Below are 144,179 nucleotides of genomic sequence, written 5' to 3'. Positions count from 1 at the left end.
AAGGCTATTTAACAAGAAAAAGGTAGTCAAGACATAAAAGTCTGAAAAATTGCTAATGTGCATAATCTGTTTCTTTCTTCATAAGGAGTTTCAGTGTGCATGTTAACTGAGCATGCAGGATTATGCACTATACTGGATTATTCTTCAGACCTTCATCAACAGAGTAAACCACAATATCTAATAGGAAAACATTCATAGTATATACAGTCTGTCATGTCAATGATCCATTTATTCAGGAATTATAAAACAACACTGATTTATAATTGTTCTGAAAGGGCTGTTATAGTCTATTGTGCAATAATCCTTGAAATGAAAACTCAAACTATTATACAGCAATAGGACAGGGTAGCATCACTTTTATAGAGATTACTGGAACACATAAGAGGGATGCACTGTACTGCTCTTTCTCTCTTGGCCTCCTCTACCTGGAAGCAAAGAGAACCATTACTAATACAGGTTTCAGAGTGGTAGCCGTGTTAGTCTGTATCAGCAAAAACAACGACAAGTCCTTGTGGCACCTTAGAGACAAACAAATTTATTTGGGCATAAGCTTTTGTGGGCTAAAACCAACTTCATCAGATGCATGGAGTGAAAAATACAGTAAGAAGAATATATATTCTAGCACATGAAAAAATGGGAGTTGCCTTACCAACGGGGGGGGGGGGTCAGTGCTAACGAGCCAATTCAATTAAGGTGGAAGTGGCCTATTCTCAACAGTTGATAAGAAGGGGTGAATACCAAGGGAGGGAAAATTACTTTTGTAGTGCTAACGAGGCCAAAGTAATCAAGGTGCCCCATTTCCAACAGTTGACAAGAAGGTGTGAGTATCAGCGGAGGGAAAATTACTTTTTGTAGTGACCCATCCACTCCCAGTCTTTATTCAGGCCTAATTTGATGGTGTCCAGTTTGCAAATTAATTCAAGTTCTGCAGTTTCTTGTTAAAGTCTATTTTTGAAGTTTTTTTGTTGAAGAATTGGATGAGTGGAACTGTTGAAAATAGACCACCTTGATTGCATTGGCCTCGTTAGCACTACAAACGTGAGGAAAAAATGCCAGATTATTGAAAAAATAGAAAGCATACTACTGAAAAAGAGTCTCCAATGTGAGAAATGTAGACATGGTATTCTCTGGTAGAAAGCAAATATTTGCCTTGAGTCCCAAATCCACTCAAATTTAGACCCTGTGTAGACTAGGAAAATAGGCCCTGTTCATAAGTGTGTTAGCTAACATATTTATATACATTAATGCACACAGGGCTGAATACTTTTTAAAATGTGTTAGCTGGACATGGTTGACCCTAGGCACCCCAAACTAATACAGATATAGCCTTAGACCTTGGCTTGAAGTTTGATACATTCATTAAACCCTAGCCTATGCTTGAAAAAGTTTAGTGACCATAGGTTGAGTTTGTTTTTGTGCTGAGAAACTGGTGACCACACCCCCTCCAAAATGGCCCCCCTCAGCTCTCCAACAAACTACAAGACGCTTCTGAAAACACCTACGGAAGATCATGTGGCTAGTTAGGATGTTCCCACTATGCAGATGTGGGAGAAAAGAAGGAGGGGGAGGTCAAGGGCAAACTGCAACATTCAGTTCCATAAACCAAACCCTGCAAGATTCACACAGACACACCAGAAAGACTCTGGCAGAGTTACAATGTGCAAGTCGTAGCTGGAGTTCTGAAAGATGACAAACTTTAGCTACTTTCTGTTCCTCAGAAACAACCAAGGAAGATAGAGACCACATGCTTTACCTAAGGTCTTGCCTACACTGGAATTTTGTTCACACTTGATGTGAAACCAGAGTAAGCTGCACTGGTGCACAATAACAGAAGGGGTTTGCTTTAGTGCAGCTACATTGATACTAGTTGTGTAGACAAAGTCTAAGTGCAGTAAGAGAATGTGGGTTAGGATTTCACAATAGTGAAGCGAGAAGAATTTAAATTAACTGTAAACTAGACTTAGGCTCACCTAAGCTTATTCAGAGAATCATAGAAATGTAGGGCTGGAAGAGACCTCGAGAGGTCATGTAGTCCAGCCCCCTGTGCTGAGCTAGGACCAAGTATATCTAGGTCCTAGACAGGTGTTTGTCTAACCTGTTTTTAAAAACGTCCAATAACAAGGGATTTCACAACCTCCCTTGGAAGCCTGTTCTAGAGCTTAACTAGCTCTACTGTTAGAAAGTTTTTCCTAAATATCTAATCTAACTCTCCCTTTCTGCAGATTAAACCAATTACTTCTTGTCCGACCTTCAGTGAACATGGAGAACAATTGATCACTGTCTCCTTTCTAACAGCCTTTAACATATTTGAAGACCATCATCAGGTTCCCCCTCAGTCTTCTTTTCTCAAATCTGAACATGTCCTGTTTTTTTTAATCTTTCCTCATAGGTCAGGTTTTCTAAACCTTTTATAATTTTTGTTGCTCTCCTCTGGACTTTCTCCAATTTGTCCACATCTTTCCTAAAGTGTAACACCCAGAACGGGACACAGTACTCCAAATGAAGCCTCACTAGTGCCGAGTAGAGTGGGACAATTGCCACCTATGTCTGACATATGATACTCCTCTTAATACACCCCAGAATATTAGCCTTTTTCACTCCTTCATCACATTGTTGACTCATATTCAATTTGTGATCCACTGTAATCCTCAGAACCTTTTCAGCAATACTACTGCCTAGCCAGTTATTCCCGCTTTTGTAGCAGTGCATTTGATATTTCCTTCCTACATGAATGTCCTCAGGCTTTGCCTATCAGTAGTGATAAATCCAGCCTTTACTGTAATCGCAGATTTTGAGAAACCACATAGAGACAGAACAGATCTAGTAGGGTACTGACCTCCTCACATAGCTTCTTTTCCTACAGTAAATGTAGATGTGAGCAAACACCTAAACAAATGCGCACAAAGGATCACATGAATAAAACATTGTCTTATTTTTTGTCAGTGCTTTAATCCCTCTTGTTCACAAATATTGTGCTTAGACTGTAAACTCTTTGGGGGCAGGACAGTCTTTTTGTTCCCTGTTTGTAGGGGACCTAGCACAGTGGGGTCCTAGTTCATGACTGAGGTTCCTAGATGCTACGATAATACAAATAAGTAAATAAATAAATAAATAATATTGTAGCAAATGAATTTGCAGAAAAAATGTTCACAGAAACACTCATTTTTAATGATATAATAAAGATATTCATGGAAAATAAATTTTGAATTTGACATCACAAGTATTAATACCAGAAACCTGAATCTCAGAGTTACTCTCATCCACCAAGGGAATATGTCACTTATGTACAATTAAAACTTACCAACCCAGCTCAAATTTTGGATTTTGAATTACTCACAGTTAACTGCTTACAAAGAATCTACCAGTCAAAAATCATTTGTACAAATTATTCGGTGACAAATTTTGAATAATGAATAGGTTTTCTTCTACCTTCATCTGAAGCCAGGAGGGAAGGAAGTGTCTGGTTCCATTGGAAACAAGTAGTGGGCTGGATAGGACAATAGTCTAATCCAATATGGAAATTCCTAGGTCCCTAACTTAATCATGGACCATTCATAAACATAATAGGAGCTATAGTCATTGAATAATCTATTTGTTACAATTTATTCAATCATCTCTAAGTGCATCCCTGAGAGCTTTGTCCATCCAATTTTAAATTGGCACAAGTGATAAAAGTGTCTCACAATCTTTAATGAATTTATCCTCACAACTAAAACTTAAAACTAAAACAATTTTTCTAAAGACATTTTTGTTCAAAAAATGTCTGCTTCTTGAACACCTCTAGTGACTTGAATGGAGTGGCAGAGAAACAGACGACTTTAGCAGTGGTAATTTGAAAAGATTGAAAGGAGGAGGGTTAAGAAGCAACAAACTTTTGGACCTCCTTAAATAATCCCTTTCACTTTTTAGAGTTTATACTCTTCAATCACTTGTAGATGGTTATTACACATCCCTTAGACATCATCTGACTAAGTTACAGATAGAGTTTGTGCTTTCATTCTTACCTCATAACTCACTCCCCTTTGCCCCTTACTCACTTTTGTTGCTCTCCTCTGAGTATGTAACCCCAAATCACACTTTTTATTTGGTCAACGTATCACATAATAAGCACATATCTAACTTGCTATTCACTACTACCTCCCCATTTCTTTCAGTTTTACTACTTTCTAGATATTTATTTCACAGTAAATACTTCTGTCTGAGATTATTATTCCCCAGTTGTATTATTTTGCATTTTTCCAGGCTGAATCACATTTTGTATTTCCAACTCATATTCCTTACCTCTTGAGGTCTCTTTTATTATTTCTCGGTCCCTATTTGTGTTTGCTAGCCCTCCCAGTTTTGTATCATCTGCAAATTTAATTACTCTGTTGTTAACATCCACTTCCATTGAACCAATAATGATATTAAATAAGACTGGTCTTAACACTAATCCCTGTGGCACCCTATGAATAACTACCCACCAGCTTGATCCATTGACATTTACCAGTACTCTTTATGATCCTTCAGGTAGTGTTCTAATATGACTCTTCATATCCAAGTAAGATTCTCCATGAAGCAGTGTAACAAATTCTTTACTGATGTCTGGATAAACTATATATATACTGCATATACAGAATCATAGAAGTCAGATATGGTGAAGACTTAGATACTACAGTAATTAGCACTCTATACATAGACAGAGAAAGGTCTTCCAGTCAATTTTCTCCTAAATTGTCCTCATACAATTATGTTGAAGCTTGATTTTTAAGTGATCAGTTGTGTGTAGTACAATTTCCTTTTTATAATGCCATGATGTTTATTGCTCATGGTTCCATTATGCTTAATGTTCAGAATAATGAACTATGGGCATCTGGAGAGAAGTAGGCAAATGTATCCTATTCCACTAAGAACAAGTACTGCCACTGACAACTTCCATGCAAAGATTCTATGGCAATGAGCTCTACTGAAATGTGTATATATAAGTAAAATACCACCCAGGGTTGTGATTGCATCAGCAAATCAGGGTTGGACCTTATTGATATTTGGATAGGAACCTTTCCAGGAAAACACAGTTATATTTCAGGAAGAGGTCTTGGACATTCAGTAAGTAGCATTTTCCCCTCTGAGTCAGTTCTAAACCAATCCCCAGCATGATGGCAAAAGTTTTTATGCTGCTTAAAGTGCCATATTTTGCTTCAAAGACATTTGAAGTCCTGACAGCTTGTGGCAAAGAATACACCTATACTTGTGTGTGGTTATAAGAAATAAGAAGTTAAATGTTCTGATCAAATGCAAACATTGGTAATTAGAATCTGCCTCCCAAAATATTCCCTATATAGTTTCAAATAGAGAAATTATTCTTCACTTCCCCTCTTCAAAGGTGTTGTTGCTGACACAGACTGGCTGCCATATTTTCCCCAATGGTGACTGCAGTTCAGTGGTGGGCGAGGAGTGATTCTTTTATGTACAGTCTGTAAAATGCTTTGGGATTCTTCATGATGAAAGGTGCTTTATGTATAAAGCTATTATTAACTGTATTGTATTTCATCAGTTTATTCCATTTCACAATGTCACTCTACAGAAGACAACTTGTCAAAAATAAAAGCAATGCAATATGATCAATTCAGAAAACAGACTTTTGAGACGCCATGTAGTATTAGCATGCAGATATTTTGACACTAACTATGGTTACAAGTTGGTATTTTCATATAATGTAGGCATATCTATCATCTCAATATACCACATGTAAAACAATATATTTATTAATGTGCATTGCAATGACAGGTAAGAACAGTGACTAGGTTATGACACAGGTCAACTTTTGACCTGATAGAGGTCTTCAAAACTACTGCAAATGAACATTTATGGTTTATTAGCTTATGCAGATGGATGTTATTTGGCAAATTATTTAACAGTTATTAAGCTTTTTAGCAGCCTTGATAGAAAACATCGGACTCTTTTTAAATGGAAAGTTTCTACTCTTAGATAGTCATTATTTTAAGAGATGAATTATAACCATTTGTTATTTCCATTTATTTTACTGGAGAGTCTCCCTTATTAGCTTTAATAACCACATTCTTCTAGTTTCTCAGTTCTTTGTGGCATTGTATATTTTAGCAAGGCAGACTTTATGCAATTTAAGGAAGAATGTTTCGGTTAAAGAATAAACCTGGCGAAGACTGAAGCTGGGATTTTGGCTGCCTCTTGATATGTCTTAGATTTTTAATCAATTACCATGCTGTCTTTATATCCTTATTCTAGAAAAGCTGGTTAGAAAAGAATGAAACTAGATCCAGCACAATACCTATTGGATTCCCAAATGGTTAATTTTTGGCATCTGTATTGCTGGTTCTGGAAATCTTCATACAAACAAAAGAGCATAACTGCAATGAATTTATTGTATTCCAGAGACCTCTGTAATTCTGCAGTCACTCTGTGAAAAAAATTATAAACAATTTTGGTTTCGAAGGTTGTACTTAATATTCCAGCTAACAAGCTTTTCCTTCCTAGGGGCTGAATCATGGATTTGTCCCAAGCCCCAGGCAAGGACCAGTGTGTTGTTGTACGGCAGTCCAGGAAGGAGGCTGTGACTTAGAGCGCCAGGTTTATGCCTTTCGCCATATACATTCACCAGCACACTGACCAGAGTCGCTTTGTGCCTCCTGCACTGGCATGCTATCTGGACCACAATACCGGTCTAAATTACTATTCTCATTTTAAGTGACAGGAAAAGGGATGCTCTAAATTACACCAGATTGAAATAACCCTCTATTGGCAATTACACTAAGTACAGAATAGCTGGATAGCACTGCACTCTGGCCACACCCCTCTGTGCCCCCTAACTCCCTGCCCCCAGTCTATTCCCTACACTGAGGTCAGAGAAGGGTCTGGCATAGTTAAAGTGGCTGTATGCCAGGTGAAGAATGCATCTGCAACAGGGGTATTGTGTGGGGGCAGTCTACACTCCCTTTACAGCCCCTTTTAAAAGTGTAAATTAAATGTTAAAGTATAAATCAAATCCTATGCTAAAATAATACGAAGAGTCTGATTTAAAGCCAAATTGAAAGCTACAGCTTCCCATTTCAACCTAAACTCAGGCAGTCATGCCAAAATATTGTTACAGTACAGATTTGTAAGATCACACATTATATTATTCTCAGACCCCTGCAGTTGTAAGTACAATAGGTGGAATGAGAGTCAACTCTGTATATGCCTCTTGGGGGTTTTAGTCAGACTCAAATATATTTCTGTGTTTTTTTTCCCTAGGCTAATTTCCTTAGTTTTGTTTTTGTTTTTTTTAAGAAAAAAATATAAAACAATCTCTCACTGAAGAACTGCATGGGAAATTGTCACTGAATTGTGACATATCCTTCATCTCCTTGGAAATGCCTCCAGCCCTCTGGGTTGCAGAACTGGGCGAAGATACATCTTCTCATAAAGGAATGAAGTTTGACATCTGACAGGGCAAAATGGTTGCCCAAAGTGATGAAGCAGATGAAAACCCCACTGATTTACACCATTAACTTCTATTGACTGGGTGAAAGAGAGGGAGCAGATTTCTTTCTTATGGGTCAGTGAAGGAATGGCCTGTGTTTATGGAGTCATTGGATGTGAAGACACTAGGAGAAGAGAGAAAGGTAAACTGGATGGGGAAGCTGAGAAAGATCCTGACCTAGGCCAGAATTAGGGAGGCATAAAAGTGGCTTAAAGCCATCTATGCCCCCATACTGTCCATTCATGCCCAGCACAGGAAAAAGAGTACTGGAGAACCTGTCCCACAGATTCATCTATGACTCATTTTATTTTCCTATCAGTTCACTAACTAGTCATCAGGTTCTGAGATGGAGTCTGGCTGGGTTTATTTGGTGGGATTTTGGGTTTGCAGCCCTGCCAGTGAGAAAAAAGAACTCTTTACTTGTAAGCTGAGCAAATTTGACACGGAAGCCACTGAGATACCATACATTAAATTTATTAGTAAAAATAATAAATAATAGCAACAATGTAAATAATAAAAACAGGGAACACCATTAAGCCATTTCCCCAAATCTCCCTTTCAGACTTAGAACCATGCTCTTGGGTTGGGGTTTGATAATATGATGCTACTCTTTGCTAAGTTTCAGTCGGTTGTGTGGTGGGGCAGCTACCTCACACAGGGAGAAGAAGGGGTTAAAAGAGCACCAGGGAGGCTGCGTAGAACCTACGAATGAGGAAAGGGCTTATTGAGCCCACCAATAGGGGGAAGGTTTTCTGGAGCAGCCAGTCAGAGCCAGCGAGGGCATATATAAAGGGCTGCTCAGCAGAGCAGAAGGGAGTCTCTCACTGGAAGGCAAGGGAAGAAGGCTGGCTGTTGGAAGAAGTGCTATAGATAGAGCTGTGCTGGGCAGGGGCAGCAGAGTGTGAGGGTGAGCTGTTGGCTGACCACTGCCAAGCTGGGGCCTTGCTACAAGGGCTGAGTGGGTGCTAGGGCTATGGGGGAAGTGGTCCAGGGAAAATAGGCAGCAGGTTGGAAGAGGGCAGTCGGTGGCTGCCAGCTGTAGGGTCCCTGGGTTGGGATCCAGAGTAGTGGGCGAGCCTGGGTCCCCTGCCTTTTGCACCTCACTTGCCAATGAGGAGAGTGGCTGCTATCCAGGCTGCAGTTTGCCCCTGAGGTGAGGGGCTGGACCTTGGACTGCAGTTGGCTGCTGAGGCAAGTGGCAGGACTAAGGATGGCTGGTCCCCTGGAAGGGGGAAGATACCAGAGTGGGGGCATAGCCAGAGGACCATGCCCAGAAGAGGATGCTATGGTCTGGGGAGTGATGTGGGTCCAAAGAGTGGAGACAGCAGTGACGGCAGGCATGACACCACTAGCTGAAGGTGGACTGGAAGGGCTGAGAGATAATTCCCAAGGTGGCCAGCAGGAGGTGCTGCAGTAATGAGTCTTGCTTTGTCACAGTTGTTAACAGTCAGAAGTTTATTTTTTTGTTTATGACAATTACATATTTTTATGTCAAATAGGAGGCCTTATAAAAAATGATAGGATGCCTGGGAAGTCCTTTGAATTCTAATGAAGAATTAATTCAGACGTCAGTTCTTCCAGGCTTTTAATTATGTTTTCTTCTTGGAAAGACATTAGTTATTTAATTCATGTGACCTCCACGGTGTTAAGGACAGTTCTCTGATTTTGCTTATATTCCTTAGCATGCTTGTTTTTTGTTTTGTTTTTTATGTCTGTATTATATGACAGCTGTGATATTTAATCTTTGCTGGAGTTACTAGTTTTATTCTTCTTTGCTTTTGGCTTATTAATGTTGGTACTTATGTGATATTCTCCAAATGTTTTGAGAACTCTGCAGGAGGTGGAAGAGGCCAATTATTATCAACTGTTCAAATTCTTTCTGCTTTTCTTTTTTCTACTAGATTTTATTAATAACATTGATTTGAAAGAGATTCAAGCCTCATAATTTGCATCCAGATCCAGAATTTGTACATCTCCAAATTCAGGGATGCTTTCATCTGGTGTCTTTGTTCAGTCTCTTGTAAAGATAGAGTCCATTTGATAAAATCAGATCTGGATCCTGTTTTGGTTTTCACAATAATAATACTATATATGCAAAAATATACAAACTCTCACATGTACACAGGTTGGAGAAATTCTGGTCTCTGCAGTTGTCTGGGCCCATCCCTAGTTTATGATATTAAATGCATAACTATAAAATTAAGAAAGTATCAAAAACAGGTTTTACAGCTATTAGTAGAATAGTTGTAGGTAAATATAGAGTGTCAGGGAATAGTTTAGAAAAGCTTTCAGATACGAACTTAAATACTGTCACTTGATGGCTGTGCCCTCCTCCACTCCCCAGTATGTGTACAGTAGAGTGAAGTCACAGAATATTAGTGGCAAAGCACCTTCAGGAGACACCACCACTTAAAATCATAAAAAGAAGCCCCCTCTGACCTCACTAAAATATCAGATGGCCCCCAAATGTGTCTACAATACTACTCATATTATAATTGCCCCAAGCATACAGTTTGGAAAAGGTCGAAATATCTTCAAAGCAGACATGTGGGCAGAGGCTGATAAAGCTGGCAGGAACTGTGTGAGCTCTTTTCTTCTTAGACAATGGAAATGCTGCTGAGATGTAAGTGTTACAGACTGAGATGTATTACTCACTGTTCAATAATGACAGAATGACAGCGGACTACATGATCTTGAAATACGTGTCTGACTGTGAGAAAGCGAACTCCCCCTGTGTCAGCATAATCTAGATGAGTACACAAGTGCCAGTAAGATACTGTATTTACCCTCTTCTTTTACCTAACTTTATAGTTCTAGTCTTTTTTTTTTTTTTCCTTTTTAGGCTATGTCTACACTCTGAGCTAGGGGTGTGAGTCCCCTGTTCATGTACACGTATTTGTGCTGGTTCCCATCAAGCCAGCACTAGTATAAATAGCAGTATAGCCATTGCGAGGGTGGGGGGTGAGGGTTATGTACTCCGCATGTGTGTTGTGCCTCTGCCACAAACTGTCCTATCCTTGCTACGCTGGTAGGAGAGCTAGCGTGAGTACGTGTACACGAGCAGAGGAATCGCACCCCTCGCTCAGAGGGTAGATGTAGGCTTAGTTTCTTGTTCCTAATTTACCGCTCCTGTGATCTGTATCAGACTGGCAACAGAGCAGACGCCAAACACAACAACAAATTCAAGAAACAAAATCCAGAATGTGGCTATCCACAAGCCTTTGGGATTTCCAAAAACCAAATCAGGATCAGAATCTCACAAACAGCCTTTCTCTCTATTAATATTACTCTTTGTTGCACAGCACCCAAGAGCACACTAGCTGATTTATAGAGTAAGTAAAAGACACAGCTCTTGCCCCTGAAAGCTTACAAACTAAGCATAGCTGAATGAAGGGAGGAGAGGTGAGAGATCAGGGAATGGAAGGACAAGACAGCCTGGTTACACTGTCTTAGTACATAAGTTTCATGTTAATTTATTTTTGAATAAAATTAAAACATAGTATCAGACAACTAGCCCTAGAGAGCATAAACCTAAATAGCCAATGCAGGTGGTAGAGAAGAGAGAACCACAGGAGTGAGGTGACTTGCCCAGGATCACACAGCAAGTGAAAGGCAAAGCCAGGACTAGCACCAAGGTTTCCTAATTCCTACTAGACCACACAAGAATATGCTCAGCACTGTTGCAGACCTATAAATAATGACAGTCATCTGCCCCCCCAAGACCTTACAATCTAAAGTAATCAGCTGAACAAACCCCTTGATTGGAATAGCTCAGAATTTTGAGATCTGAAATCAGTTCCAGGTATGGATCTGCATTTGGTGCCATCCCTAGAACAAAGACAAAAAATCCAGGCCATTCCTCATTGGAAAGAAAACATGAAGTTGATTTTTTTCTCTCTCTCTCAAGACTGCATGTAAATATTTCATAGAATTACCCACAGTGAAAACTTACTGTACGAGCAAACATCAGGCGTTGTGAATGTTAGTGCTTCCAGACTGCTCAGGAACTAAGGCCAGATTGTGATCTCAAGGAAACATAAATCAGGATTGACTCCACTTGGGACAATGAAATTATAAAACCAACCTAAGTGAAATCAAATTCAGCCTCCCTTATTGACTGAGATTATTCACATTGATATTGGTTTCTGGACAGAGTCCTGTTTTATAGGCACCCATGTACCTAGGCAAAATCCCCATGTCTCCCAATTTTCTCCTTCATGCCCATGTTTTGGGCTACTGCTTAGATGCAGCAATAAGGGCTCAATCCTGCACCATCAATTTTACTGAATTTGGAAATTCAAGTTTATAAGGGCATTCATCTCCTCTCCTGAGGTCTTCTGTGTTTTAAAGGACTGGCACCTATGTAATATCAAGGATCCTTTTCTAGAAGAGCAGAAAGGAACATAATATGAGACTTTCTTTGTAAACTTTAAAAATGTTAGAGATTCCCTCCCTCAACTCCTACAAGGAAAATACTCTTTTCAGAAGTCCAGTCTCTTCAGAAATTTGCAGAGATAGAAGCAGCTCCAGAATTTCTATCTGGGAAGAAGAAAAATCTGAAGGGAGGGTGACTGAGCTCTCAAGATTATTTAAACCCATTTGTTTTTGTTATAGAGAAACCTGCAGTTGTTTTCACCTAGTTCTTAGCATTGGAGATAGGACAACAAACATTAAAAGAGACGTCATTGCCCTGTTTGGTGTGTTGAAATTCTTGGAACTTTTATTCACAACAGGTACAATTCTCATAATTCACTCTGCTGCAAGGTTAAAAATATTTCACTTTCTCAACAACAAACAAAGAAAAAAGACTATTCTGGCTGCGGACATTTGTAATGAGACAACTTCATTGTCAACGTCAGTTTGAATTGATCCTGCCATTGATTCCTGTTTTCCTAGACTCTGCATCCAGTTCTTACGCTGTGGCTAACAGTCAATATTACAATAGTAGCTGATTCTGTTTGCATGCTAATGGCTAATTTTAAGAGGCAAATTATACAGTGCACATTGAGCTAAAAGTTTCACAAATCAAGTATGTTTGTATTGAACTTTCAATACATGCAAAATATGTTGCATTAAATCATCAATAACTAGTTCCGTTTTTCATATTGGGCAGATTTCTTCTTTTGATCTGGGGTTGCAGCAGTATAATTGAGAGGGGAAGTTTGTCCATCATCTCCAGTTATGGGGAGGGCTCATAGATTTCTGACACATTTCTGACCATTTTCTATAGGAAACTTTCTCTGCTGGGAGAAAGTCAGAGAATTATGCAGCAGATGTAAGTAAATTCAGTAGTACTCCCCTACTAGTGACAGAACTGTGCTGTTTGTCTTCCTATAGAAATGGCCACAATTATTTGATGGCATTGCTTCACAAATGATGCTGATATCAAATACAAACTAAATATGCACTGAAAAGGAACTCTTGTTTCGTGTGGAACTGGCAAGTTTGGGGTTGTTTTTTTTTTTTGCTTCTTAAAAAGGATTTCAATCTTAACTCTCTCCAAACTGTCAATTTTCTGGTAACATGATGAGCAGAACTCTGTGCAATATTCCAGCTGTGACTGCTCAACAGCTGTTCAGAGGACTGCTCCTTTCATGTATGCAGCCTAAAATGGGTTTGGCCTTTTTTGCAGCTGTGTAGCATTGCAAAGTCCAGTCTGATTTTCTATCTACTATTGCCTTGTGGATCTCTTTCAGCATTACAGCTTCCCAGCTTTTGTCCTTTGTTGCATATGTGTGAGATAAATTATTTTCCCTTTGATAACTAGCCGGCATTGTTCCATGTTGAACTGAATTTTGTTGTTGTTTGGCTGTGTTTCTAATCTCTCCAAGACCTTTGCTTTAATTTATTTTTTCTTACTGGTGTTTATAACTTGGATTGCCAATGCTCCAGGATTGTCCTGGAGTCTCCAAGAATTAAAGATTAATCTTTAATTAAAGATTGTGTCATGTGGTTAACCCTCCAAGAATAGGTCTGACCAAAATTGGTGACCCTACTAACCCTCCTAGAACTCCTCTCAATTTAGTATCCTTTGTGAATGTTAACAAGCTGTTTACACTCTGAACCTTGGATTGCCACACCTCCTCCATCTTGATATGTTGCTGTGTTTCAGTATCCTTTGGTGTGGTCTTTTAGTCTGTTTTCAGTCAATATGACAGTGTTCTTATACATGCCAGTTTTAAAATGGATGTTTATCACACCACTTATTTGCCTTTACTATGATTATTTTGGTATTCTCTACACTCAGCAGGGGAAGTACTGCAAAAATTGTCACACACTTCACTGCAGAAAGGAAATATCCAGTTTCTAACTGGTGGTTACTGTGTTTGGAATACTGAAATACCATGAATACTCATGGCATAGAGTGGAAAACTGATCTTGATAACAGACAATCCCATACTTAATATCTTTGTACTCTAAATTGTGGTATCTTTTCTAGTATTTGAAAAATTGCAGCAATGGCGGCATAATCTTGGCACATCAGTATGATACTCATCGTAAAACCTCTTTGGACATAGGAATGAAGACTTTTTTCCAGTGGTTTTTAAAATCAATGTGGGTACCTGAGTATACTCAGATACAGGGAGTGTCTTGCCTTTCCAAACAAGCCTTGCTCCTTAAAGAGAAAGGGAAGAAAGAGTTGGAGGAACTTGCTTGCAAGGGACAGGAAAGACCACCCTTTGTCAACTAAATGTACTTAGTCAAAGTAAATAGGAAGTAAATAAAAACTCACAGATCAGCTATAGATATATGCACAATGTAAGTGTGAAATACCTTGTTCATGGAGCCTATAAATTTTCTCCACCTGCAACAAGGGGTGAAGAAGGGATTCTCTCTTGTAAGAATCTAGGCCTGCGTATCCAGGAAGCATAAATGGTACTGACAAAAAGAAAACGAGTACTTGTGGCACCTTAGAGACTAACCAATTTATTTGAGCATAAGCTTTTGTGAGCTACAGCTCACTTCATCAGATCCATTCAGTGGAAAATCCACTGAATGTACCTGATGAATCCACTGAATGGATCTGATGAAGTGAGCTGTAGCTCACGAAAGCTTATGCTCAAATAAATTTGTTAGTCTCTAAGGTGCCACAAGTACTCCTTTCTTTTTGCGAATACAGACTAACACAGCTGCTATTCTGAAATGGTACTGAGTATGTTCCCTCAATTACTGCTTAACATTAGTATTGGGCCTGTCATTAAGGACAAACAGCTTCATGTGCCCAAAGTTTGCAAAGGATTGCCACATTTTGACTAAGATAAAACTGACAACTAGGCAACACATCTTTTCTTAAATCACATCTCTTTCCAAAAATTGGTTGGCAGCCAACATTTATTTTGTTGCTGGGTGGGTGATTGGATTAAGCATCTCCTACTCTCCTCCACGTAGTCGTTGGGAGAGAGGGCATGACTATGTTGAGCAACAACTTTCTGCACGAACTGAGAGTGCTCCTTTGGCTTGGTCCAGCCACTGGGGAATGAGTGCAAGATCAAATCGGTGCTCTCGGGTTTAGTGTAGATTTGTGGTGTAGGAACTGCTGCCTGCCAGCCACATACCATGTTTTTACATATATATGGAACCCAGCCTTAGAAACAGAGAGGCCAAGAATGGGGTTAACCAGTTTTCAGCTGGACTGGTGCCAGTCCTACATAAAACTGGAGCTCAGGAGGATGGGTCTGAAGAGGAGGTTTGGAGCCAGTGCTGCCTGAGAAGCTCTGCCAGGAGGTTGTTGTCAAGGGAATGGCAGCTAGAGGAGCCTTGGAGGAAGGAGGGTTTGGAGAGTGTCATTTGTGTTTGTTATATTTTACTAGTCTCTGGGTGGATCACATTCATTTCCCAGAATGAGAGCACTGTAGGATTTGAGACCTGAATCCAAAGAAAAAGAATTCCACACAGCTTTCCAGTTCTGAGAGTTTAATCTTTACAATGAATTATGGCTTCTTCTAGATTAGTTGAATAATCCATCCCTTGTACTTGACACTGGGAGATTATTTCAAGTTATTGGGATTTCAGCTCAGTTTTAAGTGTCATTATATAGGACATTTCTTTAGCCCCCATCTAATCATCTTTGAGTTGTTAATGCTGTAAACTGAACTTAGAGTTTAGATTTTATTTAAATGGAAGCCTGAGGGCTGCACAGAATCATGGCATGTATTTGAATGCACAGTTATCCTAACTGCATGTGCAAGTCAGGTGACTGTGTGTATTAACCGTAATTGTGTACTAACGACAAGTTTTGTATCTATCTAGGCATCTGCATCACAGTTTCCACAATTTGCCTCCTTGGTTTGTGGCAAATACAAGTGCATTTTTGAGCCCTGACCTAGAAACTTTTTCTTTTTTAATTTGGTATTAAAAGTGCAATTCCATTTCTGATACTGCATAAAGCATGTAAAATTGATATGGAATTTGAGTTCATCTATATAATCTAAAGATTGATCAGTTCTACCAGAATGTATGTGTCATTTTACAGGAAACTCCTAGACACCTGGGTTTTTAGGTAACAAGTGCACTTATCCTTCTAACACATGATCCAGTAAACATGACTGTTAGTGTGGTGAATTGTATACATGATTCTTGTGCATCTTTACTAAGTGATTTTCACTGGCTAGTTATCTGGAAGACTGTGAAGGATCTGCCTGCAAATCTGAAGTGACAAGATTTGGTTGGTCATTATTCATGTTAAACTGTCATTGCTGAAAAGATCTGAAGTGTTGTAATTGAATAAAACCCATGAGATAGGCTCAGAACGTGCAGATAAAATAGCTGATGTGTTAACAAGGCCACAATGTGCCACAAATCCTCCAACTAGCTTTACTCTTCACTGCATTGTTTTTTATCTACTGAAACTTAAAAATCTACAATATTGGGAAAGACTATGGTGTACATGACTCCTAATAAAGGGTAAATTTGTAAAAATAAAAAAAAGTCCCCAGCAGTTATTACAGTAACATCCTGCCCTCATGACCACAAATTAGTCAATCAAAATTTGTTCTGATGTCATGAATTTTTGAGTAGGCAGGGAGGCTTGGAGAGATTATTTCCTTGTTTGGGAAATTTATGGAGACAGACATATTTTATTATCCTAGTCAGCGTTTACTATCCTTGTATGTTAATCCTGCAGAATAAGAGATATCAGATGGAAAAAGGGGAGCACAGTTTACAATTTCTGGGGCTACACAAAGTCTTTGTGTATCAGTATCCAGCCACACTGTACATCTCTGTAGCTACTTACTGGCACAGTGTTTACCACACACTCCAATCATTCTGTAGTGTAATCTCCTCCCTCTCTCAAATATCATTTATACTAATAAATCTGCATTTCACTGGGAAGATCCTCCGCTGGCGTACATTGCTCTAGCTCCACTGAAATTAATTGATCGGCCCCACTTTCACCACAGTATCTTCACTGAAGAATTGTTGGTATGGAGGCCTGTGAAAAGTAGGCTGAACTAATCTGCTTAGAGAACATTCTAGTTCTGCTTATGCAGATCAGTTAATCTCTCTGTATAAACAGTCAGGGTGATTAACAATTGGAACAAACTACCATGGGACGTGGTGGAGTCTCTGTCTCCTGATGCCCTTTGAATGACTGAATATCATTCCTCCAATACAGCATTTGAGAAGTGCGTGTGTGTGTGTTGGGGAACTGTACTTGTGGTAGGGACAGAACATATTACATTAAAATATATTTTATATGAAGACAATCTGAGTCAGTCTGTGAAACTGTATATTTTTACTGATGGCCTTTTTTGGGGGATCGGGGAAGGAGCTGAGGAGGAAGAATGCTACAGGGATTTTTTTCCCTTCCACAAAAGGGCCTTATTGGTTCAAAAGCACTGGGAGAAAGACCAAAGGTGTACTTACTTACATGGTATATGCTTGACACAAACAAGAATTCAAATCTGCAGCCATAAAAATGGAATCCGATCATTATTAACACTTGTCTGCAAAAGAGTTTTTCTGGATACGTGGGGAAAATTATCTCATGTTCTTCCCTTCCACCAACAAGTTCTCTGAGGGCAACTGAAATATGGAACCTAGATTCCATCTGTCAAATTGTGTGGGACTTGATCTCTTCCAAATCAAATCAGTTTTTCTCAGGGATGACTCTATTAAACTAACCATTTGCCATCAGCTTTGACAATGTCCAGTAGAGTCAAGTCTTCTGGAACATTTCACAGATCTGGTCCATTGCTTGGATTTGTGCTAATGCAAAGGAACATGTTTGTTTCTGTTTATCTGCCTTGCAGTACAAACCTTATATTTTCCCCAGCTTAAGAACCATTTGGCTATTTGCTACCTCATCAGTATTTCCTCCAACTCTCTGACTTCATGTTGTAGATGGGGATAAAGGAAGTCTCCACAATTCCCCCCCAACACACAAAATGGCCTCTCACAGTTCCTTGTTCCTACATGGCTGGGAAATCTAAGGAAGGGTTTTTGGAGGCTCTCAAGCTTTTTAGTATCCAATAGTACAATCCAGTTAATGATATTTTTAGAGAAGAAAAACACCCTCTTTATTACATCATGCTGCACAATAGCCCTCACTGATGGCTAACCACATGATCTAATCGATGTTACCTCCATTGTTAACTCCAATGTCTTGTTACATCCTCCTTAAATCATGTCTAATTTGTGAGCTCTTTGCAGCAAGGACAATGTCCCTTTTCTTTTCTGTTTTGAAGGAGTCTACTCTTTTGGGTGCTGACAGAAATGTGTGTGCATATATACATTAACTTTTCTAAGTCTATTGACTTCAGTGGAGTTGCTCCTCATGTAGAGTGGTGAAAACAGGAGGCTAATCAGACCCAATGTATCCCGCCCAATTAAAAATGTAGCTATAACAGTGATTTGGTTTGTACAACATTATGCCCAATCTAAAAATGAAGTGGGTGTTGCCACATACTTCTATGGATTTAATAAGTGAGGGAAAAACTTGGAATTTTTGTTTCTTTCAAAGCTAAAAAATGATCAATTTTAATTAAACTATTATCATGCAGATGGATTATAGTATTTTTTAAAAAAATAAAAATGATTAATTTTGTGTGCTTTAAATATTATCAATTTTTAAAGCTTCCTGTGGATTTTACAGTTGCATATGCATGCAAAGTGTATTATTGCTCTCTGGGGATCAATAAAAATAGTGACCCTTTTGATATGCAACATTTTGTGAGTTGAATCTTTGGTCTGGCTACATAAAAATAAAATTGGAGTAATTGTTTGATACATTTACATCAGAAACCGATTGTACATTAGACCTGAGAATAAGATGTCAATTAGTGCCCTCCTGTGGATATGATTGCTGTTACGTGTTGGAGAGGAAAATCTTTTAATCAGAGCTGAAATCTATGAACTTAAGGTGTTTAATATGACCCACAGAATTGTGATGCTTCATTTAATACACCTTCTTTTATTATTTATTTGTGTCTAGGCAATATCATGTCACTGAGTTTTAAGTGGAATTTCCTAATGAGTTCCACATAACAACTGATGACACGGTACAGCATAGCTCCAAATTTAAAACTTAAGTGCAAAACTCACTCACACTTAACTGCAGAGCCACAACTAGAGTTTCCATAATAAAAACTCTTAATTTGTAGGAGGATAGTAAGATCAGTGGCTCTCAGCCTTGCAGTTGCAACTCCAAAGTCATTCACAAGGCTTGTTAGTGATTTACGCTCTGTAGAAAATTTGGCAATCTTTCCTTAAAGAAATAGTCTATTGCCCTTTAATGTTTCAAAGATAGAGTTCCAGTGTAGAAATAAAGCCTACTGAATATAGACTGTGGACCAGATCCTTAGCTGGTGTAAACTGTTAGCTCTATTGACTTCAGTAACTGCTAAACAAGGACAAACGTATGCAGTGCTTGTAAAAACCCACTTTGGTTATATGTAGTACAATAAATTTTAAGGAACCATTAAATTAAATATTACAGCATTTTAGGTTCTCACTTTTCTTTGCTGAAATAGCACAAAGGATTCTGGGAGATGTCCAGCAAAGGGTTTTGGGAGATGGGAGTCATTGGAAAAAAACATGGATGGCTTGGTGACTGCAAGTGGGGCAAAAAGCTACAAAGCACTGGTATTATATTGTTGTTTGTACATCTGCCCCACCAGATTTAAAATATAAATGTCCCTCTCCTCAGACATTCTGAGTGTCCTAATGGCTTCATTAGGAGTTGTAGATGTCCAATCCCCCTTACCATCCAGCCTTCGGATACTTATAAAATACTTATTTTGAATTCATTCAAAAGTTTACATACTTTCAATCTTGCTACTTCAAAAGGCTAAGCTTTAAGTGTTGTACCAATGAATATGTTTCAATCTAAACCAAACACTTTACAGTATCAGCTAAATAGTCCTACAACTAAAACGTAACACAATATTTTCCACTTTGTTGTTGTTCTAATTGAAATGCAAAAAATTAATAATTTGGCACAATAAGAACATTAAATAATTAAACCAGATCACCATCTGTTTTGGGCAGGTAAAAAGAGAAGATCATGTGTCGTGCTTGCATGGGCTTCTAGAAGAAGTAAAAGTAGAGAAGTGCTGATGCGAAATACCATGAGAACCTGGGGAAAATTGCTATTCCTGAACTGTGCAAAGCAGCTACAGTTGGTGCAGAGAGCAGGAATAGACCAAATAGGTTCAGGAAGGCCAATCCTGCAATCAGAAATGACAGGTCAGACCTCAAAACGCAAATTTTGAAAAGCTGGACAAGGAATCTGAATAAGTTCTTATTTTTATGAGCCACCTATAGATCGGTTTAGCCCCAAATGTAATTCCACTGGCTTCAGCAAGTGAATACAGCCGAATGTCTTAGCGCTGTCTTCTTTTTTATGACTTAAACTGTCCAGAGCCTCTGGAATTTTTTTGTTCTGTAGGGAGTTCTATGCGCTTATGTGTCTTTAAAATTAGAAATGAAGAACGCTGGGTCTTATCCTTAAAGTGCAGTCCCTATCCGAGACATCATGCTTTACAAAGCAGAATTAGGCATTTCATTAATCTAATGGGTTGTGTGTAGACCAAATTGCTTTAAAGTTATAGTGAAATCATTCAGGACAGTACTTGGCAATATTAAGTATTTCTTGTTCATTTTATTAGAATTACGATAAATGAATTTAGTCCTCCTGAAAGATGCATCTTGAAAAATGGCATCTATTGAAACTGAAGCCCTGCATTGGTCTATAGGATAGGTACAATACTAGTAGCATAAGCTTCCCTGTTTGCACTCCTGATCTGGACGCCTCTTTCTCCACATCTTTTTAATCTTTGGTGGTCTCAGCAGAAAGACCAACAAGCATACCAGTTCTGAGGCAGAGATTTGTAATGTAGACACCTGACAACTAGAAACGGCTGATATAGAACATGTCTCCTACAAACCACTGAATAGTTATCAGCTAGTTAGAAACTTCTTTTGATCATCATTGACCTGGGCTGGATTCACTGATTTAGAGGTGAAAAGCTCTGCATTTCATTACAAGTGTACAGAATTATCCAGTTCTTCAAAATTACATAACTGAAAAAACCCTCCTATAATTTATTCAAAGTTGCACAGAATCTTATCTGGTCTACCACGCTGCGTAAAATCCTGGCTGTACTGAAAAGTTTTGTACTCAATGAGAGTTTTGACATTGTCTTCAGTAGGACCACCCTATATCTTTTTTAAAAATATATAAATATATAGAAAATCTTTTTGTGAATTCAGTTTACTCCCCTTCTCATTATGGCTTCACTGTAGAGTTTTCTCCCAGGTGACTTTTGTAAAATGAAAAGCTACGGAAGAGTCATTGCCTTCAGCGGGGTTTTTCACTGATGAGGTTGGTCACATGTCAAAAGGAATAGGGGACATCCTGCAATGGAGCCAGTACAAACACTAGTCAGCTGAACAGGTTCAGGGAAGGAGTCTGCAAACATGGACTCAGTCTATTAAGATGAACATGCAGTGTAGAAAAACTGATTTCTTCCCTTTTTTTTTTTTTTTTTTTTTCCCCTTTTGGTATTGAAAATGTAACCTAAGAAAGTACTCCAAAGAGCTATTGACCTGACAGATGGAAATACCGGGGTGAAATCCAGGCCGCATTGAATTATTATTTGTATTACTGTAGCCTATGAGCCCTACTCAGGGACCAGGACCCGTTTGTGTCAGGTGCTGTACAAACAGAACACAAAGATGTTCCCTGCCCCCAAAGAGCTAACTATGTAAGTATACGACAAGAGGCAAAGAAGTTTTACTAGTTCAAACATGAGACACAAGACCTGAATTATAAAGATGGTATTCAACATTCATTGTCCTTATATAACTGCTATGTTATAGCATTTTTGGACATTAATGTAATATTTGTTTCCTAATGGAAGGATAAGAAATTTGAGTTAAGATTAAGCAGCTTGTTTAAAATACTTAGACTTCCTGAAGTACAGGTTCAAATCCCAGTCAGGTAGACACAATCCATTTTTTCTTCCAACTGTAGATAAATTGAGTACTATGCGCTTTGAAATACGAGGATCTTTGGGATCAAATGTTTGCACTGCATAGACACTGACCATCATAAGACTAGGGGCTTGCCCCACCACCTTCAGACAAGTTTTTTTCTATTTCTCACAATGCTATACAAGCATGGGTTATACTGGTTACTTGCACCCCCAAACCTCAGGAGTAGCACTGCTTGAATGGTGTTGTGTGTACATTATAGTTTATGAAATATTTGGGTATCCTTTGGGATGCTGGGCACTATAAAAATGTAAAATATTTCTCTTGGGGGGGAACTACACCAGAACCGTGAATAGAAAAGAGAACACTTTACACAAGCGCGTGACGATATGTGCCCAGACAGCATGTCCATTGTGATTCCACCTACTTAGTTTAGTGTTACTGTTGACTGCAAGCAAAATATAATTGCATGTAAGCCAGCACTGCCTATAAATGAGGCAGTTGCACAGAAAAAAAGTGTGGGCATATGAAGTACAGTTCAAGATTGTTCTGCTTTCCTTCAAATGGGTCTATCTGTATGTACGTGTACCAGGCATTTTAGATTGAAAGGCCCCTCTTAAAGCAGGGTGATCTTTGGTCCAGGGAGCAAAAGATTAGTTCCAGATGTGGTCATGCTCTTCTAGTCCTTCAAAAGTAACTACTGCACCATCTGTTTTGTAATGGACAATTTCAAAGAGTGTCAAGGGGATGTTAAAGACATTGGTCAAATGACCAGAGACACCTCTCTCTCACACACACTGTCGAGGTCATAGTGCCTCCGACAAATTCATATTTTCACTTTTCAATCACTCTGCCACCATGGGAACTCAGGTTTAAGAGTAGCAGCCATGTTAGTCTGTATTCCCAAAAAGAAAAGGAGTACTTGTGGCACCTTAGAGACTAACAAATTTATTTGAGCATAAGCTTTCGTGAGCTACAGGGAACAATTCTCTGTCCTTCCAGAATAAGGCTCTGAAAATGTGTCCCAGAATGTGACTATTGTTAATATATTGCGCTGAATTCAGTGGAGTGATTAGAAATCAATGGAAACAGACCCTCTTACATCTGGTATGAATGTTTCATGGTATGTATTGAAAACCATTTTGTTTCCTTTTTAGTGGAATCTCTGAAGGAGGTTAAAGCTAAACTTGCTTAAACTGGCTGGTTGACCATAACAAATGAAGGAGCTGACACATAAACTGAGCTTTTTTTCAACGTTCAATATGGGCTTGTTGCAGATCATCAAAATGGGAGTTTGATCTCAGTATGCATGAAATAAGAGGAGTGAGTCAGTCTTTACAGTCTTTCTACGTATATCAATATCCAGGTTCAGTATGGTCTGTGCTTGTATATCTAAGATACTAACCGGGGTGAATCAGAATCTTGATAACTGCTAAACTTTATTGCATGTTGCTTATTTCAGACACAATAAAAGAGGTTATAGATAAGTTTGTGTCTACTTACTGCCAATGTATGTGCCCCTAAATAAGGTTTCCAGTACACTATGATCAATTGTTAGTTTTATTATGTTTTGATTTAACTGGTCTTCTCAGGCCAGGGACCATGTCTTTTAATTTACCTGTAAAATGCTATACAAAGTGATGGCAAAAATAAAAACAATGGTTTTGAAATGAGTATTAGATATTTAGTGATCTCCCAATGCTAATGCAAAGTCAAACTTTTGGCTCTATTATGAGTTTTGGCCAAAGCCAGGAATTTTCATGGGCACCCAGCCAAGAACAGAGCACGATATCCCCTTTGCAGGTTAAAGCAAACTTGCTAAAGCACAGTTGCAGAATCAGCCATCAACATAACAAAATTGAAGATGACTGTGAAGCAGGAAGGGGTCAAGTTCTGTGGTCAGTTTTATGAATGTAAATGTCGATTTCAGTGCAGTAGCTCAAGATTTACACCAATAGTTGAGAGAATAATTTTGTCCAAAATGAACTGAAAAACATGGGAAAGCTACTCGATGCTTTGTGTCAGAAATATCAATTCCAGGGGAATAATTGTCAGTGTGGCCTTAAGGATTCACTTTTTCTGCACTGTCCACAGCAAGTGAGTCAGCAAAAATAAATTAAGAGAAATAATAAAATCACTCCAGTTCATTCTTCTGCTACTCTGCCCAATGCATCCTGTCTTCTCCTCTCTCTCTCTCAGGCCTCAATCCTGCAATGAGCTCTGTGCAAGCGGATTGCTTCACTTGAATAGTCCCCATTTACTTTAATGTGGATCCTCTCCCTCTAGAGCTCATTGCAAGATAAGGGCCTTAGATTGTCCCCTATTTAGGAGACGGTTTATCTTCATTCTGTATCTTCACAGTTCCAAGTGCATCACTGGCACTTTAAGAAATAATATAAAAATGATAATAGCACAACTCCTTGCCACTTCCTCTCCTTGGTATTACTATAACTTAATTTGTCATTGTTTGTGTCATTTTGGGAGGGGATCCATTCTGGGTTATTTTGCATCCATTGCATTTTAAAATTTAAAACAAACAGAATAGAATATTTCCACTCTAGAGAGCTTCAGTTAACTCTTAAAGTTCCCAAGAAATATTATTGAAAGGGATAAAAGTAAGTGTGTATGTGGGAGTATGTGTACAAACCTTTTTGTTAAAAGAGCAGTTTTCTGTCTGAAGGCCATGGTGTGTTAATAGATAACGTGAGTAAATAATCCCATGTTTCCTTGTTTCATATTTTATGGGCCAAATTCTGACTTCAACCAGAGTCACACAACATAAGACAGCTGCCCACCTCTGTCAGCAATAATGGCTGAAGATAGCAACTGTCAAGGGCTGGGTCAGTCAAGTGAAGGGCTGGATGAGCTCTTAGTGGAGGTTCAAATAAAGAATATCCAAAGAGTTGCTGCCTGCAGCTAATTTCCCCTCACCCCAGGGTGAATTTGATTCCCAGCTCAACCCAAAATCCAGACGCAAACCCTTCAGAGTTCACTGCTTTTGTGGTTCTCCTGAATGATTAATTTTCTCCAGATGAACCCAACCACCCACATTTCCCTCATGGCTCAGTTCCCCAAATGGCAATCTTTACTTGCAGGGCATGCACCTGTGGGACCTATGTTATCACTCTCAGGGAGTGTGTGCTAACCCCCTTGCCAGCTACTGGCTGGGTTATATAGACCCTGTCAAAGTGACATATTTCATTTAAGATGCACCATTCCAAGAATACACAATCCAGAAAAAAGAAAAGAAAATGATCAGGTTATTCACAGTTACAGCTGGCCATGCTATTCGTCTGGCACATGATGTCTTGAGCAGAGTTCAATTTGTAACAGTAGTTAATCATTCACTTCATTCACAAACGGAAGATAGCATTTATTTCTTTGAAAAATTTAACTTATTTGTTTCCTGGCAGCAGTGGATTGAGACACAAAGGGGCACATTCTAATCTCAGTTACAGCAATGTAAATCCAGCGTCACCTCCAGGTAGTTGAGGTTTACACCAGTTGAAATGGGTAGAATTAGTTTCAGAGCGTGAGCAGTTTCCAGAAAACAATACAGAAAATAAAAAATCTATCTGCTTAATGTTAACATCACTTTGCCAAAAACTTTTTCTGATTAATAGAATTTTCCAATAAGCTACCCGACCCTCCTCAAGATGAGAAGGAAATCATGACGAGCAGAAGGATTTGTTTTTCAATTCTCGAATGCTAAAAATATAAAGCCAATATTCCAGATTACCAATGTCAATATTTTATACAAAACTCTTCAACTCCATTGCAAACACCTGTCTTTACTCAGCCCTGCCTCCCATTTCATATTTGGCATTCAGAGCTATTTAGTGCAGGAAATCATTGATTTTTCAATTGACAGTAAACATAGATTCATAGTTTCATAGCGTTTAAGGTCAGAAGGAATCATTAGATCATCTAGTCTGACCTCCTGCATATCACGGGCCATTAAATTCCACTCAAATATGCCTATGTTGAGTCCAACGACTGCAGTTCAACCAAAGCATTTTAGCTCTCAGGAGACTAAATTGTTCTGTGCCACAGGCAGAGAACAGAAGAGACCACGGCTCCACCCAGGCCCCAGTGATGGCAAGGAATTGATTAGGTGAGAGACCCAGATAATCGTAGAAGAAATCCATGCCTATGCTGCAGAGGAAGGCCAAATAAATAAATAAACCTAACCAACAAACAAAACCCAACCAAGGTCTGAACTGGGAGAAAATTCCTTACTGACACCTCAAAACTAGCAATCAGATCCCGAGCACGTAAACAAGACACATCAGCCTGGTATCTAAGACAGTAGATTTTCTCTACCACCTCACCTAGAGCACCAGTCCATTCCAACTGGTATCCTGTCTCTAGCTGTGGCTGATCCCTGATTCTTCAGAGGAAGGTGAAAATAACCACTAGATTACATTTGTGCTTCAGGGGGAAAAGAATTCCTTCCTGACCTCTTGCAAGTGACCAACTGAAGCCGTGAAGCATGAGATTAGATTATAATCATTATCATAATACAGAGCCACACGTGTTATGAACATGTTGGGTAATGACATTCTTCCCAAGGCCCTTAAAGGAAGGGGATGAATGGGGGGATTCACAGACTTCAAGGCTGGATGGGATCACCACAACTATCCAGCCTGACCCTCCCATACACAGGCTGCAGAAATTCTCCAAGAAGCTGGATTAAAGGACATCTTTCAGAAAAATATCTAATCTTATTTTAGAAACGCCAAGTGACAGTGAGTCTCCTCCCTGGTAAGCTGTCCAAGTGTTTAATCACCTTCACTACTAGAAATCTGCATCTTATTTTAAGGTTGAATTTATCCAACTTCAACTTCCAGCCTTTTAATTTTGTTGTGCCTTTATCAGACAGGTTGAAATGCCCCTCACTATCAAATCTCTTTTCCATGTGTATGTATCTAGGCACAGTGATCAAGGCTCCTTCGCTTCAATAAAATGAATAAATTGATCTCATTTAGCATCACCACATTAAAACTTGTTTTCTGGCAACTGGATCATTTTCGTGATCCTCCTTTGAACTCTCTCAAGTATGTCCACAGCCTTCTCGAAGTGCAGACACTAGAAGGGGACACAGTATTCTAGCAGCGGTCTTACCAATGCTGTGTACAGAGGCAAGATCACTTTACTACTTCTACACAATATTCCCCTTTTTATACATCCAAGGATTTCATTAGCCCCTTTGCCACACCATTGCACAGAGCTCACATTGAAGATATGATCTACAATGACCTTTAAGTCTTTTTCTGAGTCACTGCTTTCAAGACAGAGTCTCAAATCCTGTAGGTATAACCTGTGTTTTTTGTTCCCAAATGTATTACCTTGCATTTGGTTGTATGAAAATGCATTTTGTTTGACTGTCACTATTTACGCAGCTAATTCAGATCATACTGTAACAATAACCTGCCTTCCTCATTCTTTACTATCCCACCAGTCTTTGTGTCATTTGCAAACTTTACCAGCAAAGATTTTATATCATTGTCTAGATTGCTGATAAATATATTAAACAGTAAGACCAAGAACCAATTCCTGGAGCCCCTGTTGGAACAAGCCCCACACATTGATCTCTCCCTATTAACAGCTACATTATGAGATCTATTTGTAAACCAGTTTTTAATCCATCTGACATGTGCTCCATTAATTTCACATCATGCAAGTTTTTAAATCAAAATACCATATCGTTTTAACTCAAATGTTTTACAGGAATACAAGTATACCATATCAAAATAGTTACCTTTATCAAGCAGTCTTGTAATCCTGTTTTAAAAATAAAAAAGGCAACAGGTTTGTCAGAAAACCTAAGTTCCATGAAACCACATTGACTGGCTTTTCTTATATTTTGAGCTTCTAACTCCTTGTTGATAGTCCTGAATTAACCATTCCATTATTTTTACCTAGAACTGACATCAAGCTAACAGGTCTGTAATTCCCTAGGTCATCTCTTTTACTCTTTTTAAATATTGGAGCTATGTTGGCAGTCCTTCAATCCTTTGAAATTTCACCATTTTTCCAAGATTTGTTAAAAATTAACATTTATGGTTCAGCAAAGTCTTAAAGAAACTAGCTGTAGAGTTATGTGTATAAGTTATCCAGGCCTGTGGATTTGAAAATATTTAATTTTACCAGATGTTGCCTCAGTCCTCCTTTATTACAGATAGTATATCTTGTGCTCTATCCACAACAGCTGGGATGCACAGATACCTCTGTTTCATCCCAAATACAGAACAGATATAGCTATTGAACATTTCTGCTTTTTGAACACAGCTATTTATAATTTTAGCATTTTCATCTAGCAATGAACCTAGGGTGGTTGTTTTTTTATTCCCAATATGTATAAAAATTGCCTTCTTATTGTCTTTTGACTTATTGTCTATTGCTAGTTCATTGATTTCTTTGGCTTCTCTTTTCAGTTGCCTACCTTTTTCACTTGTTACTTATATTCAATGCCATTTACTTCCCCATTTTTCCAGTCTTTATAGGTTGATTTTTTTTTATGCTTTATCGTTGCTTCCACACCTCTTTTTAACCAGAATGTCTTTTTGCCCAGCAAAAGTGAGGGTGGGGAGGGGGTTTGTGTGTGTCTGTGGAAGTGTGGCTTTTTGTAAGAGATCCTCGAACACTTTCCACTTTAAATTATGTTTCCACTCAATTATGACGACAATTGCTTTCAGCTTTGGAAAATTGTCCTTTTTTGAAGTTTCAAATATATACAATACATTGTGACACACTGTAACCCAAGGTAGCACCCTGTAACTCCCATATTCATCATTCATATATGGTTGTGAAACTTCATACAAAACTTGCCATGTAAGATATCATATGAAAGGTCATGATCTGCTGAAACTCATTGATTCACCACCACACAATGGGATTACCCAACCCTGGGACTCAGCAAAGCCCACCAGGACATGTCTGGGCTAGTATTTTCCATTTTCCAGGCACATGGACTGAGGGTATAAAATAAGGGACAGTGGCATCATGCAATTAGCTTTCCTTCCCCCACCTATGCTGAAGGCAACAAGAACACTGGGAAGACAGACTTGACCTGAGGAGACTGGTCCCAGGCTGGAAAGAAAAGCCTGTGTATTAAGGACTGTAACTTACCTGCAACATTCAGTGGGGTGAGAAAAACTGTTTGATCCAAATATTGCTAGCCTAAAAAGGTTTAGGATTTAGACTGTATGTTTGCCTTTTATTTCCGTTAGTAACTATCTCTGACTTTTATGCCTACCACTTATAATCACTTAAAATCTATCTTTCTGTAGTTATCTTAATCAGTAAGTTTGTCTGAAGTGCTTGGGGAATCTGCCAGGTTACAAAGGCTGGTGCACGTCCACTTTCCTTTGATGAAGTGGTGAAATAGTTAATAAGCTTGCACTGGTCAAGAGAAGGGCTTGAGCTGTGCAACACAGTATATTCCTGGGGTGCAAGGCTGAGGTCCTGGGGGGTTTGCTGGTGTTTCCCTGTGTATAGTTCATGAGAGTATTCATGCAATTTAACTGGGTGTGCCTCTGCATGCTGGTAGCTGAGTGATAACAGCTGCTAGGAGGGTTAGATGCTTGTCACTGGCAAAGCGTTGTAAGAGACAGCCCAGGCTGGAGAGAAAAGGGACACAGTGGTCTCAGAATTCCAGGTTGTACCCCGGGGGTCCTGTCACATACATGTTGGTGAAATCATTAATCATGAAATAAGTTAATGTCAAGTGATATCAAATGGGCATACTTGAACTAAATAGATGCAAAATATCTTAATGCATGAGAAAAAACAGGTCCATTAAGCAAAGTCTCCAATTAAGCAAATTCCTTTAACAATGTATAGTAGAAAGATTTCAGTAAATTGTCTGAAGTTATAGCACAGAACTTTTGAATGCCCAGGCAAGATAGTGACTACAAGGTGAATTTTCAGAGTGTTGAATGGAAGGGTTAAGTGGTGTAATGTCCATTAACTTTCACTTATTGGGTCTTCAGAAATTTCTAAACCGTTTGGGGTAAGTGTTTAATGCAGTGGACAAGGATTTATCAATACATCCCCTAACATAGTGAAAATGGTCCTGTTGTGTGCAACAGCAACTTTCACGGGTGTTTCTTAGAAAATGTGTTTATGACTTTGATATTCATTCCTCACTGGCAGACAATTTAATCTTTTCCCTTTGTAGTTCATAGCATTTGTACTAAGTACAAAGATATACTTCTTTCTCATTCATGGAGTGCTTTGGGATCCTTGGATGGAAGCTGCTACTATAAGTGTATAGTACAGGGGTTCTCAAACTGGGAGTCATGAGGTTATTATTACATGGGGAGAGGTGGGGTTGTGAGCTGTCAGCCTCCACCCCAAACCCTGCTTTTCCTACAACATTTATAATGGTGATAAATATATAAAAATGTGTTTTTAATTTATAAAGGGGCGGGGGGGCGGGGGAAGGTCGCACACAGAGGCTTGCTATGGGAAAGAGGTCACCAGTACAAAAGTTTGAGAACCACTGGCATAGTATTTGGTGTTATATTATGTTGTAACAATCTGCCTAGGGTGGATGTGTACTACTGTGTTACCTAGATGAAATCAGAAATGGTCAAATGTGCATCATAAACCCATATCACTATCAGGTATCAGAAATTCTCCTCTTGCTCAAGTGATAGGGCCTTTGCCTTTGGAGGAAGATTTGAAAACTATTCTGCTGCTGTGAAGATGCAGGTGAGCTGCACAGCGACAACTCTGTTGCCCTACCTGGCCAGAGGTTTATTACATCAAAGTTTCTCAAGTTGTGGTATATGGAACATTTGTTATTGGTCTTTGAAGCATTTACTTGTCATATAATGTGGGATGCTGCTCATTTCCAGCTGTTAATTGTACTGAGTCAGCTAACACTCCATTAAATATTGTCCCACTGTTCCATGTAACCAATTGCTGTAGTTATCAGAGAGGATGCGACCTGATTATAAATAGGAAGACTGGTGACCCACAAGACAATCTCTGTATTAAAATATGAGGCACGATGGATATTTTGAGACCATCTCGTGTTTAATTGCATTGCATGTTTATAACCTGAAACTGAGTGTCTGGATCCCTTGTTTGCAAATTGGTTATTGATACACTGTCCAAAAGACAGTGCTGGACGTCACAGAGCACATTCAAAGCCAGGGTCGCTGCCCTGAGGAGCTTTCAGCCTCATTAACTTGTAACGAATGTCCAGGAGAGCTTGTCTGTTACTGGGGAGAACGGTACCTGCGGGCTCATTTCATGCTCGGGCTCGATCCCAGGACCCTCCCGCAGCGGCCTGCGCTAGCTCCCCCGCCGCGCTCAGTTCCAGCAGCTGAGCAGCCCCATCGCCAGAGACCCCGGAGCAGGAACTGCCCCGGAAGCCGAGCTGCGACGGAGCCAGGGGCCTTGGGGATCCACGTCCACCCTCTCCCCGGGGTCACCAGAGCTCTAGCCCTGTTATTACCGAGGCGGGGCTGAGCCGCCCAGTGCGCCCCCCGGTTTGGGGCGGGCTCGGCGCTGGGACTCCAGCTCCGTCCCCTCTTTGGGGCTGGCTGGAGCCGCATTTGTCTGCCCGGGCTGGTCCCTCCTCGCCCGGCAGCAGGGCGAGGGCCTCAGGCTGGGCGCAGGGCCCCGGCCAGCCTGCGGAGCCCAGCCCAGTGGGCGGGCCGGGAGCGGGAGGCAGGGCCAGCGGCAGCTGCTCGGGCCGGGCGCAGGCGCTGCGGCCTGTTCCCCTTCGGGAAGCGGGCTCCGACCCGCGGCGCTCCGTCCATGAGCTGCGAGGTGCGTAGCCTGCAGCCGGGCCGGCCGGCCGGCGGGTGTTTACACGGCACCGCCATGGGAACGGGGCAGGGACAGCGGCCTGCGGGCGGAGCGGCCCCGCTCCGGGGCAAGGCAGTCGGCCGGAAACGAGCCGCGGCGGGGCTCGCTCCCCGCCCCCTCGGGAGAGCCGCTCTGCCGTGCCCGCTCCGTGCCCCGGGGCAGCCCCTTGGCTCAGGGCGTGCTGGTGTTCGCCGGGCTCGGCGGCCGGGTGGCGGCAGGGGGATCGGGTGACCACGGGACACTTGGTAACCTGGACACCCCCCCCTCCCCCCTTACGCGCACCGTTCAGTCTGTTGCTGGAGTCACAAGAACACGGGCCAGCTCCTTAAGGGCCCCCCAGTTCAGTAACCGGTTGCAGCCGGGCCTAATTAATCATGGAAGGGCTCGGGGAGCCTGGGCTGCAGTCACTGTAATGAGCTCTCCCGGTTATCGTGCCTGAAACGAGATCCCCGGCCTTGCATGTGATTAAAAATAATAATAATAATAATAATAAAATCGTAACGCTTAATCTGCAGTATTCTTCCTTGGATGACGTTGATGCGTTTGGGGGCCCATTTCCTGCGCTAGAAATACCCACTGAGGAGACAGGAGCTGAAGGGTGTGTAATCGGAATGGTGATTTGTGTTTTAACAGGTTGTTGCGCTGTACTTTGCCAGGAGCGCTGAATTGGCAGGTGTTCGCTCTGAGATTATTTCTGTACCGCAACAATTAACCTCTCTACAGCTGTGGGAAGAAATTGTTAAAAGGCATCCAAGGTAGTTTTAGAGCATGCTTCTGGTGCTCCTCAGGTCTGGGGGGTTTTAAACTGTTAACAGAGTTACAAATGTAATATAGTGGAATTACATGTGTGTGTCAGTTTTTCAGTATAATAAAAATAGTGAAATCTGTTCTACATTTTGCTACTTGTGATCTTATTTGTTCTACAAATATGTTCAAAAGAGTATTTCACTGATTTTTGCATGAAACTGGCTGGCATAAGTAGCATCCCCTAAGCTTGCAACTGAAAGGCTATAATTAAATATTAGAGAGGGTCTTGCCTAAAATGAAACAAAATTGGGTTTTGCGGTAGCAGTAGCAAGTAATCAAACTGGAATGTATTTTACCATATAACCTATTACTGGATTGGTTACTAAAACCTACGGACTTAGGCCACAAAATGATCAGTAGTTTGCAAGTTTTATTCTCTTTATGAAAAGCAAATCAAATTATGTTTTACAGTCGCAAATTGTGCAAAGCTCTTGAAGATGTTACATAACCTACCCTGACTTGGGTGGAAAATGAAATTGTGTTTTGCCTTTCTGTCAGCAGTCACCACTGGCTTCTAACCAGGTCACTAACACCTTGATAGTCTTACTTGCCCCGTTGGTACAACTACTTGTTTCTGGGCAATAGTATTTTCCCCCCATCTGTGCTATACGCTTATGCAATGTATAATTCCTTTCTTATGATTGTTTTTACCTTTTTTAAACAAAGCTTCACCACTCTTTTCTACTGCATGCATGTTATCTTCCCTGTCCACTGTATATAATCTATTTTTTATTTTGCTTGAAATAACCAGCTCAATTCCTATCTTTAGAAATTGTATTGGTTTGGTTCACCACTGGCCCTTGCCCATGAAAAGATAATCACCAAGTCCAAGGGTATACAGTTGTTTGTTGTGATTTTTTTTTTTAAAGAAAACAGTACAAATGCAGATGCATAAATTGTAATCTTACTGACTTCAGCTTCCCTGTGCTATGCACCAGTCAGTTGTTCACATTTAACTGAGAATTCATGCAAACACTTTACTTAAATGTATTTATGCTACTGCTAATCCTCCTCAGACTTGCTGCCATTCGGGATCAAGTGGTCTTTGCTGTTCGCCAGGAATACGTGCTTCTTGGTGATCAGCTTCTGGTCCTGCAGTCAGGTGACGAGGTTGCTATTATCCCACCTATCAGCGGGGGCTAACTCCAGGCAAAGACGCTTGGGTATGTATAGCTTCTTCTTATAAATGGTCTCTGGGGGTTGATCATGCATTGAAACATTGCTGGAATTGTCTTTTTAGTTTTCCTCTCTGTTTAGGGTCTAGTGATTTGTGGATGACTTTCCCCTTCTGCTGGAACTCTGTGAGCGGGTGTAACGTGCATCCCCTGCAGTAGACAGCTGTGATGCTGACACTAAGATGTAAGTTGGTGCAGGAACAAATGATTAATGTATTTGCAATGGATTGGAAAAAGCTTTCAAAATACTTTGGGCTAGATTCACACAGGGAGTTGGTTGCCTAGACAAATCACTGGGATTTGCAAAACCTGAGTTTGGCATTCAGGCTTCCTGGACAATGAGTGACAGGAAATAGGCACCTAAGAGTGGGATTCACAAAAGCCAGCGCACTAGGCAGGGAGTGGCATGAACTAGCCAATAGGAGATGCCAAGGAAAAGAATGTGTCCTAAGCCCGACCCCTCTCAAGGAGTTGGGTGCCTCCTTCTGCTTGGGATTCTCAGCTGTGAACCCTCTCTGAGTTAGGCACCAAAGGTGGTGGTGAAGGACCATCTCCCCCATAATTTTTGGCCCAGCAGTGAGGGTACATCCCTGGGATGTGGAAGACCCCCGGTTCAAGTTGCCCCTCTGCCTGAGAGGGGAGAAAGGCTTTGAACAGGGATCTGCCACCTCTCAGGTGAAGGCCCTAACCATTGAACTATGGGATGTTTTTGATATAGGTCTCCCTCAGTCTTTTGTGTTAGTATGGAGCAGGAGGACTGGATCCTGTGTCCCCTACATCATGGATGAGTGCTCTAACCAGCAGGCTATAGAGTCATTCACATGTTCTTGCACTCTCTCTCTCTGGCCCACTGACTAACTCATTATTTATCCACAATGGAACAGCTTTAATGGGAGAGACTAAGGGAGGCCCGTATCAGACTATCCCATAGCCTAGTAGCTACAGCACTCACTGTAGAGGTGACAGATTCCTCTTCAAATCCCTTCTTCCCTCAGATAGACGGTGGGACTCCTACATTCCAGGTGAGTACCCTAATCACTGGCCACAAGTTAGGAGGGAGGTCCACCACACCACCCCCTGCTTTGTGTGGTGTTAGCCATGGTCAGAGCATACCTACGGGATTATCCCCACAAATGAGTTAGGAGGAGGAATTCCTATCTTCCATTGCTTTGTGCATCACACTGGGGCTTTAGGTGTCCAGCTACCTAGAGTGAGGCAATAGTGTACATGCTCAGAAGCCAAAAAATAGGCTCCCTGGAAACTAAATGCAAACACTTAGGTGCTAAGGAAGGTTGGGTACCTATGGGGTTTGGCAGCAGCTAAGCAGGAGTTTTGTGAAGACTAGTGGTGCCTAAGTCCCTTTGATAATGGCCCTTTAATTGTTTTTTTTAAGATCTTTTCATGCTTTTATAGTTGTTGGCTTTCAGTAGAGGTGCCAATCCTCCTGGTTGGCTAATATCACAATGAAAAGAAACCTTTTTTACTTTGACTTTTTAAAATTAAGATGCTAGAGAGATGATTTAAAGCAATTTTGAAATATAAAATTATCATTTTCCTCTTTTTCTGCTAAAAGAATCTCTCTCCTTTCAGACTAACAAATGTATTTGGGCATAAGCTTTTGTGGGCTACAACCTACTTCATCAGATGCATGGAGTGGAAAATACAGGAGCAGGTATAAAATACATGAAAAATATGAGTTGCCTTGCCAAGTGTGAGGTCAGTCTAATGAGACAATTCAATTGACAGCAGGATGCCAAGGGAGGAAAAATAACTTTTGAAGTGGAAATGCGTGTTCCATTTCAGACAGTTGACAAGAAGGTGTGAGTAACAGTAGGGAGAAATTAGTATTGGGGAAATTAGGTTTAGGTTTTGTAATGACCCAACCACTCCCAGTCTTTATTCAGGCCTAATCTGATGGTGCTCCCCTGGAGCAAATCAATCATTTGGATGAGTGCTCTAGTTTTTATTGTAATAAGATTCCTTGCCTTCTTCTAACTCCAGACAGTTTATAATTTGACATTCTTACTGTAGCCAGTCATACAATAGGATATGCTAGCACAAGGGTCTCTGCTAGCTGATCCCACTGCAGACTGGGCTCTAGAATTGGTATATTAAAACAAGGAGAGCCCCTGTACCTCTAGAAATTGCCAACAAGAAGTGCAATTAGTGTTCTCCCAGCAAAGGGGCTAAGAACTGATTCGGCATGGAGACTGACCTACTTTTTCATCTCTACTGGTGAGCCCTACAGCTGAAGCACGTTAGTGGGTGCCATACAATTGCTGGATAAATTCTGGCCCCACAGCTGTTTAAAAAGCAGCTTCCAAATGGCCAATGTAACTAGAAAAGTAACTTATTAAATCTTTGACTTTTGTAGCTTTCTGTTTCCTTCCAGTGAAGCCATGAATGAAAGTGAAGATGAGCCCAAAGATTTCATCAAACTGAACTGTGAAAAACTCTCTGCAGATGAAGTGTCAGAGCTGGTGATTTCTCCATGCTGCGGGGCTGTCTCTCTGTTCATAGGTGAGTTTAAGGCTCCTAAAATAAATCCCTGGATGTGTATACCCATCAGTAAGTAGAGCACAGGTCACCTCATAAGTTCAACCTCATGCTTCTGAGTCTACTTAAAAAAATAAGTCTCTGGGACAAACCAATAATGTTTAGCAAATTATGTATTAATCATTTCGAGCAAGATCATGGCCAGTCCTCGTGCAATAAGGAATGAGGTCCTAAGGAGCCTCCTTACTGGTGTGGTCAGCCTAGAATTGTAGCCCCTATATTTGGGGGAGCACAGGGACTGCTAGTTGCTCCCCTGGAGCAACTTATGCAAAAGGAGGTGGGGAATAGATAGAACTATGGTTCTGTAAACTCCATGTGCTGATCACCAGGGCTGTCCCTTCACCACGCTCCAGTGTAGGGCTGGGGTTAAATGCCACAGTGTAGCCCATATGCAACTTACCTCTTCATAAAATAGTATCTGAAGAGATGAGACTTAATTCTAGCCTTGTGGTTAATATATCAGGACCTACATTTTCAGAACCCTTTGTGCTCAGAAGTGAGTACCATTGTGTGCCTAAATTCCATACAGTTATTTGTGTTGTATGAGCAATTGCAGTGAGAACAGGCACAACTTTCTAAACATATAGGGCCAGATCTGTGCTAGTGAAGATGTTGCCATCTTGGTAACTCCAGCATGTAAAATCTGTGGGTTAAATTCTGTCCTTTTATACATGAAGAATTGCTAACGTACTAACAAAACGGTCACTTCCAGCTCATTGCAGTGAGCTGGTTAAACCTTTTCTAGAATAAGAAATATGTAATTTGGACATTCTTAGATCATATGCTCTTTGGGACAGGGAGTATATTTTTGTTCTAGCACAATAAGGTCCTGACCCAGGACTGGAGCTCCTAGGTACTCTTGCAATAGAAATAAATAACATTTGTTTTTTAGTAATTCATTTATTTTTAGGTACTACAAGGAATAACTTTGAAGGGAAAAAAGTGATTCACTTAGAATATGAAGCATACTCATCAATGGCAGAAGCTGAAATAAAGAAAATCTGTAGAGATGTTAGACAGAAATGGGCTTCCATCAAACATATAGCAGTGCACCATAGACTTGGGTATGTATGGCCAAGATGTGTCTAACTAAAGGTCAGTATGTTTGTACTTGCATATGGTGTGGGCAGGAACCTGCATATTCTCTGCTGCGAAACCTGCCACTGAATCCACCCCTTACTGAAAAATCGTGTTGCAGTGCCTGGTCACTTTAAAAAATCCGCTTCCAGAGAAACTTTCAAAACATGAACCAAGTACAAACCAGTGTGGTGATGGCTGCCTGAGTCTGCACGTAACCTGAAACACACTGAAAATAAAACTAAGATTTATCTGAAGCTGCCATAGTGTTTCCAGTCTCTTGCCCTGGGGTACCACAGAATCCAAGCCCTTCACTACAGAACTTAAGTCAAGTTTACCAGAGTATACAAGGTCTAGAATACCTGGAATATCTTTGAAATAGGAGTTGCCAGGCATGCTCGCTGGGAGATCAAGGGCCTTTCTCAAGACTTGCAGATTACCCTTTTGTTGAGTTTAAAATGCAGATCCATTGGAAAGTAATGGCATATGAATCTTACCAGGTCAGTCCTGTACTGGGATCTCCTGAAATCAGTGGGTAGATGCAAATTTTGGTGCTAGTGGAGTCTGATTCAGGATCAGGGTCTAATTTTGAGCATATCACAAATGGATGCCTCCCCACCTCTCAGCAAAGATTACCACTGTTCAGTAGTGCTAGGTTATGTCAAACTTCACTTATTTTTACAAAGTATTACACTAGATGAAAAATATCCTCATAATTTGAAACAATCTTTACAAATTCAGTTTGGATGCAGAACTGTGCTAGCAGCGGGCCAAACTTTCTGCCAGGTTCATGAGGAAATACGTTTGTAAAAAGCGTAGGATTTAAACATCTGTTGCTGATTCAAGTTGAGTGGGTTTTGTTTGTTCAGAGTATAAGCTGTTTGAGACAAGGATGCTCATTTACTCTATGTTGTGTACAGTGTCTTGGTAGAATGGGGCCCAGCCATTGTTGAGGACTTTGGACTTAACATTTACATTGCCTTACCATCGAATGTCCTATTTGTCTTTTCCTAGTTTAGTTCCAGTAACAGAAGCAAGTGTGATTGTAGCAGTCTCCTCTCCACACCGAGTCGCATCTCTTGAGGCTGTGCAATACTGCATCAATACTTTGAAAGCAACTGTTCCAATTTGGAAAAAGGTGAATTTAAGTATTCTGGCTTACAAAAAGTGCCACCTCTCTGGAGTCTGATAGTTGTATAAGCACTTAAAATAGTCAGCTATCCACTTCTGTGATTTGTATTGCAGAGGGATGTAAGGGACTGGGGTTATGGTCTGAGAAAGGATGATCAGTGCTTTGAGACAGGACAGGTTCTGGGTTCCAAATGTTCAGTTCTGAGGACTTGGCCCTTGAGTATCAGCTTCCAGTATTTTGGACGTTATGAACAATTGAAATATCCTCCTTTCTAAAATGAAGGTTCAATATGGAATAATGTAGAAGGCAAATGCATTAAAACTTGATCATCACGAGCAGTATGTTTGCTGCAGCTTACACTTTCATTCATGAGCTCTGTGCAGGTGGATGCTGCACAGAGCCCTACTAATCTGAGCAGGGAATCTGCATAGGCGTAGGTGTTTACCTTCATGGAACTCATTGCAGAATCAGGGCCTGACACTGTGTGCATCTCAAGACAGTGTCCTTTTTTTCTGTGTCTCTACCAAACACTATGGAAACTGTACTGCAGATTAGCTGACTTTGTGTACTGGTTATATTTCTATGTAGCAGACTCCTGAAGCACTTCCTTTTTTTTTTTTTTTTTTTGTTTGCAGGAGATTTATGAGCAGGAATATTCTTGGAAAGAAAACAAGGAATGCTTTTGGGCAGATGTGGAAAAATAACTCCATCTCCAAAGTCACTATTAAAACTAACCCCTTCACTCTACAGTGGGCAACCTGCAGCCCATCAGGGTAATCAGCTGGCGTGCTGTGAGACAGTGTTTACATTGACTTTCCACAGGCATGGCTGCCCTCATCTCCCAGTGGCCGCGGTTTGCTCTTTCTAGCCCCTGGGAGCTGTGGCCAGCATGTCCCTGGGGCCCGCGCCGCTTCCCGCAGCTCCCATTGGCCGGGAACGGCAAACTACGGACATTAGAAGCCGTGGGCAGCTGTGCCTGCGGACAGTCAATGTAAACACTGTCTCAGCCCGCCAGTTATATGCATTATAACAAACACTTCCTTCTAATTAAGACAGAAGGTAATAGATTAAGTTCCCAAATAACTTTCATTTTTTGTAAAATCACCCAGCTGTGTTTAACTAGCTAGACTGTTTTTTAAAACCATTTCCCCAAGAATTCTTAATTGAAAGGAGTCTAGTTTTATATACTATATGCTGCTTTAATACCTTTATTCTCACCTTGTGGGTTCACTGTCAGCACTGGAGATCACAACGTGACAATCAGCTTTGGGGTTTTTTAATCTTAAAAATATCCTTTAGTTGGTTTTATGACTGCAAAGTCAACATACTGGCTTTGATATTTGACACTTAAGTTGATTAAACATTTTTGGTACAAGCAGAGAAAAAAATATAAATTATACCCAGAGTTACTAATGTGACTTGCCAGTAGCTTTGTTTCATAGAAATATTTTTACTGTGTAGCTGATACTACAGGTTCATCACATTAAGGAAATTTAAAGCTCTTTATTCGATGTGAGATCATACACAACTAATTTGCATTAGCAATAAAACAAACTTAACTGAACCTTAATAGATGTATCGAGATGACTAGTTTTGAAGCAGCTTTTGCAGCTGTCTTATTCTATGGGTTAAAAAAACCCAATAGTTGTTACAAATTAAAACAGTGTTAAGTCTCTGACTTGAACTTACAAATGCAAGAATATTTATTAGTTAGGAATAAAACTTCTCAACTAGTTGTTAAAAGGGCATTGTCATCTTGAAACAGTCATTTTTAAGAAAATAGTTCAGTAGATTTAACAGGAGGAATTAATTAGTTAATGGGGCTACTCACATAAGTAAGGTTACTCACACGTACAACTTGATATTTGTGTATGTATTGTAGTATTGTACTGTAGAGGTCTCAACTGAGATCAGAGCCCCAGTGTGCTCAGCCCTTACAAACCTAGTGAGTGATAGCTTCTGCCCCAGAGAATTTATAATCTTAAATAGAGCAGAGAAGGGGTGGAAAGGAAAAGAAGCACAGGGGTGGAGTGACTTGCCCAAGATTATACAAAAGGCCATTACATAACACTTAGGCCCTACTTGTTTCACTGTTTCCTCAGTAGCCCTGGCAACTGCACAAAGCAAAAACAAAGACAATTTTCTCTCTGATCTTTCACTCACAGTAATCTTTGGTGTTAATTTCAACTAGAGTAAGTTTTAAAACAAAATCAAAACCCAAAACTTAAAACAGTGTGATTAAACCGGGTCCTTGTACTGCTTTTTGGTGTACTTCCTACTGATGGCAGTGGGACATCCCTGGGAAGAAGAGAAGCCACTCTTTGCATGTATGCATCTATTATGGGTGTCTAATGTGTCTATCACTTTGGTCCTTCTATTTAGGTAAGGCAGAGTAAGTTATGGACTGAATTTTCCTTGTTTGGCATGTGCGAGTGAAGAACTATGCTTTGCTGTATGGATTGTTCAGTGCTATCAGATCCATGAATAAAGATCACTTCTACAGAGATCAGTATTTGTTGGGGGTTTAAGTGCAATTATTATACCCAGTGTTTCAAATTCTTGGCAGTAGTGGCTCCACCTGAATCTGTTTCCAGGGAGAGGCCCCGATTCTGGGATCAAGCAAAAAATGGGTATTACTTACAAAGAGGTTTTGGACTAACGTGCCATCTCATTGGTAGTCTGTGAACCAGGCAGAACCAGTGTAGTGCTTATATGCTAGCATTAAAACAGAAAATGACATTGCAAAGTTATACCTTCTCTGGGCCAGAGGCAACTTATGGAATCTATGGATTTCACTGGTGCTTCTTACCTGATCTGATGGAAGGAGAACAGAGTTATCACTCACATATCCCCATCATATAAGCAGCTGGAGAGAAGATTGCAGATCAAGGGGAATACTGCCTTCCCCCCCAGTAACCAGGCATAAGAAAGGGGAGGCATGTTGTGTTAAACTGCTAAGATCACACCATCTTTTTGTGTCTGTCCTTCACGGCACAAGCATCACTTAATCTAAGCACTGTTTTAGAGACGTCTTAATTTGGAAATGTGTAATTTGGATTTCTTCAGCTGGACTAGAAAATAGAAATGAAAAAGTTCCAAGAAAGCTTACACACATGTATTTAAAAGGTTATGGGAGTTACTGGAAGTTATAGTAGATATAGGATGTTAAGATACTTGACCCATTCAAACAACATCTGAAGACCATTGAGAACTGCTCGATCCTTCCTTCACCTCTATCCTATAATATAGGAAAGGTACACCCAGCTAAACCAGCACAACTAGCATTAAATAGCGGAAATACTGTTTTATGCAGCAAATCAACAGCTTTGGACATTAGGGTGATGTGCTTTAAAGATGTGCTAGAAACCAGAGCAATTCACTGCTGCAGGAGATCAGCAAGACAAATACTGGGCCTGAACAATGTAAGTAGCTGCAACTGTTAGGGCTCATTAAGATAATCAGATCTCCTGTTGCAATATGTAACAACCCCTAGCAGTCATCAAGAAAAATCTTTAACCCGGGCATTGTACCTAACATACTTTTTTTGTTTGCCTGTGATAGTATGCTGGTGAGATGGCTTTTCTACAGGAAAGTGCAAGGGCAGAGAGAACAACTTGTAGAACGTAGGAAACTATCACAGCATGGAAGTAAAGAATGGATTTGATGGCAGAACCCCTCAGAGAAAATTCTCACTTGCAATATTTGAGAGTAACCTGTGCTGTGACTGGATGATCACTTGTAGCTTAATATTTGAGCAACTTTTTAGTGTTGCTCTGGCCCTCATAGTATTTCATTATGTTTTCGAAAGTGGTTTAGGTTGATTTTTAACCATCAATTGCATGCTGGGAGATTGTTACAAAGTAATGGATGGTGCAGGAATGTGGATCAAGATCTATCCAGTAGATGTCAGTAGAGAGACAGCTGCAGGTGGTAGTGTTATAAGGGATCAAAATGATCTTTTTAGAAGGAATTTTTAAAAGTCACAGTTCTACATTCACCTTCCCTGCAGTCAATGTGTGTTGTGAAATAGAATACAAATGTTCAGTTCTAGTTGGCTAAAGGGACACGGCCAACTTTAAATTATTTTGGAGAGTTTAAAAGTACTACCTCTTTCCGGTAGCTATCGTACCAGTTTTTGTGGTGTTACATACACATTTACCTACCTTTTGAATCTGCCCCCAATTTCTCTTGTTGTGTGAAAGAACACACAAATAATTATCAAATGCATATATTAAAAAAATCTGAAAATTGAGGCTTTATTCTAAACCCTTTTAGTAATAGTAATCTTAGGGAGTTGCTTATCTCAATGGTAGGTTTAAAAAATTACATAAATGATTTTTAAATGTACTGATGTCCCTTTAAATATTTTGAACCCAGTTTTATAAAGATCGTCAGCCTGATATTAGCAGGGGTATATTTAAGAGTTTGCATCACAATGTGCAATTTTTAACAGAAGTTTTGATTTGAATGTACACAAACAGTGCTGCCTTTATTTTTGGTATTAAACTCACCCCAGTACATTAGGTGCTATGGCATTCTGTACCAAAGTGCAAAATATACAGACAGCAGAGGGCAGAAATGTCACCAGAGAAGATTTTAAATCTTAACTGCATTTCTCAGTGAGCACATCATTTTACAGTTCATTATGTTTAAAAGGTAATGAAATGGGGAAATTGTTAGCCTGATAAAAAGTAACCAACATATGTAGTATTTGGTGATGTTTGATCTTATTTACCTTTATTTTCATATGTTGCTCTTTCAAAGTGCAAAAGTGGGCTGTAATACGAAGTAGGTGAGTGGAGGGTCTGAGGATCACTCAAAAGTCACTGTCAACTTGGAGGGGGAAGACTACAAACTGCTCCAAGATGGGAGGGCAAACCTGTTGTAATTTTAGAAGGGAGAGAACATGTGGGAACTAGCAACATTGATATAGCTGCAGTGGTGCAACCCCCTAGTGTAGATGTGCTGCATCAGCGTGAACTGTGACTTACACCAGCACAACTGACCTTAGCAGTGTTGCTGCGCCAGTGGCTAAAACTTGTAAGGCCCGAGGCACAGCCTTTTAGTATCCTCAACTCCTGGTTGTCAGCACCTTGCAATATCATAACCCTAGGATTCTGCTACTGTAGCAAAGAAAAATTTTGCTGCTTTTTGTATAGTGGCATTTAGTAGAGCTTTTCACTCTTCAAGGCCCTGCTTTTATTACTTATTCTGTGTTCAGATTTGTAACATCAAAGCATTAGTATTTATCATTTGTACTACAGTAGTGCCTGGGGCTCTGGGGCCTCATTATGCCCATCACTGCACAAGCACATAACAGAAGGTCTCTGCCCCGAAGAGTTTACAATCTCATTCTGAGTCCTCAATCTGATCATTTGTATTAAATCTCTATCTCACATTCCCCACTGGCAATGTCCAGTCTCCTAGGGTCTAATTTTTGAGATTTACAAAGGACTTTACTCATATAGTCTAAACCTCAGCCACTCTAATGCAGATCTTGCACCAGTTTCACACTGTGTAACTCTTTTGATTTCACTGGAGTTACTCCTGACTTCTGCTGTTGCAAGCAAGATTAGAATCAAAGCCCAGCACCACAAAACACATTAGAGATAAAACTTATCTTTATCAGGTTTTAAAAACTTAACCCCAAACTGTTATACACAGTACAAAATATACATCACATTTCCAGCATTATTTCTGAGGCTATGCCCACCCGAAAGTGCAATAAAATGACTCTTTACAAAATGGAACTAACTATTTATGTAATAAAAAATACACATAACAAAAACAACCAAACACAAACAAACCAACCCACCAAACTAGTAACATTAAATGGCTAAGTGACAGATGCAAAACCCTACTTATGCTCTGCTTTCCTTGTAGTTTGAGAAGAGTACTACTTCTAGACTAGGTGAAAAATCCTAACGCCTGGGACAATGAAAAACCCAGTCAAGGCAAGTGAATGTAAATCACTCTCTGCCTACTCAATGAGTTAACTCACCTAAAACCCTGGACACACTCCTCTGCACATTCAGCTTGTGACTGACAATGAAAACTGGCGGCCTGCCTGGGTTCCATTACATGCACCACCAGAAGGCACAAGAAATGAAAGATTTTACCATCCACTGTATTGTTAAATTCCTCCTCTGGCTTTGAATGCGCATGATTAATTATGTATGAGGTTTTTGCAAGTACAGTATGGATGCAATTCTTTTTTTCAAGTTGTTAAAAAAAGAATTGAGGCAGGAGACCAATTTTTATCTTCAGCCTATGCTAGTCGATGCACCCAGGGTTTATAACTGCAAGTCAGAAGTTTGTTCTTTAAGGAATTGTTTAGAACACTACTTAATTTTTAAAAACTCAATTTGGCCACAAACACAACTGGTAGCAACTGTCTTTATCTGTCAGACAATTGAGTTTGGGGATCCAGATTGTCTTAACATGTCACCAGAAAAAATATGAAAATATAAAAATCTTGTAGAAAACACACACACACCTGATAGCTGAATTGTTTTCAGTCTGTTATTCCAAATGGCACCTCTGACAGCCAGGGAAGTTGGTGGCTTGGCTGGCTACTGTTTACTGACTAAGACGACTTTGGGTAAAAACTTTCAAAAATGTAAGTGATTTAGGAGCCTAAGTCCAATTTTTGAAAGTGACTTGGGCCCTTAGGAGGCTACGGGTAAAAATTTCTAAAGGCTCTAAGTGATGTAGGGGCCTTAGTCACATTGATTTTCACATTCATAGAAGAGAGTGGTACTTCTAAAAATCTTTGCCTAAAGGCTAACTGAATATCAACAGGACTTAGACTCCTAAGTCTTTTGAAAATGGGATTAGGTCCCTTTGAAAATTTTACACCCTTCAGATAATTGTCTATCAGACACCACCTTATTTCTCATCCAAAATATGTAAAGAAAAGCCTATCACAACAGGTGATGTGCTTGTTGTGAGGTTAACTGCCTGTCATGAGAGTGAGGCAACCAAAAGTTCAATTATCTCAGCCCACAAGCCTGGTGTGGGCTCTTTCTTTAACATGGAGATTCTTAGCTTTTCAAACCTAAAATTCAAAGATTTTGTTTTAAAGCAAAGGGTATATCACATAAGGTCACTTAAATAGAAAAATGTTATGTAAATTAAAAAGCATAACATAAGGCCACCTGAATAAGAGTTCCTGTTTAACTCTTAAAATTTTTCTTTCGAAAGTCTACAGTATTTTAAATTGTACAAAACATAAGTTACTTATAAAAGTTCTTTAGCTATATAAGAACAAACAGCATGTGACAGTCACGCTGCTTAATGCACCACTGAAAGGCACTCAGATACTATGACGACGAGAGTGGTACAAGCACCAATATAGAACAGATTTTCCACTGTTCTTTGTCACACTAGCTGCACATTACTTAGCTTTTCCTGTGCCCCTATAATACACCAGACACTTTCTTTCACTCCTGCCTTATTGCCAGCTAGTGAACTAAGGCAAAATCTTGCATCTTCTTACTCATGCCCATAATCTGTGGGATTACTGCCATGAGTAGGGATTATGAATCCAAATAAAAGTTTTCAGTTCAGTTTTGCTCTTTGGGCTACAGAAAAATGGCACGTAAATTTAAAGGTATTTTTAATAATAATAAATATAGGCCTGTTTTCTCCCTTGTTAGATAGTGAACACCACAAGACAAGCATGCAGAGAAGTAAAATTTAAATCCATCGGAGTATTGCTGAGAATTTGAAAACTGTCAGAGTAGCACCTAGTAATGACAGCAAGTCACAATGAGTTTTCAAATTCAGATCTTCTGCCTTTAAAAAAAGAGACAAAACATTCAACGCAGCACTAAGGCAGGAACACGTCTCATTCAGAAGTACTTTCCAAATGCCATACACCGTAAAAATTTAATTTTTGTCACCTTAGTGAAAGGAATATGGTGGTGTACTTCGGTATGGTATACCCATCCAGACATCCTATATTAGGGCATAGTCTGGAATCTTCATTCCCAAATCAGGATGCATTGCCCATTTTATAATATATACAACCTGTAATGTTATGGATTAGTTAAGACTCAGATTTGATGGGAAATGTGAGTCAGTTCTCCAAGGCAATCAAATTAAGCTAATAAGCAGCAAACTGAGCTTTTCTCTTCCATGTCCTGTATCAATATTCATCCTGCAATGATTTCATCTAGATCACTTAGTAGAAAAAGTCATTTTTACCAGGAGCCTATTAACTTGGATTGATATTGTTCCAAAACAATCTGAAAAAAGTTACTCTTATTTTGCTCTTTGTGGAACAGGAGCGGGATTTCTGCCAAAAGGTGTTACTGTATACGCCAGACCTTCCCGATCCAAGGGCTAATTTGCTTGCAAGGAAAAAAATATACAAGAAAATATACTATAAATCATTTGTGGAAAAAAAAAAAAACTGACCTGCAGTTACTCTTGCAATACAGAAGAATCTGTAAAATATTTTCATCCATAAAAAAGCATTTTCATTCATTAAAAAACAAGTTTAAGAGTTACTGAACTTTAAGGCACTCCAGCTGAAGATCTGATTGGACCACAGCCATTGTTTGTGGCTCAGAGGGTTAGTTCTGTATTCCTATCACTGTTGTCTTCAATCTTTGTCCTTTGTGAGTTCTGTAATTTCATCAATATCTTCTACATCCTTTGTCATTTTTTCATATTTTCTCTTGAAGAAGCCAAGCTGCAAGAAGTTTGGAAAATAGTTTGTCAGCTATGCATATTGTCTATTTTGTACTGCCCGGTAATGAAAGGTACTAGGATTAGAAGATTGCCACATTGCCATTTAAAAGTACCTTTCTCAGCTGATAAATTTTTCTGTCAGAACTTTTTTGATGAAAACTTCTGTTTTTTCTCAAAAATTAGTTTATCTAGAATTTTCAGGTTGTAAACTGGGTTTTTTTGGCAACCTTCCTCCTCAAAAAAAAAAATGTTTTTATGAAAGCATTTTTTTTCCCACTTTCATCAATACTTTTTGGTGGTAGAAAACTCTCATTTCCCTACCAGCTCTCATTAGCAAGCTGTTAATTTAAACCTGATTCTTGACTCACACAGTAGCTTCTTCAAAAAAAAAAAAAAAAAAAAAAAAAAAAAACCACACAATGGAAGAAAATTCTCTAAGGCAGGCGACATGTCTCCACTCACCTCACCCCAACCTTCAGGTTCAAGTTGCGATGCTGTGTAGCGCCAAACACAAATCATATTTAAAAAAAGAGCTGCTGCTTGGTGCGATCAAGTGCCAAAGCAGCAGAGCTGTGCAGCCAAGTGTCTTTATGCCGAAGCATAGGATCTAGAAGAGCTCCCCAGGGAGCCCTTTAAACACCAATGCTTTGGTGCAGAGACAATCTGTTGCCTTTCCCAAAACCAGACACCCTGCTTCTCCTTAGTCCCTCCACTCCCTACCCCCACAAGCCTCTTCCTTTGTCCATCTTCCACTCACCCTGCCTGCCTCTTGCATATCCTTGTTCATTTTCCCATCTTTCCCCAAAGTCCACCCCCATCCCTCCTGCTGCCCAGCCTGCCCCCTTGGAACATTGGAGGTATGTGCAGAGCACAGCTTGAGAGTCATGGAGGCAGGCTGACAGCATATCAGAAACCGAGGTGCCATGGTTATATAGGAAGTCAATGCTTAACCGTTCCCTGCACCAGTTTCCTTGTCTATTAAATGTATTATAATTTTCCATAATTCCCAGGGCTGCTGTAAGGATCCCTTGTTACGTACTTTGAGATCCTCACATGGAAGGTACAATACTAATAAAAATATTTTTCTCCCCAGGTTGCAGATAAATGATTGTTCGACATGATTACACAGTAATTCCTAAGTTTATAGCCTTGGTTTATAGCCTTGTATTCAGGCAGGAACTTCCGTTGGTTACTTTTACAGATATAAATATCTACTCACCTTCCATAAAACAGCAACCAATGCTAACAGCAATAGGAGTCCTGCCAGTATACTTCCTATCACAACTCCGACTGGTACCTCCGCTTTCTCCTCAGGCTTCATTATTGTCACTGGGATCTGAAAGCAGACAGTTTTATTTGTTGTGTATCAACATTAACAATATTAAAGAAGTTTTTCTAATCCCCATCTTTTATTTCGCTGGAACAGCTGTAGAGATTCCCTGGCAAAAGGCTGGAGGGCTGCACCAGAATTATTGTCTGATTTGCTGGTGTTAATAGCGATTTCCGATTGTTATAAATAGATATTTGCATTGTGGTACATAGACACCTCAGCTACAGATGATGGCACCATTGTTCTAGGTGCCATACGAACACATAAGATGGTGGTCTATGCAGAGCCCACAGACCAAAGACGAAGAGTAATCTCGTCTTCATCACCTCCTTCTCCTTCCTTTAACGAGAATCCTTCTGCAGTGAATCTACGCACTGCAGACAGAGACCACTGCTAGATAAATCACATATACCCACAAAGACTTGGGGCTGGGACTAGGACTGGGATGGTGCTGGTCCTCCATCTTCACAAAACAAAAGCCTCTGCTACTTCAGCTAAAAGAGAACTAGTCCAAACTGAGAGTAGTAGCCAGTAGTACACAAGGCGGCAACATTATTTGCTCAGTGTGCCGTTGTTGCCAAGAAGGTCAATGGCATTTTGTGATGTATAAATAGGGGCACTGCCAGCAGATCGAGGGACGTGATCGTTCCCCCCTATTCGACATTGGTGAGGCTACATCTGGAGTACTGTGTCCAGTTTTGGGCCCCACACTACAAGAAGGATGTGTTAAAAATGGAAAACATCCAGCAGAGGGCAACAAAAATGATTAGGGGACTGGAACACATGACTTATGAGGAGAGGCTGAGGGAACTGGGATTATTTAGTCTGCAGAAGAGAAGAATGAGGGGGGATTTGATAGCTGCTTTCAACTACCTGAACGGAGGTTCCAAAGAGGATGGATTTAGACTGTTCTCAGCGGTAGCAGATGACAGAACGAGGAGTAATGGTCTCAAGTTGCAGTGTGGGAGGTTTAGGTTGGATATTAGGAAAAAAATTTTCACTAGGAGGGTGGTGAAACACTGGAATGTGTTACCTAGGGAGGCGGTGGAATCTCCTTCCTTAGAAGTTTTTAAGGTCAGGCTTGACAAAGCCCTGGCTAGGACGATTTAGTTGGGGATTGGTCCTGCTTTGAGCAGGGGGTTGGACTAGATGACCTCCTGAGATCCCTTCCAACCCTGATATTCTATGATTCATACACATGAAAGTCCACACATTATCCTCCCATCCCAGCAGGCAGATGGCTTCCTGGTCTTTGCCTTCAGGTCTTAACAGCTACTTGGAACTACTCTAAGATCTGTACTAGTTCTTCCCTGCCCTTAATGTTAGCCAGGTTTCCACTACCAGTTCTTAGCCTGAGGAAGCAGCAGCAAGAGGAGATGGGTCAAGTTGGAAGGACAGAAAAGGTGGAATTGTGCTAGGATCTGTTCTTCCCTTGAGTTCCCAGACACTGCCATGTTTCTCACTGGTCAGACGATCTCCTACTATCTGAATACCAGAGCCCCCAAAATAGCTGGAAATTAACTCGTTTCCAGGTTACAGCTACCAAGGAACTAGTTAGTTGTGCATGGGTTAAGTCTGATTATAAATTTGGATGGATATTTACAATTGCTGTTATAGACCTATTAGTCTAAGGTTTATAAACTTCACATTTGGTTAATACTACTTGCAAGTGTCAGGAACTTTAAACTTTTTGGAGGCACATTTTAATTTTCATGTGCGAGTAGTTAATGTTTATAAAGAGTTATAATGGGAACAGGTTTTGCTTGCTGTGAAACCTGATAAACTACAGCATTGCATTTTTTCAGGGTTGCTTGCTCTCAGCTTTGCCTGGTAGAATTTAGTCTCAAGCTTTCTGGGAAAGCCACGCGGACACGTCAATGATTTAAGACGTTACCACTGGAACCCTGTTATTGTGTTAGGTGTGGCTACGTGTATCCATTTCACTGCAACAATCTTCATGCATTTTATAACTGAACAGCCACAATAATGATTTTAGCACGTAAACTTTCTGTACTTTGTTCTCAACTGGCAGTGCTTTCTAACTGGAAAAAATCTGAAGATTTTTCATACAAGTACATCTGAAAAGCTTCTCCACCCAATTATTCAGGGACAACGTTCAATTCATTTATGCTGAAAACAAGCTTCTCTAATTTGCAATGGGGAAAAGCTGCTTGTATGTGATGGCTGGCTGGTACGATTACGGATATTAAAATAACGCTGAAGCTGCCTCCTTTGAAAAAGCAGATCTACACTTTGAAAAGTCACTACATGCAAATGGCATTCTCTAAGGGACAAACTGTGGCCCAGCTTGCAGTGTGGCACAAGGGAGTAAGGGGCCATAAGATACCTTAAATATCTCAACAAAATATCTCATCAAAAAAATCCAAAGATTTTTAAATTATTTGGTAAGGGATTCGCAGCCAGGCATGCTACCATCTGATGTGGAAAGGGGAAAATTTGAGAAGTGAGGGAAAGAGATGGAGAAAACCTGAATTTACATACAAACCTCTGGTGGCAGGGAGACTTGAGGGTCCAGTTTATTTGGAGGAAATGTTCTTTGAAATAAAAATACTGCAAACTAATATCTCCCCCCACCAACCACTACAATATGGCCCAAATCACACCTGCAATATGAACCATTCAAATCAGTGTCAAAACTTCCACTGAAAATCAGTGTGACCAGGATTTCACCCTAAAAGAACTAGAAATGGGTTGTTGTTTTTTTTTTTCCAGGTGATGTGGAATCACTAAAAAGTGGAGTATACACATACACTCTTCCAAATATTCATTCTGCACACCATATATATTTTTCTAATTCTCTATTGAACACATGCTGCTGTAACTGAACCTCTCATAACTCAATTGTGGATCAAAGTTTTATAGTACAGGATATATAAAAGATTACTGTAGATTAGGGCTGTGAAGCAATTAAAGAAATTAATCGTGATTAATCGCGTGATTAAAACAATTAATTGCACTGTTAAACAATAATAGAATACCATTTATTTAAATATTTTTGGATGTTTTCTACATTTTAAAATATATTAATTTCAATTACAAACACAGAATACAACGTGTATAGTACTCACTTTATATTTATTACAAGTACTTGCACTGTAAAAAACAAAATAGTATTTTTCAATTCACCTAATACGAGTACTGTAGTGCAATCTCTTTATCATGAAAGTTGAACTTTCAAATGTAGAATTATGTACAAAAAATAACTGCATTCAAAAATAAAACAATGTAAAGCTTTAGAGTCTGCAAGTCCACTCAGTCCTACTTCTTGTTCAGCCAATCAAGTTTGTTTACATTTTTGCAGGAGATAATGCTGCCCACTTCCTGTTTACAATGTCACCTGAAAATGAGAACAGGCATTCTCATGGCACTGTTCTAGCTGGCATCGCAAGATATTTACGTGCCAGATGTGCTAAAGATTCATATGTCCCTTCATGCTTTAACCACCATTCCAGGGGAGATGCATCCATGCTGGTAACAGGTTCTGCTCGATAACAATCCAAAGCAGCACAGACCAATGCATGTTCATTTTCATCATCTGCGTCAGATGCCACCAGCAGAAGGTTGATTTTCTTTTTTGGTGCTTCGGGTTCTGTAGTTTCCTCATCGCAGTGTTGCTCTTAAGATTTTTAAAAGCATGCTCCATACCTCATCCCTCTCGGATTTTGGACGGCACTTTAGATTCTTAAATCTTGGGTCGAGTGCTGTAGCTATCTTTCAAAATCTCACATTGATACCTTCTTTGCTTTTTGTCAAATCTGCAGTGAAAGTGTTCTTAAAATGAACAACATGCTGAGTCATCATCCGAGACTGCTATACCATGAAATATATGGCAGAATGTGGTTAAAACAGCAGGGGACATACAATTCTCCCCGAAGGAGTTCAGTCACAAATTTAATTAATGCATTTTTTTTAAATGAGCGTCATCAGCATGGAAGCATGTCCTCTGGAATGGTGGCTGAAGCATAAAGGGGCATACAAATGTTTAGCATATCTGGCTTGTAAATACCTTGCAATGCTGGCTACAAAATGCCATGCAAATGCCTGTTCTATGCCTGTTCTCACTTTCTGGTGACACTGTAAATAAGAAGGAGGGCAGCATTATCCCCTGTAAATGTAAACAAATTTACAGAGATTGGCTGAAGAAGTAGGACTGAGTGGACTTGTAGGCTCTGAAGTTTTACATTGTTTTGGTTTTGAAGGCATATGTAACCAAAAAAAAAAAAATAATAAATAAATAAAAAAATCTACATTTGTAAGTTGCATTTTCGCCACACAGAGATTGCACTACAGTACTTGTATGAGGTTAATTGAAAAATACTATTTCTTTTATCTTTTACAGTGCAAATGTTTGTAATCAAGAATATATACTATGATTTCAATTACAACACAGAATACAATACATATGAAAATGTAGAAAAACATCCAAAATATTTCAATTGGTATTCTATTGTTTAACAGTATGATTAAAATTGCGATTAATCACGATTATTTTTAATTGTGATTAATTTTTTTGAGTTAATCACGTGAGTTAACTGTGATTAATTGACAGCCCTACTGTAGATACACAAGAAACTTACATTCATGTAGGATTAATTTCTTAAATCACAAACAACATTTTCTACAATCAGTTTCATGACCTTGTTTTGCTGGTGTAATTAATGTATAAGAATTAAATTAGGGTATCAACAAAAGAGAAAGACATTTTATATAAATAGTATTTATATATATATAAAAAAATCTAGGACACTCCAGGTATCATGCTAGTCCAGGGGTGGCCAACCTGAGCCTGAGAAGGAGCCAGAATTTACTGATGTACATTGCCAAAGAGCCACAGTAATACATCAGCAGCCCCCACATCAGCTCCCACCCTCCAGCCCCCAGTGCCTCCTGCCTGGTCGCAGCCCTGACAGTCAGCACCTCCTGCCTGCTGCAATCAGCTGTTTTGCATGGGCAGAAGGGTCTGTGGGGGAGGGGGAGGTGCAAGGGCATGGCAGGCTCAGGGGAAGGGGTGGAGTGGGGGCAGGGCCTCAGGCAGAGCAGGGGGTTGAGCAGTGAGCAGCCCCCGGCACACTGGAAGTTAACATCTGTAGCTCCAGCCCTGGAGTCAGCGCTGATGGAAGGAGCCACATATTAACCTCTGAAGAGCCGCATGCGGATCTGGAGCCACAGGTTGTCCACCCCTGAGCTAGTCCAAACACTGGCATCTACTGTTTTGGGGATATTGTGAAATTCTTCAAACCTACAAATATACTTTCTCTCCTTTTCAGCAGCTCGCCCTGAACTGAACATATGCTGAGTACAAATGGACCCATTTAGAATCTCTTTACAAAGTGCAATGTTTCATGGGAACATTGATGACAAAAGTAGTACTGTGCTTTGGCCTTATTTCCACTTGGAGATAGGTCAGTCAATAACTGCCCTAGTACACATTTAATTGGATTTTCCATTAGCTGAAACTGGGTGCTGATGCACATCATCATCACCAAGTTGACTCCCTTATTAGCTTGTTTCTTGAGTTGCATTTCAATCCCCAAAGGCCTTGAAATAGATCTACTTTTTGGATCAGATGGGCTAGGAAGTTCTCTAAAAGAAATACAAAACCAGTATTGCAGGTGAAGTAATGTCAACCCATACCCAGACCAAGGGAAGGAGATGTTATTGTTTCTACTGCAAGGGTATTGTAACAAAGCATTTTCCCCCAACACTATTTAAATTTACATTTTAGTGAATGAAATCCTTGGGAGGAAACATTCTAAACCATTGCAGTGTGTACAACAGAGAGTATTTAAGATAAAAGTCACTAGAACATCAAGATTATTAAATATGTCCATATTACATCCATTCTAAATTGGAGTATACTGTGCAACATGTTACAATGTAGACGTGATTTTGGTCATCATCAGAACTGTGCAAATATTCACAATTATACCAAAATGCACCTTTGCAAATAGAACTTAAAACTCATCTGAGTTTTGATGAAAGATTTCCTAAAGTTCATGAATCCAGGTTACTTTATTGTTTTATGGTAAAATCTATGCAAAATTTGACATTTTTTACATGAAATGAGTTGAAACTCAGAGGTTTCTACCAAGTTTTGCTGGTAGTTTCGGAGTTCATTCACAACAAAACTCAGGTGTGCAAGCTCACATAAATTAAACAAACAGCGTTTGTAGAAACACCAGCCAGCTGAAATGGACACATTTTCAACAACTCTAAAACCAGACAAGTGAATAAAACCAACTTAACATATTCAAGCAAATGAGCAGATTTTCTGTGGCCTGTCACACACCTCTCAGGGACATTAAAAATCAAATATTAGCCTTTAGACATAGTAAAATATAAAGAAAGGAAACACTTCCATTGAACAACACTCACAGTTAGGGTATTCTCTCCAATTACAAATAATTCTGGGTTATGTGTATCAAGTTCTGCATCTGCTGTCAGCTGTAACATCTGGAAAGTTGACTGCAATAGAAAAATAAACTTGTAAACGTCTAATCAAGCATTCCTATAATGAAGATGTTTTAAAATAATTCTCCTTAAGTGAATGATACTCTACAGCTGAAGAATATTAGTATTACGAAAACTGGAAAATAATGCATAAATATGCCAGTAATGCAGACTTCAACCTTGCTATGCTTACTGTTAATAATTAAGACTTTATCTAAAAAAACCCTATTTTCATCATACAGTTCAAAGAAAAGATGATACTGAAATATCTGTCATTGTTTGAAAACTTTTGCTGCTGTTTAGCTATGAAGGTGGCCAGAGAATCAGAGGGAATGGGAGAAATGGAAAGGCAATATAGCACAGGACAGGGACATAGCTCTGGCCTTTAAAAGAAGTATAAAATGAGAGTGTGCTTTTCCCTTTCTTTTCCTCTGTCTCTCTATCCAACTTTTCTCTGCTTTTCTTCCCTTTACTTTTTTCTAGCACTATCTATTCTTCCCCACCCCTCAGCATCTGATCCTCCTCACTCTTTCGGGATTGAAAAAGGTAAAAATGGAATACTTTTAAAAAGTATTCTTGTGCCTGACCTAGAGATTCCATCTCCTTCCATTACTATTTCTAATCTCAGCAGAGCCTGCGCAGGAGTTCAAACATTACCAGTTCAGTATGATTGTGTTCCATGTGACATTTTCCACATGCGACCAACAGTACAGGGATATCAGTCTAAAAAAAGAGTGCTGTAGGAATGGGTGTTATTAGAGGAATGTGGTCAGAACTCCAACCACTGCATGCAGAACTGGAGAAGCTATCCCAGATGGGATAAATATTTGGTCCTTTTATCTCCTGAATCATCGTTTTCTAGTCGATTGTCGACTCCTCAGCACACACTCTTTTCTCTTCCCTGCTTTACAGATGCATGCATACCCTTCATCCTTTTCGCACCAAATGCCTGTCATTCTAAATGACAAGGATTATGGGGGTGCATTGCCATCTATAAAAGGCTGTTCACGCTGGAGTACTGACAATCAAATGGAGGATACGTGGCCAGGAGAGGATAGGGAAAATTGTAACAGATTTTTTTCTGCTAGAGAGAAGCCAGCATTACCTGCTACCTCTCCTGCTCTATCAAGGCACAGCCATTTACCCGCTTTTATTCTGACCTTTCGTATATCTAAAACAACATCCAAGTATTCTTGGTTCAGCTCATCAAAAAAATAAATATAGTCGTAAAAAGGACACTATCAAGGCAGGCAGATTCTTGATTCACACACTCTCATAAGCCTATTACACTATCAGTCTGACCTGAGGGCTTTTTTTTTAAATGGTTTAAGTATTGACGTTTACAAGAATCCTGCTTGTAAATTTCAATACCCGGTCACAAGACTTGGCAGACAGAACACAGACAGTACGTCATGTGCCTGACACTGCAAACAAACCCAGAGTGTTAGAAGCGTTTTGGTTGGTTGCCTAGCTGAGAAGCAGACATTGTTTCATTTCAGAGGGCTAATCATTTCTTCACGATTAGTGTTATGTCTTGGAGGACATGTGGGAGTTTAAGATGTGATAGTCAGGGTTAGTATTTAAACGATATTTTAAGCATACTGTAAAATTCAATCTGGGATCTGTTTTTCTTTGACAAGTGACCCTTATAAAAACCTTTTGTTTGTTTTTTTTAATCTTTGTACTGAACGTACACACCTTTTCTGAAGAAAAAAATTGGCAACACTAACAATAGCATTAAGTTCTGGGCTTTTGGTACTTTGAAATGATTAGAATGAATGCAATATAGACAAGTGTGGCAGGATTTGATTAAAATCCATAGATATCTGTAAATGTTGATGTCAGCTGATGCACTGAAATCGATGAATAAAATATCCATCGGTAATGGATGGATGCAGCCTTCCCCCTGCACTTTGCACCTTCAGGGAATGGGTGTCACAGGCCATGCACCAGCTCAGGGAGCCGTCTGCTGCCCTGCTGACATAGGAATTAGTGAGAGGGGCCATGACAGCAAGGTTGCAGAGGGCTCCTTGCACTGCTGCAGGTCCAGTGACACCCAGTCCCCGTAGGCACAAGGTGTGGGGAAGGCTGCGGTGCTGGTGAGGCAGATAAGAGACCCCCCTGGCCAGGGCTGCGAGGAGGACGACAAGCCCCTGGCCATAGGGAAGGCCACCCCACTGCTGAATAGGTTAAAATAATGTAATAAAAATCTTAAAAATAAAAATAGATACAAATTGGAAAAAAAAATGTAAAATAAATATTAATCCTCAAAATTGCAAAAAATAATAAAAAAAATCCTGACAAGCCTGAATAAAGGTTTGCTGCAGTTCTAAAGTGAAGATCTTTTTTTTTTTTTTTCAGAATATAATATGACTGCACAATAATTTATTGCATTGCTGTTGCCATGTTGGCCCAGACTTGAAGAAGAGCTCTGTATAAGCTTCTTTTTTTTTTTTTTTTTTTCTGATGTGTTGTCTTTTTCAGCTCTACAGAAACTCTAGTTTCTGGTTACTTGAGCTTATAGGACAGTCTGCAAAAGCAAACACCATGTGCCAGCATCGAGGAAGATTTGTGTCACCATTGTAGCTGCAATGCCTCAGTGGGGGTCTCTCTATTTAATATTTTAAATGGTTTGTTACACAGACTTAGTGTCTGTTTCAGCTTCAGTTGCAAATTTTTGATTTAGGATAATAGACAAAACAATGTCAACAGGAAGAGGAAGGGATTGCTATGGAAGGGGCGCTTTCAGTGTTAAGTTTCAAAAATATCAGCGAACATGATGTACATGGGTATAACATCTCCCATCAAAAGGTACCCGATACTTACAGCTGCAAAGGTCCCATTCCAGATTCTGGTAGACACGTTGACAAAATACTCTCCTTTCAGTGTGAGGTCTTTCAGCATGCATGTAACTGTATTACAGTGCGTGTTCTTACAATTCTTTCAGAGAAGGGGGGGTGGGGGGGAAAAGAGGTATTAGCGTGATTTTAAAAAGCATAATTCACTTTAACAAATACCACAGTTTTAATTCTAAACTTCTTGGTCCTTGCTGAACAAGTTTCTTAACTTAGGTATTCTGTATGTATTAATTAAATGCTTGTTACTCATGCTAAAGTCCCCTCCTTATCTATAGGGCAGATACAGTATGAACAGTGTAAGTGAAAGCTTACTCATACTTCACCACCAACATACCTCAGCCCTATCCCAGAGGGATCTCCTCCAGCAAGAAGTCTCATTTCACATAGAATTTCTTAATGTTATAAGCATATTTTAATAGTTATTTATGAGGAGGTTTAGATTAATTTAGTCAGCATTAATGATCTCAATTGTCCAAACAGTGCAGCAATATTAATAGACAGATGGTCGCTGTAGGAAAACCTAAAATAAACTGAACTAGACAGACACGAGCAGCAGAAAGACCAGAATTTGAGTGAGCTGCAAGGAGTAATATTAGGGACTGTTCTGTGAAAAAGAGAACCATTTGCACACACACAATACATGCATGGACACAGGGTAATATGTAGTGGAAAATGGGCTGTGGTTATTGTGCAGAAATTTTAGCTGTAGAAAGAAAAAAATACATACAGAAGAGGAGGAAACAGCAACACAATACAATGATAGGCCCCTATGCTGCATTGTGATGGTGGACTGCTGAGCCAGTGTGGAGCACCACTGATGCCAACAGGGCCTGCATGGCACAGAGAGGTCTGCCTAAGTGGATTACAGTGCAGGATTGGGACCACAGATATTATAGTCACAGCTTTTCCTTACTAGTTCTTTTGCAGCCTTGAAGTTTTCTTCCTTGAAAGATGCAGAATAAGATGTTTTTCCTATTTGCAAAGGATTAATCTTTGCATCACAACTGACACCTTGAGCCTAAAAAGAAAATGCAGAATTATGCTTGGTGGAAGCATAATGGTGATTTTGTGTGTGTGTAAAATACTGAATGCTTTTTGGAAAATACTGATAATGTATTAATTTCCTTTACAATTCAGAATTAAATTGATTTAAAATGTTTTGGTAATTCTAAAAAAATAGCTTATGTTTACCAAATTTTACGAACTGAGAAGTACATGACCTTTGACTTATGTGTAAGGTGTGAAATACTTTGAAAACATTGTCTGCACTAATATTGGACCCTGGTTTTTCTTAACATACATAAAGGAAGTGCAGTCAGATAAGGTGAGTTTCCCTGAAGGCAATATTCTGAGTAAGTTCTGAATGGAGAATAATGAAGGAGCCTGTTCCATTCCTGGCAATCTTAACAACTCCACATGCTTAAAACTAGTCCCAGACATGGGGCTAACTGTTGGTTAAACATTTAAGTTGAGATCCTGGTCCCATTAAAATCAGTGGAATAACTCCCATTTGGAAATCACTTAATTCATTATGTTACAGACTTTAATTATGTGATCACATGTCGTTTTTTCCACCAGTCCTTGACAGGTACACTAGGCAATACTATTATCCCCATTTTTACAGATAGGAAATTGATCAACAAAGTGACTTGCCCAAGGCCATGTTGGAAGCCTGTGGCAGAGCAGGGACATGAATTCAGGCTCCTATATCCTAGGTTAGTGCCCCAACCATTGAAGCATCCTACCTCTTCCTCCTATCAACTAGGACTGAAAAGAAAGAAAGGGCGGAGATTCCCTATTGTCAGGATGTGGGAGCCACTTTACCAGTGAATGGAGACAACATCAATACAAACATTAAAATGCAGTCTCAGGTCATCACACCATGACTGCTTGTTGACAGTCTGTTCCTAGGTCTCAGCTCTTATACCATTATTCTAATGAGTCTACATCACATTTATTACACAAGTTACAGTTTGTAATTGATGTAGTTTAGTTCTTCACCTGATCTGTATCCAGTGCAGTTAGATACATCAGAGGATTGTTTCCTTTAGTCAACTGTGGAAAATGGATTTTTACAGAAGCCACCTTTACTGGAATGCTTCCCGTTGTAATCTAAATAGAAAATAGCTAGTTATTAATTTATTTAGCTATAACTGGATACAAACAAATTATTGAGCTATACCAAGAACATCAGAATGCTCTAAGACTGATTAAAACTCTGAACTGGTTTCACTTCAATATTTTTTCCTATACCTATACTTATCTCTAACTGGGCAGTAATTGCATTATACTAGCATTCATGTAAAATAATTTATACCATATAATTTTGAATACCTGGCTGCTTTCAAAACAAAAAACTCATTAGTTGCATAAAACACTTCTGGAAAAGCAAATATTTTGTTGCAGCCAATAACCTACAAGATAGGTTACATTTACATTCCCACAGTTGTTACCATTAAATTTAGGTTTCTGCCATGTTGCATATTTGCAGCTAAACTTTTTCCAGAGTTACATAACCAATACAGTTATCAATAATCAGACTTGGTCATGTACCTCCTTGAACATTACTCTGAATACTTAGCCCTTAGCCAAACTAAAGAAATCATTGTGTCTTCTTTCAATGGCCCAAATCCTGCAAAGACTTATGAATGTGCTTAACTTTATGTGCTGTGAGTAGTCCCATTGATTTCTGTCTGCAGAGGAACTGATAGACTGACTTCACTGTTAACACATACGTAAGTCTTTGCAAGATCTGGGCTAATGTGAGCAACTGGAGAACCAAACGTACATAAGACTGCCCATCACTAAATGGGAATCTTACCTTTAAGCAAGTGAAGGTTGTGCATTATGGTGGTGAAGCATTCATCCTTCAGCTATTTAGAATCATTTTCCTCATTGACCAAATTCATACAGCAGCAAAGTGAAACATACCAAGGACCATCTTTTTGTCTGCTCTTTGGGTACAGACTATAGATGGAAAGGCAAGATCTTGTCTCATCCCCAGAAATGTTTACTAACCTTCACTGAAAAATTGAATGCAGGACCAATCTCTTCAAAATTATTCACAGTGGAAGGAATATTACGATCAGAATATACTTCATAGAAATTTATGCTGGTAAGCCTGGTAATCAACCATAAAACAGATTTTTATTTGGCAGCTCTGTAATTGGATGCTTTTTGGTTCATTATAAATCAGTGAATCAGAGTACAGAAGTGTAATAAGAAGAGATTCAAATTATTTGTACCCTTGTTTTTAGTTTAATGTTAAAAAGTTGTTTAAGAAACAGGAAACTTCTTATTGGAGCCCAAATCTCGAAGAGGATTTGAAATGTAGTGCAGCACAGCAATACCATGAAGTGGTAAAAATTTGTTAAAATATACACATTAAACAAGGAGTATATTATTGCTGCTGTAAACAAAAAATAAATGTTTTTATTCAGAGATTTTTGGAAATTATGATTATTGAAAAGATAACAGATGAAGAGTTGCATACATTTTAACACTAATTTCTCTACAGAATAGAGGTGTTTTAGAAGAAAATATCTGTCATGGAATGGTACAAAGAAAGACAGCTGGTCAGCATTTTGGGAAAAAACTCATGTATTCATCTTGCTGTTGGGACGTAGGAATTGGCACACTTGGTGAGGTGTCACATCTGGGTCTTTCAAGATATTGTAATAGTTTTTGCAAAATTGGGGCTGTTAAACACTGTATTTATGGGACAAATTATTCTAAAATTAATATCTCAGACCTTGTCTAAACTGGCCTATACTTGCAATAGTGTGTAAGGTACATGTGGTTACACGCTGTAGTGAAAGGCAGGCTGCGTCCACACTCCCTGCAGCATGTAGCTACACGCACCAGTGAAAGGCTCTGGCATCTTCCCATTGCTGGAGTCTTTCACTGTGGCGGGAGAAGGCTCTGGCAAGGGAGACCTCTGAAGTCTTTTCCAACTGCAGTAGAAGACTGGAGACTTTTCCTGCTGCCTCCCCTCTGCCTGTCGTTCCCTGCTGTCAGATTCTCTTACTGAGGCAGGGAAACGCTCCAACTGTGGAACAAATCAGCGTAGACATGGGAGGCACGGCTAGGGTGCATAGAGAGCTGTGTAAAGTATTACGTGAGGGTTCAGGTGCGTCGGGCACTCTACTCACTTAAACAGTGCCTCAGCGTTTACACTGCTACTTATATCTGTGCTAGCTGGGAATGCAGTATCTGTATTCTACATGCCACCATACATGTAGAACTACCCTCAAATTCACTGTTGCTGTGCACTTTTAAGCAGATGCCACCTTTCACCTCAAAAGTTGAGTTTGGAGTGATTGCTGTTTTTTTCTATCAGTTTAAGTTTATACATTTCATTGGGATCGTTTGGCACGAAAAAAGCACTACAGAAAGTAAGATATTATATTTATTCCTTCACCTGCAGTTCGCTGCATGAGCGCATCATATATCACCATAAATAGTTTATCCTAGATAATGAGGCTTTTCCTTGATCCCAGGCAAACTACCCATTTTGAAAAGGGCTTTCAATACATTTGAGCCAGCAATCCCATTACCGTATATACTGTACATTAATTAGATCATTAAAAACACAGCACTTTTGTTGGTGGTTTTTGTGCTGACCTAGCTAAAATACAGATGTTACAGCCAGCACTACCTATCTAGGTAATTATATGGTTGCCACCACTGCAGTATCTGAGCACTTATAATATCTGTACCTGGCTAAGTATGTATTTAGGGTCATATATGGTCTTTTTATTATTTTTCTTTTTAAAAGCCATGCGATATTATACAAAGAGAATAAGATTACATTTCCTGTACTTGATAAAGCAGGAATTTCTAACAGCAGCCAAATAAAGAGTGAATCTAAGGTCTCTCAGAGGCACCTCTATGTTCTAATACCTTTGACAAAAATGACAGATTCTTTTCTTTATTCAACGTACCTTGTTAAGTGAATTTCTGCATCATACCGCAGAGGAACTGACAGGTAGACCTGGTTGTCTGCTTCTTGCTCTTCATTACTTTCACTATTTATCAAAAACAGTTTGTTCACTCATGTATTATAACTCACAATTACATTTAAAACAAATTACACTGGCAAGGATAGTTAAAATATAATTTAACTGTGCAGCACTGGCAGGGGATGCTTTTTAAATGAAATTATTATATAAGAATGTACTTTACCTCAAAGCATGAAAACTTATATTTGCCATATCCTGAAGATTTTTGAGATTGAAGTCAAAATTAATATCGAAATATACCTACACAAAAGATAAACAAACAGATTATACAATAAGCAAATTTAAATTGCTTACAAGCAAATATAATTAATTATAATAATTATTTATCTGCACATAAACATCGAGTGTGATGGACACACCAATGCCTGGGTGGTGTCTGCCTATGGGGGAGTAGGACAGAGGCAGAGCACTGCATGAGGCAGTGGCAGGAGCCTGGGGCACTGTCTGAGGCAGCAGCTCTGGTAGAAGCTCTGCACTTCTCAGTGACCTGCCTTTGAGCTTTAATTTTTTTCTTCCCAGGACTGCGACTCCCTGAAATTTAAGCACAGCTCTCAGCCTTCACTTTTATAGACAAAACAAACCATCCTCTTGAAACTTAGGGATCTCTATTCCCCTGATCTTCTTAATAGCTCTTCTCTGCACCTGTTCCAATTTAAATTAATCTTTCTTGATCATGGGTGACCAGAACTGTATACAGTAATCAAGATGAGGTCTCACCAGTGCCCTGTACAATGGCATTAATTCTTCCCCATCTCTACTGGAAGTACCTTACTTGAGATGTCTTAAAATCATATTTGCCTTTTTCATGACTGCATCACGCTAGTGTCTCGTAGTCATCTTATGATCAACTAAGATACCCAGGTCTTTCTCTGCTGTTTCCAACTGATGAGCCCCCCCATGTACTACAGAATTTCTGATTAGTCCCTGGCACTTCATACTATGAAATGTTAACCCACTTCTATTACTCCAGTCCTCAGGATCCTCCAATTCTTCCTGTATAATATTCACTCCTCTGTATTGATGGTGCCTCCCAACTTTGTGTCATTAGCACACTCCCACTTGGTGCCAAGGTCATTAATGAAATATGAAGTTATTTGGATTATATACATCCCTAAGCATTAACACAGGTGAATGAAAAGTCACACAACTCCCTGTATTCATTCTGCTGTCTATAATCCATAACAGGTCCAATTTGACCAAAGCTGTTAAAATGACATCACATTCAATCCAGTGAATTTTTTTGTGCACAGGGAACATGTTTCTGTTCTATCTGGCAAGCTTCTCATTGTTCCAAATTACCCTGTCATGGAATGGGAGGACTGTTTCCCTCCTGCCCCAGAGGAACAGAGAAGAGGATGGGCTTCCTAAAACCTTGGTATCCTGAGATTTACACACCACCTTTTAGGTGCTGGGCTACCCGCTCCTTCCATGGCAGCACAGCTCCCACAAATTGGTTATGTTTGCAGCCCTGGAGAGGGAGTTACTGTTGATGGAACCAAGCAGGAATTCCCAGCTCAACAAACTGCTCTGGACAAAGTCTCTGGTGTCTTCTTCCTAGCCAAATCTCAGAACCGTTACTCTATCTTCATCATCCTTGACCGGTCAGCTGCCTTCAACCCAGTTGACCGTGCTCCTGCTCTTGAATTCTTGACATTCCTTGGCTTCCATGACTTTGTCCTCTCCTGGTTCTCCTCCAACTCCTCCTCTCTAACTGGATCCTCCTCATCCATCATCCAACTTTCTGTGGGGATTCCACAGACTCTGCCTTCTCTCCCCCATTTTACATTTTATCTCTGGGTAATCTCATTCACAAACACAACTTCAACTACTATCTCTGTGCTGATGACTCTCAGATCTTTCTCTGTACTCCAGTCCTGTCTTGTTCTGTCCAAACTAACATCTCAGTCTGTCTTTCTGAAATCTCCTGGTGGGTGTCTAGCTGTCAGCTCAAGTAAACATGGCTAAAACAGAGCTCTTAATCCTTCCCCCACTCCCGTCTTTCCCAATCATTATGAATATCACCATCATCTTGCCTGGAAATCTCTTCAGTGCCCAGGGAAGAATATCAGAGAATGGTTACCTCCCACCTTCTGTCCCCAGCCGCCCCACCCTCGCAGAGATAAAGCATTACAGTAGCATGGTAGGGAGATGCATGCTGCAGAGCCATTTCTTTCCCGAGCCCTGTGGGTTTGGGGGATCTTTGGTCCATTGTTTATCATCATCAGAACAGGCAACATGTAACCCAAAGTGAGGTTTGAATCTAACCAAATCATTAAGAAGAAAACAGTGCTTGTTCTTTGTGAAGGGGCATCCTTTTATAAGCATTGTGGTAGAAATAACAAACTTACTTAAATACAAAATCTGAGCAGTACCTGTTGTCCCACTTTAAAAACAGGATAGCTGACTTGGCAAATGACTGATTTATGGCCAGTGCCCATCTGACATGAGACTTCAGTCCCATCAGCCTGGAGGAAAAAAAAACAAACAACCCAGATATTAGCTTCTGCTACAAAACCAGAGAATACCCTACACTACATTTTTCAATGTGACATCTACCATGTAGGGCCAAATCCACCCCTGAATTCAGCTGCAGTTCCACTATGGGCAAGCTGTTGAGAGGCTGTGCAAGGGAGGTTTGGACTGGGTCATGTGAGGAGTGGAAAGATGACAGTGGGTCTGTGACTACATAGATCCACTGGCAAATTGCTTCTGTGCAACTGCTTATTGTCCAATACCCCCACAAGAGGGTTGTACTTAGAAGCAAGGAATACAGATTGGAGGCCACAGCAGTACGTGCTTTATATTAGTAACAGCACCAAAGTGACAGAGGAGTCACCTGTTCTTCTGGTCGTAGTGACACCTACAGCATCAACTCTTATTGTGCTTTCAAGCACAGAGTGGAGATTCCATCCCCAAGCCCTCACACAAAGCCAGTGTAAATGGGTTTTGTGCACGGGACCAGATTTGGCCGTTCCAGAAAATTAATCGAAATACGAAGTTAAACAGAGAATCCTCCTTGAATGATGGAGTTCACTTCGCTCACATTCCATTGTCTAGTTCCACATAGTTCTGGTTCTAGGCTCCTTTCTGCTCTGAAGCAGAAGCCCTTTTGGGGGAAAATGGGTGCCCTTGAAGACTGAACTTTCTCTACGCCAATGGATTTTAAAAAAAATCTGATTTTTGTTGTTGTTCTTTATGCAATGGAATTGTTGTGGTTGTGCTGTGCCATGGGGACTGGATGTAAGGTGCATACCACGTGAGTGACATGAAGCCCGTCTATTTGCATGCAGGAGAGCATGGGTCTTGGTTGGGCCTAAGCATTTGCTTCTTCATGAATGCTCCCATTCCTTCCCTTCCCACAACAGGCAGCCATGGAAGCATCCTGCATAAGATATTTCAACCACTGGATTCTAACCCTCACCATGCACCTTTCCAGGAGCAGCCTTGTAACCTGGGCCAGGCACTGGGGTCTGGATTTTATCCTGTATTAACTGGCTGGGAGCAAGAGTTCAGATAAATGATTTATTCCAGTCCCCAAAATATGTAACATTCCTTTCTTCTTTGCAAGGAAAAAAATCCATTAGGTTTCTGGTAGAGTGATCATCTTGATCTGACTAACTGTCTCGTTGAAATACATGACCTTGGCAGTAATGCTATTTCTAGCTCCAAAAATCTGTGTTTTAAAATGCTATCCATGTTGCATACTTGATTTGTCAAGTATAAACTCTATGTGGCACAGCAACAGTATTCAGACGTGTTGCTGGGGGGAGGGGAGGGGTCAAGCAATAGCTACGGGATGCCAAGTCCCAGGGCAAGGAAAAAATGACGGTAATAGTGAGGCAGCATGAAACTAGATAGATTGCCAGCTTTTTTGTTGAGCTGGCTGTCGCTATCCTTGATCTAGATAAAGTGATACGCTACATTTAGTTCTGACTGATGGTAAGACAAAGCTGGAAGATGATTTTGGTATCCTAGGGAATAAGCTGGGTCGGAGGGGTAGTTTGCACATCAGCCTTTGCTGGGAAAATGATACTAGAAAGAAAAACATTTCTCTGGGAAACCAGAAAAACAGCAGTAATAATAGGAAAAGTTGAGAAGAGATGAATATTTTACATACTGGTAAAGAAGATGAAGCAAAAAACAAGTTTTCTGAAAATGTAGCCTGGATTCTGGCGTTGTAGGCATTTTCCTTTTTGTTTCTCAGCTTCACACTGAATGTTAGCCTTCTTTTCTTGCTGCTGACAATAAAGGGCCGTTTGCTGTTGAAGAAATTGTTTGGTATTATAAACTAGTGCAACTGCAGATCACTAAAAGGCATTAGATTTCCATTAAGCAGCAGCAGCAGCAACTCACATGCATAGCACCATCAATTTCAAAGTTCTACATACTTACAGCTGTAGCTTTACAATAACTTTTTACAATGGTTATAAATGATGTGAATTCATCTCTTAAAACTGACCTGAGTGAACACTTTCTGTAAAGCTGCATAATCTTGACTATGACGTTATTGACATTATATATGTCAATATGACATTAAGTTTTAACAGTAGAAATGCTGTAATTCTCTTTAAAGGCAAAGTAACTGTAAGAATTCAACTGCCTTCCAGCATAGTCATACATCTGTGTACAACAGATGGTTTCTCATCCTCTTTTAGTAGTAGAAACTGAAAGACTCTTTGTATATTTTTCTACAAATATTTGCTGCATTGCAAAGAAACTGTTAAGTTTTTATTCAGAATGCAGTTGGCAAAAATGTCCCTTACGAAAAACTCACTTTAACACTTACCCATCATCTGTTTTCTGTTGAACCTCAAGAACAAGATCAGAAATGCAGAGTTCGTCCTCACCACAGTCTTTAATAAAAGGGATCTACAGGAAAGGGAACAAATATTTTCCTGTATTTCTTTAGTTTCAAATTACAATTTGAGGACCAGACCGACTATATCTAATTTAACTTCAACATCTAAGAAATAGCTTAGTTTTATTATCCCCATTTTATAGATGCCTCAGCGAGACCTATAGACACTAAGCAGCTTTTGTAAAGTCATACAACATAAAACTGGGAAACGAACCCATGCCTTCTGTTGTCAGTACAATGCCTTAACCATAAGACTATCTTTCATCTCTACATACTCTGTTGGTGACAACAGGAGCAGTGTTGGGGGAGCACTGTGTGCTTTCATACAGTAACGTTCTATACTTACGCTGTAGGCCACAGTGGCAGGTGAATATATATCGAGGACAGGACTGGAGCCAGGATTCTTGAGGCTAATATCAATGCGCAGACTAAGGGAGTTTACAGCATCAGAAGGCTCCTATAATACACATATATATTCACTGGCAATTGGCTGTACAGCAGATCATTTAAAACAGTATAAATATTATTAATGGAAAATATGTTAACATGCTGTAAACAGAGACTAACAAAGTGTTTCTTCTCATCTTCTAATATTGCAGCATTGCCTCTTTTTAACCTTTTGTTTCTTTTTGTGCTTGTCTGCTAAGCAGTATTGCAGCAGAACCTACCAGTGTCAGCATTTCCATTATAATACCCAAGGATTCATAGAGGCTGTAATTGTTTCTGTGACTTTGGTATCTGGAAAGTCCCTGCTGCTGCAGAGGCTGCTTGCTATTCAGAGGACGAAGTTACTCCTTAGAAGCAGCCACATGAAACCGGTTTTATTCTTTCCTGGCTGTGTAAGTCTCGCCCTTTCCTAAGCATGGATTCACTGACTCTACCCCACTTTGCCCGACTACCATATATGGCAAATGGGCCTTTACGAATGACATCAGGAGAAGCGCTAAATGCGTGGAGTATGTCTCCTCATCATCACTCCCTTCTGATTTCCTAGTAGTGAATGGATTCTTCCCAGATCAGTGACAAACTGATTAAGGGCGTGGGGCATGCCCCGGCCCGGGTACTCTAACTAAATGACAGCTAACTAACTAACTACAGGTACTAGCACTGAACGAACGAAAAGTTCTGGGGACGAGCTACAGCAAAGCTAGAGCAGCACAGTTCCAATGCACCTTCACTGGTGGCAAGAAGGAACTGAGGGTGGGGAGCACGCAGCTCCCCTTATACCGCGCCATGGAGGCGCCACTCCAGGGGTTGCTGGGGTGCTCCCCCTATGGGTACTGCCAGGGGAAAAACTTCTGGCACCGGTGCACGTGGCAAGTACACACACCTACTGTGGAATAGACATGAGCAATCACTCGAAGAAGAATTGTCTCTTTCTGCCTTAATATCTATGAACGTGAGTTTTGCCATTGATTTGAATAGGGCCTATATTTTTAAGATGTCTGAGGAGTGAAACAGATTTAGTTAGATATTTAGTAAGTTATTGACCATATCAAATAAAATTCTGATCTTTGGATGGATCATTTCTCTCTTAGATGACTTAAGACATGAGGGTGTTTGAGACGGTTTACCTGTACATTAAAGATGTGCTCAACACAGGTCTCTGCAGAATTTACAACAATATTTTTCTGCATACATCTCTCATTGTTTTCTTTGAATAATCCTCTAGAAGTCACTCTAGATGACTGGAGATCAGCATCCAGTGTTGCATTGTACCTGATATCTACAAAAGAAATGGAACAAATTTTTGTGGAGTCCAAATTTCAGTGCAACTCCCATCAGAATTAGGCTTCAATATTATAGAATGACTGGTTTTGCCATGAAACCCAGTAATATTTTATGGCTTCTGTAGCTTGCTAAACGTGAAACCTCAAAAATGGTAAACAATCCAATATTTACTGAGGATGTGAGAGTCTAACCTGGGCAAAAGGTCATTCTGCAAAGCCAGGAATATGCCAAATACAGATACCTTGCAATCATATCACAGAATTCTATAACAGTCTATAAAGCACTCTGCATCTAGTCATCCATCAAGCTGCATTTTCAGCTTTAATTTTTTTTTCCAAATTTTACGAGTGCTTACTATGGAAATTCATCATTATTTTGTTGCTCACAAATTGTAAGCACTGAAAAGATACCATATTCAGTAGAGAAGTGGTCAAACTTATTTTGCCAATTATTTGGTGTAAAGATAATTGAGCAGGTGAAGTCTGACAATATTGTACCATAAGTCCTTAAAGGACACTTGTAATATTTTTCTATTTCCCTGACTTCCTACAAACGGTGATGGACAAGTGAAGACAATGGTGAAAGATCCAAGATTGGGCTTTAATTTTTTTTTTTCAAAAAAATCATATAGTTTGGGCTAATTCTCTTCTATTACCCCAAAAGAACTCCTGTCTGCTCACATCAGAGGTAGCAGCATGTTCAGCATGAGTGATTTAGCAAAGGGAGACATTTATTTTTTTTTGTTGGAGAGAGAAGATGTGGTCACTGCTGCAGCTTCAAACAGCAGCCTGGAAACAAGCTCTGTACCCCTGCCATCTTCTTAAGTTACTCCTTTACTCCTCCAAAGTGATCAAAGCTGATGACAGGATTGGAGTGCAGCTGAAGGACAACTAGAGACCTCAATGCACTAAAACTAGCCTCTGAACTCCCCTGCCTTTACTCCTCTCTCCCTGATGACACTTCATAGTGCTAACAGGATAGGTGAGACGTCTGCACTCTTTTCGATATAACTTGTCTCTCACTTTCCAAAGACAGTAGGTCAGTGATGACAGCAGTGCTTTAAAATAAAACAAAGCAGCAATTCTTCAGCCACTATTAAAATTTATAGTGATTTCTTTTTACAGGATTGTAATCCAATATTTGTTTTTAATTTTCCCCAGTATATTAGAATTGCAACACTTTCAACATAATTCACATAAGCAATACATTAGGTATTCTTACCCACTTGGTTATTTCTATTAGCAGGTCTAAACTTGGCACTGAAACATATTTTGACGGCTATCTCAGTGTTCTTATTCAGCAGACTGATTTTCTCAGGTACAAATGAGGCTCTTATGGACATATTTGCAATGCTTTGTGACCTGAAAAAAAAAAAAAAGAGATGGCTACATGTGATTTCAAGGACCCTCAGTAAATCGGAAACTTAGTTCTGGAATAGGCCTATCTGTGACTATAAATGTTTTTTTATAATGGTCCCCATTGTAAGATTTCATATCATGCCAGCCTGGTACGGTTATCTTTCTTTGATGAAATGGTTCTTTTCAATAGCTAATATTCTTTTTCAAATCTCTCTTATGTTGTCACATTAACTGATACAGTACAATGGGACATTTATGATAAGTCAATATTAATACTCTTAATATTTTAAATAATTTTTCATAAGACAGAATCAAGTCCTTGTATTTTTCCTTCAGGAAAACTGCTAGTGTTCTTTTAGGAAAGTCACTGACCTTAATGGTGGAGCAGAGCAGTTACATTTCTTCTTAATTAGCTTTTGTGAAAAAAAATGTAATTGTCATTAGGTGGTCAAGATTCCAAAGAATTGTTTTAAAGTACTAAAAAAATATCGCCAAGCAAATCCAAGATGATGTTTTGTTAACAACTGATTTTCCTGTTTGCATTTTACAATTTACAAAAAACTTTAATGAGCTTCACTTTTTGTCAAGTTAGATCAAATTCTAGAGTAAAGCAGAGATATGAATACCTTTTATTGATCAAACTAAAACAAATGTAAGTGTCAAATAGCTTTCTAATGTACATATGGAATGTCTGCTGACATCAACCCAAGTTCCACTGTGGATAAAAGGTACTAGATGGCCATTACTTTTTAATCTGAGTTTTATGATGCAAGAAGTGGCAATTTATTTATATTTTTAATTCTGTTACCAGTGCAAACTCATACTTCATAAAGTATCTCTATAATAACCTTGGAGAGGCCTGGTGAGGACATAGGAAACCGAGGAGTGAAGCTATTTATCAAGCTGTGTTTTCAACTTAGCACCATGCAATGTGCTGCACACAATGGGTATGTCTACACAGCAAAGAAAACCCCAGAGCCAACTGAGGCTCACAGGACTTGGGCTGTGGGGCTGTTTCGTTGCTGTGTAGACTTCCGGACGTGGGCTGGAGCATGGACTTTTAGGACACCACATGGTGGGAAGGTCCCAGAGCTTGGGGTCCAGCCTGAGCCCAGAAATGTACACAGCAATGAAACAGCCCCGCAGCCCAAATCCAAGTTGGCTGACACTTGCTGCGTAGACATACCCAGTATCGCTTTGGGAAGCGCTTGTGAAACTGTTCTTGTTTTTATGTGATGAAACTTGTAAGCTGTCTTGGCAGGACAGAAAAGATAAATTTTGTCAGAAGTAGGTGCCACTTTTATTTCACTGCTCTATTTGCTTACTTTATAGAACAGCTCTTCCAAACAGGTCAGTCCATTATTTGTTACTGGCAATTGAAAGTAGTGTAGTCCGACACTATTTTTCAACTAGATACTCTGTTAGCATAATCATGAGAAAACAACTGTGTTCGTGCCATACACATGCCATGAGTGGAGGTGGGTTGGAGGTTGGGGTATTTTTTGCCATTTCATTAAACAAATGCACTACTTATATCCAAAATATTAAAACACTGTCTGGCCAAAATAAATTGACTAACCAGAGCTGAACCACATTTCCATCGGCACCAACAGATACATCAGTAATGTCATCACCATTTAAGTCTCTATGGCCATCTACTGATCTTCCAAAGTACTGGAGTTGCTGTCCGAAAGCAGAATTTGATCCTAAAATTTTCTAGAAAAAGAGAGCTTGATTACTGACAAACAGCAGCATAAGCATTTGATTTTCACAGTTATTCTATTAGGATGCAACATATTTGTTTAGACAAAAAACTCTTTTGTGGATGGTCTCTCTATTATTTGTAAGGGTTCCTTTTTCTGAGACAGCAAATATTTAAAAAAAAAAATTCTTGGAAGTAAATTGACCAAGCAGACAGATTGCTGCATGCCAACTAGTCATTATTGAAAAGCTTTATTTCCATCTCACATGAAGCAATTCTCAAGGACTGGGAAATTTAACAAATCTTCTAACAAACCCTTTTTGCATCAGGAGAATTCTCATGAGAGAAACATGTTACAATATTATTATTTCAATCTATGGGATTTGGGTATCTAATTCCCCTTTGAATGTCTCCTCCTTAAATACTATACTTTTAAAGCCTGTACATTTGGAATTAACCCAGTATTTTCTGGTGTGCACCAAGCCGGTAAGGCTAAAATAATGGGCTGCCTAAAACCTTTTCTGGAAATGAGTCAACTTGGTGTACAGGAGTAAAAATGTAAATATAGATACAGCGGGCTAGGCTTCCTCCCAACAAATGTTCATGTCACCTATCTCAGTACCCCTAGCTATCAGCTGCACAAGTGTTATCCTGGGAGTGTTTAGGGTTGGCATATGATGAAGGAAAAGGAAGTGATGCTGAAAACAGCCAATAAAAGCCTACAGAATATGACACAGTATTTAAAGAGGACAGAACAACAGCTAACAAAAAACCCTCATTATATCAAATCCTTCATTTTGAACCTAACTGAATTTTTGTATCTCATCACAAGCCTTTGAATGCAGTATTATGTAACAAAGTTATTTACCTGTGAATATTTGGTACGTATAGTCCTTAGATTGCCATTGTAAATGTAAACTGCTCCAGAGTTCTGATTTTCTAAGGGTGCTCCTATTATCACATCATTAAAACCATCCAAATCAATATCTGAAAGGGTCGCCATAGCAGATCCAAACCGAGCATTTTCTAACCCTTGTGGACCTTCTAAGAGTTCTTGTTGATCCAAAATTCCCTTTTAAGAATACAAGAAAGAACAAAACTACTGTGTCAGTAGATTAAAGGAAAAAATACCTGCATTATTCTTTTCCAGTGTGCATTTCATTGGACTTACCAGCATTGAACTGTATGTGTCATCATGTTACCTATTCACTTAGCTTTGTTAGATCCTCAGTCAGAGCAAATGTTACAGCAGAAAAATTAAAGCATGCAAAGAGGTATTAATTGCACATATAAATGCATTTCTGAGACTTTACAATCCTCAGTTTCCTCATCTGATTGTTCTAAATGTTCCACAATTTTTCAAATATCTATTGATGAATTTTTAATGGTGAGAGTAATTAACCATTGGAACAATTTACCAAGGGTCATGATGGATTCTCCATCACTGGCTATTTTTAAATCAAGATTGGATGTTTCTCTTAGATATGCTCTAGAAATTATTTTGGGGAAATTCTATGGCCCGTGTTATGCTGGAATGTCAGACTAGACTATCACAATACGGTCCTTCTGGCCTTGGAATCCATAAATGAATTGTCCAGCTTTGGATTCCAATTTTTACGCACAGAGAATGGAAATTCTTGTAACTGAACATAATTCTTTGAAACAGAAATGGAATTTCCTACTAGCTAATGCAAAACCCATTTGTGGAAACACTTGTATTCCTGACCTTCCTATTGCCAACTGAAGAAAAAAAGTGTTGAAAAACTGTCTACGTGGTAATATTGCATTATCTATCTTAAAAAGCAACGTCAAAACAAAAATCTTTATGTTTGCCATTTATTCTCATTGTTTTGTACACAAAAATGCTAGCAATGCTAGTCAGACAGTTTATCCAAAATGGCTAGCACGTAATTCCTGTAGCACAGGCAAATTACATAATTCCATGATATTTTAAAATCACTTTCACATCATTCTGAAAATAATAATATGAATAATTTTAAGTTAATCATTTAACAAAGACTAAAAATATTAATCAGTTTCTCAATTGGTTTCTATTTGCAAAAGTGAAAAATCCATCCACCAAATGTTTGGGGTTTTTTGTTTGCCTATTATCAAAGTGACCTGTTGTATCAGCTCTCCTCAGTAGCACCTTCATCCTGTTTAACAGCCTGGGAGAAAATGCTATTGACAGAAGCAGAATTAGAACTCTGAGCAGGTTGAGTTCTTTTCTGCCGCTCCCAGTACTCTCACATTGGCTCAGTATATGTGAGTTCCCACTCCCCAGCACCTCCCATGTTCTTGAAATAGCATTTGTTTCTCAGGCTCCCTACCATGGGCCAGCACCTGATTTAAAACAAATCAAATGCAGAAAAGTTTCAGAGCAGATGGAGATTGTTTCCTTCACCTAGTAATACAGGAAACAGCTTTGCAATCCTTAATTGCTACTCAAAGACTTTGATGTAAGGGATGCTGACTATGGCCCAAAAGTATCAAATGCACTAGTTTTATATCAGTAGTTCTAACTAGAACTGATAGAATAGTAACACACCCCACCCTTCTCGGTTTTTTCTGTGATGCCTGGAGTCATATTGAATGTCCACCATGAATATTCAGGTATCCACCATTCAGTCATAAGATTGTCCACAAACACCAAGCATTTCAGGAATTTTACGACAAACACGTATTCATCTGAAAAATATCTACCAGATGTTTGTTAATCTCCTGTTTTAAAAACTTCAGTCAATCAGGAGGCAGAAACAATATGATGTGGCTTAGGTGACAAATCGGACAACAATGGACTCTGCTTCTTTTCAGCAGTACTTCTGTCCCAGGAAACCACAGCAAGAACTTGGTGCTAGAATTGAGAATATCATGGGTCTGTCATGAATGTGGATGTCAGGTCTCAGTGCTAGCAACATGTCCAGAACATGAACCTAGGTCCTTAGCCCTCCTCCTCCTCCCCTGCCCCCCCCCCCTTTTTTTTACCTTTGTGATGGAAAACATATAAACTCTTCCCTCTTCTTTCTTTAGCTCATTCATGAACATTGGTGCACCTACTAGCAGCACATCTGTAACTGAATCTCTGTTAACATCCACTGCACACACCACACTGCCGAAGTAGGAGCCAATCTGGAATTGATAACACAAGAGTAATTTATTTACGTCTCTTTAAAATTACACTGTTTTTGCACCTCATCCTGCAAACGCTTGCACGTGTGTGTGCGCGAACAGTTCAACTGAATTAAATGGGACTGCTCACAAGAAAAGCTACTTGTGTAACATGCCTACATGCTAGAAGATTCAGCCACTTACTGAGTATCCATTATTACTTTACCCACCTTATTTCTCTTCATTATTTTTTTGGACAGCATCATACTGTTGCTGCTATGGCACTAACATAGTGTAATAAGACTATAAATGGAGAAGAGAGTGCTGTGCAATATATTTCTTTTTTATGTTAAAATATGCACATGAAATAGCCCAACCTGTGATTTACTTTTATATTTATCTGCTTTCATAACATAAAAATTCAAACTTTCAGCATCATGACAAGGCTTTCACAGTGGAGAAAAAGGAATATCGTGAACTTGCAAATCAGTCTTGCGGTACCATCTCTCCTCCAGAAGACCTCTCATGAAGAGAGGATGGATGTCCATGGCGTCTCCCACAACTAGAGGTATTTACATAGAGGGCCGGATAATGTTTTTCCCGTAGCTAATTGCCATGATTCTACAAGAGACTGTGTGAAAGTCACAGAAAATCTCAAATTCACTGCTAGAGTGTAGCTACAGGGGAACAGACAGATATGATGCTAAAGGTTTTGCAAGAAAAAAATAATTTTAAAGAGACATTACATACATTACCGCTGCCAATCATGAATAACCAGTTTCAGTGCTGCATCAGTAAAAATAGATATCTACAAAATTTTTGTCCATGAACAAAATGATCGTACTTGCCTGATCCCCTCTCTGGGACTGAATAACTGTGACTCTGCCATGGCTGTCGATGTCATAAACCACAACTCTGCCAGTGTAGTTTGATCTTGGTGCACCAGCAACAAAATAGACAGTGTTCTGGGTTGAGATAACAGCAACAGAATAACCTAGAAAAGAAGTCAACATGACAATTTTGAGATATTAGCTAGTGAAGTAGGCAGAATTAGGGGTTGCCTACTAAGGTTATAAGCTAGGGCATGAATTTAAAGCTCAATAGCTATTCTGAACAAGCCCTCTGTGCAAACATTCTCATTCTTCACTCCCAAAGTGGATTAAGTTAAAACGCAGAAAGGCCCTCTGTGTAAAATAAGGCCAGGTTTACACTACAGACTTACATGGATATCACTATGTTGCTCAGGGATGTGAAAAATCCACAGCCTTGAGCAACGCAGTTATACTGTGCTAGCCCTCGGGGTAGACAGTACTATGGCGACAGAAGGACTTCTCCTGTTGACATAGCTACTGTGTCTAGTGGAGGTGGATTAACTATGCTGATGGGAGAAGCTCTGTCGTCGGCATAGTAGCGTCTTCACTGAAGCACTACAGAGGCACAGCTGCACTGCAGCATTTTAAGTGTAGACCTGCCCTAAGAGTGTCTATATGTGGAGCTAGTGCAGAATAGCTATTCTGGACTATTTCCCTGTGTACACAAGTCCTTAGTTACCCATTAGAAAAACAGAAGATATGACATGGTGTCCTAGCTGCAGAACATTGTACAGCCAGGTCAGAGATTCAAGTTTGGAAGCTACGTTGTCACTCATCACCTAGCTCACTTACACTTGCATTTATTTGTTAAGGAGATTTGGTTTTCAGGGGAGGAGAGTGAAATGCAACTCCTCGTGTCAGCAACATTGGCTTATAGAGCATGAAACAGACAACAAAAATGTCAGCTGCATGCAAATGAGAGTTGGGGGGAAAAAAGGTGGAAATGGTGGCCCTGAAATGAAGGAGGTAGAAGAAACTAGGGGCCACCATCACAGCCATTCTTCAAATTGGGCCATGTTTGTGAAGGAAACCCACTGGATGATGATGGGCTCAATGCATTCTCCCACAAGACACAAAACCACTAATCCCAGTTAATGAACACACTACAGTGCTTGACTGTACATGGTAGGACATGTTAACAGTCCATCAATCATAGATTTCAGATCCATTGACTTTTTCTAAAAATTGCTAATCCTCTCCACCACTATTATAACTTAAACTGCTCTGCAGGAAATATCTTAATACTGGGAAACATATTTAGTACGTATTATCTCTGTAAACCAGTTTTACTACATATTTTGTATTACTACAAAAACATTTTGCTGTAAGGTTTAGGCTTACACTGAAGAGCAATTTAACAGTAAAACTTGGAGAAGTTTTGCCAGGCAAATATAAACTTTTATTCTAAGAAGAGTCATTTTGGTGTTTAATGGCATTGATAAAGTGTCAAGGGATCAACCAGAGACTGCCATACAGAAATCCCTCATTAGGATGGAAAAACAAGTCTATCAAAAATGAATGGTGAAAGCCTAAACAAAAACGGTGGCTTCCTGTATATTACAAGATATCTAACTCTCCTGGCTCTTAGTGTTCCAAAGTACATAATGCATCAGTGTAGGGATATAGCAGGTCACCAAGCTGTAAAGTTTGCTGGTTTTGGCTGAGAACAGAAATGTTTGTCAGAAAACTAATAGCAGATATAAATAAAATGTCTATTAAACTGCAGTGATGTTACTAAGGACATAAATCAAACTGGAAAAGGCCACTGAAGGAATAAGCATGGATGAGTTGCTGACAACTAAATAAGCTTCTGACCTAACGTCAAATAGGGAATATATAGGCAAACAAAAATCAGGGATATAAACAGACCCCCTGATTATAAACTAAGTAGCCTTTTTCAATCCCTGTCATTTCTTACATTCTTGTAATGTATGTGTCCCAAGAATTTTTCATCTTATGTCTTTAATATTTCAGTTAACATTCATTCAGAGTTTTAAAAATAATTAAAACAATAAATGTTTCATTCAGTTTCAGTGAATCAATTGACCAGTAAATGAAATCCATTTATGTACAGAATTTCCCTTTCCTCTCAAATCAGTACTTAAAACAGGAGACTGCTAGAAAGTAATTTGCCATTTTTGCCTGTCTCTGATTAACTTTAGATATGCTACATAATAAATGTTACCGACCCTTACCTAAATAAGAGCTATGGTTTCTGTCTTGTAGAATTTTTTCAAATGCTTGATTAGGAAACGTAGTCACGTGGTTTGAGGTCTCCTGGACTACAGTCCCACTCCAATCATAAGCCCCAACAGCACCCAACATCAGAACATCCTTAAAACAATACAATCAGAATTTTAGAGCTACCTACTCTTCCATAAGTACAAGGGAAGCAGAAGTTACAGTATATGTATGCTGTAATCCATTTACATTAATTATGTTTAGATACTCTGAACCCTCAGAGATGAGTAAAATGACATAGTAATAACCTCCCTGTAACCCCCAATCCTGACTCCTCTATACACAATAGCTTAAATAACTGGAAATAAAAAGTGGAGACAGAAAAACATTTACAAAAATTTTTCCCTTGCAGATGGACCCCCTCTTCTTCCTAAAGGTCTTTTAAAATGTAATACCCAATTAAGATCGCTTATATATAAACAGTTTATATATGGTAATTACTTGCAAAAAACCCGATCAGTTGGACTACAGTAGAACCACAGAGTTACGAACACCTGGGCAATGGACGTTGTTTGTAACTCTGAAATGTTCTCTAACTCTGAGCAAAATGTTATGGTTGTTCCTTCAAAAGTTTACAACTGAACATTGACTTTACACAGCTTTGAAACTTTACTATGCAGAAGAAAAATGCTTCCCCCCCCCTTTTTTTTGTAGTTTACATGTAACACAGTACTGTACTGTATTTGCTTTTTTAAAAAAATCTCTGCTGCTGCCTGATTGCATACTTCCAGTTCCGAATGAGCTGTTAGTTCATAACTATAGTGTGTGCAACTCCGAGGCCCTACTGTATTCGAATTCTTAAAGTTACTCATGTGCTTAAGAACCCTGTTGAACTGATGGCTTAAAAAGGAAAATGGGAATAGAAGATATTTGCACATATGCAACTTGCCTGACTAAGCAGAGGGAGACTGCTTAATTTTTGCTATATCCTGACTTTAACTGTCTCACAAGCTTAATGTTGCATTAATATTGAAGTTCTTTTTATTCATGTAAATTTTCCCTAATTTTTTTGTTTTTAGGGAAGAAATTAAAAATAGATATATGTATTAGGTTTGAAGAGCTTGAAAACGGCTTGAACTGCAGCTGGACTTTGCATATTTAGACTAGGAATTTTTTATTTGGCTGAGGTATCCTTAAACATGTTTAATACGAAAAAATAGTTGAAAAATGTGTGTATGTGAAAGGTGCCAAAGACATTCTTAACTTTGAAAATACTACACAAACTTCCTTCACACTTGAATTATTACTTACATCTCCATGAATGTTAACAAACAAGCCAGTTTTGAAATACTTAGTTTCAATTTTCTGAGTTATTCAAGCACAAGACATCAAATTAGAACAGGAGAATTGTTCATGCTTGGTGAACTCAGAAATGGCTGAACTGATTTTGACCAAACTTAAAATAATAACGATAAAAAAAATCCAACCCAATCTGCATAATTTGTTTGAGAAAATTATAAGCAGCTGAAAAAAATAAAAAATAAAAAGAGGAGGGCTTAGAATAGAAGCCATTACTCAACATTAACGCTGTAATAAAAAGTATTATTTCACTTTTCATCGTGGTATATTTTCTCTCTCTTTCTCCTTCCAACCAGGATGTAACTTAGTTTTGTGGTACTACAGATAAACTACCTGTGTTCCACTTTCCTGGTTTATATTAGAAGAAAATAAAAATTAAATTTGATCTGTATATTGCATTTTTGCTTATTATTCTTATTTTGTTAAATTTATACATGAACTTATGTATATGTAATTATATCTACATACTTCATTTGAGACAGTTTTTATATCATACCAGCATTATACACTAAATGATTAAATATACGTACCTTTTTTTGTGAGTAATAAGCACTGAAGCCCACTTGGGACATTTCCATTTGGAATGTATCACCTTGGTCTGTACCTGATGCAATAACCATTATTTTGAAAGTTATTCATGTATCATTAAGTCTGTTGAACATTATTGTTGCTACATATTGGGCCCTATCTTTCTGCCATTGAAGTCAGCTGAAGCATGACTGGAACAATTTGTCAAATAAATAATTTGCTCCCAAAAGTTCACCCAAAATATACACAACAGTGGTAGAGTATGGAAATCTAATTGATAAAAAGGTAATAATGTTTATCAAGATTTTAATAATGACTGGGTCACATCAGCATTTATCATACATTCATGCAAAGACAGCCTGTAACCCCTTAATAGAAACAGGGAGTAGATCCTCAGCTGGCGTAAACTGTCAACAGCTCCTCAGCCCCAATGGGTATATTACCTTCTATACTAAATATGCGTTCTCCCAGTGTTCCTGCTTCTTCCAATAGAGCAGCCTCAGATGACACGTTAAAAAAATACTTTTCTGTTGGAAGACTCGCAATTCCTTTGATTTCTTTAATTAAATTTTTAGTATCAAGTTCATTTCTGATTAAGTAACCCAAAACCTTGAAAAGACAGAAAAAGAAACTTCAATGTGACTCCATTTCCCTCAGTATCACACACAGAGATATTTTATACATGACAGGAAAATGAAATTAATGTGCACACTCCAGGCAAAGTCTGTAGTTTCCCCTGATCCTTCACACCCTTCCCATCATGGATTTTACATCAGCCTCCTGACATCTGTGGGTAAGGTGAACTGATGGGAATGCATAAGAAAAATGCAACATTTCTGCCATTTATAATAAATATTAAGGTCTATAAACTGGATCTGAATTCCCCCACTTTGCAACTGGTGCAGTCATTTCCACCCAGGCTGAAGGAGCACACAGTGGGTGTGTAATGCTACAAAAGCAAAATGGTAGAATTTTCCAGTTCCTTCACACATGATAAATGACTATCCAAGGTGTAGGACAGCAGAGGATCAAGCCCTGTATTCTGAATCCCTTTTATTGAAAAACATCAACTTTGAAATATTTTGTATGTCATATACAAAAGGAACGAAAAAGAATATTATGGAGGGTAGACTAATCCTACTATTTTCAGCTAACAAATATAAACATAAATGGATGACAATAATAATTCTAATGAACTAAAGCCTGCTGATATTACAGTGGCTCCTAAAGATGAACTCCCTCCCCGTCCCAGTCTCGCTGATATAATGATGCATGAATACATACTTTTAATTAAATCAGTCCCACCAAAATTACAGCATTAATTATAGTATTACTTACAGCTATGCCAAATCTGGTTATTTTGTCCTCATTGCATTTAGTTATCACTTCTTGCAAACTTGAGCCATCGTGTGATTCACCGTCTGTCACAACGACCATTACTTTTGTAGCTGTGGGCCGTCCACCAGATTCAGTGGAAAAAGCATGACGTCTGTGATAAATAAAGCACTAGACTCATTAAACGCATATTTTGATGAATGCTTCCATCATTGACTTAGAACAAAGTGCATCTGGAGTGTTTCTTTATTGGAACACATAGGCCCAGATTTTTAAACCTATTTAGGCACTGCTGTACTACACCTGAGCTGTGCTACGCCTAACTGATTTTAGCTCTCATTTTTAAAAGGGATCTAGGTATTTAGGAGTCTAAATCCCTAAATTGACTGTTAATGGGATTTTGGTTCCTAAATGCCTAAATCACTTTTGAAAATGATATTTAGGCTCCTATATCAGTTAGGTGTGGCACAACACTGCCTCATTAGGTTTAAAAATCTTGGCCAAAGTCCTTCATTAATAATAGTTTAGCACTTATTGCACTTTTTGCCTTCAAAGCACTGTTCAAACATCAAAACCGGAAAATGTTTTGGTCAAAGCAAAAATGTTTCCAAAATTTATCTGAATAATCTTTAATCTGGGCTTCCTGTGCAAATTTATGTTCAATTAAAAAAAAAGTCCAAAAAAGTTTTGACCAGCTCTACTCTCAATACTCCCGAGAGGCAAAATAAATAAATAAAATCAGGTATTAGCTCCATTTTGCAGACACAGAGGGAAACGAAAACAAGGAAGATCCCTATAGATTTGGAACTCACTGTATTCAGAATCTGTCCCTAAACAAGTAGCCCAAGGTCACTGAGTTAATAGGGGTCTGAACACTAACTGAAAGTGCAGTTCTATGCTGAAAAATGATTGTGTAAAAATAGTGCCTGCTTACTTTAACAGATCATTGCCTGTGAGTGTAATCAGTTACTTTACTGCCCAAAGTAAGTTTTTACTGCTGCTAACAAGTCAAAAGTCCCATTGGAGAAAGGGTTTGATTCTGTGATAGTTTTCACACAATCAACCAAGGTCTTATCCTGTAAACATTTAAACACGTGCAGTCACATTGAGTCAATGAGTAAAATTTGCCTCATAAGTCATTTTGCATCTTTCTTAGGAACTAATCGTGCAAGGTAGTGAGAACCTTCAGAGAGGTTCTTTAATTCCCAATGGCACCAGAGGCAGTACTAACCTCTCAAGAAGTGCTCAACACCTTCCAGGATCAGATCTTTAGTTACAAAAGTAGCATAACAATTATTGGTGCACTTTACCTTGCATAGTCAATTGCTTTGAAAGTATTAGTCAAGTCTCCTCCTTTTTGAAAGGTCTGCGACATTGCTTTAACAACATCATCTTTTGTTTTGTAGGTATTCAGGTTGAACACTACCCTTGGATCATTACCATACTGAACTAAACCCACCTAAACATCATCGCAAAAAAAAAAAAATTAGATTGTCGTGCATTCAAATCAATTACACAGAATCAAAATACCAAATTATTTGTCAAACTGATGCACAGGATTAAAGTTCAAAATGATCTTGACAGAATGGAGATATGGTCTAAAATAAATATGGTGAAATTCAATAGGGACAAATACAAACTGCTGTACTTAGGAAGGAATAATCAATTTCACAGATACAAAATGGGAAATGACTGCCTATGAAGGAATACTGAAGAAAAAGATCTGGGGGTTAGAGTGGACCACAAACTAAATGTGAGTCAACAATGTAATACTGTTGCAAAATAGCGAACAACATTCTGGGATGTATTAGCAAGAGTGTTGTAAAGCAAGACAGGAGAAGTAATTCTTGCACTCTACTTGGCACTGATAAGGCCTCAACTGGAGTAGTGTGTCCAAGTTCTGGGCACCACACTTTGGGAAAGTTGTGGACAAATGGGAGGCAGCCCACAGGAGAGCAACAACTACTAAAGGTCTAGGAAGCATGACCTACAAGGAAAGATTGAAAATTGGGCTTGTTTAGTCTGGAGAAGAGAAGACTGAGACGCAACATGATAACAATCTTCAAATATGTAAAACATCATTATAAAGAGGAGGGTGATAAAATGTTCTTCTTAACCACTGGAGAGAGGACAAGAGAAATGGGTTTAAATTGCAGCAAGGGAGATTTATGTTAGACGTTAGGAAAAATTTCACAACTGTGAGGGTAATTAAGCACCGGAACAAATTGCCTAAGGAGGTGATGGAATCTCCAGTCATTAAAGGTCTTAAAGATCATTTAAGAACAGGTTAGACAAAAAACGGTCAGGGATGGTCTACAGCAGTGGTTCTCAAACTTATTTGATCATGCCCCCACTTCTTTGTGTCTGTAATTGTTTATGCCCTCCCATGCCACACAAGTACAGAGACTGCCACCCAGCTCTGAAGGTAGAGCAGAGAGCAGCAGCTGCTGGCCAGCCACCCAGCTCCTAAGGCAACTCTGCGCCAGCAGCAGTGTACAAGTAAGCGTGGCAATGTAAAAAGTGATATTTATCAATATCACTTTTCACAGCAGACTTAGTGCCCCATTGCCACCCTTACTTCTGCGCTGCTGCTGAGGACTGAGGAGGGGGAGAGCGGAAGGTGAGTCCAAGCCTGGGTGGCAGGTTCTGCCTGTCCCCTTTATCCCTTCCCCCCACCTCCCAGACATGCATGGCCCTTCTACCTGAGCCCCAGCTACCAGGGGTTGACAGCTGGAGCTCTTTAAAAAAAAAAAAAATGGGGGGGGGGGCAATACAGCTCAACCTCCCTTGACACATTCCCATGCCTCCAAAGGGCACGCCCCATAGTTTGAGAACCACTGGTCTAGAGAATACTTAGTCCTGCCTCAGCGCAGGGAACCAGACTCAATGACCTATCAAAGTCCCTTCCAGTCCTACATTTCTATAATTCTATATACAAGGTGGTATATTTTTCCTTCATCACATACAACCCCAATTAATATTATTGCCCATGTTTGCAAAGTAAAACAATGTTACAAACTCTTACAGTAATTTACATCTTGTTTCTTTAATCTACCCTACTCAACAATAAATGAAGACATGATCTAATTGTTTGCACTAGACTTTTTTGCCTCCTAAAAGTTCCCTACGTAGCTTCTACCACTGCATTTCTACTGGTGGGTGCTCTAGCATAGATACAGAGTTGTCAGCAGTCAATATTTTTATCACTATCTCATCTAGACCTGCTCTATGGAAATTCCGTAGGAAATTACTTGATAACATTGTACATCCCTTTTATTTTATAGTATAAATTAATAGAGAAGTATATTAAGACATACATTTAACATGGTGAAGAAGAAATGAAGACACTAAGTATCTGTTATATGGCTGAATAATTACTGCCAAGGTTTTTGAATTTTCTAAAAACTTGGGAGTGATTGAGCCTGCAATCTTAATATTGTTTCAATACTAGTATTTTGCATTTAGTTTTCAGGTTTTAAGGGAAAAAATTGAGAGAAAAAACCCCTGGGAATATTAGCTTGAGCAACCTTGAAAATGGATTTAAAAAGTTCCTTGCTCCTATTAGACTCTTAAGTTCCATTCTACACAATGATGTGTTTTGTACAGCTCAAACTTCAAGTGAAGTTCTTAGGTGTATAGCTGCTGGATCAAATTAGATACACCTCTATTTAAGTGCATACTTTAGTCTTCAGGAAAATTTCCACTGCTGGTCATAAAGTGATTTTGAGATAGTCAAGGTATCTCAAAACAAGAAAAATGCTAGCCCACATTGAGAGCTATGTTTCAGACACCAGCAGTGTTTGCTAGAACACTGTCTAAAAGTAGGTGATTCCCCATTTTTTTGAAAAAACTAAAAATCCTCCTCCTCAAATTTAAAAATATAATTTTTCTCAAAGTGATGATTTTGAGAGAGAAACAAGCATGGAAAATTCTGCATCAGTGTTGTAGATTTTGAAAAGCTATGATTGTATGAAAAGTGGGCTTAAAATGGAAAAGGTTTTACAACTTTAGCCATACTCAGAGTAATGAGGTATAAAACTCTGGGGGGAGAAAAGATGTGTTCTGCTCTCAATATATGCACACAGCTCAAATTTTAATGATTGTTACACATTATCATTAAAATGGAGAATAGACCTTTAAGTATACTGGAAATAATCTAAAGGAGTACTTGTGGCACCTTAGAGACTAACCAATTTATTTGAGCATAAGCTCACGAAAGCTTATGCTCAAATAAATTCGTTAGTCTCTAAGGTGCCACAAGTCCTCCTTTTCTTTTTGCGAATACAGTCTAACATGGCTGCTACTCTGAAACCTGGAAATAATCTAGCTCTCTCATGACACAAACTATGTACTGGAATAAATTAATCAAAATGGAATATTCCCTTTTGAAACACGAGTTAGCTTTATGACAAAAGCCCTGATCCTGAGAGATGCTGAACAACTGCAAACCCCAGTGACTTTGATGGGAGCTGTAGATATTCAGGATCTCTCAGGATCAAACCAGGGGTTAGCTTTACCTTAGCAAACTTAATTTCCTTTAATAAAATTCATTGCTACCTTCCTTCTGTTTCAAAATAATGTTTTCTGACTTACCTGAGTTTTTGTGGGGCCTATATCTAAGCCTTGGACAAATTTTGTCAAAAACGCACTCACTGCAGTCCAGGGATAAATGCTGTTTGACTCATCACACACAACAACAACATCTATGAAGGAGGAACAGTCTAAAAGAGAAAAGATGATTGATAAAAGGACACTGAATGCACAAAATTTACTTACAACTCATGAGCCAAATTCAGGATGTCCATACCTAGTCCACATGCAAGCAAACGTCTGTTGATGTCACAGGAGGTTTGCCTGAATGAGAATAGAATAAAATCCCAGCCTGATACTGAGTCTGCTTACATCTGTGTTACACAGATGTAAATGCACCAAAATCAGCGAAGTTACTACTGATTTTCACCAGTAAGTGAGATCAGAATCAAGCCCTGAGTGCGAACCTCAGGATTAGGCTCTTTTTAAACTGAATTTTAAAAAATTCAAAAGGTAATCACTTTTGGATTCCATTACATGTCATCTCTCTTCATTTCAATGGATTTATTTATTACTGAATCTATTTTACATGCATTGCCTTACTTTGAAGAGCAGGTGAAAAGCTTCTTAAGATCTGGAAACTGGGACTGATTTCAGAACAGACTCCTGTTGCATAGTACTGACTTCCACACTGCTGGGCCCACAAGGGACCACAAGTCTTTAAAAAATAAAATGAGGAAAATATAAAAACCATGTATCCTGTCATTTCACTCTTTACATACCTTCATGAGAGTGTCACATTCAAATACAGCACAGGAGATCAGTGGAATAGCTCCCTCCCAGGAAGACACAATATTGACTGAGACTAACCACGAGGTGGCACTGTTACCACGAGTTGGTTCTTATGTGTACACACACACTCACAGTAGCAGTTTGTCTTTGGTATTTGCTGCAGAATACTTGTGTTACCTGGTTACACATGGTACTGCATGGCCAAAACGTTTTCTGTTAGCTCATGAGGTGTTTTGTGTGTGTGTCCACACCATGAATAAAAATAAAGTTTAAAAAATAATGGATTTACTAATTTGAGAATTCTTTGTTCCACAAGAAAATATATTTCAAAACTGTGGTTAAGACATTTATAACTTCTCTGTACTAACTTCAGTCTTGATCGGAAGAGGATTTTTGAAAAAATAAGTAGAGAAAGAAAAAGACATGTGAAGACTATATTTTTTTTTTTAGAGACCCAAGGTGGGTGAGGTAATATCTTTTATAGGACAGAAGCTGATAGAGATATATAAAATTATGAGTGGTGTGGAGAAAGTGAATAAGGAAAAGTTATTTACTTGTTCCCATAATATAAAAACTAGGGGCCACCAACTGAAATTAATGGGCAGCAGGTTTAAAACAAATAAAAGGAAGTTCCTCTTCACAGCGCACAGCCAACCTGTGGAACTCCTTGCGTGAGGAGGTTGTGAAGGCTAGGACTATAACAGGGTTTAAAAGAGAACTAGATAGATTCATGGAGGTTAAGTCCATTAATGGCTATTAGCCAGGATGGGTAAGAAATGGTGTCCCTAGCCTCTGTTTGTCAGAGGGTGGAGATGGATGGCAGGAGAGAGAGATCACTTAACTTATGTTAACAGCCATACTAAGTCAGACCAAAGGTCCATCTAACCCAGTATCCTGTCTTCCGACAGTGGCCAATGCCAGGTGCCCCAATGGGAATGAACAGAACAGGTAATTATCAGCTGGTCCAATAAAAGATATTACCTCACCAACTTTGTCTCTCCAATATCCTGGGTCCATAACAACACTGCATAAGGCTATGTTTTTTGTCATTTAGGTAGGGTCTTAAAAGTTTTTTCTGTTCCTTCCATGCATGGCAAGAGTTTAAAAGTTGAAGCACCAAATTAAAAAAAAATTGATTTGAAAAACAAAACTGAATATAAGTTATTAAATATATAAATGGGACTGTATGATGCACAATTGTGGGGTATTAAACCTATCTTGGTCTGAATTTGACCAAACTGGAAAGAGAAGACCCATAAAGTTGCTTTTACATGAGAGTTGTTCAGTGGCCTATGATACGAGCTGGTGTCAGTCAAGTTCTTCTGCACAGGCATCCACAATACAAGAACCAATTCAGCAATAGGGTCAAGAGTTGATTAACAAGAAAAACTGAACTCTCCTAGAGTTAATCTTTTCCAGTCAGGCTTAAGATACATTGGTGGAGGCACAAGGAAGCTTCCAATGACACTGCTTATATTGTATCTATACTATTGTCGATCAGAAGACAGTACTTTCTAGTAAGACAGTACAGCACCTTTCAGAGCCCCACCTAAACACTTTTACAGAAATGTGAAGCAAGGAAGAGAAGGAATGTTCTACACTTAGACAACAGGTTCTCTCTTCCCCCTGTACTTTGTTAGCTCCTGTCAACAGTTTCCTACTTGCTCCCTCTCTTACAGTGAACGGATTCAATTATTATTGACAGGCTACTTCAGTTTTTTTGTGTTTTAACAAACTAAAAGTAAAAAACACAGCATTATGTTAAGGTGCATGGCAGCTGGATTAATTGCATGTGCTGTATGATTTACAAATCTATACCTACAATGCTTTGCTGGAATATTTGGGACCAGCAGATTGCAATGCAAGACGCACTGAAATATAAAATTGTTTCTATTTTAAATACGGCAGCGAGAACAAAATGAACCATTTGTGTAGGATAGATCAGGCTGGCTGCTGCTAGTCTAGTATTCATTTTGTTCTAACAGATGAATCATAGGCAGGGGCAGGCTCAGAGTTTTTTACTAAGGCCAATGTAAACTAAAAAGAAAATGATATAGGCCTTGAAGCTCCAGTATGCTGGGATCTCCCTCTGTGCACCAGAACGGCAGAATGGGGGACAAAAGGGGCTTTTATGCCACCTTTCTGCCCACACCCCATGATCTTGGGGTCAGCCAGAGGATGGCCAAAACTCCTCTTACTCCCAGAACACCTTAAGAACGGCCATACTGGGTCAGACCAATGCTCCATCTAGCCCAGTGCCTGTCTTCAGAGAGTGACCAATGCCAGGTGCCCCAGAGGGAATGAACAGAACAGGTAATCATCAAGTGATCCATCCCCTGTTGCCCATTCCCAGCTTCTGGCAAACAGAGGCTAGGGACACCATCTCTGCCCATCCCAGCTAATAGCCATTGATGGACCTATCCTCCATGAACTTATCTAGTTCTTTTTTGAACCCTGTTATATAGTCTTGAACTCCATACCAGAGGATGTTGTGAAGGCCCACAGGTTGACTGTGCGTTGTGTGAAAAAAATACTTCCTGTTTTTTGTTTTAAACCTGCTGTCTATTAATTTCATTTGGTGATCCCGAGTTCTTGTGTTATAAGTAACACTTCCTCATTTACTTTCTCCACACGAGTTATGATTTTATAGACTTCTATCATATCCCCCCTTAGTCGTCTCTTTTCCAAGCTGAAAAGTCCCAATCTTATTAATCTCTCCTCATACGGAAGCCGTTCCATACCTTCTACACTGGGTATGGCGTTGAAACAAAGCAGTGGAAATGGGACATGTGTTGGCCAGGTCTAGCTCAAAATGTTTATTGAGGGCTACAGATACAACACACACATTTTTTGCCACCCCAGAAACATTTTATCAATGTACAAAACAAATATATTCTAATTAAAAACTTATTTTTCCTTCCTGTTAAATAGTCTACTGTAATCATACTTGTGATATCCAGTCAGTGTTAGTGAATTCTACATGGATCAGGAAAGCTTTTGAACCGAAAGTGGCTCAGGCATATATGTACGTGTGTGTCTGTGTGTTTAGATAATTTAAATTATTCTACATTAAAATATATACATTTTTATATATTAAAGTTTGTAATGGCTAATAAATAATGTTGCCTCTTAGATCTAGAAGGCAAAAGAATCATTCAGGTTTTGGTCACAATTTTCTCACCCTAAAGAATCAGAGAACAGAGCTTTCAGTGCCAATTCACTAAGGTACTTAAGCAAATGCCTAATTTTTAAGCACAAGTAGTCCCATTGATTTCAGTGGAGTTACTCATATGTTTGACATTTGGTATGTTTTTAAGTACTTTGATGATTCAGAGCTTATATTGGCTAAAAGAGGCCAGTGATGATAAATTCTTGAACACTAATACAACAACATAAGGGGCAATAGAGAAAATATTAATTCTAAAACGATTCAAGTTAACTGGGACAGCCTGAATAACAAAGGTTACTTAACTGTAATCAGAGTTCTTCAACATGGCTTCAATATTCCCACCTATGGGTACTGCACCGCCTTGTGGTGCCTTACAGTAAAACATCTTCTAGCAATGTCAGCTAGAGCGCTCCTGCGCCACTGCCGTTCCCCACAGCATCAGGAGGCACTCCTTTATAGAGTCACCTGTCAGTGCATCATGAGGGTGCAGTACCCATAAGCAGGAATATTCATAGCCACTTGAAGAAGAACTCATTCTTACTTTAAACTGGGAAGAAAGTATAGTGAAGTGTCTGCTTTATATTTATTGTTTCACTACATTAGGTACTGTACTAGTGTATGATATATAAATCTTAAACTGGAGTACGTATGCATGCATCACAACAGTGAATCAATATGATCTATAAATACGTTGATCGTTCACCATTTCGTAAGCTCTTCCATTGCTGTGGTGGATCTTTGAACATAACTGTTCACTGTATATAAACAGGTTGTACATAATGTAAGCTATAAGAAATTGTTTTTGCAGCATCTGCAGAATACGAAGCTGGCATATGATAGCTGCATTTGGAGATAATGGAAAATGAAAGCTTTTAAAGGTACCTGAGGGTATAAGTTCATACTTCATTTATCAAAAACAGGGAGGATATTTCAGAAGGTGAGAAAAGTGGAGTAGGATATACTTTTATATATGAATTTTCCATTCCAATGCAGTTTTAACTGCCAGCAGAGTTCATTTATCAACATTATTTTAAGTGAACATTTAATTCAGCTTTTTCTCTCTCAAGTGTTATTTTTTAAAGAATCCTTACATATTGGAGATTAGAAGTAAAAAGACAGTGGAAACAATTTCAAACTGCTAACTCAAAACTGGCCTGAATATTTTAGAGAAAAATTCCCCAAGCTGCTGAGTGCTTTAGGACAACAACATTTTTTTTTTTTTAAAGTTGGCCCTGGGATGTTATGGGCTAATCCACACAAAGAAAGAGGCAGCCAAAATTAAAAGAAAAAATACTTAATTCTCATGGTAAGATTTGGAGCTTTAGCTCTACTACTTAATCTCAACTAGGATAGCCTTGATTCCTCTGTTGGGCTCCCTTGTGGCTGTTAGGAAGTAGCCCATGCTGAAGGTGGAGCAGAGCTGCACCACATTAGGGGGAATTGTACGAGGCACTCTCACTCAAGTTCCCCAGCATATAGCATGTGTGCTACCACATCCCTTTATGCGGTACAGCTGGTCTTCCTCCACAAACTGGGTTGGTGAAGGCGAAGCCATGAGGACACACAAAGGGAGTAGACCTTGTATTCACAAAAGCAGATACTCTACCTTGGAAAAAAAACTGATTTTTGTAAAAGTCTGCTTGGCTGCACTGCTTGGCAAATTAGTAAAGAAAACCCTTCAGATTAATGCAACAAGCACCACCAAGATCGATCTATTGCAAAAGAAATCTAGTTTGCTGTTACTATAATCTACTCATATTTGAAATGACTTCTGTCAAAAGAGTACAATGAAGAAAAAACTCAATGACTATAGCCTGGGCCATCTCCTCTTTCCTGTGCAACCTTAATTCTGCTCTCTGGGCCTGTGCATTATGATACAGTCTTTAATTACATGATCATATTTTATTTATAGATAGATATATAAGCAAACAAACACAGGACCTCCAGATGAATGCACAAAGGAGCAATTCCTAACTTTCGAGTGCTTTACTTTTCCACCTAGATAGCATTATTTTAATGTAATATAAAATACATATTATTCCATGTTGTAGAATGAAATATTTTCAGCTCAGATTTAATTTACAAATGTGGAACGTTCTAGCTGCTACATTTTCCATCAATGGTCAACAGTAGAAATTAATTTTTTACTACTTACTGAGTACAGCTTTGACACTTACCAAAAATCCTCCAGTTCTTGAGTTTCTTATTAGTGTCAAGCCAAGGTTCATCTGTTCCTTTATCTCAGTAACATTTGGGATGTGTGTTAAAGCTAAAAATAAAGAGATTAAAGGAAAGCAAAAAAGCCCTAAATTCCTATCATATGTTCCTCAGTAACAGAATTCAAAGTTTAAGCTTAAGGAACAAGAGTTTGGAAGAGGAATTTTTCAAATCCCATAAAAGCTTCTGGGACAAAACAAAAGAAAGATAATTGGTGAGAGAAATTTGCTAGACAACATTAACTGGCCTTGTCACATATCTAGATTAGCATTTATAATTAGAGTGCCTGCTCTAAAGAGCTACAGGAAATAGGCAAAGATGCCAAACTCCTCAAGCGGCAGTTTAACTATATAAAGTACAAATGTTTTTAGTAGGTTGAGTGACTACATTTATTGTTTGCACTACCTGAGATATCAGATCTCTCTCAATTGGATCAAGCTCAAATCTTAGATATTTCAGACAGAAAATATATAATGATGGGAATATTTGTGTGAGAAGAGAAATGCTTTATTCCATAGCACCATAAAATAGAAATTAAAACACGGATCTGAACCTATGATATTCTTAAACATCTCATCATTGCCTTATGTTGGCCTATTTGCTACATCTAATTGTTGGCTCTCATTTTACACTTAGATTGTTAACTGTTCTGGGTAGGAACAGTCTTTGTGTGTGTTTGTTAAGTGCTAGCAAAATGGAGCCTGATCAGAACCCCCTAAGCACTGCTGCAACATAAATAATATATACTACAGCTTCTACAACTGCTACTAATTCTACAGTTAATACAGAGTGGATGTAAAAAAGTGTTAGAGAAAAAACAGCAGCAAGTAGCATGAAAGTTATATACTGAGCTGGCTCTAGAAACTAAAGCTGTCCTGGTGGCATGTGTAATAAATGAACCGGAGACCAGAGCAACCCTCTAAAAAGCTCTTCTTTTTACTAAGCCTAACAAACAAAAACACCAATACAACATTACATAGGGAGAAGCAACAACCACCACATGCCTACACATGCAGCTAATTTTAGTAGTTAAATAAAAATAAAAAGCTACGTTGGAAGGAGAAGAAAAAAAATTATGACCCTCCTTATCTTCTTAATACTACTGTCCATATTTTTCAAATTCTTTCCAAGTCTTACCTCACACCAAAGAATGCTCCGCAACAAAGAAACTATTTAGAAAACATGGACAATATAGGGTCCTTTTTCACTTCATCAGGGTCAGTAGGTCTGTGCGAACTGCCTAATTCAAGTTTATCAAATAATCTGGCCTGGTATGGAAGTGAGGCAAAATGGACAATTGCATTAAGTCAGCATTAGTTACAACTTACTTTGTAAATTCAGTTTTTGACATGTCGTTTCAAGTGAATCAACAGGACATGCGTAGATATCTCCCATTCTGTTAGCTGGATACCCACTCCATGGTGAGCCAACAAGCAGCCTAAAAAAACAAGGGGAAACTGATTCTTTCCTTATACTCTGATGAAGAGCAGTTAATTTAAAGATAAACTGAAAACAAATGTGAAAGTCTGAGGTCCCCTAGATAAGTTAGAGAGGAGCTCACAAGATTTAGCACGTAAAAACAAAAAACAAAACAAAAAAATTCCCTTTCCAAGGGTACCAAAATTGTGCTTTGCTCAGCTGTGACTTCCCATTGCGCACCGCAAAAAGACAATGCAAGTATCATATCAGAGAATGCTGATGGAGAATGGGGTTAGTGTATGGGAATGAGAGAGTCAAATATTCAGAGGATGTTTTAATCCATTATGTGGTTATTAGTATTACATTATTATAGAACCATAGAACTGGAAGGGGACCTAAGAGGTCATCTAGTCCAGCCTCCTGCACTCGTGGCAGGACTAAGTATTGTCTAGACCATTCCTGACAGGTGTTTGTCTAACCTGCTCTTAAAAATCTCCAATGATGGAGACTCCACAACCTCCCTAGGCAATTTATTCCAGTGCTTAACAACCCTGACAGTTACGAAGTTTTTCCTAATGTCCAACCTAAACCTCCCTTGCTGCAATTTAAGCCCATTGCTTCTGGTCCTATCCACAGAGGTTAAGAAAAACAATTTTTCTTCCTCCTCCTTGAAACAACCTTTTACAAACTTGAAAACGGTTATCATGTCCCCTCTCAGTCTTCTCTTTTCCAGACTAAACAAACCCAGTTTTTTCAATCTTTTTCAATCCCTCATAGGTCATGTTTTCTGGACCTTTAATCATTTTTGTTACTCTTCTCTAGACTCTCTCCAATTTGTCCACATCCTTCCTGAAATGTAGTGCCCAGAACTGGACACAATACTCCGGATGAGGCCAAATCAGTGCGGAGTAGAGCGGAAGAATTACTTTCTCATGTCATGCTTACAACACTCCTGCTAACACATCCCAGAATGATGTTCACTTTTTTTTTTTTCCCCCAGTAGTGTTACACTGTTGACTCAAATTTAGCTTGCAGTCCACTATTACATCCAGATCCCTTTCCGCAGTACCCCTTCCTAGGCAGTGATTTCCCATTTTGTATGTGTGCAACTGATTGTTCCTACCTAAATGGAGTACTTTGCATTTGTCCTTACTGAATTTCATCCTATTTACTTCAGACCATTTCTCCAGATCATTTTGAATTTTAATCATATCCTCCAAAGCTCTTGAAACCCCTCCCAGCTTGGTATCAGCTGCAAACTTTATAAGTGTACTCTGTAAGCCATTATCTAAATCATCGTTATATCACAAAATCAAAGAAACATAGCAAAGATATCAATAATCACAAATATATAAAACAGTAATTAATTTCTAACAAATATAGCTAGACAACTAGTGAATTGGGAAATTATGATCTGCAGTTTCTTGACAGTAAACCCGCCCCCAAAGAGAGGTCAGGTAAAAAGTTCACTGATTTCTTTTAACTGATAGGAGATATTATACTCAACGTCTACACAGTGACGGTATATTGCCCAAGTCCGAACTTGAACTCTGCTACTACGCCTTGAAAACACTGAGTCAGAAAGGAAATACTGTAGGTTATGATAACAGACTATTGTGTTGTGTCTGTTTCACCCTGGACAAGAATTTTAAGAAGCACAACCTCTGGTTAAATTGCCAAAAGTCTTATAGTGATTCACTCTCCCCTAATTCTACACTCCTAGCAACTGCCACACACTCCCTTTGCAGTGTTCGCACACTCTGAGCACCTTCCATCTGGGGAATGCAGAACAGTTTTTAAACATTAGCCAAGTAATACCAGATACCTGGGGACACTGTATAAATACAGACATTTCAACTTTCACTTACCATGGAAAGGCAGCAGCGATGTAACAGTAATTTAGAACAGGAAGTGAAGGAGAATTTCATATACCATAGAAAATGCAGGAGAAATATGGATAAGCAAAACTATTTCCATGGGCATGAACAGTGATGTCTCAAACATTGGATTGTGAAACTGCTTAATTGATTAGAAAAGGAAAGACCTCCTGCTTTTATACTCTAATATCCATCTATGACCCTCTGATTATAGAATATTAATCCGTCAGTAAATCAGTGTTTATATGAAAGGGTGATAAAAAACCAAAGATATGACAAGGAAAGGGTCCCTTTTGAGAAAGTTTTACAGAGTTTAATAGAAAATGAGAACCTTTCAATAGGATTGGACTTAGTAGAATTCCAAAGAGAAATGTATCCCACACCTCCCATAGAATTCTATAGGATAGTTAAGAAAAAACAAAAATCATAGCAATGATATTTTCTATTATGTATTTTCAAAGCAATTTCTATATAAAACTTTACTACATTTCCATAGGACCCACATGACTTAATTGCTATTCAATACTATAGGAATTTGGTAAAATGGGTTTGATAAAAATATTACATTTCTTAACACACAAGGGATGTTCCAGGTTTATTCAGACAAAATATTTCCATACATACCTTAGAATGTATTTAATTTCAACTAAACACAACAGTATGAAGAGTAACCGTATTTCATTTTAGCAGCACAAGCCAGTCAGCAAAAACATAACAAAACTTCAGAATGTACCTAACCTTTTTCCTGTGTAGGAGTATTTTAAAAATAAATGTCTGCATCTCAATTATCTTGCTGAAAACAGTGATTATGCAACAAAAGAAACAGAGCGAATTTACCCACCCCAAAAACATCTGAAATACTTTGTTTTGTAAACAAACAGGATTTTATGTCCTTCCAGCAATTCCAAACCAGGCTGTTCAATAAAGCCTATAACTGGGATGTTCACTGGCTTCCTCTGAGCAAGTTACTGTGCTTTTGTCATTCTCTACTACCCACTAAGTACATGCAGAGATGGAAGGGTTTTGTGTGTGCATGAATGCATGCAGAACATTGTGCAATTATTCTATATTTTGTTTAAGGCAAACCAGAAGATAATAAAATCAAATGCAATTTAATTTAATTCAGATCCAATCCTGCTCCCATTGTAATCAATGATAAAATTCCTGCTAGAGGCAAGACTGGACCCAAAAACCTGTATCTTCACAAAAGGGGGACTGAAGTTACGAAATAATTGTTGTTTTGTACTTAAAGAAAACCTAAAATACAAGGAAGTTCTAATATACATCAATTACATTTCACTCTGTCCCTCTTGTGTGTTTGAGGGTCAGTTTCCACTCTTTGTGTGTGCCTCTCTACAGTAAAAATAAGAGAAAAATATTTACAAATAGAAAAATGTCATTGTAAAACCAAACCAAACGAAAATTGATTGCGAAACTTAGGGGCACGAGTAGTATCTGAAACTAAATTGATGTTTTGGAACTGATTAGGTTTCAAGTTGATGCTCATTTAAATATTTTAAAACACCACTCGGCATATAATCTGTAAATGTTTCATTCTCTATAAATATGTATATTATGCATAACTATTTGTAAGCTTTTTCTAAGTTTCTCAAAATACATTTAAGCATCCACAAGAGAAACTACTTATTAAAACAAGAAGGCCTTCCTTAGTAGATTTTGGAAATACCCCCATATATTACTCTATGTTTGTCACATACTTATCATAATTAAATGTCTGGACTGTGTTGGAGTCATCCTGTAATGATGGGTTATGTCTAAGTCAGATATTTGCAGTATATTTTATTCACATAGAAACTAACTGAAAATATGAAACAAGCAAAAGAAAACAATTATGTAAAGATTTCACCACTCAGATAGCTGAACTGCAGTCATTTTAATGCCTACATTTGTAGATTAACAAAGTCAGTGTCTCCTTATCTGTGAGTTGCCAGCAATTCCCTGGGGTGGGAGGGTTACTATCCTGTGCCCGTTCCCTGTCTCTGTTCTTCCACAAAAGTTAATTTGCACAATTATTTGCTCCTTAGGGTACATCTACACAGCCAGCATCAGCTCATGGCAGTGAGCCTCTGAGCCCAGGTTGACAGACTCAGGCTCATGATACCGCTCTAAAATTAGAAGTGTAGACAGTGCTTTTCAGTTTCAAGTTAGGCTGGACCTTGGGCTCTGAAATCTAGGGAGGCCGCCCGCAACCCTAAGCTTCAAAGCTTGAGCTACAACATCTACACAGATATTTTTAGTGCTGTAGAGTGAGCCCCATGAGCCTGAGCCTGCCGACCTGGCCTTGGAGGCTCACTGTTGTGGATTGTGTAGATGTACCCTTGGGATACGTCTATACTCCAGTTAGACACCTGCAGCTGGCCAGTGCCAGAGTACTACCCAGACGAAATCCCAATACAGCCCTCCTCATGGCCTCACCACTTACCATCTCGGAGGTTCTCTCCCATACTGGGAAGAATCTGAGGGAGGGAAAGTCAGAACTGCATATAAAAATAATGCTATCACAGCCTCTCTGGAATACAGAACAATAACCACTTGTGGTTGGGGTTTTTCCTGCTCCCACAGCCAGTCACCTGCAGGAGCCAAATCCTCAAGGACAGGGCCTTTATCAATGACTGTCTAATCTGAGGGAGAGTGGGGGGGGGGAACCCAGAAACTAGGGATGAAATGTTCCGAGACCTCATTGCCGACACCCTCCTCCCACCCCCCTAATAACTGAAAACAGAGAGGTGGAGGTTGTTTCAGAGGTCAAAGAAGGGGAAAGAAGTGGAGCTCTCCAAAGAAATAGGAGGAGTGGACAAAGACATGGTAACAGTGCCCAGAGACTACACTGCTGTGGCAAAAGACACAGTTGAGAAAGACAGGGAGATGCAGAGGTAACTCCTGGAGACAATACAGGGCCAGAATGCTCTGCTGCAGTGCATGCTGCTGTTAGGGCACCAGGCAATGCTGGGCTCCAAACAGAGACCCAGCCATGTTCTGCAGACTCTGGACTATACAGGGTACTGGGAACACAAGCATTTGCTTCCTTCTGTACCCACCACAGCCATACTCCCAGAGGCCATTCCCTTCCCAGACTGAACCTCTGGGCAATGAGAACAATTCCACATGCGAGCCCAGCTCATTAGGGATGCCAGCTGCTCAAAAAACTTCAAGCTGTGCCAAAAACTGAAGGCCCAAGAACAAGAAAAGGCAGGTGTGAGGCACAGACTCACCTGTGACTTGAATCCCTCCTCCCCTTGTTGCAGTCTGCCCTCCATTGCATCGTGTCCTTTGAATTTTGGTTTCATTATTGTTTTAATTAAAGGTTTATTTCTAGTTGCTATATTACAGATTGTTTAAGAATAAAAACCATTCAAATTCATTTATAAAGAGTCATCAGTACAGTTTACACAGAAAATCCATTAATTTTAAATAAATTCATATGGTTTTACAAAAGTATCTAGACACAGACACAAGGTAAAACAAGCACTGCCACAATGTTCCAACTCCACCATACATAAATGAGATTGCAATGCCCACAATCCATCTCACTGCCCCCCTTTACGAGCTAATGGCTGCATGCACAGCTGCACATTTTCCGGTCTGAGATTCAAAGTAAGAGCAATAGGCACCCTGGTAGTATTGCCCTGGCTGTTTCCATGGTCTGTTGGATGACACGGTGGCTTCTCAGATTCCTGAGCAAGCCTCTGCACTCAGCCTCCCACCCATCAACTAAGACTTTCCCACTTACTTTCACAAATATTGTGCAAAATACAACATGTAACTTTAATTTTATGCGCTTTTCCCCCTGCATTTTCCAACCTATTCTACAAACAGAGTCCTCTTCCTTTCAAAAAGCCAAATGCACACTCCCCAGTCATCCTGCAACTACAGAAGTGATAGGTTAAAGAGTTTCTTCCTTCTGTTCAAGTGGCCTGTGAATGGCTTCATTAATCAGGGAAGCAGGGGATAAGCGAGGTCTCCCAGAATACCCAGAACAATCTCCACACCATTAATATCTACAGTGACCCTGGAGACAAACTGTCCTTTTCCCATTAAGGTAAACAGAAATGAGTTCCAAAAGACCCTAGCACCATGGACCCTTCCAGACCACTCTTTATTTATGCCCATAAACCTACCACAGTGGCCAACCAGCCCTTTTAGCACCATGGAGAACTACCCCTTTCTGTTCAGAAATTCTTAGGCCTGGTGGAGTGTGGGAGCAAATAAGGATAGGGATCCCATTTACTGCCCCATTACAGTTTGGGGCACATAAAGTGGTCAATAATCTCCTGAGCATCATCAAGCTTTATAACCCAGTGCAACAGTATTGTATGCATAGCATCACACTCCTGCATGACAACGGCCCCAACAGTCAATCTCCCGACACCGAACAAGACTCAAGACCTGAGGTGGGGGCAATTTGAAAGACCAGAAAAGGGACAGAGAACCACCTCGCCCCATAACCATGATACTTAGCAGAAAGGGGGAAAAAGGATGCCAACAGGCAAGAAGCACCACAACTGTCTGTGGCTAGAGCTTCTTGTCAACTTTCCCGCGCCCTCAATCAGACCCGAAACTTTTGTTGGGAAATTTACTCACAGTCTGGAAGGGAATTTCTCGGGGTAGAGACAGACCCACTCCAGAACAGCCAATAATTAGGACTGTCACATGGCAGACCCAGGTTCACAGTTCCCTACTCTGCCTGATTCAGACCAGGGATTTGAACCTTGTTCTTCCACAACCCAGGTGAGTGCCCTAACCACACAGCGACCGTCTGTCTCAAGCTCTCCTGTGGAGCTGTTCCATTTTGTATAAATAATTCAATATTCATTAAGACAGAAAGACTGATTTTATAACCCAGTGGTTACGGATTTCGACCTGGGTCTCTTACATCCAAGGTGAGTGCCCTAATTACAGAGCTATGGGCCATTCTGGGCTAGGTTTCGCTTTCTTGTTTTTCATGAAAATTTAAAGATCTCATTTTTATTCCATATTAGGAAAAAAACCACACAAAATGTTGAAACCTCAAAATTTTTCATGGCCAGCCCCAATAATGGCACTCACATCACAGGTACTGACAACCGAAAGAAGATAAACTCATGTATCCTCATCAATGCTCCCATAACTTTGAAGAGTCTTAAAATCAGCATTCTAGTGGAGACAAAGGGAAAAAAATTCTTCTAGCTTTATTCTAGGCTGCAGCATTTTCCCAATGCACTTCGGGGGGACATTCATCGAAACAGCACATTGGCACACTTATCAGAAGAGATATTTTCCTTTATTAGATGTGCAAGCAATATCATAGAATCATAGAAGATTAAGGTTGGAAGAGACCTCAGGAGGTCATCTAGTCCAAACCCCTGCTCAAAGCAGGACCAACACCAACTAAATCAACTATATGCTCTAGTATAAACTCTAATATAAACAAGAATTCAAAAATGTCCAAAGATCAAGCATATTAATTTGTTTTGATGGCTTCATTTTCATTTTAAAATATGTTCCTATTCTAGGATCACAGTGCATTTACCAGTGTAACAACATATTACCAGATGAAAACCTGGAAAACAATAATGAGTCTCCATTAGTGCTGGCAAGGGGAGTATCAAGATTGCAGGTGAAGAAAACTAAAAGTTAAAAGAACGAGTACTTTTGGCACCTTAGAGACTAACAAATGTATTTGAGCATAAGCTTTCGTGGGCTAAAACCCATTTCATCGGATGTCCACAATTGTTTAAACTCACATTGGACCTACTGTAACAAAGAGGTTTTATTTAATCTCTGAATGAGCACAGATATGTGGTGTTAAGTATAAATTTCAAAGCAGCGACAACTGTTTACAGTTTTCCCTATTTGACTACCCGGGAGTGAGTTATAAATTTAATAAAAAAAGGTTTTTTTTATTTCACCTAGCAATAAAAGCATCTGCAAAGGTGTCTCCTCTGCAGTAGCTGACCTCAGACATGTATCATAAAGACTATTATCTGTGTATCCATCTATCTATCGGCTGCTTTCCTAATCAAGTAATATGCTGAGTGAGCACTGTCTCTTGCAGAACTTATATTAAAAGCATAACTGACAATTTACTGTGTCTAAAATACTTTGGTGGCTTTAAGAGATAAAATAAAATAATATTAAAGTAATACAGCTAATACATGCCATACATTATTCCTAAAGCAGGAATCTCACAGACACCATGTGCAATTATTTGGAATGCCATAACAAATAAAGAGAGCAATTGCCAGAGTAAGATGTTTGCTCTAGTGTTAGTAATATTCCTGAATTGTTTGAAGAAGCATACAGATGTAACTACTTATTAAAGGAAAGACATTTTAATAACTGATATTCATGCATACAGTGGACTTCTTGATTTTGGGACAGAAAAAAAACCCAACAGTATGATACAGTAAATTCTTCATCCCACAAAATATATTGTTAGTAGCTTTTCGGGGGGGGTGAGGGGGTTGAGGGGAGGGGAGGGGGAAGAATGGGGCTTATATTTTAAAGCTAGATTGTCATCCCTTCCAAGCTCTGTCCTTATTAAAAAAAAAAAAAAAAAAAAAACCAACAACTATACAACAATTTGAAAAAAGAAAAAAACTAAAACAGAACAATATACTTCACTGTTAGAATTCTAACAAAGATGATCTAATCACAGGGACAGATCTTTCTTGGTAACAGTGTTTTTACTTGGGTCAGGACATGTATAGCCCTGTTATATCCAATCACCTTGAACACAGGGAAGGGAAAGGCACTAAATCCAAATCCAATCTCTACTGGAAGTAAGTAAAGAATAGGAGGCATAGAGAGTCAAAACTCAGTTCTTTAATTTCTCATTCTTCAATACCGAACTCTGGCAGCCTACTTGGATTTTTGCCAGAAGCTTTCCATATGCTTGTTTTACTGGTCCACTCCTCTTGCCATCTGAAGTTTAGAAAGGTAAACAGTTTCCAATAAACCCTTCTTGACTACCACACAATTATTTTGTCTACTCTGAGTTGTGGGATTGGTATATCTTCATATGATTTCTTGCTTTAAAATATCTTTCATGGTGAGGAGAATTAGAGTGCCTTTCTTAACATTTCCAAGTGCAATTCACATTAGTATTTGATAACATTTTTGGATGTACAGAAGGTTTCTCTTTAGTTTATTTCAAGCCAAAATTTTAACAGCGCACCTGCAATCTGAATGTTTTGAGACTGTATCTGATTTTCCAAGAGTAGTAAATACTTTCTGTTCTTATGCAATGCACTGTACATCAGTCTTGCACCAATCTTGTATCAGCTTGGCAAGTAAAATTTTCTAGGGTGACATTTTCAGCATTCTGTATCTGCTCAATTGGGACCACGGACAGCTCAGTGCTGACAGGGACCGGGGGGAGCAAGAGAGAGCTCCTAGCTGGCTGCTGGGACTAAATAAGGACTGAATTCAGGGAGGGCTACAGGAAGACAGTGTCTCCAGGGAGGAAGTCCTGGGTGTACAGCCTCATACCAGGGCCAGAACAAGTTAAAGACTGTATACCCCAGAAGGGGTTTTGTTCTGTTTCAAATACAGACAGTGTGAGAGAGTCAGACAGAGGGCTGAGTCACTGAAAAGCCACCCAAGAAACCACAAACAGGGGTCACGACAAACAGAGACTGCAGGCACACACACTTGACCAGGGGGCACTCACGAGAGATGGGTTCCGCCCTGTTAAAATAAAGGACTAAATCTCCTAAAAAGAGCCTTTATTTTATAATAAAGGAACAATAAATCTTTTCCCTGCATCTGAGAAAGAAAATAATCTAGAAATGAAAAGGTGAAAACAACAAAGCAAACAGTGAGAGTGCCCTAGTTACAATTTCTAATGACTTCTTGAGAGAGACTGAAAGAAGGAACTTTTTCCACTTTGAATAGGTTGTGATGATCCTGATAAACAGAGAGAGGGCTATTAAAACTTCCCTTGACCCATATGGGACAATGGCCAGTCATGCTGTAATGAGATAAGTGATGAATAACTGCATACCTGCAAAAAGCATTTGCAGATTCATAACATTAAGTTTCTATGAACTTATGGAAAAGATGGGGGAAGTTATATGCCAAGGACCCTGCATTATTTGTGTCCCTGAACTGTTTTCCACCTGTACTTGGTGGTTACTGACCAGAGTACAGGTGGAAAACAGTTTTCACTACATTAACAATGGTGCAACAGGGAAACAGAATATAAAATTAAATTGGTCGAGGCTTTGGTCTAGTTCTTCAGTAATAAGATTAAAGAAAATTTACAAAAGGATTGAACTCCTAATACACTTGGGAAATACTGTGTAGTGCAGCATGCACAGGAATCAATTCATTTCAGGTGAATGTGCTTAGCTTCCTTCAGTAGTTTTGAACAAAGGCTTAAATAGAGGACTAAAGGAGCTATGTTGCTTAGCTACAGTAAGTGGATAAAATAAATAGAAAACAGGATGGGGAACTTTCTGCACTAGCCAATGAGAAAGGGGAACCATGCGGAGAGTAGTGCTTACCCAGTCTAGGGAGAAGAGCTCAATTCTCCTCTGCTTTTAACAGAGAAAGTGGAGCTGTGTTCTCTCAAACTCCTAGCTACCATCTCTACATATGGGATAAAAACAGAGAAATGGTAGGATCTAGATCATCTTTACATTCAAGATCATGTAAAGCTGAAGTCAGAGAAATAAAAAAGCAGATACGTTTATGGAAGAGAAAGATCATTACATATTTTATTACTTATTTTATCATCAGCTAAAATATTTGTTTTTTAGCCAGTGTTTTATTAGATTTATCATCCTCCAATACATTTTATAAGAACCACAGGTGACCAAGCAGGAGTTTTAAAATTAATTTTTACAAGAGATAAATTATGACTTTTGAACACTTTTCATATAACAATTTAGCATGTAATTATGGAGATGATATATGTTAATTCTAAATATGGCATGTTGCAGTATTGATATTTCTAAATTTTACATACAAAGATTTCAGATTTTATACATTTTCTTTTTACCAAAGAAATACAGACCTTAGTATCTTTCAGATAATGTTAAGCAAACATATTAATAACTGCTTCAGTGTTAACTTAATTCTAATTTATGGAGAAGTATTTACTCAAACCACTAGAGCTCAGCTTAAAATAAATGGTTTCTTACTTACTAGATAAAAAGCCCTGGTATATTATTAACAGCAGCCTGATATATAGTATATAAGTTAGACTTAACTATATGTATATATAGTAGATCCCTCTATTGCAGATGCCTTAATGTTTATGATTAAGCAGTTTTAAAATATATTATTCAATAAATTAGTTTACATCAGTTCATGTTTTTAAAGTTTTTTCACAACCATGAAGACTACAAAACAAACAATTTTTAAAATGGAAGCTTCTGGAGCATAATTCTGTGGCTGGGGTAGATTCCACAGAACTTTTATAGCTACAGAATCACAGAATACACAGGGGCCTGAGTAGGGCTGATTTGATATAGGGAAATACAGTTAGACATACTACATACTTCATATGAACAGCTGAGAATATATCAGAAAAAAATGGTTTACATGAAAATGTGCATCATTTAGATATACACCTCTAGACAATGTTTAAATACCTCCAAATATGGAAGTGCTTGTTGTACCACCAGATAGAAGGGCATTAAATTAAGGAACTAAGACTTGTAGGTAAAACTGGCCAGGAATTTTTTGTCAAAAATATCTTTTTGATGGCAAAATGCAGAATCTGCAAAATCATAGGAAAATTTCAACTTTGATTAATTTTTTTGATTTTCCATCTGGAAAACCAAAACATCTCCCAGAAACGGTAACATTAATATCAGCAACATTAAGACAGAATAATTTCCCAAATGTATACAATGTGTGACAGTTAGTTATGTGGATACAAAAGTGTCTGGGATTGCTGTGAAGATTTTGCACTTGAGTGCCAGGGTGATGAAGTTGTGGTATGTATTGCTTTTGGTATCTGTTGGAGGTGTGAAAGCATTATGGTATGTTGGAGTGTGTTATTACTGTGATGTAGGCAATATAAAAGTGGCAAGGAGGCTTTTTCCTTAATTTGTTATTTCCAACTTTTTCAGATTTTGAGTTGGTGGGCGTGTCCTGATGCAACCTTTACTGTCGCCAAACAAGTTTTGTGCAATTCATATAATATTCACCTTCTGAATGAAGGATCTTACTTTCCTTTCCACAAAGGTACACACACACACAGGATACAATACCATGCATCTGTAAAATTTTCCGTAAAAGGAGATCACTTACCTATAACCGGAAGTTCTTTAACATGTGTGGTCCCCTATCTGCATTCCATATGTGGGTACGTATGCACACCATGCGCCTGAGGCTGGAAAAATCCTGCAAGTAGCGTAGATTGGTCCGCAGCTGCGCCCTGGATCTCCTTGTGCTTGGCATTGCAGTATAAGGGGAGATGTAAACCAACCGTCTCTTCAGTTCCTTCTGTACCATGAATCCAGTCACAATCCGTAGCAGAGGGGAAGGCATGTGGGTAGTGAAATAGTTTGAACAGTCTCCAAACATGAACGCTCTAGGTCTGATGCCCATCCAAATACCAAGCCATGAGGTGAAGAGGGTCTGGGCTGGGGTGCTTGATCCTGCTATTCTCTGGAGTTAGCAGGTCCAGGAAGGACTGAATGCTATGGGTTGACATTCGTAGGAGGACCAGAAACCACAACTGTCTGGGACAACTTGTTGTGATGAGAATGGCTCATGCTTTGTCATGATGCATTTTCTTAGAACCTGGGGTAGTAGTTGGATGCGAGGGAAAGAGTATCTCAAGAAGCTTGTCCAGGACAGTAGGAGGGCACTTTTTGTTCACCTGGGAGGTGAACAGGTCCCAGGATGGCATTCCTCACTGACTGAAGATGTTCAGCACTGAATTGTGTAACAGCCACTCATTAGTGGTGAAATTGTAATGTAGTTCTATATACACCAGTTCCATAAGCTGACCACCTCCCCACACAGCGAGAGGGATTTTTGCCCCTCCCTGTTTGTTTATATAGAAGACGGTCATCACGTTGTCTGACATTATCTGGACAATGGCAGGATCATATGAATGGGAGGAATGCACTGCAGGCCTGTCTGACTGCTCTTAGTTCCAGGAGATTGATATGCATCTTGCTCTCTCCCTAGGTGTCCACATATCTTGTGTTGGATGACCAAACATGTGGGCTTCCCAGCCTATGAGGGATGCCTCAGTGATTATTGTCATGTCAGGTGACAGGTCAGGTGGGAGGTAAGAAGAGAACTCCAATGCACATGTGTTCCAGGCTCATCTACCAGGTGCCTCCTCAGCCAGAGCTTTTGTCCCTCTTGGGTCTGGAGTTGGAAAGAGCAACACATACTGCACTTGGAGGAGATATGAGCCTCTTTAGGCAGGCTGGTGGTCACTGATAACTGAGAAGAAGCAAGGACAGGAGACAGTTCTTGAACCCTGGAATACTGGGTATAGTCCTACTTCTGAAAAGGAGGGGACAGAGAAGGTCCCCAGGGCTGGGGAAAAAAACTAAACTACACTATGTAAAATATTGTAAAACACTAACAAACTATCTATAATTATATTTACAGAGATAAAGACGATGAGAAGATAATTCCAGACACAGAGGAGTTCAAATGAGATCATGCAGCAGCAAGAAGGACCTGAAGAGGCAGTTGGTCCACACCTCCCCTTATATCCTCAGGGCTGAGCATGAGGTGATCCAGGGTATAGGTGCAGACGAACAGATGCTTCTTGAAAGATTTTTCAGTCTCAGGAGCCTGGTGCTCATGCGTACTCATGTGTGCAACGCAGATAGGGACCAGCCCTCAAAGAAGAAACATTGTTTCAATTGGTATTGACCAATCGTTTCTAAATAACTCCTGTTCCAGTCATTGCACTGTCAGGCATGACCTCTACTAAATTACAACTCTTACTCAAAAGGAATATCAACAGGAATAAATGTAAAAGTTTTTTCTGTTGGTCACATTACTGGGTATAAAATGATATCAGATTACATTCTTTCAAAAACATTCAACATTTAAATGTTTGTGTCCTTTGAAAGTTTTCCCCTTTTAGTTTTAGTCAAATAAAGTCAGTTAGTATTTTACCAGAAGAAGTTTTTTTTTTTTTAAAAGGAAAATGAAATAATGGAAATATTTTCAAATGATCCTTGTAACTGTTTGCACTTAGGAAAAAAGTTACATCATATTGCTCTTAATCTTTTCACAGGACAAAGAACTCAAAACCCTTACCATTTGCCTTGATGATTTATAAACTGTTGAACTGCATATCCAAACAGCTCACTTGAAGGACCAGAAAACGATTTTGCTTCTGGGAGCCCAACGTTGTATGCGTCACAGCAATTATGAAGAATGCCTGTTAACAGGAAGATTAATATTACTGTAAATAGCAATTAAAGAATCTTGATTCCACTGAAACAGTCCATCTGTCTATGCCAATTCCCCTTAATATAGCAGTTAAAAATGCGGCCTTTGACACACCCAATAAAAATCAATGTTTCTCCCACCCCTACACAGCAATAGCCATCTATGATTATATGAATGCTTGTCAGTGCACTATATGGGCATGACAGTACAGTAGACAGAGTTTAATAACCTATTAACTACATTGCTTAATAAATCTTGTAGCGCTACCAATGTGTGTGAATCCAAGAGACACAATTAATATGTTTTAATATATTTTACTGTAGTCTTTAAAACTCCATTATCTTTGGACATATGGTAGCCTTCTAGCATAGGATTTCCTAAAGACCTATTAATGTACACTATAATGAAGAACAATGGATGACAATAAGTACTTTTATTCTGTTTATATTCTAATGCTACATTTGAAATAGAACACAATCAAATCGACCTACTTCTTTATCACAGAAGGTCTACAGTTTCGGACCATTTTATTTTCACATATTAAGTGTTTGTTTTCTTCTGAACAAACCACTGAGAAGATAAGCTTATAAATGGAAGCCTGGGAAATATAGGGCTAAGTTAATAAACTATACTTAGCATTTAAACAGCACTTTGCATCTTCAAAGCACTGACCAGATATTAACTCATTAAGCCTCACAATACTATTGTGAAATTGGAACTTTAAAATATATATAACCTCAGCCACCCTGTCTCTCTAAAACTCTTGTGAGGCAGGTAATTATCATTCCTCTTTTGTATATTTTTTCCCCTCACACATAGTGAGTGACATGTCCATGGCCATACAAGTTGGTGACAGTGCCAGGATCAGCATTTAGAACTCCTGGCTTCTCTCTTGTGCTTAGCTGACCATGCTTCCCCCCCCATCCTCCCCGCCCATCTATATAGTACTTATATAACTGGTTAATACGGAATCATCTAAAAGTTAGTTCAAAGATCAATTCTGACTGAGTGCGCGATGCATAAAAACTATACTTGTATGCTCATCAGAAAATAGTACAGCTGAAAAATCATAGCGAGCCCTATGTTCCAGAATGGATAGTTATATCTATTTCTGTTTACACATAACATTTATGTACTAACAGTGATCTTACATGAGATATTAAGGAACTTCAGAATTTCTTATACTAATGATAGGAGTTTAAGGTTCTTTAGAATAGAGATCTTTAAGGATTTCTTCCCATCTATAACACATTTTAAAGTCTTAGCTTAAGAACAGGGGCATCATTTCAGAAAAATTCAGGGGTGGAGTGGGGGAGGACACAGTTGGGTCAGCATATAAAACATTATATGTGATTATATTGTATCCTGCAAAGTTGAGGCAGCAGTGGGGGAGGTGGGGGGAGGGAGTGGAAGACATAATGGAGAATACAGACCTATGAAAAGTCTGGGGGGGGGGGCAAGGGGAAGGAACTGCCCCTCCAACCATTAGCAAATGCTGCCCCTGTTTAAGAATTAGGGTCACAGATCAATGCATTCCTTCCGCCTTGATGGGTATGTCAGTAGTTACTGTAGCTGACTTTTTTGGCAGTCCCAAGACCAGGTTTGGAAGAGATTTTAAGAGGGATACCAGTCATGGACACAGATAACCTGAATACAGCCCACCATATTATACACTATATTGAGCATGTGATGTTCTAAATCAGCAGTTCTCAAACTTTAGCAACCTGAGGACGCCCCATTTTGATTTAAAATTTTTCAGGGGGAACCCCCAATAACTCTCGCTCAGGCCCAGGCCCTGCCCCACTCCACCCCTTCCCCCAAGACCCTACCCCTTTCCCACCACCCACTCACTCCATCCACCCTTCCTCCGTCACTCATTCTCCCCCATCCTCATTCATTTTCACCAGACTGGGGCAGGGGGTTGGGGTGCAGGAGGTGGTGCAGGGTGAGGGCTCTGGGAAGGAGTTTGGGTGCCAGGTGTGGGGCTCTGGGCTGGGGCAAGGGAGTGGGGTGCGAGAAGAGGTGAAGGCTCCAGCTGGGCAGCACTTACTTCGGGAGGCTCCCAAAAGCGACCGGCACATCTCTCTGGCAGCGGCTCCTAGCCGGGAGGGCTAGGGGGTCTCCGCATGCTACCCCACCCAGTGGCGCTTCCCGTGCAGCTCCCATTGAGCACAGTTCCTTGCCAATGGGAGCTGCAGAGTCGGCGCACAGGGCAGGGGGCAGCATGAACATGCCAGCTGCTTCCAGTAGTGGCATGCAGTCAGGGAGCCTGCCTTGTCCAGTAGCACAGCGGGGCTTTTTAACACCTAAAGTCTCCCAGTTTGGCTTCAGTAGTCTCTGGGACATAGAGCCTGATTCCAGGAGACTTCTAGTGAAACTGGGAGGGTTTGCAACCCTAGTTGATCAGCAGGGCTGTTGGCCCAGGACAGGATTCCGCCCCCTCCTGCAAGTGCCCCGTCCCCGCTCCTTCCCCTCCCTCCCAGCGCCTCATGCACGCCAGGGAACAACTGTTCCCCGGTGTGCAGGAAGCACTGGGAGGGAGAGGACAGAGTTGATCAGCTGGGCCCGCGGACCCCCTGCAGTACCCTCAGGGACCCACAGGTGTCTGTGGACCCCAGTTTGGGAAACACTGTTCTAAAGTGAAACCTGAGGGTGCACAATCCACTTAAATAAGCAAAATTTCAATAAACTCTCCTAAAAACATATGTAAACCCAAAATATATAAAGAGAAAGCAAAATGTTCCTCATAGAAAAATACACATAGCTTGCATATTTACTAACATTTGGTGACAAACTTAAGACAGGAAATCATATATTAGTCATACAAAACCACCATTATCTACTGATTACCCACTCTCAAGTATTTATCTTTTGCTAAGAGTTAAATCATTTAAGAAATATGGTTAAGAATGAAAGAACTTCCTTTGCCATTAAACATCTGATTGGTATGGTGGAGAAGGGAAGATGAGTGGACATAATACTGTGTATACTTCACAATACTTCTTACAGTAATCACAACCACCTACACCTGGCAGCTAAATGGATCTTTTAAAGGCATTTCATATGTAAAAATTTGATTACTGTAAAGCTATTGCCAATATATCTGTTGTGTTCCAACTTCCTGGCACTTTATTTCAACACCATCTTTAAATTGCACCTTAATTTATTCTCATGTTATCATCAGTCAAAAATCATACATAATTGAACAGCGCATCAGTAGGAGCATCGCACTTAAGACTCTTGGTACCGACATCTGGAACGGACATCCTAAGAAACTGTCTAGAGTCTCCTGTAACGTTATTGTGTATTCTATTTTGCCCCATGTAACTAAAAGATAGAGCAGTGGTGTAGCTAGGAGTGGAAATCTGGATGGGCCCCCAACTTATGGCATACAGGCAATGCCCATAGTGCTGAGATCATCTTAGTAAAGAATCATTGTCACTCTGCTCAGTCTGTTGCACAGGCAGCCCCCCTGCTCCTCACTCCACTCAACAGCAGAGTCCAGGCCCACTTAGGTATGGCGAGCGGGATCAGCACACTCCGGCAAGGCAGGGGATCCCAGGCCATCAGCACCAGCGCTCATTTGGGCTACTATGGAGTTAGCTCCAGCCTGGAAAGTGCTTGCAGTCAACTCTGCTCAGGTTCACTGTAACGCTGGGTGGCTCATCCATAATGTGAAGATGGGGGACCAGGGGGAGTGGAGCTTGGCTCTGTGAGCTCAGAGGCAATGCAGACAGTCCTGGAGGTAGCACGGAGCTATGTGCCAGGGATATCCCTTAGCCAGCTGGCATCCTCTGAGTTGCTGGGCTGAGCCAAGCCCAGCTGCAGAAAACTGCCTTTCTCCACTCTGACCTTACACACCGCCTGCTCCACTGCCTTCTGACTTGCCTCCTCCTCTACCCCTAACTGCCCCCTCTTCTCCTACCTACTACCCCCACTTTCTGCCCCTGCCTCCTCCCCCCACTCATAATTCCCCTTCTGCAATCACCACAGCACTCCTCCTACTATCCATTACCCCTTACACACGACTGCCTTTTGCTCCTGCCTACTTTCACCAAGCCAGCAAATCAGAGCTGGTAAGAAGTGACCTTGCAAATATGTATCAATGTCAATGCACCAGCCTCATCTCACTACTGCTTCACGGTATCAGCTCCGGGTATAAGTCTAAAGCCTGAACATGATCTGGTATTGTCCAGCACCTGAAAGATTTTTCAGCTGCACTGGGACACGTGCACTAGGCCAACCTGGAGAGTGCGGGGGGGGGGGGGGGGGGGGGGGGGAGGGCGGTTGTGTAGCCCCTGGGGCACTCTATGCCCCATTCCCCATCGAAAGTCACGACCTCCGGGCTGCAGCCCCTGTTTTCACAGCTGCCCCCGCTCAGGCAAGTGCCAGGGCCTCCAGTCCCCTGCAACCCAGCCTGCAGCACCAGGACTCTGGCAGGGGCTTCTCCATTGGGCAGGTATTTGGGTGCCCCACCCTGTTACCTCCTGCCTCCCCTATGATCAGGTCAGCTGGCACCCCTTTCCCCATGGCAAGGGAGGAGCACTTTACCACTGCACAGGCCAAAGATCTGAGCCCCTTTACACTATACAAGCAGGACAAAGGGTCCAAATCTCAGTTGAAAATATGGTCAAATGTAGAGAAAGGCTGATAAAGATGAGAGGGAGAGGGAAAGACAAGAAATCAACTCAGGAAGCAATACAGTATGACTCATCATAGTGTCATAGGAAGGAGTCATCAGGAGTTGTAGTAGGAGTCACCAGATGGTGCTGTTACATGAAGTTTTACAAGTTCTTTTAAGGGTTTGTCTACACTACAATCACACCACATGATTACAGTGTAGACATAGCCTGAGGGTATGTCTACACTAGAAGCGCTACAGTGCCACAGCAGCTACACCAATGGGATAGACACTGTACTATGCAGTCAGTTTTTGCACTGTACTGCGAAGAGCGGTATCCAATGTTTCTATCACGGTCGTTAATCCACTACCTCAAGAGTGAATAGCTAGGACAATAGAAGTATTCTTCCATTGACTTAGCTGCGTGTACAGTGGGGGTTAGGTTGACATAATTATATTGCACAGGTTTGTGAAATTTTTCATAGCTGTGAGTGACGTAGCTCGGTCAACCTAAGTTTTAGGTGTATACCAGACCTCAACATGCAAACAATTTTGAAGAAATACTGTATTATTGTTAATTTTATAATTACGTTTATTTTGGGGAGCTGTTGCAAGCAGCGGTACTGTTTAGTCTGCCTTAAATTACTCTCACTAGAGTTTTTCAAAATGGCTGCTGATATTTCTGGAAGAGGGTATTATTTCTGTGCCATTTGTGTCCACTTCTGTCCAAAGACTCTAATATATATTAGTGTAAATAAACGAGCTACTCTAAGAAAATACTCACACTACACAGCACTGTTTCTCCTCCAATGTGAAACTGAACTGCAAGGCCCTGAGATCTGCCACTGTTTGGCACAGTGACAACAACAGGAAAGAAAAAGGTAGAGAGAAAACAGGAAGGGAAAGAAGATAAATGCAAGCGAGATGCTGGTCAATTAATACTTGGCGCATACATTATTTAATTCCAGTAAAATTAAATTATCTGATTAATATTTTTATGATATCTGACCATAGCTAGTCACATGCTATTCAGCAAATGTATTACTGGAATAATAATTCCAGTGGAACTAGTCAAATATAGTCACTGATTTATTTATTTTTGCTTTTTGACCAGGCTTAGTAATACTTTTTTTTAAAAAAAATTAACAGAAAGTTTATTGATAATAGTGTGATTAAATACAGGACAGGATACAAAAAGTGTTTCATTCCTTTAAATTGTATCAAGTGCATGGCAGCAGAGGTATTTCACCCTGCCTACTAGGCTTCATTCTCAGGCTAGAAGGAACCACAGAATCCACCTCTAGCCTCAAAACTCTGCTCCGGAATCTAAGCTTCCATTTAAAAAAAAAAAAAAAAAAAAAAATGTTTTCACCCCTTGTGATTGTGAAGACGACCTTACAAAAGCACAGATCAATGCAGCGATGTCTTCATGAGTCTTAAACGGCCTGCAACAGCAGCTCTAAAAGAAGTATGAGCTTCCCCAATCACAAAGGGTGTTAAGTTTGAAACTAATGATGGCAGTTTAAAAGTCAACATTCTTAACTATGTTTTTACTAAATTGATCAGCTGTGACATCTGGATAATGTGTTTTTCCACACAATTCCAAATCACTTCCCCTTCTTAAACATCAGACACCTGATTTGTTCTCTCTCCATCTTCCAAAACCTCCAGCTTCTCCACAACTTGTACAACACAGTTCTGCATTTTCCATATTACATTTTTAGCACATTGAAAAATAAAAACATAGCAGCATAAAGTTAATTTAATGTCAAATTAACTAATATAGAGAATACTGTGTTGACTGTATTATTGCAGAGAGATAATAGGACTTTGCTTATAATTACCATTCTGATTGAAAATGTTTTTCCTACCATTGCTATAACTTAAGGTTACAATAACTGAAAGAGATTAGAGAAAAATATTTCTATTTTTTTCCCCTGTATGTTTACTTTGCATATTTAACAGCACTTGATAGAGAAGAATTTTAAAAAATTTAAAATAAGAAAATGTGGCTGAATACCTATCAGTATTGTCAGGGAACTCCAAGACAGGTATAGAACTTCTACTTTTTACCACTACTTTTAAATTTTGAATTTACTAGATTTTAAATTGAGAATATCCCTTTAAATTAAATCAATGTATACTTCCAACAGCGATTCTGAAAGAGAGAAGACTAACTGGACAAGAGACATTTTGGAGAGATATTTAGAAAGGGCACTAAATTAGAGAGTATTTTGTAATCTTCAATTTCAGTTTTATTCATATTTCATCTATACTAGTCAGAAAATGTGACTCTTATTCCCTGGGGTTAACATCATTTAATAAAGACTATTTACTTTCTTCTGTCTGGGGCCCAGGTTTCCTTCACATAGGCTAAAACGTCTGGAGCCATTTAATAATTAACAGACGTTATTTTCTTCAGTGCTGATACTACAGGTGAAAACAAACATAACTGCAACTCATCTAGCAGTGGTTCTACAAAATAAGTTATTTTTTGGTTTAGCTGAGTAACTTTATGACTTCCTGCTGGAAGAGGGCCAAATTCTCGTTCAGAAGCAGTCACAGTTTCAGCAAGTCAGAGGAACTACAACTGAGTTAGAGCAGTTTATCATAGTAAAGAGCAGTATCCAATGTTTTGGCAGTGACCAGTTTACTTTATACAAGTATATAATATACTCAAGTCTGTACAAATTGAGAGTCAAATTTTGACAAGGCTTGGGAAAGTCCTACTAGATGCTTTCTAGTTTACTGTTCCAGCTCACTATTGCTGACTGAGTTAGAAGACTTATTTCAATTCATTCACAACTTTCTAAGTTACTAGAGATCACTTGCCCTTCTCTTGACATTTTAATAAGCTTCCTACTCTAATCCCAGAAACAGATATGAAATTAAGAAATCTCAACAATTTACTGAACATACAAGGGCGGATTTTAGGGTTGCCAATTTTGTAATAGTTAAAAACTGGACACTCCAGCAGAAGTGCTGGAACCTCCCCGACCTCTTTTTGCCCCCTTCCCCACCCAGGTCTCATGCTGTCAGCCCCGCCCATTGCTCGCTGCTGTTCTCCTCTCTCCCCTGCCAGGGTTGGAAGGGACCCACCTTTGGAGCCATGGCTGGGAGCTGCAGCTGCCCAATGCAGGTAGAAGGCAGCCCTGGCTGAGTAGGGGCTGGTGCGAGTGATGGCCCTGTGCCTCCACATCTCCCATACCCACAGTAACTGGACTCTGAGTGTCTGATCAGTAGATCTGACCAGACTTTCCAGTCGAAAACGGGGCACCTGACCACCCTATCCCAACCTCCCTTGCCCACAGTGGCTGGACACTGTCAGGTCCCCTCTTTGTCCGGGCACCTGGCCACCCTAGATTCTCTTGCAATGTTTCAGTAGCTCCTGAAAGATTGACAGCTTCCTGCATGTTTTTGATAACAAAAAGTGCAAGCATTCAAATCCATTTGATTTCACTATCCTGTCTATTATTAATTCAAGTAAGAATAAATTACTCTTCTGGAATGCCACACAAATTGCATTTTACTAAACTGCCTTGGAAACTCTCTCCTCTCCGTTTAGCCCGGAACAACTACAATGTCTGGAATGTCCAGTCTAGGTGACCCTAGTTTCTCCCAAATGGAACCACAGAGAGATTAAGAGAACTGCAGCATTAACAAGCCCCACAACCTCAAAATATGCAATTATTTAAATTGCCAGCTCCAAAAACAATAACAAAAAACCCAACTTCATCTGTTTTCCTGTGATAAAAAATTGACTTCTCATGAGGCATTCACTTCAGCGGATTCTGCACACACTCTCTATAATTAATACTGTCTACTAAGCTTCCTTTAACTAGTGATATCTCCTCCTATAGAACGAGCAGCACGATTTTTATTAAGGCAACACAAGGGAAACATATCATCATACCAAAACCAACATGACTTACTTCCCTTCAACTTATTTCTGTACTTGGCTACATTAGAACTTGAGGGGGAAAAAAGTAATGATATTTTTTAAATAACCTCAGCAACAAAGAAGAGCAGAGACAAAGAGAAAATGTAGTATAGCAACAAAATTGTTTCTAATTTAAGTAGAATGTTTTCCAGATTTTTCATTCATTAAGTTCTGTGCCCTCCTCTGCTGCCAAGGATGTCCCTTTGTGGGTATTGCTGCACCACAAGTTGGCAAGATACCAGCAGCCCACCCAGCAGGTGGGAACTGTGACATCCATGAACGTACCTCTGAAGGGATTCTGTCTATACTGGGGTTGAAGGGTGCTCATCTACTCTGACAAAAAGCACAGTAAAGGTCTAGAAACTTGTCTGCACTACAGAGATTTGGCTGGTATAGTTATACCAACTGACCTTCCTAGTGGAGACTCACCATACGCTGACAGAAGTTCTGCTGGCATAGCTACACCACCTCCCTGACCAACATTAGCTATGCCAACAGAAACACACTGCTATCAGCCTAGTTGCATTTGCACCAGCAGTTCTGCCAGGATAGCTATGCCATTTAGGGGGTGCAATTTTTTCACACTTCTAGTTGACACCTGCCAGCAAAACTTCGCAGTGTAGATCAGGCCTAGATTAGAAAAAGAGCTGATGCATACATGAATGTACAGATCATCCAGCCATTCCTCACACTGTGAAGAGTGGTGTTGTGTGCAGTGAGAAAGTGGCTGGAAAGCAGCTCCATTATCACTCAAAAGTCAGAGTTTGGAAAGGATTCCTTTCCCTGCCCCACCCCTTGCTCCAGCTTCCACAGAACTAGCCAGCATGGAGTTTGGCTATTTGGGCTGCACACAAACAGAAAGATTATGTCCTCAGAGAGACAAGAACAGCATTATTGGCTGATTTGTCACCAGCAGCCTGAGACTTAGTGTAATGAGAAAACCTCTAAAGTAGTGTGACCAAGTGGGAATGTTCTTAATGTTTTCTCTGAATACGGTGTGTGCGCGCCTCAGTTTCCCCTATGTATTTCTTAAGTATCTAGGTGGTGGGATAAGGCTGTGTGATTGTTGCAGAGCCCTAGGCAGGTGTGATGCTGGTTGCACAGAGAATGGCTGACACCCTGTCTCCTGGCAACTGATGGCCTGGGCCCCTCCCTTGCAAAGTGCCAACTGAAGGTGTTGGAGAACAAAGATCAGGTGACCTGTTGGCCCGGGAAACAGACAAAGGCCAGAGGAGGGGCTGGAGGGGGCTTCAGTTTGGAGTTGGCCAGGGAAATGGCGGGAGGCCCAGAACCGGGGTCTGGGCTCCCTACCCCCCAAGATGGACCTGACTGAGGGGTCCTGTTTTCTGTACCTACAAGCTTGGTTTTGGACTGTGTTCCTGTCATCTAATAAACCTTCTGTTTTACTGCCCAGCTGAGAGTCACAGTGAATCGCAGGAAGTGGGGGTGCAGGGCCCTGACTCCCGCACGCTCCGTGACAAGTAGCCATGAGCATGTGCAGCACAATAATCGGCAGAGCTATTATTTAAACTTTTGTTTCCAGTAGTAACAACAATTTTCTAGGCACTGTCCAGATATTAAGAAGAAGCAGTCCCTGTCTAATGATCTTAGAAATTAAAACATCCTTTATAAAGTGTCCTTTAAAAAGACTCTCTTATTCCTATATATTCTGCAAGTGCCAGTACACTTCAGTGAAGAAGTGCACTGTAAAGTTCAACCAGTGAGCACAGTAGTGGATAAGTACTGACAATGTTTCCAACACAAGGCATTGTGCAATTATGGTGACCAGGTGTCCGGTTTTTGACCAGAACAGCCGGTCGAAAAGGGAGCCCAGCGCTGACTGGGCTGTTGACTGTCCAGTTGGCGGCATGGAGTCCCTGCTAGCATCCACGCCATACGGCTCCCAGGAAGCAGCGGCATGTCCCCTTTCCGGCTCCTATGCATAGGGGCAGCCAGGTGTCTCCACACGCTGCCCCCCCCACTCCCATTGGCCAGGAACTGTGGCCAATGGGAGCTACAGGGGTGGCGCCTACGGATGGGGCAGTGCGCAAAGCCACCTGACCGCACCTCCGCATAGGAGCTGGAGGAGGGACATGCTGCTGTTTCCCAGGAGCTGCTTGAAGTAAGCGCCGCCCAGAGCCTGCACCCCTGCCCAGGCCCCAAACCCCAGCCCTGATCCTCCTCCCACCCTCTGACCCTCTCAATCCCAGCCCCAAGCACCCTCCTGCACCTCAAACCCCTCATCCCCAGCTCTACCCCAGAGCCCTCACCCCCACTGCACCCCAACCCCCTACCACAGCCCTGATCCCCTTCCGGCCCTCTGAACCCCTCAGTTCCAGCCCAGAGCCCCTGCCTGCACCCTAAACCTCTCATCCCTGGCCCCACCCCAAAGCACGCACTCCCAGCCGGAGCCCTCACCCCCTCCCGCACCCCAGCCCCCTGAGCCAGCCTGGTGAAAATGAGCGAGTGACAGTGGGGAGAGTGAGCAATGGAGGAAGGGGGCATAGAGTGAGCAGGGGCGGGGCCTCGGAGAAGGGGCAGGGCAGGGGGCAGAGCAAGGGTGTTCGGTTTTGTGCAAGTAGGAAGTTGGCAACTCTATAAGTAATAACAAAATCAGTAAAACAAATTCTCTACCTTCCTCCTCACCAATTCAATTCAATACAACATCTCTGTTCATTTAATCTAGAATGCTGTACAAAAAACAGTGTAACACTGTATTTGGAAAAGGGCAGTTTCTAGAGAATTTCATATGCATCAGATTTGAAAGAGACTTAATGTACTGTTAAACGTATACATACGATTCTGGTACGCCCAGATGTCTGTGGCCTGGTGGCACCCTAATTCCAGCCACATCTTTATAAGTTCTGTTTGTAAAATAGTGCCATTGTACCTTTTTTTTGGGTCACTGACACTTAACTGTTTTCTGGGTACATATTTTCTGCCAAGATACCAGATCAACCTCTGTTTGTCTTTAGAAGCGCGAACTCCATTGCAATCATTTCTACAATCAACTTCCGATAGAAACAGTTTCACAATGACTATCAGGATATAAGCTTTAGTGGGCAACTCCAGTACGGTGAGCTGCCATCTGGCAGACTGTCACATCTCACAGTGACAGATGGATAGCAGTAGAGAGAGTGAAACGGAAGGAATGTCAGACACAGCCTCGAAAGAATATCTATCACTAGCAAGAATACAAAAGGACACTATCATTAGCAATGTTACTGTTTTTGCTCTCTATTTGTTGTTTATTCTTTCTGTGACAAAGCTCTGTCCTTGTCTCCGTGGGTCCTGCACTTCCTGGCAGATTTTGCTAGCCTCAGAGGCTCCCTGTGACCCTCCACACAGCCCTTCTCTCTCTAGAGCAAAGGGTGACAGCTGACTGAGCCATTTTCATCATAAGCCAGCGAGGGAGGTGAGGAGAAGCTATCCTCCCTTGCACAGTCTCTGTTGTCTCCCAGTCTCAGAGATTAATCAGGGGGGCAAAGGGGCTCTACTCCGGGCTCAAGCCCAGGGACCCTAATAGTATCAGCTATGGTAGCTGACCTTTTAGAAACAGGACGCGTACAATTCCCTGAGCTACCTCCCCACAGCAGCCCCCACTTCCCCAAGCTCCACTTCACCCTTATCTCAGGGCCTCCTTCCTTGTGCCTGATCTGGTGTGCACTGCTCAGTCTCTCCACCAGCGTAACTTCCTCCCACAGCTCCTGACATGCACACCCACCTGACTAACAGGGAGGTTTTTAACTAGTTTCAGCCAGCCCCTGATTGGCTTCAGGTGTCCCAATCAACCTAGCTGTCTCCACTGCTTTCTGGAAGGATCTTAATTAGCCCCAGGTGTCTTGATTAACCTGGAGCAACTGCCATTTGGTTCCCATGGTAACAGCAATTTGTTTAGCCTGGGGCTAACATACCTGTTTCTCACTACTTTCCTATAGCCATCTGGCCTTTCCCCATCACATTTCTTAACGATAAAGCTAGGCAAGGAGGCAGAATTTTGTTTAGATAAAATGTCACAGACTTTACAATATTTTGATTGGTTTTTGCTAATCTGAATTTCATCTATTCAAATTTCAGGCATATCTAAATATCAAACATATCAACACTGTACCCCTTTTTAGTGGGCACACTTAGACAACTAACCGAGCAATTTTATTTTAAATTTTGAATGGTTATCTGAATTTTAGTGTTCCAAATTTCAACCAAATTTGAATATACTATCCAAAATTCACCTCAGCTCTACATAGCACCTCTAATATGTACTTGGGAACATTGCGCAAAGTGGCAATTTAACAACAACGGTCCAGAGTACCTTACTATGCCATTCCTTTGTTGACTAAATTGAAACATTGCTCATAGTACCTTAAAACCATTTACAGATAAGAGCATGAACAGGTGTCAGCTAGCTTTACAAAAAACACCTAACACTAAAATGGTCAGGATATTGTGCAACTTCCTTTGTTAAATATTTACTATTTTGCTGATCTTGAAATTGAAACTGCAGACACCTCGATACATGCAAGGGAACATTTTCCAGTTTCTCTGTAACTTATATAAATCTTCTACTACAATGTTATTTTGTAACTTCTTATTACAATACTACACAATGAATGATAACATATTATGCTTAAGCCTGCTCCAACAAAATTTTACGAAGGGAACTTTTCTTCCCCCCCATCTTTCTTCATTTATGGTAGCACATCACTGTAAAAGATGGTTTGGCTATTACAAGATACAGCAGTTCACTATACTACTAGGTCCTGATTCAGCCTGGTACTCAAGTATTTGCCTAATTTTAATCATGCAAGTAGTCTCACTGAAGTCAACACGATAGGGTGACCAGACAGCAAGTGTGAAAAATTGGGATGGGGGTGGGGGGTGGGTAAATAGGAGCCTATATAAGAAAAAGACCCAAAAATAGGGACTGTCCCTATAAAATCGGGACATCTGGGTCACCCTACAACAGAACCACTCAGGAGCTTAAAGTTGGGCATGTACCTTACTGAATAACAGTCTTAATAGATTCTGCAATTAAAGTCTGACATCTGTCCCAGCATACTTCTTGAATCAGAAGCACACATAAGTCACCAAAAAGTTCCTTGTTTGTGATTGCCTGTGTGTATCCATGAGCACTACCTCAGTCTTGTTTGGGTTGAGTTTTTGTTTACTCTCTCACATTCAAATTAAAACACTGACTAACCAGACAGTCCATAATGAGTTAGCCAAAAAAAGAGTCATGGGGCCAGATGCTCCACTGGTGAAAACTGTCCAGTCTTCATTTCCAGAGTTTTGTGTCATCAGGATAGTGAACATCCCAACATAAATGGCTGTATTACATCCCTTGCTGGTGTCACATACATAGTGGATAGTAGCAGGGTTCAGTGGAACCCTGTCATATCCCCATCCCCAAAGATGAAATCCCTTGGGGAAAATGAGCAAGTGCATTTAACCATCCTCTGAGTCCCAACTTCCAGGAGTGGCTGTGCAGCCCTTTTCACACCATCAGGAAATACAGCCTCCATGGGCAATTGGTGGTAATCAAGGACAATTCTTTATTGTCTATGGTCAGTTGGAAAACATCAGTCACATAACCAGGGAGGTGGGGTGGTTTATTTAATACAGGACATTTCTTTCTTAAGGAATAAAGAGTGCTGAACTGGGAAAGATGAGTAAAAGGACAAAATGAGGCAGAGAAGTGGCAAGAGAATCCCACTACGGTGGTTGCCCATTGATTTGAATAGGACAAAATAATATAGGACATTAATCTATATAGCTATGCCGGTGCCATTGTGTTATGCCCTGAGTGTTCCATTATAGCACTCAAAAAGTTCATCTGTTTAAATATTATCTTATTTCTTTGCCCAAGTAGTTCCCCTTAAGAGTTACTTTTTACCCAGAATTTGCATTCTTATTAAAAGAGTATAGCTCTTCAGGGGAAAATGAAAACAAACCCAGTTTCTGAATAATATTTTCGATTGCTGGGAAGACTAAGTCCTCTAGCCAGGATAACAATTGCTCACTCTAATAAGTTTTAAAATTATTTTAAGTATTATCGACAGAACTCCTGGCCTGATCTTTCAGAGAGACTGAGCATACACAGCTTCCACTGGCTTAACTGGGTGTTGTGAAAATTCATCATCACCTCATAAAATAAGAGTGGGTAGAATGCTACATCAAATAGCTTTAAAGTGATGTGCATATACAGAAAATATAGACAGACTGCCATTCATCCAGTGTAGCATGATATTTGTTCACATTAATTTTCACTTCATTCCTTTTCTCCAGTGTCATGAATAAGTGTGCTACACAAAGAGGCATGTTCAAACAATTATATAATACAGCCAAGTGCCACTCCTTACCTTTAAGGCTTGTAAACAAAGATCCTTCTCTGTTATGCTTTTTGTAGAAATGAAAACTTAAGATTGAGTAGCTTCTCCAGTGTCCTTGACTCATTTGAATGGGAATCCCACAGCTATTTTTAGTTAACACTAAAACAAGTTTATCTTGCCCATTATTTCTCTCACTTTACCAGGCCTGAAATCCTAAAACAAGTAGGTAACATGGGGCTAGTGATCACTGTGTGAAGAAACTTTAAAACTGCTGGTGAAAATGTCCTAAAACAACCGGACGGCATGTGTTGGTATGCAACTGCATGAACCATTCTGATCAGAATCCAGCTTGTGTCCTGCCTGCATTTTGACATGGTAACCATGGAAATGGGAACGGACCTGCTCAAAGCCTAACAAAGGAAACCTTTAAATGAAAATGACAACACTGGATTATGAATGTTCAAAACTTCTACCAGCGCTCATAGCTTGGTTTACTCTTTTAAAAATATATAAGCCCCCTTCTATCTTCACTATTCCAAAAAGTTCAGTATTTAATACCCATTTGTTTGCACATTCATCACATGCATGAGCAGGTTTACATCGTAGCTCTCACAAACACCTATTCATGTGAAAAAAATATTTTCTTTCATTTAAAACAACTGACAATGAAAAAATATAATGGATATTGAGTAGTGGCCAACAAACACAGGAAGACTATAAGGAATATCTGACTATTTAGTGTACTGCTTTTATTAAATACCAAGACTTCTCAATACTTAAAAAGCAAATTAGTGTTTGAAAACTGTACCACAACCAGATACTTCAAGAGTAAGTCAATGCATCCTATATTTAGTGTCCAAGTTATGTAGAAATAAATATTGTTAATTGGTTTAGAATTATGAATAATTCATTGTGTACTTTACAAAAATGTTTACTTTATATTTTACAAATATTATAAATATAATTTGTAAAATACAGGCCTTCTGTAGCTCATTATGAAATAAGCCCTACTTAATTGTATAATATTGTAAAAATAAAAGCTCATAAGAAACTATTTGTAATATTGCTTTTACAAACAGAAAATCTTTTAAGAATCAGAGACAGGTAAAATCAGTAGCGACTTTGGTTTCACAAAGGTTCAGATCAGACTCCCATTTTAATAATCCAACACTCAACGTTTGGAATGGGAGGCATTTACACGAACAGTTCTACCTTTGGCCCATTCTAATTAACATTACACACACAAAACTATTCTAAAAAAAATCCTATTAGGTTTGCAAAGTCACATATTCCAAAATTAAGAAATGCCTGAATTAAAGTTGTCTGTGCAACCTTAGTTCAGCCACTTTGTGCATATGCATTATGATACAGTCTTTAATTACACAATCACATTTTTCCACAGGACCCCATTCCATGCCTCATTCCATGCACAGAACAGACAGTGTCAGTGGCAGATCAGCCACTGGGCCAACGGGGCCTGTGCCCAGGAGTCCCAGCCAACTGGCGGGACCCAGAAAAAATGGGTGCCCCCAAGCTCCAACCTGCTTCACGCTCCTCCTGGGGAGTGGGATCAGAGTGCGGGGGTTTGCCCTGCTCCTGCTCCCCGACCCTGCTCCCTGGTAGGAGTGCCAGGTGGGGGGGGGGGGGGCAGGGGAAGCCCCTGCACCCTAACCCTATTTCCCCAGTAGGAGCAATGGGAGAAGGAAGGGTAGCGGGGGACTGCAGGCCAAAGGGAGGGTGGAAAGAGGCCCTCACTTCCTCTGGCCCAGGGCCTCACAAAAGTGTAATCTGCCTCTGAAAGGGTTCACTAAATATTTTGGTTTCTCTCCATTATTCAGTGTGTAGCCCTGTGCCTTGTTTACTGCACACTATTCAAACCAGACTCTGAAAACAAAAAAAAATATATTAATTTCTTCATGAGTTAAACTATGATGCTCAGCACAATAGTACTGGGTGATTCACAAATACTAATAAATTTATTTTCACAACATCCTTATGAGGTGAGGGGCTTTTATTATCTCCATTCTACAGATGGGGAACTAAAGGTCAAAATAAAGATCAGAAATATCCACCAATTTTGGTTGCCCAATTTGAGATGTATAGAACCTGATTTTTCAGAGTATGTAGTATTATATAGCACTTTATATATTCAAAGTATAGCTCCCATTGAGGTCAGACGCTGCTGTGATTGCTCAGCACTTCTGCAAATTAGACTACATAGTTTCAAGTTAGGCACCCATAAAATGAAGAACACTGGCCAACTATGAAAAGTTTTGTTTAATTGACTTGCCCTGTATCATATAGGCACTCAGATAAGGGGAAGGGCCTTTAAGCTATGGGCGGGCTTAGGCAACCAAAATAGGTACACACCTATTCCCAGCAACCAAAATAGGTACACACCTTCCAACTTTTGCAACAAATGAGGCAGGGGTCCTGACAACAGTTTATTTCGCTACAAAATCCCCCTACAAGGGGATGGGACACTTTGCCAGTGGGTTTCACAGATATTTGCTGACACCAGAAGAACGGTGAGACCCAGAAAGCTTGGGTTCCATTCCAGGCTCTGGAGAGGCATGTGCTCTAGTGAGCAGACTCTTCTGATTCCTCTCTTCCAACCAGGCCTTCTCTCAGTCTGGTCTCTTCACCACCTTTGGCCCCTCATCCTGGTGCCATTTTTCTCACCTACTTTTCAGGCATCTCATCCTAATCCCAGTCTCACTGGCCAGCCAGTCCTACTCTCATTCCTGACCCACTCTCCCCCACCACCCCTTCCAGTCCCAAGCTCCTTCCTTAGCCATTCCCAATTCCCTCCCAATCCTGCAATTCCTTGTAACCGGTCTCCTTGCCCAGTCAGTCCCAGTTTCCACCTCTTGGATAGATCCTCATCTGATCTGTCTCTCCCTCACTGGCCTCAAGTCATCTACTCCTCATAGCCCCCTTCTGGTCCATCTCTTATCTCATATCCATTCAAATGAGGCAGTTTCCTCCTCCATGCTGCTTGGGCACAGCTGGCGGCGGCAGGGTGGGGAGAATCTTTGAGGAGGAGGAGATTGGGCACCTGAACTGAGAGCAGGGGAACTAACTTGCCACAAGCACAGCTACTGTGACCCAGGGAAAGCTCCCTGCAGTTGCAGCAGCTGTATATCCTGCTGGGCCCTGGGCTGGCATATGGTCAGTGATGACACAATCTTCAGGAAATTTGGCTGCTAAAATCTAAGTCTCTCCTGAGTATGAGTGAATGACGACTTTTCAGAGGTTTCTAACCTGGCCACATTTGGGCAGATATTGACAGGTACAGCAAAAAGCCAAGCACTCACACAAAGGCCACTCCTTGCCAAATTTCAAGTCCCTGCTTCCAAGTATTGGGCACACTATACTTTTTCCAAAGAAAAGGTCTCCAGAATATTTTTAACATTGGCAAAAGAACATATTTTACTAGCCTTATTCTCAGAAACAGCTGAACTATTTAGCCTGAACTTTTCCAAGAACTTCAGCCTAAGGCAGACCCAGCATGGAAAATTTCAGCCCAAACAGTTAAAGTTTGGCAAAGTTATAGGTAACCAAAAACAGACTTTTATAATTGAAAGTGTCAGGCAACCTTAATAATATGCAATACTACCAGCTCTGCCTATAATTAATTATTCATTTCTAATAAGCTAAAAAACAATCTGCTACTGTCAACCAAATATGATTATTTTGGTAAAATATAATGAAGGTGGTAGGTTGGCATACAAGAATATAATATCAAAAGGGATGGCTTTACATAAGTATTATTTATGTCTGCAGCACCCAAATGTGCTAAGCAGTTTCCAAACATAAAAGAAGGCACAATCTACAACCCACAATAAGCACAACCTTTATATTACTGCTTAGCTTGCAACAAAGCAAGCAAGAGCCCCTGTGTTCTAGAAGAGATGGCACTGATAATGTGGATATTAAAAATATATACATAATCAAGCCCAAACCAAACACACTGCACATTCACTGGGAGCGTTTTCCAGCCTATTTATGGTATGATCCAGTGGAGACATCTGATTGAACGCAACAGGGATTGTAATGATTCCTCCATTCTTCCCTCCAAATAAATAAGCCCACCCTACTGCAGGGTCTCCCCCCCCGCCGCCCATTTACTCCCAAACATACAGCCCTTCAGTAACCTGTCCCCCAATCCGCTAGACCCAATTCCACAAGCATTTATATAAAGGCTTAGGACTGCTCATAAGAGTAAAGTTATTGATTTCAATGGGACTATTCAAATATGAGAAGTTAATATTTGCAGAAACAGGGGCTTAACTGCCCTTCTCTTCTGTCAGCTGTGTAGGGGAGGAAGAGCTGTGTAATCTCTTTCACCAACAAAAGTTGGTCTACTAAAAATATTACCTCATCCACCTTGTCTCTCAACTATACCAATGTAAACTGAGAGTAACTCCCTTAAAGACAATGAAATTATTCTGGATTCACATCAGTTTTACTGAGAGACGAATATGCGTCTTTGGTCTTACATCACTTAAGCCAAGGGAGAATGCTGTCTCAGTCAGTGGGAGTTTTGCTACTGAGTTCAATAGAAGCAGGAAGAGACCCTTAGAAAGCATTAGTTCAGCAGTTACATGAGTTTTTAGTTCTCAGGATAAATTTCAAACTGAAATTACAGCAGATATGAACCATAAGAATTAATACTTTGCTTAGGCAATATGAATTAGTTAATATACATATAGATGCACCCTCTTACATACAGGGGAAACCTGCTCACATAATTAGTTCCTATCCACCCCCTTAAACACCATTCTTCAGAATGTCCCTAGTCCCAGATCTTTTACACCGTGAATTAGTGGACATATTTATCCCCCTGGTATGCAGTCACTGTGACCAGGAGGATAAAGGATGGATTAGACAAAAATGCAGAGTGGGCGTTTCACACTTTGATGCTTTAAGAAGTTCTCTCATTATAATATTACAGGGTTGGTTGTATACCGTAAATCTCACCACAGGTTAACATTTTTGTTTCTGATTTCATACCCTCCAGCCACACATTCCACCATGTTTCCCATAGTTACTGAAAGAACAAGCTGGAACACCTCACAGGTAAAAACTCAGTTTCTGTGGCTCTTCTTCAGTAGACTTGCCAATTTAAGATACATGAAAGCATACAGTAATATTTAAACTTAAAGTGTTTGGGAGGAATTTTATGAGAAGTGAATGTCATGGCTTACAGTTCCCATGAAAATATACATAATGGTCACTCAGTCACCCAAGAATAGAAGAAGGGTGTTAAAATTTCCTATGGACAGACCCCAGAGGGTGGAGGCAAAGTTAGAGGGATTTAAAGATTTTAAGAACAGAATCCATAATAAAGAACATCATGCTCCCATTTAAAATGTGTAATTTTATGCAGAAAATTAGTCATGACCTCCTGTAGTGCAAATTAAATTGGATGCTAAGCTTGTCCAGGATTTCATCTGATAGCTTGAAAAATATAGATTTGTGGCACTTGCGAAAGGCAAGAATAACATGGATATATTTTACCAGTAGTTTATAAATGAGTTTTCAGTCACTTAGGATAGTATATAAAGAAAATGCTGAAGGAATGGACAGTTCCTGCTTCTTAAATATTTACCATTCCAGCCTTGATTAGGAGTCTCCTTGTGTTGTCCCTTCTCTAAAAACAGTCACCACAACATTTTATTCTCAGAGGGCAGCCAAATGAAAGAGATTAAGAGGGAGCTCAGAGTACATTAGAGCTTCTTTGGGGGGGCAGGGAGCCTGGAAGTGGGAAGATTTCATGATTTCAGTGGCAGAATAAAGCTGCTGCTGCTGCAGAGGGTCAGTATTTCAGCACCTTTCCTGGTTCTACTCACCCAGTGACTAGTTTTGTGCAGCAGGTGGAAGTTAGTCTAAAATCCCTTCCCACCCCTCACCCTTCTCTGCACCTTCTGTGCCTGGACTGAGTAGAGTCTGGCACAGCAGCAGGCTGCATGGCCACTTGGGGTTTCTGGGAAGTTCATCTAAAGGAAGCAATTATGTCCCACGCCAGGCTACCCCCTTTGGAGGTGGTCGCGGGGCTCCAGGCGCCGCAAGGTGCCATGTCCAGCTCCATTCTCAGCAGCAGGCAATGATCTTTATGAGGTTAACAGAGACCTCCCCCCCCCCCCCCAACTTCTCCAGCAAACCCTGGAGGGAAACCTACCTTGGCTGAGGAGGAGCAGAGCGAGCCACACGCCGCCGGGCTCCATGATTCCTGCACAGCGAGGTCCTGCCGGGGAGCAGCGCTCAGGGAAGGGCCAAGGACTCAGACCCAGGGGCAGTGCCGGCTCCAAGCGCTGTACCGCGACCGCTGCTCCACAGCGGCTGGAGGAAGAGAGAGAGGTGGAGCGGCTGCTGGGAGCGGATCTGGGTCACATTGCGCAGCTGCTCCGCCCCCGCCCCGTCCCGTCCAGTCCCGCCCCGCCTGTTCTCCTGGCTCCGGGGCTGCGAACCCGGAGTCTAGCAATGCTCAGCCTGACAGGCAGCACCTGCGGCCCGTCACTAGCCAGGCCCGGGGCAAACACCCGCCATCGGGAAGTGGGCACCATCCCCTGCACAGTACAGTCCGCCCCTCACCAACCTGCCCTGCACACACCCCGACCCACTAACCTGTCCCCCCAAAACACACCAATCTGCTCCTCCAAACACACCCCAACCCAGTAACCTGTCCCCTCACCAGACACCCCGACCCACTAACCTGCCCACCACCGCACACTAACCAGCCCTCCAAACACCCCACCCCACTAACCTGTCCCACCCCACACAAAAACCTGGCCCTCCAAACACCCCACCCCACTAACCTGTCCCACCCCACACACAAACCTGGCCCTCCAAACACCCCACCCCACTAACCTGTCCCCCAACCACACACGTACCTACCCCTCCAAACACCCTCACACACTAACTGCCCTTCCAGATACCCCACCTCTCTAACCTGTCCTTCCAAGCACACCCCACCCCACTAGCCTGTCCCCCAGCCACACACTAACCAGCCCTCCAAACACCCCACCCCACTAACCTGTCCCACCCCACACACAAACCTCGCCCTCCAAACACCCAACCCCACTAACCTGTCCCCCAACCACACGCTTACCTACCCCTCCAAACACTCTCACAGACTAACCTGCCCTTCCAGATACCCCATCTCTCTAACCTGTCATTCCAAGCACACCCCACCCCACTAACCTGTCCGCAACCACACACCAACCTGCCCCTCAAACTTGCCCTTCCAAATACCCCACCCCTCTAATCTGTCCCTGCAAGTCCCACTAACCTGTCCCCCTCACCACTAACCTGTCCCACTAACCTGTCCCCCTCATCACACACTAATCTGCCCCTCTAAACACACCTACCCCACCCCTCTAATCTGTCCCTGCAAGTCCCACTAACCTGTCCCCCTCACCACTAACCTGTCCCACTAATCTGCCCCTCTAAACACACCCACCCCACCCCTCTAATCTGTCCATCCAAGTCTTACTAATCTGTCCCCCTCACCAAATACCCCACCCCTCTAATCTGTCTCTCCAAGTCCCACTAATCTGTCTCCCTCACCACTAACCTGTCCCCCTCACCACACACTAACCTGCCCCTCTAAACACACCCAAACCCACTAACCTGCCCCCCACCACACACTAACCTGCCCTTCCAAATACCCTACCCCACTAACCTGCCCCTCCAAACACTCCCCACCCCACTAACATGTCTCCCACACACACTAACCTTTCCCTCCAAACATTCCACCCCACTAACCTGCCCCTCCAAACACACTCCAACCTGCCCCCACCAACCTCTCCCCCCACCGCACACTAACCTGTCCCTCCAAACAAACCACCCCACTAACTTGCCCCTCAACCACACAATAACCAGCCCCTCCAAACCCCACCAACCTGTCCCCAACTACACACTCATATGCCCCTCCAAACAACCCACCCCACTAACTTGCCCCCAACCACAAATTAACCTGCCCCTCTAAACTCAGCCCAACTCACCTACCTGTCCTACCTGTCCCCCACCACACTAACCTGCCCCTCCAAACACATGCCACCCCACTGACCTGTCTCCCCACCACACACTAACGTGTCCCTCCAAACTCCTCACCCCACTAACCTGCCCCACAGTCTCACACTAACCTGTCCCTCCAAACACATCCCACACCACTAACCTGCCCCCAAACCACAGACTACCCTGTCCCTCCAAAAACACCCCAACCCACTAACCTGTCCCTCCAAACACACCCCACTCCATCAACTTGCCCCCAAACCACACACTACCCTGTCCATCCAAACACACCCCACCCCACTAACCTGCCCCCTCACCACACACTGACCTGCCCCTCCAAACACACCCCAACCAACCCCACCAACCTGTCCCCAACCACACAGTAACCTGCCCCTCCAAACACCCCACACCACTAACCTGCCCCAAAATCACACATTAGCTTGTCGCTCCAAACACACCCCACCCCATTTAATGTGCATCTGCAAACAAACAATCCAACACACACCAGCTCCCGGACATAGCCCCTCACCACACACTGCCCTTCATTAACCTGACCTAAGATCTATTCACCTCCACCAGCATACGCAGCTCCTTTCACTAAGCTGACGCCATATATCGGAGCCTGCATAAAGATCTGAGTTCAGCTGCGTGTTCTGAATGTAGCAGGAGCTGGGCTCAGCCTCCCAACATCATTGGAAGTTGTATGGCCAAGGGTCTTCCCCTGAGAAAGGCTACCCTAGGACTGCTGCTGAGTATTTGACTTTGTGCACTGTCAACCCTACATCAGGGCTGCATGTGTTCTGTGGACTGTGATTCTTCCACCATGGGATTTGCTACCAAAAACTTCCCTTGTAACAGAGTTGTGCTCTAAAAGCTAAGCTTTCACGTACGTCTCTGTATGTGGTTTACATCTATCCACAAACACACTGTATATATAACACACATTTCTAGCCCTTATAAACAATAGTCTCTTCTTCAGTCTGTAGACAGCCTGAAACAATAGTTCGGAGAGATATGAACTCATAATTTCACTTAAGGAGTAAGTAAAAAATTGAAAACAGAGACACTGTATAATTCATAGAGTTTACCATAAAAATAAACAACAGTGGATGCTGTATAGGTTATTTAATCTCAGGTTTAATTAAAAACCTATATATTTTAATTTCAATGAATCTGCCACAGAATTTCCATTCTGCCATACCAGAGTAGCACAGAATCTAGGAATCTTGCCAAAGAATTGAGTCCAGTTGCTATAGCATACACAGGTCTTTTTCAGCAGTGTCCTAGTTAATATGCCATATATGTGTCTTTAACACAACAGAGGTCTAGCCCCACTGCGAATTTAAAGGTCAGGATTGGAAACAGATTTGAAATTGAACAGGGAAAGCCAGTGTAAGATGCTGGACACTCGTGCTGTTTTCAGCCAGTTAGCACTAATCCCACTATCTGAATATATTCAAAACAGTGGACAAACATTCCCCTTCTCTTTTCCACAATTCTAACATGTATCCAAATTCAAATTGCTCCCTTTTTTCATTTTGTTTGGAATCTACTATAACAATGATTCTTTGGTGAGTAAATTTAAACTTAGGGCTTGTTTACATGGGGACAATTGGTAAAATTCCCCTGGAGTAATTTTGGAATAAGGATTACTTTCAAAATGGCATAAGCCCTTAGCTGTAAACAAGCCCTTAGTTTCTGTTGTAATAATATTCTAACAAATATTCTCCCGGTTCCTAATTTCTATTTTAACTTCTGAATCCGCGCTCCAAGTTAAAATGGATGGATTTGACATGGATGGATCTGTTCAATAACTAATTATAAATACTGGGCACTGTTTCTTTAGGAACAGCAGGGAATTCGAAAAACTAAATGTGGGTGGTTGTACTGGGATTTTCTTCTGTTTGAACATACTCCTGATCTGTAAATATCAGCAGCGTTGCTTCCTGAGCAAATTAAATGTTTCCCATAACTGAGAAAAGGGAGGAGGGACTTGCCATATACTCACTTATGAATATCTTTCCATTATTTACCTATTTCCTGGCAGAAAACCACTTACTAACCCTGACACACATATTCATGAACCCACATATGGAGTCACTAGTTTTACTCCCAGAAAACACATAGTTACTTACTAACCCTTAAACATCCCCCCCGCATACTCAGTCACTTACTAGGATTGACACACCGTTCTCTGAATACAGTCACTCGGCTTCTCCTTTGCTGAGACATACTCTGACATGCAAACACACACCCTCAAGATGTACAAACACTGGAAGATTTCAGCTGCAATACTGAATACAATGCATGGTCAAGGTAGGAGATCTGAAGCATTGCACTGGTCACTCCTGGTCTTCTAGACTGTGTTTGTACACATAAAAATACACATATGGTTAGTGGGAGAAATGCCCCATACTTTGGTATAAATATAGCCTAAGGCAAAGGGAGAAATGGCAGTAGACTCTACGAAAACAAACAAAAAAATTAGTTAATTTAAATCTAGAAACCTACAGCATACAACAAATGGAGAAATGTAGCATCCCTATACATGCAGCTTATGGTAAGGGGAAGATTACCTATGTCCATTTCCGTGGTCAGACATGGTGAAAAAAATACTGAAACACAAAGCTCAGAGAGCAAGGTTGTCTCAAGTGTCTCACCTTAAGTTTCCCCATATCCTAGACTCAGTTACATCACTCTCATTGTAAAGGTGGCCTAAGGATATGAAATTCTCTCTCTCACACGTCATGCCGAAAAATAGTTCCTCATGCACAGACAAAGGCGAAGGGAGTTTTGTCTCCCACACATACACTGAATAGGACACGGTTGAATAAGTGCCACACAAATACCATACTCTTTAAAATGTGACCTTAAATGGGAATGCTTCAGTTTTAAGCAGATTTAAGAAGCTTTTGATACTATTGTATTGTTATTATATAAACTGGTACGGTATCGTACATATGATAGGAAAACAGTGCCATCCCATCCATTTCCCAATCTCTTCAGTTGTATTTTACAGACAGTGTGCCCCATTCCTTCTTAGCATAGCTTCACTCAAATTAAAGGACTTCAAAGATCAGTTTGGTGGTGGGTATGGGACCTGCTCTGATAGATGCTTTTGAGGAAAAAAACAACAACAACCCTATACTAAAAGTTAGTGAATGAACCACAGCACATTCCACTTAGATATTTGTCTCAAAATTCTTAAATGAAGGCAGCAGTGGGGTGGGGGGTGGGGTGGCAGCACGTGAGGACTAAATAGGAAGGAAGAATGGAGTTATCTCAATATGAGAAAAAAGTTCAGCATGCGTTCAGTTCGGGGATGAGGGGAAGGTTCAGGCCCATATGCATTGTTTCTAAGCCAATAACGTGAAACCGTGTTCTCTTTTCTGTTGCAGCAGGATTTAATAATATTAAAACATTTCAGTCCATTTCATTTTTATAATTTTGAACAAACTATTTTTTCTTTTAAATTAGAGATGGGAGAAGATCACCAGTAGAACAATCCACATCACAAGAATCTAGCTACCTATATACGTATTTTACGGTTTTCGATAGCACCTGTCACCAAAATATCTAAGTGTTCCCTAGATATATTAGTTATGTGTGAAATTAGTAGCATTATTTATAGGGCTGTCAAGCGATTAAAAAAATGAATTGTGATTAATCACGTGATTAAAAAAATTAATCTCGATTAATCGTTTTGTTGTTAAAAAATTAATTACTCTGCGTGATTAATCACGCTGTTAAACAATAATAGAAGACCATTTATTTAAATATTTTTGGATGTTTTCTACATTTTCAAATATATTGATGTCAATTACAACACAGAATACAAAGTGTACAGTGCTCACTTTATATTTATTTTTATTACAAATATTTGCACTGTAAAAAACAAAAGAAATAGTATTTTCCAATTCATCTCATACAAGTACTGTAGTGCAATCTCTTTTTCATGAAAGTTGAACTTACAAATGTAGAATTATGTACAAAAAAACTGCATTAAAAAAAATAAAACAATGTAAAACTTTAGAGCCTACAAGTCCACTCAGTCCTACTTCAGCCAATTTCTCAGACAAACAAGTTTGGTTACAATTTGCAGGAGATAATGCTGTCCGCTTCTTGTTTACAATGTCACCTGAAAGTGAGAACAGGTGTTCGCATGGCACTGTTGTAGCCGTGTCGCAAGATATTAACGAGCCAGATGCACTACAGATTCATGTAGCTTCGTGCTTCAGCCACCATTCCAGAGGATGTGCATCCATGCTGATGACGGGTTCTGCTCGATAACGATCCAAAGCAGAGTGGGCCTATGCATGTTCATTTTCATCATCTGAGTCAGATGCTACCAGCAGAAGGTTGATTTTCTTTTTTTGGTGGTTCGGGATCTGTAGTTTCCACATCTAAGTGTTGCTCTTTTAAGTCTTCTGAAAGCATGCTCTACACCTTGTCAGATTTTGGACAGCACTCAGATTTTGGACAGCACTTGGGTCAAGTACTGTAGTTATTTTTAGAAATCTCACATTGGTACCTTCTTTGTGTTTTGTCAAATCTGCTGTGAAAGTGTTCTTAAAACAAACATGTGCTGGGTCATCATCTGAGACTGCTATAACATGAAATATATGGCTAATGGGTAAAAAACAGAGAAGGAGACATACAATTCACCCCCAATTCTGTCACAAAATGTAATTAACACATTTTTTTTTTAACGAGCATCATCATCATGGAAGCATGTCCTCTGGAATGGTGGCCAAAGCATGAAGGGGCATACGAACGTTTAGCATATCTGGCCCATAAATACCTTGCAACACTGGCTACAAAAGTGCCCTTTGAATGCCTGTTCTCACTTTCTGGTGAGATTTTAAATAAGAAGACGGCAGCAGTATCTCCCATAAATGTCAGCAAACTTGTTTGGATGAGACAATGGTGTAGGGAGTAGGGGTTTAGATTTATTAGGAACTGGGGAAACTTTTGGGAAAGGGGGAGTCTATACAGAAAGAATGGGCTCCACGTAAATCAAAATGGAACCAGATTGCTGGCACTTAACATTAAAAAGGTCATAGAGCAGTTTTTAAACTAAGGGCGGGAAGAAAGCCAACAGGTGTGGAGGACCACATGGTTCGGACATCCCTTAGGGGAGGATCTATAAAGAGAGAATCTCTATGTCCTAGTGAGGACGAGAAGATGGAAAATGATAAAATACAGCCAGGGTCTGGTCAGAAACAGTCAAATAAAAAAGAGTCCCATTCAATTACATCATGTAATAGCAGACAACTGAAAGAAGACAAGTTTTTAAAGTGCTTATATACCAATGCTAGAAGTCTAAATAATAAAATGGGTGAACTAGAGTGCCTCGTATTAAATGAGGATATTGATATAATAGGCATCACACAAACTTGGTGGAATGAGGATAATCAATGGGATACAGTAATACCAAAATATATCGGAAGGACAGAACAGGTCGTGCTGGTGTGGGAGTGGCACTTTATGTGAAAGAAAGCGTAGAATCAAATGAAGTAAAAATTGTAAATGAATCAAACTGTACCATAGAATCTCTAGGGATAGAAATTCCATGCTCTAATAATAAGAATATAGTGGAAGGGATACATTACCAACCACCTGACCAGGATGGTGATAGTGACCGTGAAATGCTCAGGGAGATTAGAGAGGCTATTAGATTAAAAAACTCAGTAATAATAATGGGGGATTTCAATTATCCCCATATTGACTGGGTACACATCACCTCAGGATGGGATGCAGAGATGAAGTTTCTTGACACCTTAAATGAATGCTTCTTGGAGCAGCTGGTCCTGGAACCCACCAGAGGAGAGGTAATTCTTGATTTAGTCCTAAGTAGAGCACAGGATCTGGTCCAATAGGTGAATATCTCTGGACTGCTTAGTAATAGTGACCATAATATAATTAAATGTAATATCCCTGTGGCAGGAAAAACACCACAGTGGCCCAACACTGTAGCGTTTAATTTCAGAAAGGGGAATTACACAAAAATGAGGAGGTTAGTTACACAGAAATTAAATTTGGTACAGGGCCAAAAATGAAATCTCTACAAGCTGTGTGGAAACTTTTTAAAGACTCCATAATAGAGGCTCAATTTAAATGTATACTCCAAATTAAAAAATATAGTAAGAGAACCCAAAAAGAGCCACTGTGGCTAAACAACAAAATAAAAGAAGCAGTGAGAGGCAAAAAGGCATCCTTTAAAAAGTGGAAGTTAAATCTCAGTGAGGAAAATAGAAAGGAGCATGAACACTGGCAAATGAAATATAAAAATACAATGAGGAAGGCCAAAAAAGAATTTGAGGAACAGTTAGCCAAAGACTCAAAAAGTAATAGCAATTTTTTTTAAGTACATCAGAAGCAGGAAGCCCGCTAAACAACCAGTGGGGCCACTGGATCATCGAAGTGCTAAAGGAGCACTCAAGGAGGATAAGGCCATTGCGGAGAAATTAAATGAATTTTTTGCATCGGTCTTCAAGGCTGAGGATGTGAGGGAGATTCCTAAACCTGAGCCATTCTTTTTAGGTGACAGATCTGAGGAACTGTCCCAGATTGAGGTATCATTAGAGGAGGTTATGGAACAAATTGATAAATTAAACAGCAATAAGTCACCAGGACCAGATGGTATTCACCCAAGAGTTCTGAAGGAACTCAAATGTGAAATTGCAGAACTACTAACTGTAGTCTGTAACCTATCATTTAAATCAGCTTCTGTACCAGATGACTGGAGGATAGCTACTTAGATACCAATTTTTAAAAAGGGCTCCAGAGGTGATCCCAGCAATTACAGGCCTGTAAGCCTGACTTCAGTACCGGGCAAACTGGTTGAAACTATAATAATGAACAATATTGTCAGACATATAGCTGAACATAATTTGTTGAGGAAGAGTCAACATGGTTTTTGTAAAGGGAAATCATGCCTCACCAATCTACTAGAATTCTTTGAGGGGTCAACAAGCATGTGGACCAAGGGGATCCAGTGGATATAGTATACTTCGATTTTCAGAAAGCCTTTGACAAGGTCCCTCAACAGACTCTTATGCAAAGTAAGCTGCTACGGGATAAGAGGGAAGGTGCTCTCATGGATTGGTAACTGGTTAAAAGATGGTCAGTTCTCATACTGGAGAGAGATAAATAGTGGTGTCCCCCAGGGGTCTGTTCTGGGACCAGTCCTATTCAACATATTGATAAATGATCTGGAAAAAGGGGTAAACAGTGAGGTGGCAAAATTTGCAGATGATACAAAATTACTAAAGATAGTTAAGACCCAGGCAGACTGCAAAGAGCTACAAAAGGATCTCTCAAAACTAGGTGACTGGGCAACAAAATGGCAGATGAAATTTAATGTTGAAAAATGCAGAGTAATGCACGTTGGAAAGCATAATCCCAACTGTACATATAAAACAGCTAAATTAGCTGTTACCACTCAAGAAAGAGATCTTGGAGTCATTGTGGATAGTTCTCTGAAAACATCCACTCAATGTGCAGTGGCAGTCAAAAAAGTTAACAGAATGCTGGGAATAATTAAGAAAGGGATAGATAATGGGACAGAAAATATAATGTTGCCTCTATATAAATCCATGGTATGCCCACATCTTGAATGCTGTGTGCAGATGTGGTCACCCCATCTTAAAAAACATATACTGGAATTGGAAAAGGTTCAGAAAAGGGCACCAAAAATGATTAGGGGTATGGAAAGGCTTCTGTATGAGGAGAGATTAATAAGACTGGGACTTTTCATCTTGGAAAAGAGACGGCTAAGGGGAGATATGATTGACGTCTATAAAGTCATGACTGGTGTAGAGAAAGTAGATAATGAAGTGTTGTTTACTACTTCTCATAACACGAGAGGAAATTAATAGGCAGCAGGTTTAAAACAAATAAAAGGAAGTATTTCTTTACACAATGCACAGTCAACCTGTGGAACTCGTTGCCAGAGGATGTTGTGAAGGCCAAGACCATAACAGGGTTAAAAAAAGAACTAGATAAATTCATGGAGGATATGTCCATCAATGGCTATTAGCCAGGATGGGCAGGAATGGTGTCCCTAGCCTCTGTTTGCCAGAAGCTGGGAACGAGCGATAGGGGATGGATCACTTGATGATTACCTGTTCTGTTCATTCCCTCGGGGCACCTGGCACTGGCCACTGTCAGAAGACAGGATACTGGGCTAGATGGATCTTTGGTCTGACCCAGTAGGGCCAATCTTATGTTCTTATGTCTTAGCGATTGGCTGAACAAGAAATAGGATTGAGTGGACTTGTGGGCTCTGAAGTTTTACATTGTTTTGTTTTTGAATACAGTTATGTAACAAAAAAAAACTACATTTGTAAGTTGCATTTTCACTGTAAAGAGATTGCATTATGGTACTTGTATGAAGTGAATTGAAAAATACTATTTCTTTTATCATTTTTACAGTGCAAATATTTGTAATAAAAAATAATATAAAGTGAGCACTGTACATTTTGTATTCTGTGTTCTATTAGAAATCAATATATTTGAAAATGTACAAAAACATCCAAAATATTTAATAAATTTCATTTGGTATTCTATTTTTTAATAGTGTGATTAATCGCAATTAATTTTTTTTAGTTCATTGTGAGAGTTAACTGTGATTAATCAACAGCCCAAATTATTTATTATTTGTACTTAGTAGCCTTAGTCATGGACCAGGACCCCATTGTGCTAGGTGCTGCACAAACACAAAACAAAAAGACAATCCCTGCCCCAAGGGATTTATAATCCAAGTATAAATCAAGAGATGACAGATGCATATTGACATACCAGGGAGTACAAGTAAACAATGAGACAATATTGATTATTACCATTAAGGAGAGTATAATAAAAGATACGTTTTACTCAGCACAACGGAGGCAAAAACATGCTAGTTATTGATTAACCCTTACTGGGCTGATACTAATGTATTTTAGATCACTACTGAGAGGAAAAAAGCAATTTTAATTAATGTTAACTTGCTAGACATCAAATCTGTTTTATGCAAGAATAGATTTTATATAAATTATACAAAAGCTTATATACATTTAAAGACTCTATGTTTCAAATGTGTTTCATCTTGATAAGCTTTAAAGTAACTTTTCTCTAACAAGATGAAGAGTCCAGAAGATAAGCTGTTTGACTGACAACTCATTTCTGAAATAGAGAAGTTTATTTTATTATAATTGCCTTGTTTCCCAGAAGAATAAGAAAATGAAAGTGATAGAACTGATCCTAAGGTTGAATTTATTTTTAATTTTGCTGCTCAGTAAAAGTTGCGTGACTAGTTTTGTTGCTACGGTTTTACCAATTAACTAGTTTTACAGATGTTTATACTGAACTTTCCATAATCTGGTGACATAATATCATTTTAAGACCCTTTGTCCAAATAAGACCATGCCAACTTCCTCAGAAATAGTCTCATATATCCGGATTTTTTATAATTTTGGGGGGCACAGGAGAGTGGCATGTACTCAGTCTTTGTGCTTTGCAAAACAGAGAATATTTTTAAATTGCTGTTTTAAGTGGGACTTTTTCCAAACTGACGCTAGCTAAGGATGACCTCATTTGAACCTGATTGGACCAAGTTGCATGGCTCCAAAGTAGGTCTTACACCTAATTTGTCAAAAAACCCTGGAGGGACTCAGTGCAAGGTAGAGTAAGTGAAGTTCACAAATGATAACAATCAAGGCTGAGAAGCCTTGTCATTCAGGCCAATAGGCCACCTGAGGGAAAACTGATGTTCAGGAATCTTCAGGACTGATCGTTTGGGGAGAGGAAGTCAAGACAGCAACAAATGGGCCTTTATAGCCTTTTCCTTTTGGGTTCTTCTCTGGAATCAAAGCAGGCCTGATAGCCAGAAGCACTTGCCAGCTGAACATTAGTGTCTGGCTCTATCTAGCTTCTACTCTACAAGAATCCAGAAGACTGCAAGAGTTGAAGAGTCTGAATCTCCCTCCTTATCTTAATTATCTTATTTTTCCTTTTTCTATTTTTGTGGGAGACATCTATGATGAATTGGGAATATGGCTGTACAATTTATGAATTCTGCTATGTGTATGTCATGGTGCAACCTCCATTTTGAAGATGCAGCCTTTAGCCTTCTCTATGGTCTGTTTGCCTCCATGTTCGTTTGGAATTCCAAAGGCTGGTGTCAAAATAATCGAGGAAAGTAGACTGTTAAGTACTCAGTCATTCAGTGACGGGCTTCTCAACTGCTGTACGCCCCTGACAGCATTAAACAGGGTACCCAAAGGCTTCACTTTGGGGTGGAAACTAGTTCTAGGAAAGTGGTGTGTTTAAGTAAGTGGGGTGTTTTAAGGGTCAGCACTGGTCCTGGGGGCCTAGGGGCCTAGGGCAGGCGGGCTGAGAGCTCCACTTGTGAGAAATAGTAGCAGACAGAGTCCCCTCACAACACTCCTAGTGGGTGGACAGCAGGGGGTACTCACTAGGATCTATGAGATCTGAGTCTTTTTATATTTTTAATTTTAGAAGCCAATAATACGTTTTCTGTCTGTACAATTTATTCAGGCTCTGTCAAATCATACTTTGAATATACCTAGAGATTAAAAATATATTAATACACACAGCGTAATAAAAAGGAGTACTTGTGTCACCTTAGAGATGAACAAATTTATTTCAGCATAAGCTTTCGTGAGCTACAGCTCACTTCATCGGATGCATTCACTGGAAAATACAGTGGGGAGATTTATATACATAGAGAACATGAAACAATGGGTGTTACCATACACACTGAGAGTGATCACTTAAGGTGAGCTATTACCAACAGGAGAGCAGGGGGGAAAAAACCTTTTGTAGTGATAACCAAGGTGGACCATTTCTAGCAGTTGACAAGAACGTCTGAGGAACAATGGGGGGTGTGTGGGGGGGAATAAACATGGGGAAATAGTTTTACTTTGTGTAATGACACATCCACTCCCAGTCTTTATTCAAGCCTAAGTTAATTGTATCCAGTTTGCAAATTAATTCCAATTCAGCAGTCTCTCATTGGAGTCTGTTTTTGAAGAATTGCAACTTTTAGGTCTGTAATAGAGCGACCAAGGAGATTGAAGTATTCTCCGACTGGTTTTTGAATGTTATAATTCTTGACGTCTGATTTGTGTCCATTTATTCTTTTGCACTGAGACTGTCCGGGTTGGCCAGTACATGGCAGAGAGGCCTTGTTGGCACATGATGGCATATATTGCATTGGTAGATGTGCAGGTGAACGAGCCTCTGATAGTGTGGCTGATGTGATTAGACCTTATGATGGTGTCCCCTGAATAGATATGTGGACACAGCTGGCAACGGACTTTGTTGCAAGGATAGGTTCCTGGGTTAGTGGTTCTGTTGTGTGGTGTGTGGTTGCTGGTGAGTATTTGCTTCAGGTTGGGGGGCTGTCTGCCAGCAAAGACTGGCCTGTCTCCCAAGATCTGTGAGAGTGAGGGGTCGTCCTTCAGGATAGGTTGTAGATCCCTGATGATGCGTTGGAGAGGTTTTAGTTGGGGGCTAAAGGTGATGGCTAGTGGTGTTCTGTTATTTTCTTTGTTGGGCCTGTCCTGTAGTAGGTGACTTCTGGGTACTCTTCTGGCTCTGCCAATCTGTTTCTTCACTTCAGCAGGTGGGTATTGTAGTTGTAAGAACGCTTGATAGAAATCTTGTAGGTGTTTGTCTCTGTCTGAGAGGTTGGAGCAAATGCGGTTGTATTGTAGAGTTTGGCTGTAGACAATGGATCGTGTGATGTGGTCTGGATGAAAGCTGGAGGCATGTAGGTAGGAATAGTGGTCAGTAGGTTTCCGGTATAGGGTGGTGTTTATGTGACCATCGCTTATTAGCACCGTAGTGTCCAGGAAGTGGATCTCTTGTGTGGATTGGTTCAGGCTGAGGTTGATGGTGGGATGTAAATTGTTGAAATCATGGTGGAATTCCTCAAGGGCTTCTTTTCCATGGGTCCAGATGATGAAGATGTCATCAATGTAGCGCAAGTAGAGTAGGTGCATTAGGGGACGAGAGCTGAGGAAGTGTTGTTCTAAGTCAGCCATAAAAATGTTGGCATACTGTGGGGCCATGCGGGTACCCATAGCAGTGCAGCTGATTTGAAGGTATACATTGTCCCCAAATATGAAATAGTTATGGGTGAGGACAAAGTCACAAAGTTCAGCCACCAGGTTTGCCATGACATTATCGGGGATACTCTTCCTGACGGCTTGCAGTCCATCTTTGTGAGTAGCTCTGTACTAATGAGGAAGCTCAGTTACTCAGCTGAATTCACACAGGCAATATGAATTGTTCAGTGAACTATTTTTTATATTTTTGGCTTCAGTGTTTGTACAATTATATGTAACGATTGTGGGGGGAGGGGGGAGAAGGCAGAACTAGCATAGTGGCTAATCCTGCAAAAATATTTTGCTCATGAAGATTTGATACTTCAGCATAGCCAAAATGGAATTCACAGTTTGTCTTTCCATTTCATGAATTTCATTGGCTGTAATTTCACTGCACTGTTCACAAACTAGACTATTTTTTGGCAACCTTCACACTCCACTGAATGCATCTGATGAAGTGAGCTGTAGCTCACAAAAGCTTATGCTCAAATAAATTTGTTAGTCTCTAAGGTGCCACAAGCCCTCCTTTTCTTTTTGCCAATACAGACTAACACGGCTGCTACTTTGAAACCTTCAAACTCCAGGCACTGTCGGTTAGCGACATTTGGCCAGGTTATTTTTTTTCCCCCAAGATGTCAGTGACTGGAAGATTTTAGTGCCTATTCCAAATCGTAGTTCTCAGTTGAAAAGGTCATTTTCTTACTGGCAGTCCTTGATTTGCATCTCTCATGTCACACCTCCAACTGTATTGATTCCTTGCTTCAAGCCACATATCTTCTCACTCCTAACACTTTGAGAATCACTTAAATTCACTTTGGGAAGCAAATTTTCTCAAGGGAAAGTAAGCATAAATACAGGGTCTGAGTTAATAC

The 144,179-nt window shown here is 40.2% G+C and overlaps 3 protein-coding genes and 1 long non-coding RNA gene across 7 annotated transcripts; 3 read left to right on the top strand and 1 right to left on the bottom strand.

Moving 5' to 3' along the window:
• Window positions 1-31,336: 31,336 nt before the first annotated feature.
• On the top strand, window positions 31,337-36,166 carry LOC102938295 (molybdopterin synthase sulfur carrier subunit). Of its 4 annotated transcripts, none has more exons than XR_006291315.1 (5): window positions 31,344-31,699; window positions 32,372-32,493; window positions 33,562-33,708; window positions 33,803-33,904; window positions 36,095-36,166. XR_006291315.1 is itself a non-coding variant. In XM_043547725.1 (4 exons), the coding sequence occupies exons 1-3, from the start codon at window positions 31,688-31,690 to the stop codon at window positions 33,686-33,688; spliced, it is 261 nt and encodes an 86-aa protein (XP_043403660.1). In that variant the 5' UTR covers window positions 31,337-31,687; the 3' UTR covers window positions 33,689-33,708; window positions 36,113-36,166. The 4 variants fall into 4 exon arrangements, 1 of the variants encoding a protein (XP_043403660.1); XR_006291314.1 differs by having other exon boundaries at window positions 31,345-31,699; window positions 36,113-36,166; XR_006291313.1 differs by having other exon boundaries at window positions 31,492-31,699; window positions 33,786-33,904.
• LOC114018190 (molybdopterin synthase catalytic subunit) lies at window positions 33,803-40,997 on the top strand. Its single transcript, XM_007052815.4, has 6 exons — window positions 33,803-33,904; window positions 35,311-35,392; window positions 36,095-36,240; window positions 37,187-37,340; window positions 38,368-38,491; window positions 39,121-40,997. Exons 2-6 carry the CDS (start codon window positions 35,319-35,321, stop codon window positions 39,187-39,189), a joined length of 567 nt encoding a protein of 188 aa, XP_007052877.2. The 5' UTR covers window positions 33,803-33,904; window positions 35,311-35,318; the 3' UTR covers window positions 39,190-40,997.
• A 3,091-nt stretch (window positions 40,998-44,088) lies between these two features.
• Window positions 44,089-129,627, bottom strand: ITGA2 (integrin subunit alpha 2). Its single transcript, XM_037902784.2, has 30 exons — window positions 129,357-129,627; window positions 108,148-108,271; window positions 93,931-94,040; window positions 92,563-92,654; window positions 87,028-87,142; window positions 86,488-86,615; window positions 83,205-83,353; window positions 81,898-82,048; window positions 81,003-81,168; window positions 80,562-80,635; window positions 78,687-78,825; window positions 76,468-76,613; window positions 75,497-75,640; window positions 73,380-73,583; window positions 72,389-72,525; window positions 70,673-70,812; window positions 69,295-69,446; window positions 68,067-68,177; window positions 67,649-67,731; window positions 66,980-67,121; window positions 65,235-65,327; window positions 63,026-63,102; window positions 62,785-62,868; window positions 60,860-60,962; window positions 59,843-59,953; window positions 58,755-58,859; window positions 57,810-57,923; window positions 54,909-54,998; window positions 48,402-48,518; window positions 44,089-47,183 (listed from the first exon to the last, which is right to left on the bottom strand). The coding sequence occupies exons 1-30, from the start codon at window positions 129,400-129,402 to the stop codon at window positions 47,094-47,096; spliced, it is 3,537 nt and encodes a 1,178-aa protein (XP_037758712.1). The 5' UTR covers window positions 129,403-129,627; the 3' UTR covers window positions 44,089-47,093.
• On the top strand, window positions 102,395-108,256 carry LOC122466081. Its single transcript, XR_006291316.1, has 3 exons — window positions 102,395-107,362; window positions 107,485-107,610; window positions 108,125-108,256. It is a non-coding gene; the product is annotated as an uncharacterized LOC122466081 (long non-coding RNA).
• Window positions 129,628-144,179: the final 14,552 nt, after the last annotated feature.

Source organism: Chelonia mydas, chromosome 5, assembly GCF_015237465.2.
Source record: "Chelonia mydas isolate rCheMyd1 chromosome 5, rCheMyd1.pri.v2, whole genome shotgun sequence".
NCBI lineage: Eukaryota > Metazoa > Chordata > Testudines > Cheloniidae > Chelonia > Chelonia mydas.
This window is presented reverse-complemented; position numbering and strand designations above follow the sequence as displayed.

Bases quoted from the DNA above. Each gene is read 5' to 3' on its own strand.
- LOC102938295 (XM_043547725.1), top strand. The intron at 32,494-33,561 runs GTAGTTTTAGAG...AATCCTCCTCAG, and splicing joins ATTGTTAAAAGGCATCCAAG to ACTTGCTGCCATTCGGGATC.
- ITGA2 (XM_037902784.2), bottom strand. From the start codon at position 129,402: ATGGAGCCCGGCGGCGTGTGGCTCGCTCTGCTCCTCCTCAGCCAAG. The intron at 108,272-129,356 runs GTAGGTTTCCCT...TCCTGTTAACAG, and splicing joins TCTGCTCCTCCTCAGCCAAG to GCATTCTTCATAATTGCTGT. The intron at 67,732-68,066 runs GTAAGTATAGAA...CCTTTCCTGTAG, and splicing joins CTGCCACTGTGGCCTACAGC to ATCCCTTTTATTAAAGACTG.
- LOC114018190 (XM_007052815.4), top strand. From the start codon at position 35,319: ATGTATTTGGGCATAAGCTTTTGTGGGCTACAACCTACTTCATCAGAT. The intron at 35,393-36,094 runs GTATAAAATACA...TGACTTTTGTAG, and splicing joins AGTGGAAAATACAGGAGCAG to CTTTCTGTTTCCTTCCAGTG. The intron at 37,341-38,367 runs GTATGTATGGCC...GTCTTTTCCTAG, and splicing joins GCAGTGCACCATAGACTTGG to TTTAGTTCCAGTAACAGAAG.